This window comes from Pseudonaja textilis, chromosome 2 (assembly GCF_049901715.1).
Source record: "Pseudonaja textilis isolate UNSWEBS1 chromosome 2, rPseTex1.2, whole genome shotgun sequence".
Taxonomy (NCBI): domain Eukaryota; kingdom Metazoa; phylum Chordata; class Lepidosauria; order Squamata; family Elapidae; genus Pseudonaja; species Pseudonaja textilis.
Window position 1 is genome coordinate 85885539 of NC_141991.1, and position 144179 is coordinate 86029717.

The window sequence follows — 144179 nt, forward strand, 5'->3', positions numbered from 1 at the left end:
GATTTTAGCACTTATTTTGTCCCTTAAGCTAATGAGCCTTAAAAAATGCCTCCCATACCCCCCAGTAACAGTTTTGGTTTGTACAATCTAGAAGCAATGGAGGGCATAAATGGAATACCTAATGAGGGCAGATTATTCCATCCAGAGGAGCACCAGTTATATTTTGGCCTTGAAGAGTTCAAAATAATAGACCAAGCAACTGTTGAGTTAAAAGTTTTATTCATTCAACATCTCACATTACAAATATTTAAAAATTATATGCATACTGCTATAAATAGTCATTTGCAAACTATTTAATAACATTAATTTTCCACTAGCACTTCAACAAATGAACTCTCTTAAAAAAAGAAACTTGTGTTATAACTTAGAGTAGAACATACAAAAATATGAACTTAAATTGTGAAAATGACTTTAATAAAAAATGAATTACCCTTATTTAAAATGCTATAATAAATACTACAACCTCCCCATACACAGTAAAAACTATATGGAAATTCAGCCAAGTAGTACAAGTAACTGACATACTTAAATAACTTTTCCTTCTGATAATATGAGCATTACATTGGGGAAAACATATTAGGGATTAGTAAAAACTAGACACCCACTTGCTAAAAGTTTCACTTCCAAAAAATATAACAAAAGAATCTGATGAAAATTATAAAAACTAATTATACTTTAAATTTTAAAAATATAAAAAATAAAACAGTTGAATACAATATTGTCCCAATTCTTACAATGCTATCAATCACAGTAGCTTTAAAATAAGATAATAAAATAAAGCAAATGACCAAAACCTCTTTTATTCCTTTTTTTAAAAAATAATCTCAAATTTACATTAGTAGAAAGATTGATTTCTGATTCTTTTCTTTAGAAACACCAGCAAGAAAGAGGATTTACTAGAACAGTAGAAAATGACATTTTTAAATGTCTGCAATTAAAAACAAAGAATTACACTGCAAAGATCTTCCAGAAGTCTGAAATAAGTATTGCACATAACTTGAAGTTAACTTGCCACAATTCATCACATTCAAGTTTTAAATCACCTTTTAAAACAGAAGGCTTTAACTCTTCAAGAAACAAAAAGGGGTGAATTATCAAGTCTTTCCAACAGCATCCTTATAAAACACTAAAGTCATTCACTGCAAGTTTTAGATTTGCGTTCTGCAGAGGTCTGTGTATGGAGAAGTAGATACTATATACCAAAAAAGCACGGGGCAGTGGGGTTCTTTTACATATAAAATAAATCAGAAACACTTTATTTTACATTGCAAAAATAACCATGTAATTACTCTGTAACTACATTGTAAGTACATGGCCAGTGCCATGCTTCTGAAAGAAAATGACATGCTTGTTTACACCCCTTTAAAATAAAGTGATACCCTAGGATTTTTAAACTAATTACATGTTAGTTATGCTTGGAGTGACATGGCAACTCCACTTTCCATGTAATCTGAAGGACATATTATATTAGCACTATTTCGAGTACAGAGTAATAGAGATAATCATTTATGCCCTGTAAATTGAAGTGTAACCAAATAATCTGTAAACACGCTTTTCACACAATCACCACAAGTGAATATTAGTAGAATAACATTTTTTAATATTAGTCATGCATACTAACATTACATGCCCACCATTGGGCAGGCTTGAGTTTATTTCCTTAAATATGATTTAAAAGCGCAGACACATCTCTGCAAACACCTAACATCAATTTGTTAAGATTAAAAATGGCTAAACATTCACCAAAAAACATCTGCATTTGTGTATTATTTTTAAAAATCTATTAAGAAGCAGTAGACAATTTGGGATGTTACTGTTAAACTTCTACTCTATGTTTATGCATTAAATTTCAAGAGTCTAAAGACAAACTCTCTCATTTGTCACTTTCATGCTTTTTAAAAATTTCTTTTTTTTAAGTCTCAACTTTACATATAAGTATTTCTTAAATTATATGTACACCAAATACCTGGTGCTGGGCTAAAGATGTTTAAGCAACATGCTTTCTTTTCTCTGCAAATTCTAAAATAGCATTGCCAGTGCACAACATCCATAATTCAAAATGTATGCAGAGCACTGAAATGTATAAAAAGCAGAATATAAGAAAATAAAATTTATTAAAATTATTTATATTAAAAAATGAAGTATATGAAGATCTCTCAGTAATAAAAGTACAAAAAGCTACTCTTTGCAATATGAAAAATTGAGGTATTGCATAAAGAGATATCCCGTCAGTGAAAAGTGTGCCTAAAAATGCTCACTGTTGGAAAAACAAGATATACAAAAGTAGTGCATAACAAATATACATTATGTGCATGACAAAATAAGTTAGCTACAAAAACACTGTACCGAAATTCAGCAGGTCATGTACAAAGGGAAAAAATTATTATTCAAAGCTACTTCTCAAACAGTGTTATTTCTTGTAATGGTAACCCATCTCACCTGTTCACTGGATAGGATCGGCACAATAAGACACCCCAAGCCACCTACAAGCATTTTTTTAAAAAATTAAAAGGAATATTCCAACTATAATTATGTACTTCAGAGAAAAAGGTCCCTGACAGTCTACAAAAGAGCACTCTCCATTTGCATTTCCTGTTGTCAATATTTGCAGGGATTCATTAAAAGGAGCTCCCTTTCTCTACTTGACAAGTAGACAGCAAATGTCTCCATTTTGACCTTTGGAAAATAACAAGGGTATGTATCATGTACTGAAAACCAAACTGCCTCTGATAGGTAACTGGCAATGGAGGAAAGGGATGGGGAGGAAGAGAGCTTACAAAAGGGATGCTTTTTCTCTGTAGCTGTGCTTAAGCAAGTCTTTGGTTTAAGAGTCTATGGTGGTATCATGCCAGTTTCAGATTCCAACTGGCTTTTTCTACACACTGCTACAACCCCATTACTGTGGTTAAGAGATGAATACATTCCCTCCTATCGATTTTATCAAGATTTACAAAGCATCAAGTGTATTTCAATCTAATCAACACCACCTTGTGCCTTAGCTTTAACATATGCTGTGTTCCCCACTTACATGTTTATAACACTTCATGCATTACTCAGCAAGTTGGAGTCCTGCAACGGTTTATGTTCTGTGCTAAGTCCCAAACAATTTTTTGGGGGGGTTAGGATTCCTTTTACTCACTTGCTCTCTGTTGAAAGACAAGCATATCCTTTGCAGACATGCATGCCTCTTCATTCAGCCAACAGTGCAAAACATCCCTGGAAACAAACTTTACTTTGCCCTCTTATAAATTGCTAGGTTACAGCTTTGTTAGGAGGTTAGAACTGGTTTCACATCCCAGAGTAAGCTCAAGAAGCAGACAAAATTTGATATGTATTGGAAGAGTGGATTAATAGTATTGGGGGGGGGGGGAAGGGGGGAATTAAAATGTACTCTTGAGGTATATCTTTAGGTTCTTGTATTTCATGTCAAAATGGAGAGCAAAGGCTGGCCTCTGATTTACATTAGTAAATTAGGATATAGAGTTCTATATAGCCATCAAAAATAAAATCTATACATTTGTTCTTCAGGAGAGGACATGCCAGTTCACAAGTTGTCATTACTTTAGCTTTGGTAGGATTTGTAGGGCTGTATTCTGATAATGAAATTTCTTTCAAAACAACAACAACAACCACAATAATAAAGAATAAGTGCACTCCCCACCCACCCCCCAGTTATAAACTGACCCAGGATTTACATTCGGGAACTTTAAAAATGTGATTGCTTGGATGAAGAACACAGATCTAAGCTCTGCCTACTCAATTAGTAAAAATTTGAATGTGGTGGGAAGTTGGAGGCACGGTGAGACACAATACTGTGCTAAAGATTTAGCTTCAGAACCCTTACATCAAACAAAAAAGAAACTTAATGCTGCTTTAAACCTTGCTCATGCATTTTTGTTGCTTTAAACATGCTCTTTTCTGTTACTAAGTTAACAGCTAACTGTTTCCATTGCTATAAAATCATCGGTGGCAAGAAAACAGGCTTCCCAGAGGCTTGGCTAGGGAAGGGGGCTAGGAGAAGGAAAGGGCGGGTCGGTTGGACAAAGTGTCAGATAAGATTCATAGTGTTCCTATCTCATGGTTACTTTAATAAAAGTAGTCTATTGATTTTGTTATTAGCAATAATTTAATTAAAAAACAAAATACTCTATTGTTTCATTTCTCTTAATATTGTTCTTTCTTCCTTCAAGAAAAGATAGCAGGAAAGCAGTGTCCTCTGGGGAGCCAGGAAGGTAAGAGACTCTGGCTTCCATGCACTGTGTTATCCATAGGAAAAGAAGTTCCCCATAAAGTTTAATGACAAGATTCTACAAAATACCTATAGGATTATAGGCCATTCTTTTGTTACACTATTTTTAAGTTACAGACTACAACAGCAGGACATGCTATCTTGAGTAAGAGGGACTAGGAAGGGAGGGCAAAGGAATCAGGAGAACAGAAGAGTGCACTTATTTTGAGGGCCTGCATATGAACACACTGCAGTAATCACTTAGTTCCAGCGGAATGAAATATGTCTTGGGCGATCTCCTCCCTCTTTCACCAGGGGCTTGTGGAATTCCCTGCCAGCGCGTGAATGGATAGCAGCCCAGCAATATTCACAGTAATACTGCAGACAGGTCACATTAGCACAGAAAAATGGAGCAAACTTTCCACCACAACGGGCCCCCTGACATTCATCACACAGCTGATCATCCAAGACATATGGCTTAACTTCCACCTGTGATGAAAGAAGGAGAGAAAACGCATACATTTCTTAAGTTTGGCCTCATTAGAGAAAAGTGTAGTCCAGGTGTTGTTGTTTTTCCTTCTCTTCCTATATTTCTACCATCCAGCTATACATACTACAGATACCTCAGTAAACACTCTCCTGCACAGTGAACAAAGCTTTGCTAGATCAGACTAGACATGGAACTAGCTCATGATCTTTTTTCCTAGTACTGTCTGAACAAGCAAAACAGAAAAACGGTAGCCTTTCCCTGTTGTATGGTCTCTATCAAAAAAGTAGTAAATACTGTTCCTGACAGGCTGGCTTCAGCTTTCAACTCACTGGACAAGCATATACCAGTCATTATCACTCAAAGGTGAAAAGAATAAAATTGGGGTCTGGAAAATACCTCATGTTCTGAGTTTATGTGGAGAACACAAGGAAAAAAAAAACCCCAGGTAATTACATTTCTTTTGTTGAGTTATATTTCATAAAGCTACACTCTCTACGAATTTACCTAACCCTCTTTTAATACCATCCCAGCTTGTGGCCATTACCACATCCTGTACATGATGGCACTTCCCTATTATTTAAGATGTCTATCAAATTAACTTTGGGTTTCACAATATATACTTTCTGCTGAGGTGGGTGTTTGTCTGATAAAACAACTAAAGACTCCTCAAATTAGGTAGGTTTTACTCTGATCGTACCCATTATTTAAACACTGCACTAGGGGAATCTGATTAAATTAGTAATTGTACTAAATTGACATTATTTCAAGGCAATTCTGATCATACTGAATCACTCTGAAGTACAATGAGACATTCCCTGAGAATTAGAGATTTAGAATGTTTTGGTGAAATTAAATCTTTACCCCTTTCCTTTATTTAAAATTCATTTGTAGGAATGTTCTGTATAAACAATTTCACAATTTGGAGGATCTACAAATGGATCCCCTTGATTTTTTTTTTACAAAGATAAAAGCTGAATAGTCATATAAGAGCCTTAGCATTGTTTTGTAACTTTGGCATATGGGGATTCAGTTTCCAGAATTTTCCAATCATAGATTGTTATAGGAATTCAATTTCCAGAATTCTCCAACCATCATAGTTATTGCTGAGAATTCTAGGTATGGAAGTCCAAACACGTTGACTTTGCCAAGGCTGGAAATACTGAAATATAATGCAGAGTAGGAGGGTCCTTTCAATATGGAACTCTATTGATTCACATCCCCTTTCTTCTCTCTCTCTCATATCATATCATATCATATCATATCATATCATATCATATCATATTATTATATTATATTAATTATTTTATATATATATATATATATATATATATATATATATATATATATATATATATATATATATATAATTTGTTTTCTGAGGTTCTTGCGGGTATTTGTATGTGGATCTTTGGTTATTCGGGTTTTCTCCCGTGTAAGATTGGAAGTATCTAGGCAACGTTTCGATGAAGTCTCATTCATCATCTTCAGGCTTGTGCCTTCGGCTCTGTGCTTCTCAGAGTGATGTGAACTTGCAGCTGCTTCTTCCTTTTAACTGCTAGTGGGGGTGTGACTTGATTGGGTGGGGGCTTGGCTGTGTTCTGATTGGGTGGTGGTGTGTTCTCATTGGTTGGGGTTTTGGCTATGTTCTGATTGGCTGGAGGCGTGTTCTGTTCAGGTGGGGGCTTGGTTGTGCTCAGGTTAGTCTTAGTTGCTGGGGGATTTGAGCTGGTGAGCTGTGATCCTGCTGTTTGGCTTCAAGTTCGTGGTCGTGCCGCATCTTCATGGTGGGTGTCAGTTCGCTTCATGTATGGCTCGGAGGGGTTTGAAGTGGGTAGTGATGCAGCTGCAGTGCAGCTTCTGGTCCGTGGTCATGTCCCATCTTCTGTGTGGGTGTGAGTCTGTTTTCTACGTGGAAGTGTGGTGGTGGCATCTTGTGTGGCCCTCATGGGTGTGGGTCTGATGTCAGTCTTCATGTTAGGTACTCATCTGTTCATGAGGGTGGGTTTCCAAATGGCTGGTAGGCGGGAGGTGTCATCTCGTTTATTCATGCTGTATGGGGGGTTTTCTATCTCTATGGCTTCTCTGATTATTGAGCCGAAGACACAAGCCTGAAGATGATGAACGAGACTTCATCGAAACGTTGCCTAGATACTTCCAATCTTACACGGGAGAAAACCCGAATAACCAAAGATCCATATATATACATACATACATACATACATACATACATACATTCGTAGATTTTCACGGGTACAGGTATGTAGGTCTAGGTGTGTTCGGGTCTTTTCCCGCGTAAGATTATGAGTATCTTGGCAACGTTTTGACGAGGTCCCACTCACCATCCTCAGGCTGGTGCTTTTGGCTTGCACTGGCACAAAGCCGAAAGCACCAGCCTGAGGATGGCGAGTGGGACCTCGCCAAAACGTTGCCAAGATACTCTTAATCTTACATGGGAAAAGACCCGAACACACCTAGACCTACATATAAACATATATATATTTCTTAAGTTTTCACGGGTATTTATATGTATGGTATTCAGCTTTGTTCGGATATTTTCCCACGTCATTATAGTTGTGTTTTTAAAGTTGTAGCAATGTTTCGGCAGAATCTCATCTGCCATCATCAGGCTTCTGTATAGTGTTCGTCTGTGAGTCAGACTTTCACAGCCGTTTCTGTTTTAAATTTGGTGCTAGCCTATGCTGTGCCAGAATGGTTTTTTCTTCATCCTGATTGGTTGGGAGTCTTGGTCTGTGTTTATTGGTCTTGGAGTTTGCTGTGTTCTGCTTGATTGGTGTTTCTAATATCTTCTGTCTGTTTTGTAGGGTTTTTTGTCTTGATTGGCTGGCAACATTGTGTTTCCTATATTGGAGGCTTTTAGTGTGGCTTGGTTCCGAATAAATGGACGGCTATCAATTATTAGGAAGCTAGGTTTCATCTGGGTGCCTGGTTGGGGTGTGTTTGAGCTGGAGGTATCAGGGGGAGTCTGTTTGTGCCAGGTGTCTGGCTGGCTTGTGGTGTGGAGATTTTTTTGTTTGAGAGTGCAGGCTTCCAGATAATTGACTCCACCAGACTGTCAATTATCTGGAAGCCTGCACTCTCAAACAAAAAAATCTCCACACCACAAGCCAGCCAAACACCTGGGCACAAAGAGACTCCCCCTGATACCTCCAGCTCAAACACACCCCAACCAGGCACCCAGATGAAACCTAGCTTCCTAATAAATGAAAGCCCTCCATTTATTCGGAACCAAGCCACACTAAAAGCCTCCAATATAGGAAACACAATGTTGCCAGCCAATCAAGACAAAAAAAGCCAGAAAACAGACAGAAGATATGAAAAACACCAATCAAGCAGAACACAGCAAACTCCAAGACCAATAAACATAGACCAAGTCTCCCAACTAATCAGGATGAAGAAAAAACCATTCTGGCACAGCATAGGCTAGTACCAAATTTAAAACTGAAACAGCTGTTAAAGCCTGACTCACAGACAAACACAATACAGAAGCCTGATGATGGCAGATGAGATTCTGCCGAAACGTTGCTACAACTTTAAAAGCACAACTATAATGACGTGGGAAAATACCCGAACAAAGCTGAATATCACAAAAATGGCTCAAAATCACAAAAATTGGAAAGTACAACTTATTCGTACCATTTCCACCATTAGAAGGTAGGAGAATTCATTTGCTATTTAAAATAAATTTCAAAAGATATTCTGTATCAAATAGTTCAAATTTAACTGCCAATGCAAACATAAACCAATTAATTAACCCTGACTCCATTTACACATCATGTGAATAAATGCTTTGGCTATAAATGTTATTTAATAACTCTGTATGTATGTGTGTATACATATATGTATACATTTCTATACATGTAAAGTATCTGTGACTATTAAAGTATGTATGTCCACAGATAAATTCTGAATTTCAAGAAGATATATTTAAGGAAGTCCTTGATCATATTATATCAAAATCTAAAACACAGGAATGGGAGAGCTACTCTTTATTAATTTCTCTCAAGTGTACATGTGCCAAACCCACAGCTTTAATAATGGCAACATTTACCTATGAATCAATTCACCTTACTAAAAGCTATGGTAGAAATGTTTTAACTTCTTGCTTAGATTCTGTCAGTAATACATTACATATCCAGAAGTAGAACATTACGTGCCTTCCAGAACTGGAAGACAAGCCACACAAATCAATAATCGTTTTACTTTTTCTATCTAAGAATGGCATCATTCTAAATTACTGGGTTAGAACAATTTAAGTTGCCAGAAAAGAGAAAAACAGTGTAACAAAAATTGAAATGGTTCATAACGTCTTACACCAACTTTCCCCAACCTGACTGTAGCTCCCAGACAGCTTTTAGCTTGGAATTCTGGGAGTTAAAAATCTCAGTACATCTGAAGAGCATAAGGTTGGGAATGCTGTCTTACACAGTGTCAAAACAACACATTTCTTTCCAATCTTCTTTCCAGCGTATATGTCAATGTGATAAAAGGAGAAGTGAATTTATGTTGCAAAGATATTCTTAGTGCTGCTGACTTGGGTTGTGAAAATGTGTTGAACATTAACAGAGATGGATGTTTAAATAATCGACTATTGTTGCTGTACAGATTATATTGGATTAAAATAGAATGTGTGCAAGGAAACTTAGAAATCCAGCAGAAACATACTGGAGCTGCATGCCTTTAGCTCTGATAAAGCAGCTGCCTGTTCTACTACAAAGCATTCAGGCAGGGTGAAAGAAAGGCTAATAGTAAGCAAGTCATGCAGATGTAAAAGGATAACACTAAAAGCACAGGCTTATTTTCTGTGCCGGTAGAAAAGGCTCCAAAGGGAACAACTGGCTTTGGACTCAAAAGGCAGTAAAAAAAATCAATTCTTTGATATTTTGGATGACTGGGGGGGTGGGGGGGCAGCATTGCATTTAAACAGTTGTTTTTGTTGTTCCTATCATGAAACGGCACTTATATGGACATAAGCCAAGAAAAGAATGCTGTGTAATAAATAGAATATGCTCTAGTACTTACCCGTTTATCTATCTCTCCATGTTGCAGCTGAACAAAGCGGGCACTGATAGCAGCTATATAACTCTGTTGATTGGAAAATGCAACACGCCCAGCTCCTTTTGGGTACTTCAGTTCAGGGTCAGTATCAATTCCAGCATAGCAAACTCCTCCATACAGCCGATCCATTATCATTGCAAGCTCCACTAAAATATAGTAACAACAAATATGCACATAAATCCCCCTTTTTTTCCTAGGCTCTGGGCAATGGAGTTTCTACTCTTCTATCTAAATTTCTGTTCTTCTATCTGAAAACAATGAGAACGTCAGCAAAAGTTAATAAGCATATTTCCATATCAGAAATTCTCAACAGCAAGGTCACTTGGACAAAGTCAACAAGCCAATTTCCATACCTGCTCGTAAGGGTCGTGGAACTCCGCCTACAAAAATGGTTTTCCGTGGATCCAGAGGTTGTGAGCCATCCATCACAAAATCACTGTCACTAAGATTCCAAGGTCGGATCTGAACCTGCAAGTAGAAAACAGGACTTTATATACAGTTCTAACTATGAATCAGAATGGATTTTTTTCATAGCAGTAACACATTATTATTTTGTGCCTGATCATGTATATCAATTCAAGGCAATGAACATACCTAATACTCCTGCCTCATATTTTCCCTGCAAAACCAACCCTGTGATGTGGGTTGGGTGAGAGTGATTGGCCCAAAGTCGCCCAGCTGGTTTTCATGCCTAAGTGAGGCCTAGAACTCACAGCAATACAAGTCACATCCCAGTAATATAGAGAACAGAGAGATTCCACATTCCTCTGCTGTTATTTATCCATTTGCTTCAGCTGATCCATTAACAGAAGTGTCATCTGTGCATGCACATATTTGGTCAAATGATAGGAAATCCTCAAAGAGGCTTTGCCAGCTTCCAAGAGGAAGATAGCACCTCAACATTATAATCAAGACATTCAGAGGGGAAGTTACTTCACAAAGCTTCCCTTTGAATGAATCCCAGAGCCTTATTAAATAACCATGAAGGTACTGAAAGGAATTGCTGAGAAGAGGAATTGCTTTAAGAAGCTCTTCACAAGTCCTGGTCATGTTACTATTGCATCATTTTTCCTTCAGATTCAAAGAGCTACAGAGCCCCAGTATTTAGTCTGCAGGATGGAGATGCCCAACACCTGCTTGACCATCAAAATAACCATGTAAGTATTCTACAGAGTCTCAATAGAAACTATAATAGAATCTGTATCTTTATCATGATCCCACTACAGACAAAATCCACTCTCCCCCCAATTAACTTCTATAGATAAAATTAACACTCCTTCCCAAAAAGAATTCTCCCAAAATTCTTCCATTTATGCTTCTTCCTTTTGATTTGTCCAGATTTTGGCTTGTGCACAGAGGTGAGGACCAAATGTGCATGGAAAAACTTCAAAAAATAATCCATACGGAAAGAGAGGGCATTGAGACTAAACAGTAAATTATAGTGCAGGGGACCCTGAACTTGCAGTTTGATAAGCAACAATTGTGTAGTGCCCGAGACTCAATAGTTCAAGGAGAAAGGAAAAACAAATCCTGTTCCTCCTGAGTGAAAAACCATGGACATACATGCTTCTCTAGTATATGAATAATACTTATACACATAATTTGTAGTTTTATATATATATATATATATATTTGTTTTCTTAAGTTTTCACGGGTATTTATATGTATGGTATTCAGCTTTGTTCGGGTATTTTCCCACATCATTAAAGTTGTGCTTTTAAAGTTGTAGCAACATTTCGGCAGAATCTCACCTGCCATCATCAGGCTTGTGTATTGTGTTTGTCTGTGAGTCAGACTTTCACAGCCGTTTCTGTTTTAAAAGCACAACTATAATGACGTGGGAAAATACCCGAACAAAGCTGAATACCATACATTATATACATATATATATATAGTTACATATATAATTTGAAAACTTCATATATCTCCAAGCCACATACTGGTTTATCTTTAATTGTGGGACTAGAAACACACAGGTAGAGTTTTCCATCCTCTTCAATACATGCATCAATCAAAGCCTGTACAGAGCTTTCATCTTGGAACAACAAAAAGGCATATCCTAGATAGAGAAGAAAGAAACATGATTTGTTCACTATATATAGTATATGATGTATTGAAACTTTCTATTTTGTGTGTACTTAGATATAACCATGCCAAAAAAAGGAAAATCATGGTTTCATATTTAACAAAAGAGGTTGGTGGGGTGGGGCGAGGGTCATTTTCCAAAATAGGAGTAGGTATAGTCTAACCCAAATGCTATTATTTGAGACATAACAAATACATTACAAAACTTCATCCATTCCTTCCTTAGAATGAAATTTAATCTGAATGTCACTGCTTTACTGTACAGAGAAGAAAGAGAAGGGGGATTAAAGAAACCAAAGAAATCACGGGGGAAAAACAGGAAGGGAAACAAGTTGAACAGTAGATAAAAAGTTCAAACTAAAAAAAGTGAAAAGTGTAGATAAAAAGCGCCAACTTGAAGATCAGAAGTAAAATGGAGTCAAAACAGCAATGACAAAACACTTCAAATAAGAAGGTGGACTAATGAGCCTTTCATATAACTTTAAGATTAGCAGTAGTATTGAAATATGCTTTTGTGATCATGGAAATTCAGGTCTATAATAGAAAATGTGTTGAAGAGACGTCCATGTTAAAATCTCAAATGATAAAATTCACTCTATGAATCATAAAATTGCAAGGTTCAGACTATCACATTGAATTTTACGCTCTATGCAGAAATCCAGAATTAAAGCATCTACGGCAGATGGCTATCCAGCCCCTATTTGAACAGATCCAATGAAGAGTCCACAGCTCTTCCTATTAGGAAAATTTCCTAACACTAATAACATATTTTCATGAGGAGAGATAATCTTTCAACTAACATAGCTTTTATAGAAATTATTATTATTATTATTATTATTATTATTATTATTATTATTATTATTATTATTATTATTATTAACTATTATTACTTGTTCTGAACAATTTTAGAGAAGGACGGGATTCATGAAGTAACAAAAGTTACCTTTAGGAGGAAAATACGATTTGCTTTCAGCTTTATGAGGCCAATCTACAATCAATGGGCCAAAACGACGAAAGCTGGCTGTGATCTCATCTGCAAGTTGGTGAACCAAACAAAGAGAGAGAAAAAAATCTTCACTTTTTTTTTCAAGGGGAAGGGTCCCAAATAAAGCAATTTAAGCAATTCGATGATAATACTCAGGTAATACTAGGCAACCCAAATATGAGAGACAGCAAGTATCATCAAAAGGGAAAAAAACTGAATCCAAGAACTGTATATTTAACAAAAAAGCAAACGGTTTAAATATCAAAGCTGTGGCTTTAAGATTACAAATAAAGATTTGCAGCAACCCACTTAACGTAATTAATGACTGAATTTGAGCAGTTTTTACTGCCTAGCTCCAGGCATTCTCCCACAGCTAACTTGCAGAGCTTGCATCAAGAGCAAGTTGTTCAGCACGGACTTGCGAAAGGTGGAGAGAAAGGAAAAAGAATGTAGCAGAGCCTAGTCACGCCTACTGCTTACGTCATAGGCCTAAGCTGTATCTGTGCACATCATCTGAGCTGGACCTCAGACTATCTTCAGCTGCACTTGCACAAAGCAATTATGTAACTGCTGCAGAGGCGAAAATGCAGATTCGTTAGCAGAAAGCAAAGGCTTCAAAGCCTTTCTTCAATTTCTAAATTCAGCTCAGGTGATCTGCACACTGGTTAATATTACCCACATGCACAATTCTTTTTAAAGTGCACCGTGGAATTGTTTCACTCAGTTTAATTTTAAAATAAGCTGGGGAACAGACTGAAATGCTATTTATACGCAACACAGAGCCTGAAAAATTATTTGATCTGCCCTCCCCATGTGCATTTTCTATTTTACTTAAATTCTTCCTAAGGTATTTGGAGGGGGTGTTCATATACTTGTGTCGGAGTTTATTTCTTCATAATCTGATGTTTTCATCATGATGAAAGTAACAGAAATATTTATCTGGGGGAAAAGGAAATGTCATAGATATTTTTTATGTATACCGTTTAAATTTATACATTACCCAGAATTACAGGATTTAAAAAATAGAGCTAGAAATCCCTAAAGAATTTCTTTCCATTTCTTTTTTGAAAAAAGCAGCAGTCTGTTATTCTAATTAGCCTAAAAATTAAAATAAAATAAGGAGATTCCCTTTGTCTAGTACACTTTTAAATCAAGGCAAATATTGCCATCAGTTACAGTTAATGTTCATATGCCCAGCATGTTCCTTATGCTTAAATGGATTTTTTTTCAGCAGTAATTCATCCCTCTGGTGAAATATATGGTGATAGCAAAGAAATAATGCATTATATATCGTTCTCTTAAATAGATGAAGCACTGCATTGTATTTTAAATCAGATACTGACTAAAATGTGTGCCTATTATAATCATCTTCAAAATAAAAGACCTTCATAAAGAGTTTTATGATGTCATAATATCTAACTAAATGAAGCAAATGTATAAAACATATCTCATAAACTGTGCAACCCACACCTCCTTATCATCACAATTCATAACTTAAAAGCTTGGATATTTGGCAGCTCATAGATTTATACAATTTACGCTGCCCGAAAAACTGCCCAAAGTGAGCTCATGAAAATGCTACAATCTGGCATGATTATCCTCTTTTCCATAGGGTCGCATTTGGCCATGGGTGTGTATTTTTGGCAATACTAATATCCAAATATACCTTCATCGATATCAGGTGGCAGACCACCCACAAACACCTTGCGAGAGTACCGTTCAACTCGCTCGCCATTCTGATGAGAGAAGCAGTGTGGTGATCCTAAGCCGCTATGGAGAGTCTGATCCCCACGTCCATCATCCAGAAACCCATCTTCCATTGGGAACAGGGAGGACTGACCTATAGTTGAAAAGACAAAATGTGTCTGTGTATGTGCATGTATAATATGCATATATGTATTTCTCAAAATATACCAACAGAATAATAGCTGCCTATTTTCTTATTCTTTCTCCTGTCACAAAGACCCATTATTAATTATACAGATACGCAATATTATCTGAATGACTTTGTACAGAAAAGCTGGCTGAATCTTGGTATCATTAAATGGTGCACTATGCCAAGCGTGTCATAGACAAATGTTCTATTCCAAACACAGAGACTATTTTTTCCCCCAAGTATATGCTTCAAAAATATTCTACACCAAGTAATTATTGATCAAGCCCCAATGATCTTGGGACATTGCAAGTACAAGATTTTAGTCACATCCATACAATCATACAGTTCAAGTAAAATATTCCACATCTATCTTACATTTAAATCTCACAGCTCCTTATTGACAAAAACAGTAATAAAAAGCCAAAGGAAAATGGAGGAAAAAGATGGGACCCTTTTACCTATATTCTCACTGAGGTGGCATACTAATAGTATAACCATACTTATAAGAATAATAAGTATGGCAGGTCTAATAAAACTGGATAATTGGTGTAGAAGAACAATTAAAGGATTATTATGCTGAGGATAACCAAGTTCCATCCCTCTTGGTCATGAAACTTGGTCAATGTCCTCATACTGGTCACTATTTATTTCATGTATATTCTAAATTCTGTAGAAAATAGCTAGGAAAGAAATGTAATATATGTTTCAATAATAAAAAAAATCAGAATTATAAGTTAGTTAATGGTCCCTGGTCCACAAGTACCCACAGGTAAATTATTTACCCAAGACTATTAAAATTGTCCTTTTCCAGGAGCTTATTAAATGTGATCAGAATGCTGTGTGGGTTTTTTTTAAAAGGAGAACAGGAGAAGGGCTTATTTTCTGCTTGAAGCTTGCTTTTACAATTACCAGAGCATGCTCACCACTGAAACGGTTAAAAAAAAATAAGTTGAAGATTTAAGGTGAAGAATTCAAAAATGAGGCAGTAACTTCTCATTTTATAACCTGCCAAAACTATAAATAGGACCTGAAGATGAAGACAGTTTTTAAAAAAGATGGTTCTAGTTAGAATCATATGTAACCACCACTCAAAATGACCTCAGGGGAGCCGGACCTCAATGACTTCTTTTCTTGGCACATTACACTAGACTAGTTAGTGCCTCATCTAGGAACATTACACCATTATTTTTGCTGTTCATCTTTTTTACTATTGTAATTACTGTATTAGTGTTAAGTATTGTTCTCACAACATACCTTAGAATAAAAGTGATTCCATTACAACTGGTCTGGGGTTTCTCTCTAGTTTTCTAGTTCATATAGGATTAACATTTATATGAAATGAATACAGACATGTATTAACACCTGTCCCTTTATCTAATACCTCCCCGGAGGATGCCATGTTGTTTAGTATACAGTACATTATGTCTGTTGAAATTATAGCAATATATAAGCTGTAGAAGTCATTCCTTTTATATGTATTATAAAATGCTAAAGATACACCACCAGTCAATAGTGAAATCCAGATGCACCAAATGGAATTGTGACATTTCATCTTCCAAACGCCAGTGTGCATGCACACCAAGAGCATTGAACAAGTGCAGTGCAGGGAAAGTGGCAGTTCCAGGGATCCAATCCTGGAGCCACTGTTCTTAGTTAAAGGGCAAAGAAGTAAACATCCCCATCTCCCCTCCCCATCTCTTACTATCTTTGATAAAGTAGCTCTGACACTGGCTTCAGGAAAGGGTTGAGGCATAGAAACTATAGACATGCACACGGGGACAACATTTTGATCACTAATGAAGTCATAACAATTTACCAGTTTGCCATAACCTACCAAAACTGGAAAGAAAGAAAAAAAAAAGCTCCATTTAGAAAAAAAAAAAAGCACTGTGCCAATCAATTTTCATGATCTGTATTCTACTGAAAAACTGAATCCTCTCAAATTAATAATTTGAATTCCATAGTGCTGCAGAGCCTCTTTTTAGCATGAATTCTCCAACCAACGACCCTTTTTGGGGAGAGATTTCTTACAGTGATTTCCCCATCAACATCTCGGTCCAGGCAGCACCGAGGAAGCTAACAAAGTGGCATCTGTCTATGATTGTTAGGTCAGCATGCACGGTTCAAAGATATGGTTGTAGCATCTTAGTTTTCATCCCACAGATTTTTAAAAAGCACCTATGTGACTTAATTGCCAGGCTTCCTTTTTTAGTGATGTAAAATCTCCCAAACTGTATATTGTGGTCCTGCTAGTGCCTGCAAGGCAGTTTTATGCTATTGAAGAACCCCCCAAAACAAAGACATTGCTCAGATGCAGAGAATTTCAGCTTGATCACAGAAGTTAGATAAGAGAAATGCAGTGTGAAATTACCTCTATCACACGGCTCAACGTCTTGAGGGACATGCAAATCATTACTAAGTATTAAAAATGTTTGGAAGAATGCCAGTGCTAACAGCCACAATAAATTATGATGACAATTAATGTTGCCTGTGGGAGAGACCTGGAAATTCAAGTCATTTAGGTGCTTCCGTAAGTAAGAAACCCTCTTCTCCTACTAGCACCCAGCTGAAGCTATCATTAATGTGTATTTTAATTTTGGAAGTTCTTGCTAAAAATACTATTTGCTACCCACTCACTCTGTATTTAATATATTATGTTAATTCTGCCTCGCCATCATGTTCTGGGATATGCTACTTTCAGTAGGTAACGTTACCACAGCATGCACATTGAAGAAGCCTGCCCCATCCACCTGTCCCCTTTAAAAACTTCTGATCTTTCAGAAACAGCTGGTGCATTAGTGATGCCATAAGACATTTTAAACATCAGAAAATTAAAGAGGAATGTTGTTACCTCGCCTTCTCCCATATGTCCTTGCTGCATGTCAAATGAGAAGAAAAACAGCCTTTCAAACATTGTTAAATAAAAATTAAATAGAGATAGAGAAAAAAGATACGCTATTTCACCTCCATATAGCCTCAGTGGTTCTCAAGCATTAGTGCAGTGCAGACCACATAAAATAGTTTTTTTTTAATCTCAAACACATCAGAACCGCTAACAAAGATATCTAATTTTTAAAATACTACCTTTCAGCTTCTTTGTGCTTACTAGAGTATCCAGTGGATTGCAACTTTATTAGCATATCTGGTATTTCTAAGAGGCTGCAACCTTGGATTTTGATCAGTCTATCAGTTTCTTAACAATCATATTTTGTTTTCAGTGAGCCAATATCTTCAATTAAGATTTACAAGGGAAGCAATTGACCATGTGATTACCATGAATCCAGAGTTAGGAATGTTAATGTCTGTGAAACATTAACATGTTTATCGCACCCTTTAGCAAGCTGGTTTTAAACAATGTTAGCCGTTGGGCTAAATAACTGAAATGCTCTGTAGACTAGAAAACAAACATTACAATGGATTGCTTTCTATGGACAACACTGGGACTCCTTTTACAGTACTTGATTGTTCTTTAGCTTTGCCTGTGTAAAAATAGTATCAACGCTTGAGGTCAGAGGTGGGATTTTTTTAAAAAAAATTAGCTACTGCATTGAACATTTGGGAGAAAGTAGCTGGGGACATGATACAAAGTAGTCACACAAATCTTATTTATGCTTGTGGCCAAAGCCAAATGGAGCTAAAATGGGGGGAAAGGGGCTTGAGGAAAGTATTCAGGTTTTAACTGCTATGTTAAGCTTGCTTTTAATGCTCCCACTGTTCTTGAGTTTCACAGCATGGCAGGAAACAACAGGGCTGAAATGCCTGGGAAAGGTGAGGTCAAAAGAATTAAGGACCATGCACAGCCTTAATCTTATCTGTCTATGTTTCTCACCCTATGCTAGCTTGCAATGCTTACTAACAGCCACATCCCAATGATGTCGATCAGAAAAAGAAAAAGGAAAAAAAACAATCTTACAATCTGGTTATATCCCTCCAAGCATCAATTCATATATCATGCTAAAAGCTCTTCAATGTATGAAATCCTCAAACAGTTTTTTTTTAAAGTAATTTCTAGAATTCTCAAGGACCAAGATAATCTCATGCGTCATAATGTCCTTAATAGAGTATCTAGCTGTAAAAAAAGATTCCCAATCCACTATTTAAGAATCGCTTGCATTAACTCTGAGAGGAGAAGGAAGAGAAAAAATAATTCTTCCTAAACTTCTGCTGACTTTCTTTTTAACATGCCCTGCTCAACCATATTTATTGTCACTCGCATTACTACTTGGCATCAGTTCTTTCTTTCTTTCTTTCTTTCTTTCTTTCTTTCTTTCTTTCTTTCTTTCTTTCTTTCTCTCTTAAAGTCTTAGACAAATTAGAATACCCTTCAAGAAGAGTCAAAGCCCAATGAAACAAAATTAAAAGCTTGTTCAGAGAAGTGGAACTAAGGAAAACTGTTAACTGTTTAGCTGATAGAAGTTTAAATCTTAGCACAGACCTTTTGGAAAGTGGGTCTTGACAATTATTTCTCTTCACATCAAGCATTCCATTGTTTATAGATGCAGAAAGGCCTAGAGTGGTTCTGTAATTCTTAAAATAAAAGCACAGCTACAACAGACCACCTTGTATGTGCTTAGAGAAGCTCAAGTGGTCTTCAAAGTGTTCTCTACCTAAAAAGCCATTAATCATGTTTGTGGTCTATAGCTGAGTAACAAAACTAAATGTACAATACAGCTTTCCTTGCTTGGTGCATTAACAGGCTGGTCAACATAGCTGCAATTCCTACTGAGGCCCATAACAGTATTGTTAAAATGCCAGACTGTTCTGTCACTTGTGTGCCATAAAAACATTGTGACAGTAACCACACCCAAAAATCTGATAGAGAGAGTTGCAGGAAGTTTTGCTGCTACAGATTCCAAAACTTCGTGAATCAAAGTACAATTTCAAAATATTAATCATTTGCATCTTTTTTTTTAATTTACTGATATAGTAAATCTATAATGCCCATATCTCTATCATCTATAGGATGTTAGAAGCAATGCTTCAAAACATGTCTGTGATTAGGGTGAATATGCTATTCCTATTGGAAATATTCTATAAATTTCAAGCTGCTCCAACTGAAGTTAGATTTAAGTTTCAATTATTTGATGGATTTAAACACACTGTTTCAGAGGAAGTTCATGAAAGTTCCCAAGATGTTTTTGACATGGTGGAATATCTGTCTTATTTACTGAAGAATTTCCTTCCCTGAGTTTTTGGTTAATCAAGAAAAGTGCCATCATACAGATTACATTAAAAATACTTTCATCAAACAAAAAGTAGATATACCCAGATTCTAAATTCTTACAGGAAAAAATATAATGCTGGAACAAAAAATGATCCTAGCAATATATATTTTGGGGGGATTTCACTTTATAATGTTCAGAGAAAAGCAACAAGCATAATAATCAGGATGCTAGAAATGAAGTCCTACATAGAGAAATTAAAGGAACTGGGAATGGTTAGCACTGAGGAAAAAAATACTGATGGAGATTATGACAGCACTCTTCAAATTCCAGTTCTCCATTGACTTCAGAATGCAGGACATAGTCGTGGATTCCAAGTGAACGTCAGGAGAAACTTTATGACATAAAAGCATGCATATATGATATGTATGAGTGGATGCATGCTGTTATGTTATCTTAACACTGAAAAATATTTTATACTATCCAGTTTTTAAAATAACTGTTCCAATCCATTGTTCTCCTAACCAAATACTACATAAGCATGTCCATAAATGCAAGCCAAGGTAGTTATTATTCCCAAAGGAAAATGTCTTACGCATACACAAATGAACACACACAAGAAACTAGAATGATTGGATATAAATATGAAATCTAATTTAGAATCAATAAAGGGAGGCCATTAAAATGGCACTGAACTACCTATGATAGGTAGGTAAGTTCAGATACTCGCTGAAATAGAGTTTAAATATTAATATAATTTTAACAGGATAGATTATGATGATAATATCCCGTTTATCTTGTAGTTTACCTACCTATTTAGGACCAACAATTGTACATTGTAGAAAGAAAAATTAGCAGGGGTTTGAGTAGCAATCAAAATAGATACAGAAGAATTTAACTGACAACTAAAGATAGATGAAAAAATGCTGTGAGGCAGTCAGTACAAGAGAAATCATAATGGTTCAATAGAGTTTTAGCAACAGAAATTTATATGGAGGAGCAAAAGAATTCCTGAATAGAACAGAGCTATTGTACCAAACAACTGAAACACTTTCCTCTCAATACATTATGTAATACTGCACCTAGTTAAGCCTTTGGGTAAATTGAAATATTTAACACACCAACTTGTTTCCCAGGAATACCCTTTTGAGAGAAACTCATAAACTGTGAAAGATAGAAATAGATCATGAAATATCTTCTGCCAAAAAGATAAACTTCTCAAACTTCTGTCAAAAGGTCAAAATCGGATCACTATTTCCACTGCTGCATATTTTGTCTGCTGAAGTTTTCAAGTTTAGACCCTAGCATGCTCAATTAAAGAATCTCAGATAGTAGAGATGCATGACATTTTTTTCTGGCACTTAGGCAAGTGCTGTCATGGTAGTATGTATCAAACCAGATTGATTGACAATTTGCATTAATTAATTAGAAAGCATTTAAGCAGGTTTATAAGTCACTTGTGGCTTACATTTTTACTGTGCGAAACACTGTAATAAAAATGGCTGCTACATAGTATGTGTAGCCATTTGGCACTACAAGTTACTTATGTATATTCCTAAGAATTCAACCAACTGAATAGGCCACCAATTCTGTTTATTTAAAAGATGCAGGTTCCTCCCATTCTGCGCATGCATACGCACACATACATACACACAAATATCATTTTTTTATTAATGACATCATTAATTTTCAGATTATCAAACTATTTGCAAACATTTTAGTTCTTAAAACAAAAATCCTTGAACACCTAAAGGTTGTAATTGGTTGCTTATGAAACTTGTGGAAGCAAACCTGTCCCAACACATGTTAACTGGATAATTGTATCTAACCAGAAATCCATCAAACCAAGACTAAGGAAAATTAACAAAGAGGAGATGATGAAGGCTAGCCTTTAAGCAAGTGTGCACTCACCAAATGGCAATTAATTACACTGGATACAGTATTCTAACACTGAGGTTTGTAAAGTGTGACGCTTGAGAGTTTGAATTATGAATTAAAATGCCTCTAATTTTTATGTCAATTTTACCAACTTTCAATAGATAACCTAAAATAAACCTGACTCTTAAAGCCAAATGAACAATGAACACATTTGGATATCATATTAATTTAAAGTTTGATTTGGCTCCGAATGCTAAACGAAATAAAATAGAAGTGTGGGATCTGCAATGTATTATGCGTAAACCAGGAATTCTGACTCCTTTCTCTTCTAACAAGCCATAATCAAGTTCAAAACCTATTGGAAGAGGAGCCAGACAGATCGGTCAGCAAGCAAGAGTATACTGTTTGTTCACCCAAAAGTGATAAATGCACTAATATGATTACAAAATATAATGTGAACATAAATGTACCTGATTTTTCTTCCATGGAAAGTCAGGAAACTATTCATTACATGGAAAATCCGGAATATCCGGAGAAGGGGAAAAAGAAGGAGGAGGTGCGGCAGCATTAAGTGCAGGCATTTATTGTCCAGTTTGGCTCTTAGATTTAGTCCAGGATTTATCTTCAGTCAGAGGATAATACCCATCTATTTTATCAGATTAACTTTTTATTAAAACATGTATATTCTGCCAGGTGATTCAAAACCACATTGGCAGTAGCACACAAACTGGTTTAACTCTTTAAGGAGTAGTAAACAACAATACAACTTAAAAGAATTTTTTTTAAAAAACCCATCAAATGCAGAGGGCACAAAGGCAGCTAAAAATAAAGAAAAAAAGTATTTCCCCAGCATGTACAATCTAGCAAACAGATGGAAGAGTGTAATGCCATTTTTATCCTGCTTTTTCCAAATATACTCCCAACACTTCTGTGACCAGGAGCCGATCTTATGGAAAGGTCTTAAAATACAAGAAGCATCTTCTTCAGTATTGAAGAAGGAAGCTGTAAAAATATCTTAGATCCTGATAGTTTCGTTTTTTAATTATTAACGCCAGCACTTTTAATTAGTTCTCAAAGCTACTGAAAATCCCCGTATGTTTTAAAACTGGCATTCTCTATTCCCTCTTGCTGATTTTGTCTTTTTCTCACAGCATGGTATACTGAACTGACATTTTCAATAACCATCTATTGAAGAAAGCTCTTATTATCAGGGCATTCAACATAACCATCTTTATTAGAAATACTGGGGGGACAAAACTGATTACTGTAAACTAAACCAGTATCTGAATTATTTTTGTAGTCTACTTCTAAAATATCTGTTATTAAAGTTAATGAATATTAACTCCAGCAATGAGTTACATGTTGTTAGCACCACTATTCTTTTCTCATCAATCTGTTAATTGTAAGAGAAACAAAGCACTGTCTTAAGAAATAGGAAGGATTCCAATTTTGCCTTGGCTAGAGCACACATTTGAAAATTTGAAAACATGTTGTGAATGCTCTTGCAGAATGACTGCTTTCGGTAGCTTAGCAAAATGGCTACCACAGAGAAGATTTCCAGTTATCACGCCAGCATTGACCTAAATGTTCTGCCACCTTCACCTGCACCACTATCGTCTCTTCGTACACTTTTCTTCCATTTTCTAAACTAGCTCTACGCTGCTGCCATCCATTCCTTTTATTTTCTAATATAGCTAAATAGATGGAGCCTATCTGCAGCTCAAAAGTATTCTTGAAAAGTAACTATGAGTCTGGAGGCTTTTATTTTGCTTTGAATCATGACAGCTATCTATTTTTTAAAAAAAAATGGGGGAGGGGAATCAAAGAATATTTTTAAAAATGTAAAAATTTGGGTGGGATAGAAAATCTTGCAAGTACTTTGGCACCAGACTGAGGCCCCAAATAATGAAGTATTTGCTTCAACTTTAAATAACAGCTATAAAATCCATTCTTTTCACTCACACACACACACACATGCACACACACCAATCCAATTGTTTTTATTGCCAGAAATAGAACGCAAGAAGAAAATTACATACATATAATAATTATAAATAAGGAATTCTTTTTTCAATGCAAAAAAGAAGTCACCAAAAGGATTTGTTTAATATAATAGACATCATTTTTTCGAGAGAAAACTGTTTCTGTTTTAATCATGTTCCATCTTTCTATACATGGAAATTGAACTTGTGAGCAGATATTGATAAGGCTCTCATAAAGCACACGGAGAAGCAATGAATGCAAATCAATAGGGAGGCTCCTAATGTAAAATAGCTGAAGCATTTTACTAAACACACCAGTTCTTTAAATGTTCCACACAAATGCAACCTTCCTGTTAGTATCACAACTTTTTTAGGGCACCATTTTGATAACTATTAGAATTATGTTCCGATTAATAAAGGTTTCACAGATTTAAATTTTTCTTTGGAAGGTGCTCAGCCTGCAACAAAACCAAATGCCAATTAGTCAATAATATTTTGATTACCTCAAGCAAGAAATTTTCTTTATCAGATAAAGCTGAAGAGAAAGGTAACAAATAAATAGTTTAATTTAATTGGGCACCTTAGTTTTATGTATTTTGCTGCTTCTATCTTCTATCTGTCTTGCACAAGCCCTTAATTAGTCTTTAGGGAAGACTTGTGAGGTAGAGGCCACAAGATCACTTGCAAAACTTTTAACAGGCCTGTCAGAGAATTGTTTTCTTTCACCTGCGGGGAGTGTTATAGCTCAGATGGGGAACAGGGGTTTTTCAAATCCCTCATTGGTGCAGCTTGTTATTATGATTCAGTGTCACTCTTTAGTAAAACTGTTTCTCCTGTAAAGTTGGTCTGCTTCCCAGTATTCTCTGCCACTTTTGCAATCCAATCTTCAGCCAAGCTCTGTCAACACAGGGAGGGGAGGATAGGCTGAGGAATCAAAGACCTGGCAACGCCCTGTCAGTGTTGCAACAAAACTAAGAAGATTGTGGTACTACAGCTGCCCCCATCCATGATCCTGAGCAGATCTATTCCTTCCCAGAACTTTCCAATAGACAAACTTCTACTATTTCGTTTCAACAGGCCATGTGCTCTGTGAACTGATCACTATGTAACATAAATTTCATACCTGCCTTTTATTTCTCTCAGAATTTCCATTTTGCAATCTTTTCCCATTCCCCATACCAATTTTCAACTAGTTTCTTTATCACTTTGGCTTTATTGAGCCATGATGTGATCAGACAGGCAATTTTCATACTTTTGGAAGAACAACATGAAATGCTCCCTAAAAGAATTGTGTACTTTTTAATTGTGTTTTCATTTAAGAGCTATGTTTTTTTTTTAAAAAAGTCTACCCAGCTTATCATTAACTTTATATTATTTTTATTTCTTATCAAATCATTTGTTTCATCTTTTAGATCTCCAGGAAATATCACAAATTAAAATCCATGTGTTGTAAGCCAATTATGGAAATAGGCTTTAATTCCCACTCAGTGCTGTTTGTATTACTAGCAAATATATCAATTTCCTCCATTGGTGCAAAATTATCCTTTATACCAGAGCTTTTATACCAATTTTCAGGAGTAAAATAACTGTATCTTTTCCAGCATGTGATATTTCATAAATACCATGCGTCTTCATTTAGTTAAATGAACCAAGAATGCTGATTTTATTACAATTCTGTAACTTTTTAAAAAGAGCATCTTAAAATTTATTTCTGTTTTTCCTCAGTTCTCTAGAGATAGATCTAGGAAAGACATTTGGCCCTTTTTTTAGCTGGAATACTAACAATTTTTTAAATTGCAAAATAGGTTGGAAATTGTGTCCCATAATACGTATTTTCATCCACTACTCTTTGACAGTATAATAACAGAAAATTCATGTACATCTACTTAAAAAGAAGATTCATCACTCTCCTAGATAAGCATGCATATGATTATACTCTAAGAATGCAGTGACTTAGAACCAAAGCTATGATATGTAAATACAAGCAGAAACATGGGTGGGATTCAATTTTTTTAACGAACGGTTCTGTGGGCGTGGCTTAGTTGTTGGGCATGGCTTGGTGGTCATGTGACTGGGTGGTCATAAGTGTGAAAAATGGTCATAAGTCACTTTTTTCAGTGCCATTGTAACTTTGAATGGTCACTCCACACAAGCAAAGTACCAGCAAAGGAGGGAAAAATACTCCAGAGAAGTTCCTGAGACAGGAAGTCTAGTCCTGCCAAGAATGGAATAAGAGTTAATGGAGAGGCAGTTTCTGTAAGCAACACCAGAATGTTTCCTTCCTGCCTTTCTTACAGGATTAGGCCAGTAATTTCTCCTAACAACCGGTTCTCCAAACTGCTTAGAATGTTAACAACCTGTTCTAGCGAATAGGTGCGAACTGGTAGTATCCCACCCCTGAGCAGAACTCTTCGAAACTGTGTTGTATCCCTTTTCCACTGTAGATCCCCCCCCATGCTCCATCCCAGCCTGGTTGCAGCAGAAGATACTGTAGCATGAAGATGCTGCAGCATGAAGATGCCAGTGTGACAAAATCAAGCTGCATCAACAGAGTTATATTTGCACTTTTGTGGATCATTATGACTTTTTCTGAACTTTGCATGCCAGGATATCAAAGGAATTGATGAATGGGATCTCAAAACCACTGACTGCTATCTTTGAGGACTTCTAGAATGGGCGTGGGAAAGTGCCAGAAGAGCTAACCTTACTCCAATCTTTGTAAAGGGAAGAAAAATCCACACAGGAAACAGAAAAATCTGTTTAATGGGGAACATTTGGGACAATCCTAGAAAAGACCATCAAGCAGCACTTTGCAACCCCTTAGAAACAAATATGATTACCAGAAGCCAGCATCAGTTTGTTAAAAATAGGTCATGTCAGAAATTATTTTTTGGGAGAAGAAGGGTAAAAGTGATTAGACCAATGGCTCAAAGGAATATTGCAGATGTAGCATCCTTAAGAGTTCTGTAAGGCCTTTGATGCATATATATATAAAATAGATAGCAGCTGGCTGAGCAGTAATATTGTGAGAAAGTGGTTGGTACACTGGTAGACAACAAATTAAGCAAGAACCAGTAATATGTGCAGCTGCAAAAAGAGCCAAAGCAATCTTGAACAGTAGATGAATAGTATGGAGACCACAAGAAATAACAGCACCCATTCAATGCTGCACTGGGCAGAATATTATGTCCAATTCTCAAACTCCAGCCACAGTACAAAAAGTATGCAGATTAACCAGAAAGAGGGCAGATAATTGCAATAACGACGATGAGGCTCTTGGAGACTAACTCCTATACAGAAAGATTAAAAGAATTGGCTATATTTATCCTAAACCAAAGAAGCCTAAGGGGAGACACACTGTAATACGGTAGCAGTCTTCCCACATGTGAAGAGCTGTCATAGGAAAAAAAGATGTAGATTTATTCTCCATAGCATCTCAGCATCCAAGAGTAAAACAAAAACTAATGGGAGGAAGTTTTTTAGAAAAAAATCTGAAATAATGAAGGATTTCTTGGTCTGAAGATCTCTAAGAACTTTTCCTATGCTTTTGAGGGACGGGACAGCTGCTGTGTTGTTGCCTGCTTCCTAGGGCTGAGAGAGAATGAGTGGTCCAAGGTTATCCAGTTAGCCTCATGCATAAGGCAGGCCTAGAACTCACAATCACCTGTTTTCTAGCCTGGTGTCTTAACCACTGCACTAAGCCGATTATGCTTTTACAGAATCCCTCTTAAAATGGCTAATATATTTCTGTCTAATCTCTTCTGAAAGTATCAATGATATTTAATATAATCATAAGAAATAAAGATTATGTTTTTTTAAAGAAAATGTTTGCAAGCTTAATATCTAAATTTCACAGGCATATTCAACGTCTTGACTTGATCAAACTTATAATTTTTCTTATTCTTTCTTTCTTTCTTTCTTTCTTTCTTTCTTTCTTTCTTTCTTTCCTTCCTTCCTTCCTTCCTTCCTTCCTTCCTTCCTTCCTTCCTTTCTTTCTTTCTTGGGGTCTCATTCTTGAGCACACAGTATATATTGGAGTCAAATTTACTGCTCATATTACATGTTGCTATAATTGTGCATTTTGAATCCTTCTCTCATTAGATTGTTGCATGCATATCAACTTAATCAACAGATGCTCCAAAAACCTCAGTTTCTTTGATCAATACATGGGTTTGTATGTGGTTCTCAGGTAATCAGTTTCTGCAATTCAGCTTCAAATATTCTTATTGAATGCTATGAATGGATTACTGAATTTAACTGAATACTGTTTTCTTATTACTGTAATTTTCTTCATATAAAATAACTTGGCCCTACATTTAGGTTGCTAAGGAAAATACATAGATGAGGGCAATTGGTAAAATTTAAAACTAACACTAGTTAAATATATGAGCAATTTTAACAACCAATTTCATATACACTAATCATTTACATTTCTTCTCTCCTACTAGTATATTGGTATATGTGAAGCAAGCCCAGAAGTCATTCTGGCACAAGAGAAACAGTCATTGTGCAATATCAGGGCTATTTTTAAATGAAATATATTGCTACATTCATTTTACAGATAAGTTACAGATAATCAGAGTTGGAAGGGGCCTTGTAGCTCATCTAGTCCAATCCCCCACCCAAGCGGGAGACCCTACACCATTTCTTACAAATGGCAGTCCAATCTCTTCTTGAAAGTCTCAACTGATGGTCTCCCACAACTTCCGAGGGCAAGCTGTTCCATTGGTTGATTGTTCTCACTGTCAGAAAGTTTCTCCTTGTTTCCAGGTTAAATCTCTCCTTGTTCAATTTCCATCCATTATTCCTTGTCTGGCCTTCAGGTGCTTTGGGAAATAGCTTGACCCCTTCCTCCCTGTGGCAGCCCCTCAAATATTGGAAGACCGCTATCATGTCTCTCTTGGTCCTTCTCTTCACTAGACTAGCCAAGCCCAGTTCCTGCAACCGTTCATTGTATGCTTTAGTCTCTAGTCCCCTAATCATCCTGGTTGCTCTTCTCTGTACTTTTTCTAGAGTCTCAACATCTTTTTTATAATGTGGTGAACAAAACTGGATGCAGTACTCTAGGTGTGGTCTTACTATGGCTTTATAGAGTGGTATTAGTACTTCCCTTGATCTTGACTGTATCCCTCTGTTAATACAATTTAGGATTGCATTAGCTTTTTTGGTGGATGCTGCACACTGCTGGCTCATATTTAGCTGGTTGTCCACTAAGATTCCAAGATCCCTCTCACAGTTACTGCTATTGAGCCTGGTTTCACCCAGTCTATATGGGTACTTTTGGTTTTTCTTGCCCAAGTGTAGGACTTTACTTTTCTCTATATTGAATTTCATTTTATTAGATATGGCCCAATGTTCTAGTCTGTCAAGATCCATCTGGATCTTGAGCCTATCTTCTTGGGTGTTAGCTATTCCTGCCAGCTTAGTATCATCTACAAATTTGGTAAGTTCTCCTTCTATTCCCTCATCTAAGTCGTTAATGAAGATATTGAAGAGTACTGGGCCTAAGATGGAACGTTGTGGCACCCCACTGCTTACTTCCCTCCATGTAGACTTAGACCCATTAAGGACTACTTGTTGAGTACGGTTTGCCAGCCAGTTGCGAATCCATCTAGTGGTGGTGCTATCTATTCCACCTTTTTCTAGCTTACTAAGAAGTAGGTTGTGGTCTACTTTATTGAATACCTTGCTGAAATCTAAATATATTATGTCCACAGTATTTTCATTTTCATTTCAAGTAGAATATTTCTTCAAACTTCTTTACTGATAAGACAACATAGACCCAAATTATATTAATCATTGATGCTTACACTATGTATGTCAAAGCAGGCAGGATGGTAGACATGGCATCACAGTACAAGTCTCGACACTTTTGTATGCACACACATTATAACAAGCACAAAAGGGATGGAGCTTGCAATGTAACACCATGTCTGCTGTCTGGCCCATTTTTACCTCCCCTATAGACGATTATGTCATTCTAATTATTCAAACATTACCCTGTTATTACTTTGAGAGAAATGAATAGAAATTAACTACTACTGTTTCTACAGTATGGAATAAGGAATTAAGAAATAAGATGAAAATATGTCACAATTAGAGATACAGAAAAATCTACATCAACACATTTGTTATGAACATTAGGAAAGCTTTGGACTGCAGACTAAGAATTCCATATTTGACTTATGGAGGCCTAGCAGAAGCCCCTCCTCAAAAGACTAATGATACCCTTGTCTTTTTTCTTGTGCAGGAAGTATGAACAAGGAAGAAGGAAGCAATTGTTCCTCTCCTTCTGTGAATGGAAAAAGATAATTCCTTTCTGTTTATACCTGACATGATGGATAATACTCACTCCCCTAGTGGCAATGCTAAGAACAGATGTTAGGAAATGTTAAGGGTTTCATTCATGGTGAGAAAATGATAATTTTAAATGATGTTTAAAAATTAATTTTGACTTGTATTTGTGCCAGAATTTAGCCAGTGTGGTACCTAATCTGTGGAATTATCATTCCACTAAGCTCAAATGCAGTACAGTCTAGTACAGACTGCTTTCACCAAAAATTTAGCATGTAGCAAAATACTTGACCAACAATATTACTAGTTGCTGTAGTGAGTATGGTAATTATATTTGTTATTTTAACTTTTTAATAAATTATTTTATTTAATTCTTTTGTATCGAATTAGAACCTGTTCATAAATTCTTTTAGAAGATTTGATATTTTAATAACTGAATCCAATTCCTTCTCTAATTAGGTTTTTTTCTTCTTCCTAGCATTTTCCTGTTTCCTTCTTTATTAATCAAGTGTTGATCCATTGATTGTAACAGAAATTGACTGACAAGCTTGTTGGCTAAGTGTGATGTCATGGGCTGAGAGAGAGTGATTGACCAAAAGCAGTGGTGGAATTCAAAAATGTTTACTACCATTTCCGTGGGCGTGGCTTTGTGGCCGTGGTGTGGCTTGGTGGACATGGCTTGGTGGGCGTGGCAGGGGAAGGTTACTGCAAAATCCCCATTCCCTCCCCACCCTACTAACCTGCTTTCCAGCTCTGTTCTCCTATGCAGGGAAACAAAAGAAGACCCAGCCAATCAGTTGAGACTCAGGAGGCAGAGAATAGAGGGAGGAAGCTATGGGTAATGGCTATAAAAGCTGACAAAAGGAAAAAGAAAGGAGGTAAAAAAGTCTCTGCAGCATTTTAAAAGTGCTGCGAGAGCTAACTTGCCAGCACAAATGACAAATTGAAGAATCCACGCTTCTGACTGGAGACTGAGGAGCCAATGTTTGCCACAACCTCTTAGGCAAAACTGAGTCGTGAACTGGGAAAAATGACAGTTGACAAGGGTGGCAAAGATTATGGACTCAGTCTCCAGGCAGAATGATGTGTGTCAACCCATCTGTGGATTCTCCATGCTGGAGAACCTACTGAATACCACCTGTGACCCAAAGTCACTAAGGCAGCTTTGATACCTAAAATGGAACTAGATCTCACTATCTCCTAGTTTCTAGCCTGGTACCTTAACAACAGACTATCTGCAAATTCAAATTTATGTTCAATATACATTTGTAACAATAATCGGCTTATACCGTGATTTCATACATGAATCTGGTTTAGTTTACTTCATTCCTATTTCAAAACAAATGAAACATTTTTTTAATCAGGGCCTTAAGGGTATTTATAACTTTGGAATGCCAATAAACCCAGGATTTCTAGAGCTGACATTTAGCTTTAGAAGGAATAGGTGAGTTTACATTAACATTCCCATTTTTGGTTTTCCAACTCTGAACACCCAAATATCAAAGAATATTCTTTTTAAAAAGTATATTTGTTAACAGCTTATCAGTTTAATTTAAAAAGAGAAATGAACTTTCTCCCAAACTATCTTCCAATTCATACATTAATTTAAAGAAAACTCAGGTTACAGATAAGAAAACAAAGACTTTCAAATTATCAAAAATAACTACTGAAAAACTTATTTTTTGTGAAAGAGTTCTTCGGTCCAACTAGACTAAAGTCAAGCAAAAGGGCCATTGTTGCTTTCCTAAATTGATTGTTCAGCTTTGCTACAATTCTTGAAGATAGAAATACAAATAAAACAGTCATGTTTCAGAATGGCCAGCAATTGGATTTGTTGTCATCATGGTAAGCACAAATAGAAATAAATTATCCAAATATACTATTGATATGGGATGCCTAAATAGGTCTAATTCAAACCTCCCATACCAATATAGAACATGGATATCCTTCAAATGTCAACATTTTCAGGAAGCATTTCCCTGTAAAATCACTAGGTACAATTCAAAAACAAATTTTGAAATTACCATTTTAAAAAAATGAAATGGAACAGATCTATGACTGAACACATCAACATTGACATTAACTGGAAAAACTGATCCATCCTAACAATGAGAACTGGCATTTCCAAGAAGAATACTTGACAAGTTAAAAGCTACTACAGAAGAGTCACCTGTTCATTTTACATAACAAAAGTGAATATTTGTATTTTTATAATTAAACCAGATTATATCCCACCACATCTAAGGGTGGGGGGGAAGCCCCTCTGGTAGATGATTGAATGATTACCTTTTCAACTGCTTACAAGAGGTGCAGTAAAAAGAAAGTCTTCAAATTTCACTATAGATATTTCAGGAAAAAGATGTTTGTCTCAGTAACATACTTGCATGTTAGCAATTATGTCCAATATTTTCTAAATAGTGTTTCATGAAAACAGCTTTTAACAATTTTAGCAAAAATTCTAATTCCATAAAATATATTCTCATGAAAAACCATCTTGCAGAGCTTTGCTTTACTATAATTCATCAACAGCAGATATATATTTAATAATGGACAAATTATATAGGAGATTTCTAGAGAAGAATTTTACTCCATTCAAATAATCTGCTACTTATCTGAACTCATTTAACTACACATTTTGGCTGGTTTTTCAGTGAAAACCTGCTCTTCCAAAATTTGCACTAGAATGATCAGTACTGTGAGGATTAAGTTCCTTTCACATGAGCGAAACAAATTAGTACTTTGCTTCAAGTTTAATACCCTACTTCAATATTAGACAGAAGTAATTTGCCCTCATATAGTGTATAGAGTAATCTGGAAAGGGGGAATAATAAATGTAATAATTGCTTAGTTTTAAATAATTACCAGTGCAGAAATTTACCAGATCTAAACTGCAAAAATCCAGAAAGCCAGTAAGTGGCCGCAAAAATAATTTTAGTTATCTGTTCCACAAGTTGGATTCATTGTCCTAACTCTTCATTGTCTTCCAACTCTACAATATTATTTCCCTGGCCTTCAATATAAAAATCTTAAATCATTCAATAATTAAAAAAACTGGCACTATATAGTGCCATATATATTGTATTACTTTTACTACTGGTTCAGAACATAGCACCACATGTCTAAAACAAACAACTGAAAAGCATTTTTGGTGTCCAAAACTAATGCTGCTGCTGTTGCTATTGTCCTGTTGCTAAGTCAAGATCAAGAATATCATTTTTTTGTTTACTATAATGGCAAAGGTTTCTACTATAAACTTTCACTTTATTATATTTTCTTCAATGACAAAGCCCAAGGTATGCTTAGTTTTTTAAAAAAACAAATTACAACTCCATATTCAATACAGCATATATATTAATTTTACAGTATTTAAATGTTAATGCTTTAAAATTCCAAATATCAACCAAGATAGTTTCATTTGCTCAATTATGCACAATGTACAAATTTGTGCATAATTGCACAATTGTGATATTTGTGCAAAAATTTGGAAACACAATTTCCTTGTGTGTTCAATCACACTGGGACAATAAAAATGTTCTAGGCTAGGCTAGGTTAATCTATTCATTATACTGTTATAATAATGAACTAAGATTGCCTTTGAGAAAAAGGTACAACATCTCAATTTCTAACAAATAAAATCAAGATGTCCATTTTCCTATCAGGCTATTTCTTTAGTCTCCGAAGCTCTTGAAAATATATACTCATCCAAGATCCCTTTGCAAACCTAGTTTCAAGACCCTGTGCTATCCGTCTTTAAATTTCACAACTTATTTAGAGCATGTCACCACTACACTGCTCTTCTGCAGGTTAATTCAGAATGAGGTAACATTTATAAAACAAAGATTTTGACACAATAAGAGCAATTGGTATTTCAACTGCAACTGGGATCTTCAACTTTTAGAAAACGTTCAAAACTGGTAATTATCACTTTTACTGGTGCCAAAATTGGACTTTAAGCTATTTCAAATGCTCAATGTATTGCTCAATGTCTTGATGTATCTCATTTTCTAAAGTGCAAAATATCTTTAAAATAATAAATTCAAGAGCAGTGCAGGTATTCAAGATTTTTTTTATTTCAAACAATTGGATATCTATCATCAATATTCTAATTAGTTTGACAAATTATACCATCTCAAGTAGTAGAAATCACACAATACTATTACGGTAGGCTTCTGATCAACAGGTTAATAATCTATTTTATATTTGCATTTGTTGAAAGTCAGTCAATCATCACTCTTTATTTTCTTTTCCCCATTTTCCCCTTTATCCTTTGCCCTTCACTATTTTTCTTTCCTAATTTTCTTTTAAAAATTTAATAAAGTATAAATAAAAAAGAATCTACATCAATAGGTAGTCATACAGGAAGTGGCATAAGGTGCTACGGCTTACTATATACATAGCAAGCTTTATTTATACATAGCACTTGATATCATCCAGCTAACCTTCTAGTCAGCATTTTACAGCTTCAAACACAAAAGTTGGGAAGCCCAAGATACCCAGGGAATTCTCACAAACTTCATTAGATCAAAGAAGATCTTCTCTATGTAGCAAAGAGAGGTTCTGAAGAAACCAAGCACTGGCATCTCAATATGCCAGATGCTTCAAAGGAGATACCATGACATTTAATGTATCATCAAAAGGCAGCAAATATACCTAGTGCTCCTTTCTCCTACTACAGTATTTTCCTCCCAACAATAACCTGTAAGGTAAGATAGACTGAGGGAGTGACTGGCCAAAAATCACCAAGCTGGCTTTCATGCCTAAGGCAGGCCTAGAACTCACAGTCTTCTGATTTTCTCTGGTTCTCATATATACATTACTTACCTTAATAGTTAAATATGCCATGGATAATATTTTTACCAAGGCTACCCCAGCTGTCTAATAATCCACCTTTAAAATAATTATGATCTTTGCTACCCTATAAATGTTCTATTCCACACAAAAAAAAGACAAAGCAACCACCAGGTATATATTTCATTTAATCTAAAAGGAAATGTTGATATTCTGTTATTTGACAGCATTAATCTGGATATGTTGTCATTTTAGAGACAATTTGCATTATAACTTTAATTTTGGTTGTGTTTAGCCCTTCAAGGTAGTTCAGACAAAAAGCCCAACCTCTCACATCAGCATTATCTTTACTGTAAGGTTACATTAACAGAATCTTGCAAGATTGTAAGCATTTCTCCTCTGATCTCTTTTTAACTTCCTCAAAACTAGGGTGGGTCCATTATGAAATGCTTCCCATGCTTTCCCCCCACCTGAGGCCTGAACTACCTCTTATATGATTGATGCCTCAGCGCTGATGCCTAGGCTGCGGTCTTTCTTCTGTCTCCCAAGGTCATTCCCATATACCATTACCTCCTGCTTGTCAATATTAAGATTTCTAAAGTTGAAAGCTTAATCCCAAATGCAGTAAAGGATACTTGAGTTGGATTGTGCAAATCAGTGGAAATATCAATTCACTACACACGATACGGGTCTGGCTATTAGCTTAGGTAACTTTACATAAACATGGCATAGAATCGTATTGTTAACAAGAATGATTAGGGAGGTAGTGTCATGTTCCAAAGCTCTGTAGCACCTAACATCAGTCGGAAAGGGGAAACGTAGCATGTATACTGTCTTATCTGAAGGTTTTCTGGAGGATTCAATTCTGGCCTTCAAGGGAAACTTAGGATGGTATAGGCAAGATAAATTATCGGTAGAAACTAATGATCTATCTTTCATATTATATTATGTTTCCCTTGATATTTCTTCTTAAATTTTTTACTCTTAAATTTTTTACTCTATCATATCTCCTTCAAATTAATTTATTTTTTCCTTACGTTCCATTCAAGCAAATAATTCAAAGTCATTATACAAAGAACTTTGTTCCACAGAAAGAAAAAACCAGGGGTGGTTTTTCATGATCATAATGTTCAAATTGTCATGCCAAATAAGCTGAATTTGGAGGAGGTAAAGCAGATCTCTCCCTGTCAGGTTCAATCTTTGAACATCAAATATCTCATAAAGGAAATGCAATCAAGTTTCTAGAGGAAGATGCTGCACTCTTATAGATATAAATACCCGTACTGAAAATGACAGCTGCTCAAGACAAACATGAGACAGTAGTCAGAAAGATGGTAAACAAAAATAAAATTATGACAATTGGCAAGGGTTGGTGGACAGCTATTTTAAAACAACAGTATTTAACAAAATAGACCACATAATATAAAAGGAAAAAAACCCAAGAAACTGTCTCACTAACAATACTCAGAATATTTAAAATTGTTCATACAATCTATCTACTGTAGATTATTCAACTGAAATGTGTCTAGCAAGGTAAACAGTTTCTGGCATTCTGCATTTATGATACTAAAAATACTTGGTCTTACATCATATGTGTATTAAACCTGAAGGCCTTGTTGCTTTTTAAAAGCTACCATAAAATACAGGCTAGATTGAGCTCTTTCTTCTGCATACTTCACTAATGAGTTTTTTATTTGGTTTATGGGAGCATTTATTCCCAAGAGTTTCAGCTGCATTCTTAGCCATTCCATTAGTATTTTTTTCCTGTTTTCTCCAACCTTTGATTAATCCACTGAATATATTTCTATATTTGAAAAAACTAGCTCAAACAGAAAAAGTAGAACATGCAGACTTTTTAAAATACAGTATAAGAAAATCAACCATAAAAACTCATAGCGCCTGTCTATCACTTCTGATTAAAAAGAGATCCTGTCAAGCCCTCAATTTTATTTTTTCCATTCTTCAAGTCTGGGTTATTACCATTGTGTTACCATGATTACAGGCTAGGAGGATTGTCATGATTACAGACTAGGAACAATTCCCAAAATGTACAATCTTTAAAGCCAGGGCTAGAACAATATGCAAAAATTCAACACTATTCCATAATTCATATAGTCCTTAGGGTAAGAACCAGAATATGTTCATCTGTTCCCATTAATTCTTCACATACAGCTGACAGGTAGCAACCATACTGATCACAACATTAATCAATAAAGTCAACAGAAAGTAACAAATATTTTAGAGGCATTTTCTAGGTCATTATTATACCACTACCACTACCATCATTCACTTCCAGTCTGCAGGAATCTAATAAACCCTGAAACAGTAAAGATTATTTGCCATTGGAAATTATTCCCCTTGAGGATTTCTTCTACCTTTCATCTAAAATAGAGAGAAAAAAATATGGTTTCCTTAATTTTGGGAACCAAATATGTCCACAGGACAAAACTGCTAGTAACACCATCAAATAAGTGGGACTGTGTGTAAGAATAATCATATTAGAACAAGCCGTGTGTTAATTTTATTTCTTTTCTCCCTTTTATTGTAATGTTATGCATCTTGTTACACTGTATTACAGATCGTCCTCTGTTTACAACCATTTGTTTAGTGACCATTTGAAGTTACAGCAGCACTGAAAAATGTGGCTTATTACCATTTTTCACAATCACAATTGTTGCAGCATCCCTATGGTCACATGATCAAAATTTGGATGCTTGACAACAGGCTCATATTTATGCTGGTTGCAGTGTTCTATGTAATCCCTTTTACACACTTCTAACAAGCAAAATCAATGGGTAAGCAAGAGTCACTTAACAATCGGATTAGAGGAGCCGTGGTGGCACAATGGTTAGAATGCAGCACTGCAGGGCTAATTCACTGCTCAATCCAGGAGTTCGATTCTGAATGGCTCAAGGTTGACTCAGCCTTCCATCCTTCTGAGGTGGGTCAAATGAGAACCCAGATTGTTGGGGGCAATATGCTGAGTCTGTAAACCGCTTAGAGAGGGCTGTAAAGCATTATGGATAAATCTAAATGCTATTGCTATTACTAACCACCACAGTGTTTCATTTAACAACTGTGGCAAGAAATGTTGTAAAATGAAGTAAAACTCACTTAACAAATGTCTCACTTAGCAATGGAAAATTTGGGCTCAATTGTGGTCATAAGTCACAAACTACCTGAATTTTAATGCAGGTTTCAGTATAGTAACGTTTATATATTATGATTAAAATTACCAATATGCTACTATTATTTAGAAAGCTGAAGGTGTGGGAAATAAAAAGGAAAAAAATCTAGCAGTATTAACTGCCATTTAGGATGTCAGTGTTCCATGCATATTGTTATTTATCTTCTCATCCAAACTGCAGTGTAAGATGAAAGAAAAACACTGCAATTTACATCAAAGTATTAGCTATATGATAATGGTTTCAGTCTTAAGCTAATTGCTTAATATTAATATCTTCAATATATTCTTGCTTAAGAGTTGAAATTTATTTCTGAAATTCCTAGAGGCCAGATAGCCTCCTGAGACAACTTTTGTGTAAACAAACTGTCAGAGACCAGGTTCCCTCCTCATGGTCTTCAACATGTTCCAAAGATTCAATGGCTTACATAAATCATTCCAGGCTTTGCTGAATACACAAAGGTAGGCTCTATTTCAGGCATAGACAAACATATATCAATCTGCCTGGACGGTTTCATGTACTAAGAAGGATTAGAAAGGTTGTGAAAGAAGACTATCAGGAAGTATCATGATTTTATTTATTTATTTTGTCAAGCATGCATTTGATAATATATGTAAGTATGAACATGATTGTTAATACATGAAGTAGATACGAATAAAAGGAAACATTAAGACAGGGACGGTAGGCACATTGGTGCGCTTATGCACGCCCTTTACAGACCTCTTAGGAATGGGGTGAGGTCAACAGTAGACAGACTGAGGTTAAAGTGTTTGGGGTTAGTGGAAGAAACCACAGAGTCAGGTAGAGTATTCCAGGCATTGGCCCCTATGTTGCTGAAGTCGTATTTCCTGCAATTGAGTTTTGTGTGGTTTACTCTGAGTTTGTATCTATTGTGTGCTCGTGTATTGTTTAGGTTGAAGCTGAAGTAGTCACTGACGGATAGGACATTGTAATGGATAATTTTATGTACTACGCTTAGGTCAGACCAAAGGTGGCCTGGTTCTAAGATATCTAAGCCTTAAATTTCAAGTTTGGAGGCATAGGGTATTCTGTTGTGATTTTTTTTTATTTTTTTTTATTTTGAGATATCTCAAAAGAAAAGAAAAAAGTATGCACTGTTGCCAAGAAAGTTGCATGGTTGTACTCACAAGGTCATCAGGAGCCAACATTAATGTAAGCATGCTTTTAACTCTTTTTTTTTAACATTTATCTGTCTTTGTGCAAGAAAAGGAATCACAAACCATTTCTCTGTACATCGCCTCAGCCTCTCTGAAATGAGGCAAAATAAAGTGAGAGGTGGGAGCGCTCTGGACATCTAAATCCATTCAGTCATTGTTTATGTCTATGTATTTAGTTGCTGTTTAGCTCTTAATGCTGTTCCATCCTTTTTATATCCTTAAAAATAATAGCTATTATAAGAAAGCTAAAATAAATTAAGAAAGATGGTCATGCTTCTCTGTTCTCACCACAATCCATCAATATTTATTTGTAGGTTAACTTCAGAATTTTTGATGGCCAACATATGTCAACCATGAAGAATATTGTGAATATAATACCTAACAAGGTGCTCAACAGCTGCTAACTCTTTATTTGCTATGCCAATTCTGTCTTATGAGATTTAGAATGTTTTTGAAGTTTAGATTATGATCTTTTTAAAATTCACAAACAATAAAGCTCTCAATTTAGTTCACTTGTATTACTTTAAAGAGGGCATAATCATAAATACATTATCATATGGGGGGAACAGTATTTATATTTCTGTTTGCCCTAATCTAATTAGTTAATAAATACCCTATATCTATTTGGGATACTTTTTTCAAAACCATAAGTTTCCAATGGCCAAATAGCAAAAGCACAGCTCAAACAGTTCAAACTGAACACCTAACATACCTGTATGGTTAAGATCCTTTACAGCAATTACCTCAGCCATTAACTTGTTTATGGGAAGAGAAATTCTGGTTTTCTTCAGCTCTTACTTGAAACACCTAACACAAAAAGCATGACCAAATAGATCTACAAGCTAGATCCCTTCTGACTAGTGAAAACAACCTCTGTTATTTACCTTCCCCACATAAATATGCCTTAGGGAAGCCACTGTGGCTTCTTCTTCTTTTCTCAGTACCAGAATGGAAAATATCAGCAGTAAACCACCTCCCAGCCTCACTTGCTTCTTATCGCCCACAGTAACAACAGCTTGGCTTGCCTTCATTTTCACTCTAGAGAGCAGTAGGTAAAAGTTGATATTTTCAATTTCACCTAAACCCTCTTCCTTGATCTCGGGATCTTTTCCTTTCCAAGATTTCTGTCCATTCAGGAATATATGCACGTCGCTGCTTGTGTGGGGCCAATGCATGAATATACTACCTGAATGTGGCTATAGTATTTAAATATAGTTGCTTTTTTATTACTGTGTTTTTTTTTTACTTTGCTTGCCACAAGTTATTATAGCCAGTTTGTGAAAATGAAAAATAAAGTATTTTGTATTCCTTTCTCTTTCCATTGATAACCTTCCTAAAATTCCAGCTTTAACTAGCCATGGTCCCCCACCACCACCACCTGCCTTTTTCTTGTTTCGCTGCTATATAGAATCTCTACCTTAGTTTTATATCAGTATAAATATATGGATTAAACTCTGGTTTTGTTGTAATTAAAACTTGTTTGCCAAATTAATTACTATGAACAATACTTTTCTGCAAATTAAGGATGATGAGAGCAGCACCTGCAGTAAATAGGAAAAAAATCTAAATTCAGGACAAATGAGTTTAGACTCCTCCATATTCTAACAGAATCAAAGTTCACCAAGTAATCAGTCAGACTAAGGTAAATGAAAGGTCTTTCTCCCTGAATTATCAGAATACAGACCATGAATGGCAAAGGCATCACAGCTTAATATGATACATTCCAGAAGGGCTTTCAAGAGACCTTTTTTTAAGATAATGATAAAATGGGCATATGGTTATTTCCTTTTGAGGTAAATGGAAGAAAACAAAACTGCAATAAGAACAAACTATCAAATAAAAGGAAGAAGCAATTGCTTTAAAATTACATATCTTTCTCCCATTAGTCCCTTTGAGATTAGCAGTATTATGCAAAGTGCAGAAAAGAACTTAAAATATATGAGATAAGAAAGAGGAAACATAGCTAAATCTGGTTAACATAAACATCATTCACTATACAGTATACAATGACTCCATATCTTTCTGTCCTAGCAAAGTATCTTTGCTCCCACACATCCATACACCTCTCCAAACATTGTTTTGTACTCTTCAAAATTCCTTCCTCTCTTTTTCTTAAGGATCATATCAACTCCCACATATATAATAAAGGATCAAGTATCATGCAACTCAGGATAATTTAACTCCCATATATCAACTGTATATAATTTCCCCTTCTTTTACACAATTCTTCCTGTCTTTTTTACATGGACTCCCACCTACAAAAGGCTATGTGACTCTTTGTCCATCCCTCAAGCTGACACAAAAATAAACTGGCATGAATGTGGTACTTACTGGTGTCCTGATCTGCCTGAGAAAGCTGAGCATTTAATAATGCACATTCCCCATGATTTCTTCAGCTGCTTTGGGCACTCCTGTCTCTTTATGGCCCTGCTTCAAAATCCTTGATTGATCCCTCCCTTCATATAGGGAGCCTTATTTACTTTTTTAAAAAAAACCTATTTTGCCCCACCTCATTAAGTTCACAATCCACAATACTCAATGGCACAGATGTCAAAACGTAGCAACTTTAAGACTGGTGGACTTCCACTCCCAGAATTTTGCCATGTTTGGAAACCTCTGCTCAATGGTTGCATACCCCACAAAGTCCCTTCTTTTGTGATGGTGGCCATATAAATTTGACAAATAAACAAAAAAAATGCAAATTTGGAAAGTACAGTACGGTTTTTAAAATTGGTCTGCAGTGCAAAGTGTATCTCTGTGTGTTTTAATCTTATTTCAGTTAAGAAAGAACCACACACTGTATCCTTCTTAATTAATTAACCAAAGGAACAGCTTGCCTCCTGGAGTTGTAGGTGCTCCATTGTTGGAGGTTTTCAAGAAAATATTGGACAATCATTTGTCTGGGATAATATAAGGACTCCTGTCTTGAGCAGGGGATTGAACTAAAAGACCTTTGAGGTCCCTTCCAGTCTTATGCTTCTATGTCCTATGTTCTAACTGCATCAAAGCATGACTTTCTCAGTCTTCTTCTTCTTCTTCTTCTTCTTCTTCTTCTTCTTCTTCTTCTTCTTCTTCTTCTTCTTCTTCTTCTTCTTCTTCTTCTTCTTCTTCTTCTTCTTCTTCTTCTTCCTCCTCCTCCTCTTCCTCCTCCTCTTCTCCTCCTCCTCCTTCTTCTCCTCCACCTATTCAACCATTCTTTCAACTTGATCTTCAATCATTTTATTCAAACAATCTCAACAGACTACTTTTGTACTGGCAATTTCTTTTTGGATTTAATCCTCAGTCATTCATCATAAATTCATCCCTGGCCCTTTTACTTTGGATTTACCACATATGCTGCTAAAGTACTGCATTTCTACTACATTTAACTTACTTTTATGTTCCTTTTGCAGTTCCTCTGCTGCACTCAACTTTCTTTTAAATTTCTCCTGAAATACTCAATGTTCATTTTCTTTACTTCTTTTGACAAATGTTTATTCCTTGCAGCACACCACATATTAAGCTAAGCTTAGGGTTAGGGTTAGGGTTAGGTTCCACTATATATCATTCTTATCAGTGATCAACCTTCAACCCTACATTCTCACAAGACATCCGCTTATTCAAATCTATTCACCACACTTGCTTTCTCTATACAAAATGCATGTTTTCTCACCATCATTCCTTTCTCAATAACTGCTGAAAAGCAAATATCTGGATTGTATAGTTCCAACCAGCATAAGATGTAATACCTCTCAAATTGTGATTTGTTAGTCACTTCTTGTATCCTTCCAATCAAAGTTCTACCAAGCAACTTCTTAGGCACTCTTAACAAAGTAATCCTCTGTAAGGTTTTTTTTTAAATTTTATTTTGTTATTTATCCTTTTTTGTTGGGAACAACAACTATATTCCCTCAAACATTTCATACAGATGAAACTTTTAAGCTATTCAGTAAGTAAACCACATTCACATTTGAATATTATAACCTTAATAATTTCCTAATATTTATATTAGGAAATATATCTTCATAATTTTGGGGCACTAACATTGATAGTATTAAATTCAATCCTACCCTTTAAGATAGCTCTCTCCATACAATAGAGTATCTCCCTTATTTTAAGCACATTCATAGCTCTGTTTTAGACTTCCACTTCATCATTTCAGCAAGCATGCTTTTTCATACTTTCCCTTAGTATAGTTCCACACACTTTTATTGCACTGAAATTTAATAGTAGCTATTATATTCTCTTTCCTTATGTCCACTTTCTGTTTATTCCATTGTAGAGATTAATCTGTGTTGTAAACCTTTTGCATGCAGGACTCATGCTTTCTCACCCTGCACTCATGGCACTTTTAGTCTTATTTCTTTCACTTCTTTCATTTTTTTTTAATACTAATACCAATTAATGACCTGACCAACATCCAGAACCTCTGAATGTTTAGAGAGCATGAACAGATAGGTGAGAATGAGATGAGAGACTACAGGAAACGTGACAGAACCACTTGGGCACCCAACAGAAAATAAGCATAGTGACTGTATGGCAAGTATATGGTTAAAAAGGGGTCTGTTTGAAACAAATGGTTTAAGCATAAGTCTATTCATGCACATACATGAAAAAGGAATTATTTCAATGGTAGTTTTGATTTAATTGCTTATGATGAAAGACAGAGAGAATTGGTGAAAGACACATGGGTGGTAAATGCTTTAACTGTACTATAAATTGAAGAACTTTCTATCATGCACAACTATATTACTGTAATTATTTAATCCCCCCAAATGGTAATCCAAGGTTACCTTTCAGAGAATCACTTTCAGCTCTCATTATGTCGATTAATGAATTCTCCAGTGAATGCATGTCAAAAGTTCTTGTACGATCCTACAAATAAACACAAAGAACAGTTTAGAGCATTTTTCAATGTACTAATCACTTCTAAATATAAGAAATTGAAGCAGAAATTAACTAGAAAGTTATTAATGGCTTAGTAAATGTCTAAAAATGCCACATATTGCAAAATTTGCTAAAACTATACATATACCTGAACAATCCTTCAGAACTCTGGCCCATCTCCATGTCAAAAATTATTCAAAGTACCTTACACAATTTCAATGAAGTAAAATATAATTTCAAAACATAATAGCTTGCATGTTTCAAGTAATTATTATTCATATATTACAAGAAACTCATCAGCTTACAATTTAGTCTGCCAGCAATAAAGCCAAATCAAGTGAAATAAAAAGTGACCCTATATTGGAATATTAAACATTGCTTCTGTTGACATGAACCTTGCTTACCCTCATTTGGTATCTATTCAAAAGAAACTCATTCTATTGAGAAATAGATACAAAATCACATTACAATTGTTTTCTATGATTCTTTTGAGCAACACTTCCTTGGCTGAATCATACAATTTTAGATGCCAAGTGACAACTTATACCAGAAGATATAATTCTTATGTTTCAATAAAGATGGTTCTGTAGTCAACAAACAGAATTCATAAATAGCTATTCTGAGGATTTTCTGCTCTATTATATAGCTGTAATGCAAATGCAGATAGAAAGTGCTGTATACTAAATGTATTCAGTTTGATTCTCTACAATTTAATTGAAAGGCATGGACTTCAAACTTAAGTGAAAATAATTTTATAAAGAATTATAGTGAACACAATTATTAATATAGGAATATATAATTAAAATTCATTCCCAAGCCCTAATAACATCAATAGAATAGTAAAATATGTCAAGGTAAAAATCATTAAAAGGTCAAAACATTTTTAAATATTACAACAAATAATCTGTGGATAGTAAGTAAAAAAATGTCCCTTAATATCCAATGAATTATTTCTGAAATAAATACTAATCCTGTAAAATAGCACTACAGGACATTTACTACATATTTTATAATTAGGTGATGTATTATACAATACCCTATAAATTGTAACTATCAATAATTTCAGGATATTGCACAAAAATGCTATTTCTTAGAAATATTGGTATTACAAATTGCCTGGTATTTCAGGTAACATGATTACTCTGCATTTAGGATAGTAATAATTTACATAAATATTTCACTGGAATGACTAATTTATCACCATATTTTCTCTGTAAATCTGGAACATGTATATCCAATAATTCTCTTATCCAATTCTCCAAAGTCCCACTTTAACTTAAGCTTACACAATTCAGTCTAGCCTACAACTGTGTAAAACTCAAATTAATGCAGAATTAAGATGGCTTTGATCCAGTCAAATATCTAATTGTAATTTATTTCTCACTTGAGAATAGGAAGAAAACTTCTGAAGGAAAAATGGAACATAAATTAATATTACACTCTTAATTAATATTAAGCTCTTGTATTGATCCACTTTTTGATTTCTAGCTTTACCTTGTTCACTATATTTATTAATGCATAGCACTATTAATAAAAACTAGCTCAAAGTAGTAGTTAAGACATCAGGCTAGAAACTAGGAAGTTTCTAGTTCTAATCCTGCCTTAGGTCCAATGCCACCTAGGTAACCTTGGGCCAGTTGTTTCTCTCCACCTTAGGAAGAAGGTAATGGCAAAACATTTCTGAAAAACCTTGCCAAATAAACTGCAGTAACTTGTCCAAGTAGTCTCCATGAACTGGACATGAATAAATGGAAAGAATAAGAAGTCCCTCAGAAAGAATACACTGCTTAAAGCACCTCTGAAACAGAAGTCTATGGACTTTCAAAAATCAAAATAAACTTTGCTCTATCACATTTGAGTACTATGTGTCAGCTTCACAATTATAGAATTTCTTTTGAAGATTTCAACTCATGTAATATCTATGCATATTACAGTTCTGTAAAATGGTACCAACATGGACATGAACAAAATGTGATTTTTATTTACTCATCTAGTTCAGTCTGGTAACTCTTCTATACCTAAGACATCAAAATTAAGTTGCAGATACCACTTTGTATTTCAAGTTCAAAGCCAGCTCATCTTCCATATTCATTTCCAAAGAATGAAGAGTGGCAGCTCAAATTTAACTCTACAACAATCTTGTATGTTCTTTGAAAACTGAAATATGGAAATGAATTTACTATATATACTAAATAATTATCTTCATTTCAGTATTACAGTTAATTGAAAAACTATGTATGTTTAACATCTACAATGAGAAAGGAAACAGAAAAGTAAAATAAAAAGCTAAAGTTGAAGCAAAGCTTTTCTATCATCAAACTTTATTAGTAGGTTTAAAGTTGAAATATCATTTTAAATAAAGCATTTTAAATACTCTAAAGAGAGTGTATTAACAAGTTAATTTCATATAGGGATGAAATTCCAGTACTGAAAAAGAAATCAATAAGTGGAAAATAAGTAAAAGTTCATTTATTTCTCTTAGCAAAATTGATAGGACTGGATTGTGATGAGTATGTTCCAGTTTAAAAAGTGTTAGTTCAAGGTTGAATCCCTCCTCCAAAACTTATAAAATAGTTCTGCTAGAAATACAATGTGATAAACCTAATGTAACGTGTTTTTTAATGGGTGGTTATTTTTATTAAGAACTCAGCTTATTCTTGCTAAGATATCATGCACTGTTGAAGAACTCATATTAATCTACTATGGCATCAGAACTCCATGCTACTGTGCAGCAGTGCAAGGATGCCAATTCTCTTCAGTCTTACAGCACTTTCTAGTCACTGCTTTGTCCTTTTGTAGAAAAACATAATAAAAATCTCACATACAAGTTTTAAAAAATCAGTTTAATTTTGGATGAACCAGAACATTAAGGAAAAGCTGGAAATTTTTTTGAGTTAGTCATTCAGTCAGCATAATTACTGAGAGCCTGGCATCAAGTCAGTGCAGTATCAGATTTTTCCCCTCGATATATCTTGTGACAATGTCTGTGAAAGCCATGAATAAATGTACCAAGAATGACTCCACAGTAATTCAACACATCTAAAGACATAAAAAAGCAGGTACCACACAGACCATTTTTTTACATATTCTTAAAATATACATTTTCTTAGGCATCAAGAGGCTTGCTAACAACTGATAATTGTGAAAAATATAGGTAATTTTGACCAGACAGACTGGCTTAACTGGCATTCTTAGAAGCTGAGAAGGTAGAGTTGCATTAGTTCACACTAGCAGATTTCATCCTTACTCCATTTTTTATTTAAAAACAGATGAATATATTCCCATTACTTATCTTTTGATCTCTGCATGTCAAAAGCTTTTATTCTACCATCTTCTCTGAAGGAAACATATAGTCTACTTTCTGTTGTTAATACAGGGAAGCTGAAATAGCCCCCATTAATGACACAATTCTGCAATAATTTCTATATCCTGAATTTTCCATGAATATTTTAGCAGGTTTTTCCATTTAGCCCATATCCTGAAATTAAAACTTGGAAATTTTTATTATACTAAACAGCCATAAAATAATTGCGAAATAAAATATCTTACATAAAAGAAAAAATATATTATACGGTATAGATAATAAGGTATCCACTATCTTGATATTCTAAAAGCTTACAAGCAAAGGATTAGTCTAAATATAGGTAATCCTCAACTTACAACCACAATTGAGTCCGAAATTTATGTTGTTAAGTGAGAAATTTGTTAAGTTAGTTTTGCTCCATTTTACTTTTCTTGCCAAATTTGTTAAGTGAAAGTGAATTTGTTATTGTTAATTGAATCTGCTTTCCCAATTGACTTTGCCTGTCAAAAGGTTGCAAAAAGCAATCATATGACTCCTGGATACTGCAACTGTCATAAATGTGAGTCAGTTGTCAAGCATCTGAATGTAAATCAGATGGCCATGGGGATGCTACAACGGCTTAAGGGTGAAAAATCATTATATGTCACTTTTTTAGTGAGGTTTTAACTTTGAACGGTCACTAAATAAACTGTTGTAAATTGAGGACTAACTGTATTTCTGTAGCAGTTCATCACACTGTAAATTTAGATGTCCATGTAATAAAGATGTATCAATGATCCTAATCCAACTGCCATTCAAGATTTCATACACAGTATCATGCATCTGTCAATGAATACTTCAGCTTCAACCATAACAACACAAGAGCACACAATAGATACAAACTCAAGGTTAACCGCACCAAACTTGATTGCAGGAAATACGACTTCAGCAACAGAGTGGTCAATGTCTGGAATACTCTACCCGACTCTGTAGTTTCTTCCCCAAACCCCAAAAACTTTAACCTTAGACTGTCTACTATTGACCTCACCCCTTTCCTGAGAGGTCTGTAGGAGGCGTGCATAAGCGCACCAACGTGCCTACCGTCCCTGTCTTATTGTTTATTTTTATTTTTCTTATATGTACCCATTTCATGTATTCATAACTATGTATATACTTATACCTATTATCTTGTAAGCAATTGACAAATCAAATAAATAAATAAATAAAAAATAAGTATCGCAGAAAAGGTACGGGGATAGAAACAAATGAACAAATGAGAAAATGCTCCTGAAATATAAGAATCAAATTTAGGTGGTCAATTCTTCTAATTTTATTGCTTTGTGGTCTAAGCAAAATACAGAGCTATAAAAATGACCAACTAAATACCACTGGTACACACTGGAAATGCAGATAAAGAATAAAGGAATTAGACCAACATCTATATAAAAATAGGTCTACTTTTTAGATAATGTGGTCTCTTGCTTATAGCATATCATTTTCATAAAACTGGGTATCCTCAAATAGCATTTGGTTAGCTTAGTACATTACAGCATGCAGTAAAAACAGGTATAAAAATTTATTTTTTCTACTTTATTCCCTGCCTTAACATTTAAAAAGGGAACTTGTTTTTTTTTTCCAATAAGAGAAGACCAAAACCACTATTTCATTCAGAGGACTCCTAATTCTGTTCATGTTAGTTCACATCTAAATTTCAAAAAATATTATGTAGTTCTGGATGAGATCTTGGAAGAGAAACAAAACTGTCTTGATGGCTCAGAGATTTAACTCAACATGAATTAGCTGCAAATGTTAAGTTCATTCTGGCATGATATGGTACAAAAGGGCTATCCTACACTATTTCAGAATGTATGGTTTGGCTCTCACATCTTTTTATTGAAAAGCACGAAATGGCCTCACACAAAGTTTTCAGTTCTCCAAAAGCTGAAAGAAGCTGTTTTAATCTTCTATGTTATAAGGTGCTAGTTGTCTGATGTGGATATCCCAAAAGAGGAAAACAAATCCACTGCCTGTCAGTTATGAAGAATGTTTGCATATTTGTTCATAAGCTTCTCCGTAAAATTTGCAGCAGTGGGCTTTCTCTAAAAATACATATGTACAAATCCCTTTTGACATGCAGTAAATTATATCTTTTGCCAACTAACTCACCCCCCCCACTCCCAAAATCCCATGAGGCACGACAAGCTGAACAGACACTTCCATGGCCACACATTACCTCCATGAGTAAATCAATCCTTATATAACAATTGTGACCAGCTAGATTTACCACAGCATGGTATAACAGTTTTTAAAGAGTTTTTTAAAGAACTTGTACACAAGATCCTGAACTGTGAACTCTACAAAGAACACACAAATAATTGCGCTAATAACAGCTTGACTAATCAAGGTAACAGTTCTAATTTAGTACATTATTCCCTTGAAGATAGAAGAGTGTCAGCATATAAGGAAATTCAGTAACAGTTGTTTCTTAAAAAGGTATCAGTATTTTATACTATTTTCTTCATTTAACCAGAGCACAAAAAGCATACGACTTTAATTAAACCTTACAACTTTGTGGGAAAGTTTGGTAAAAAGGGAGCCAAATGGTACTAATAAACATTGTTTTATCTAAAGCAAAAAATGTCAATGAATATTCTTTATTACCATAATATACTGTTAGAAGAAAAATTAAATTGTTGGCTTTTTTGCTTAAAAGTTATTTTAAAATAATTCAGATATATGGAGGGAAATAAAACATAGCCGGCTGCAATTTGTTTTACATTCTTGCTTTAACCATAATGTACCGATTTAAATAAAGATTTTACATTCATTGTGATATTCAAAATGGGAAACCAGCAGTTTGAAATCATAGTTCCAATTATATCTATAATCCCTCTGAAAAATTAAATGAAAATGATCTCTGTGTACACCACATTTACTACAATCCTACAGTAGTAAATCCTGTAGTAAATTGAACTTACTACAAATGAACAGTCATATGTGTTTTTGAAAGCCAATGTAAATACAGATTGAAATCCCAAATTCTTTTTTCAGAAGTAGCCAAATCTCTTTATTTAATAATATCCTGCCCCCAAGTTCAAGAAAAGATGGGAGACAGGAGGGGGACTCTTTGATTACCACCCAATCATGTCCTATAAATGTTTAAAAGAATAGCAAAGACATTGGTACACAAGGCAGATAGTATAGACTCCTGCAATGCATGTACTAGTCCCATCTTCTGCTGTAGAAGTATATCATGAATTAACTAAGAATATTATCGGATTATACAGTTGGAAAAACTTCGCCACAATGCAAGAGGAAAAAGAATACAAAATTAGGACATCACCCATTAATGTAACCTTTTGCACCACAATACCACAATGAGTTCCCATCTTTGTGGTATAACTCCTACCTAAGTAAAGCATGCATACAGTTTAAAACATCAAGATATGAGTCAGTTTGTGTTGTTATCATCTGAACAGTAACTGATGAAAGTTCCAATGTTTGCCAAGGTGAGGCAATCTCATCTGGAACGCACCAACAAACATAAAAATTAAAAAAAACATGTTTGGGTGTGCCAAATTTGTTTGTAACAAAGGCCTCAGTTTTTAATTAGGTGCTTTTAAAGTGAGAAATCTTTGAAGATGAAGGACTCAGTAACATAACTAATGATGATATGATTTATCTGGGCCTCTCTTTATTCAGCAGGCATATAGCCACCCACTATATATTATTCACTCTATCACATGATATTTAGTATAAAGTCCCCTTTGAGTCAAGCTCAACTGCTGATGAATTAATAGGCAGATGCATGTAGTTTTCATGGTTGATCACCACCTTCTTCTAGGATTTTTTTTTAAATTTCCCAATCCAACCTGTGGCCCAAGGAGTTTTTAGTGATCTCCCATTCAAGTACTCACTAGATCCAAACCTGCATTTGATTAATAGAACATAGATAGATTCATACACACCTCGCCCTCCTCCACTCCACATTCCCAGTCCTAATTTCAACTTTCATAACTCATAATCAGCCAACATTCATGATGAACAAATTGGGGAAAATTGCTAATTTCTCCAAATTAATAAAGGTGGAAAAATATGTATGGTGTATATATTCTTGGAAAATAAGATATTACTCTTAATGATCCATTTCCTTTTTCAACTGTTGTCCTTGATTAGAACATAACATAATCAGGCTAAACATGCTTCAGATTCAAAGGAAATAATGTACCTAGGAGGGTAGTCACATAATCCTGGGAAAAAATGCAGCTGTTTTAAGGAGCTGTTGACAGATACTAAGTAATCACCTCCAAATGCCCCCCAAAACACCCTTTTGCCTTCAATACTGTACTGTAAACACTAAGTTTCTATCTAAATATCTTGGTCTTCAGCAATATCAGTAATGAAAGCATTTGGCTAACCTTGGCTGGGCTTATAACTAAACAGGGTTTGGCCTCGTTAATACTTGGAGGAATACCAGGGGTGAAAGCTAGACCAAAAAAAATCCAGAAGAAATATTTGGCAAATTTCTTTTGTTTTATTAAGAAAACAAAATGGACATGTCCATAAAATCACCAGGGCTTGGTTGATTTGAGAGAACCTTCAATTATCACCAAATGGCCACCAGCCTTTTATCATTTTGAGGTTTAACCATTTGCTTTTGTCCTATCTCAACTGGTCAACAGAGAAGACTGATACACAACTACAGTTTCTTTTTTTAGGAAGGCAACCCTAGCATTAGAACTTGCACAAACATATGTAATTGGAGACCAAACAGTAAACTAAACACCATATTTAAAAGAAAGGGTGTATCTTTATATGCATTTTCATTTTTTTACCTTTACAAGGGGGAAAATGAAAACATACTGAAAGCGGTTCTAAGTCTACAGGTTGTTAACTTTACGTTTCCCCATGGGAGATGATACGGTGGGAATAGCAGCCTAAAAATGCTTGCTTGGAGTGCATCAAAATTGCCTCAGATGCTTTCTCAGTCATACATTATGATCACCCTAGCCATACTTCTTTCTTTCTTAAGCAATTCCCAGAACAACATGACTATAAATAAAAGGTTCTGATGTACATTCCAGATTGTGGTTATGTAAAAAAAAAGGGTGGAGAAAAATAGGACAAGCATGTATTGCCTTATATGAAGAACAGCCACTGTGAACCTAACAATACAAAATGCCAGGCTGGAGCTACAGGTTCATACAATCATGATTCAACTTTAACAACATCTGTCAGATGTACAGGCATGCTTTCTTTAAAACACTGAATCCAATTTCAATCTTCTTGTGCTATGAGTAAAACAAATACCGTCAAAGGCAGGCCAAAGATCAGATAAACATTTAAAAACAGTCTCACTACTTTTAATCCAGAACATCCCATTATTATTATTATTATTATTATTATTATTATTATTATTATTATTATTATTATTATTATTAAGCTAATGTAGAAGAAAATTTAAAGAAAATAGAACAAAGTCTGCTGTTCTTAGTCTGCTTGTCTTCATAGCAATCAACCATTCCTTATAAATTATTTTTCTAGTTTATCAGTCTCATAATTTTGCATATGAAATAGTAACTCCATTTTGTCTTGCTTTGAACACATATTTAAGACAAATAAAAACAGATTTAGCAAAAGATATATATATATAATTACTGGGTGTATCAGAATTATTATAAATTTTTCAAGCAATTTGTTGGAACCAAGAATATACCACTAACCTAATTAAAATCTTGCTTGCTATCAAGAAGCAAGTTAGGTTCACAAAACCTTGTTTGTTTCAATAAAGCTTATAGATGAAAAAAAAAGCATTAGTATTTTTTTTTCCTGGAAACAGTTCTTTAACAGCTAAATGTGGGAGAATACTCAGTATGCAGCAGTTGCATGTTTCAACTTAATAAATTCCTTCAGGGCAAGTGAAATAAGCATACAGCTATTTATTTTAGAAACTGGACTTCTGCCTAGCAGCAAGGATAGGTCTTCCTGTTTCAACCTTAACTGTCTTTAGTACAGAACAGTGTCCCTGTTCTACAAGGAAGTACACTAGCAAGACAGACATGTTTGCATACGTGAAAGCCTATTTGAAATTTAACTGCTAATCAATAGGTCTCTGCATTCTGTTAGGAGTGCAGTGAAAAATAAAGCTGATGAATGTTCTTTTTAAAACAGGATATGTTTTACAGTGATACTGATATATTTTCTTCCAAATTGCACCAGCATAATGAAGTATAGATTTACATTGTGCAAAATATGTGGGTTTCTTCTTCACTGCATTATCAGCAGAAATTGGTATCCCTGTTTAAAGGGAAAGGTAAAGATAGCAAAATGTTTTTCCACTGCGAAGGAAATTTTTTAAGTAAATAGTATTTTTGTTTGTATCTATATTTTCCCCTCAGCCCAGATTTAATCGATATTCTTAGAGCACTTTGCAAAAAGCATTAATGCATCGATACCATGTACTGTATAATACTTTGAGAATTTTAAGCAACTTGTATTCTAAAATATAAAAAGAACAGAAACAAAACATCAATGTTTCAATAATAAGCAATCTTTCCTCTGGCACTCCCAGTTCAAAATGTTTGAACCTGTCACATTAGATATAGTACATGCGCGCGCTTGCATCTTAAAAGAGGACTGGCTCTTTAAATCAAAGAGAATATGAACCACGTGCACAATTCCATACTTCTGTGGTTGTGTTCCTGGTTGGGAGCTGCACTGCAGTTTTTACTCCCTCTGCATGCAGTTAGTTTTCTCATGCTAAAGTATTAAAGGGAAAAGGTGACATAGGGACACAAACAAAGCTCACATTATACTGTATCCTTTTTCCTGTCAGGGAACGCAAACTGGACAATTCAAATTGCCATACTTGTCTTTAAGAGCTGCCACTTTGGCAAACAAGCAAGAAAAACCAACAAGCATTGTGTAATTGCTGTTTACCCTTTATCTGTGCACTAGGGGGCAACTGCTACTGACTAGCGCTGCTGCAGCTACCATCGCTTCCCTCATTATTAATGTAGCATTAAATCTATGGATATCATTGAACATCTTCTCAGCGGCAAATATTTTGCTGATTTTAAAACTTCAAGGAGCTGAGAGTGCCAATAAATACAATAAATATACAGCCCATTCTATTTTCTTCCTAACAACCCAGTAAAAGATCCCTCATGCAGCATTGCAACAACTTCCCAACTGGGAAAAATAAGGGCAACAACCATTATTAAAGGCAAAACTGGTTTCTAGCCTCACACCAATATCCATTGTCAACTGTCTGATCTTCTATATCGTCATAACAAAACTAAGGCGCTGGATGAATAGAATATTTTATTTTGCCTTCCATTACATCAGGCCTAAGGACTTACAGTACAAGCTTCTGGTCTGAATTTTGTAAAAATGCATCTTAGCATCAAATGACAATGCTTTTTTAAAACAATCATCCCAATTTGTGCATGGTACAACATACTAAGTATTTGCATGAAAACCAGGCGATGCTCTTTAAAAAGAAAGCCAGGTCAGAAAAGGCCTTTTTGCATCAGTTAATCTCTGAAGGATATTCATGCCTGTATTTCCGGTGGCACCAAGATAAGGCCAGCTCCTCTACTAGGGGAGTCTGTGATTATTACATTTGCATAAACATTGCAGAATTTACTGAATTTTCATTTACTGAAGAAAAGGCAACCTGTCTATATATGGAAGCTATTTGTGTCTGTGTGGAACAAATAATTTTGGTCCAAATTAATGGCGCTGTATTTGTTACTTCTAGCAAGATACCACATAGCAGCAATACTAAACATAGCTGAAAGCAGGTCTTCTAATTAAGTGTATTAGAGGCAGAATTGAATTGTCGATATTCCAAGAGCTTAATCCATGTAAATCTTTGTAAACATATTTTTGCACGCACTTTCATTCGAAATAGTTATCTTGCACAATCATTTGAAGAAAAAAAAGAGAACCATTTCATGTGAAAAAGGAGGAAGAAAAAAAAAGCACTATCTGCTTCATGCTGCAAAAAGTAAATGCCAAAGATGACTGGAGAATTTTCTAGATCTGCAATACTCAGCTGTTCTTTGAAGTCCTGCACTTGCCTCCTCAGCACTGAGCACAGGCATTTCAAATTAAAATGTACTTCATTAAAATATGTTCCTTTTGCTAGATACAAAGAGGCAGGATTTGGTCTCGATATGACCAATTTGTTCTTCAGGGAAAAACTGATCACAATATATTGCCACAGATATATATAAGATTGGAATAATAATCCAAAGAATAAAAAAGAACGTAATAATATTCCAGTATTCCAGGACAAAACATTCCACTTGCATCATGCCTAGGTCCGAGGCCTTAATTTATGAAGAGAAAGACAATGCTTTATCCCACAGTGTAGTTTCTTTATATAATCACAATCTGCAAAATGAACTACTAAAACAATGAACCAAATCTTGCTGCAGTGAGGCTCAACCATTACTCCTGTACTTCAGCTGATTCATAGCATTAGTGGTTTTATGAATCCTCATATTGCTTCCTGATTTATTATTTCATGATTTCTATTTCAGGTGCATGAACTAAAAAGAAAATACAAGATGCGTCCTCTGGGTAATCTAACCCAATTATAAAATAGTTTTCTATATTTAACAAAAGTATGGCTTTTGCCTATCTACCAGTTTTCCAATTACAACAAAACTAGGTCACAGCAGTCTGATTATATATACCATGTTGAGAAATAAATATTTTACAATTTTATTTTTTCATCAATATTTTTAAGGTTTTGTTATCTCAGTAAAACATTACAGAATATTCAAACTTAACCACAGCTAATAATGAAACACAATATATTGTCAAGGTTTTTACTGCATTGTTTAATGGCAATTTCTAGTGGTAATTGCTTGTAAGTGGAGAAATAGCTACTACTGAAATTCTCAGCCTATTTCTTTATAGCAAATGGCTACCCTCCAATAAAAAAAGCTGTCTGAAATAGTCCATATCTATTTTTAGTAATGACTTATAATCTACTACTAAAATATATTGCCCTTCCTAGCAGAGACCAGCTCAACGTTTTAAGATTGTTATTTGAGCTGCATTTAAAAACCTAGATATTCCAAACTGAATCAAAATAAAAATTAATCTGCTGTAGATGTATTTTCTACGGTTTTAGGAACCAGTAATAATTAATTGCACAGAATTCTATTATATTTAAAAAGCAGTTTCAACAGTTCTTGTACTTTAGAATTTTATTCAGTTATAAGGATGACTCCAATTATTGCTCTTGTAGTTGTATTGATCAGATAATACTGATTTGACAGCAAGCTTACTAGATAATAGATTTCCTATTTTGTTTTAGGTATTTCTCCAACAAACACTATACAGAGCATCCACGAGCCACCATGGCATGAAATGTCACAGGATGAACTACACATTTAGGTTCATTTTTAAAATCAATTTTATAATTGTGCATTTTTAATATTTGAAGCAATGCAAAAAAAAGATAAAACATTACAATGTGCACAGTCTTTCCTACATCTCTTTACACAGTATTCTGTCTAATATTGATAAAATGATCTCACCTGAAAGGGAAAGATATTGTCAGCTCTGTTCAAACTGTCTTCCATCCAAGATTTTGGAGCAAAAACGGAACTGGGTCGTGCATACTTCTGCAACTGGATATGATTATTTGGAAAATTCTTCTTCAGGGGTGAGATGGAATTCAGGGGTGTTATTCCTCCATTCAGTCCCCTGCGGTGATCTCGCCCTTGGGACCCACCCCACCCACCACATCCACCACCAGGACTCCATGAGGAAGATGGTGTAGGTGATGGGCTTTGGTAGCTGCTCCATGGAGAGGGTGGTTTGTTAAGATTATTAGCAAGATGAGGCAGTTGATTAAAAGCAGCATTTCTATGTGTAAATGGAGGTGGATGAGGGCTTGCAGGAGACCTCCTCTGTTGTTGATGCTGATTGTGATGATGTTGAAAATGGGGGTGATGAGGGTGGTGCTGAGAGAGGGGTCCAATCTGAGGGGAAAAACTACCCCCAAAACCAGGACTGACATGATGTGGAAAATTCTGAAACAGCAGAGCACCATTATTTGCTGAAGCAGGAGGTACCCCTCCCTGGTGGAAGAAACTCGCATCTTCATTTATTATTGTAGAAGACGAAGGAGCTATAGCTGCTGCTGACCAGTTACTGAAACCAGTCAGAGAAGATGCAGTAGATGTCAGGGGCTGGCTTGAAGTACCTAGCCCTGTAGCCTCTTGATAATCAAATCCTGTTAACACTGGCGATTCTATTCTTATTTTTTCCTTCCCATTGCCATTTTCAGAAGAATTATCCCCCTGGCTTTCTTCAGATTTAGCTTTCTCAGAATCAGGCAGCATGCCTGCTTCCTGACTTTGACTAGGGGAAAGCTGCTGTTTTTCTAGGGAGTCTTGTTTTTCCTGTTGTTGACTTTTAGATTTTTCTGACCCCAGAATCTCATCCTGAATATTATGGGCAGCTGGAGCAGGAAAGAGCCAAGCTGACCCAGCACTACTGCCATTGGCAGCTGTGTTATTTATAAAAGCAGCAGGGTTGGGGGCTGCATTTTGATGGTGATGTGGAGGCTGCAGATGTGGATGAAATCTGACTGGAAAAGCTGACTTATTCCCGGTGTTGTTCTGCACTAACACGCCAAACCCGTAATCCCCCATTTATTTTATTTAGAATCTGAATTCCTCCTGGAAAGAGAAAAAAAATCTTTAAATGGTTTTCTTCTACTAAAGCAACAGAATAGAAAATATCTTTTTATGACAAACTTTCTTCCTACCCACTTGAGATATCTGATTTGGATATTTTTCCTGGATTTTTGTAAGTGAGATCACTTAAAATATTGACATGGGTCAATTTGTGTTCACTTCCTTCTAATAGCCAGAAGGAATGGAAAGTAAATCTTTGGTTAACAAAATAAGAGCTTTCCTTTTTTAAAAAGGAAATACACAAGAATGAAGTGGGGATGAAAGAAAGTTCCAGGGAATTTTTTTTAAAAAAAGATATATATAGATATATATAGATATAATATATATTAACTTTCTTGTCTTACCAACTGCCTCAACCTGCTCACGTACACATTAATGAAAAAAAGATACCATGACATCTGGTACTCCTCACTCCTTCACAGCTCCAAAAATATATTTAAATCTGGAATCATTTAATAAATTCTATATAATCTAATATATATCTGTGTTCTACTCTAACAGTCTTTGCTGTGGAAAATGTAAAGATTTTAGCTCAGGATTTCTTTAGGGAAGCAAATTCTAGAAGAGAAACTTCCCTCCCCCACAACCTGTGCTGCTACTGCCTTTGCCTGTAGGACTATGAATAATATGACTTATGCGGATGCCCTTCTGACAAGGCCTTTCTATCTCAAGAGGGAGGGGTGTGAGGATTTGTTCCTTTTTCTGATCTCTAAATATTGGCATTCAGTGAGTGCTGGGTGTATGTGTACAGACTGAGTTGAGCAGGCGAAGGGTGGATTCTTGCTGCTGCTGGCTGGCTGGCTGGCTGGGTGGGTTCCTGCTTTTTGAAGCTCGCCTTCTATTACGATCCGATATTTACGTGTCCTTCAGATGAATCCTGGCTGCCTGCAGAGGAAAATTTTCACCTCAGAAAATCAGCAGTCAAGTGTCTGGAGGGGGATGGAGGAAAAATACCCAGACAGCATAAGTTAAGACATTTAAAAAAAAAAAAAAGCCATCACCAGAATAATTTATTGGGCAAAAAAAACGAGAGAAGGGGCTTGGGCTCAAATCCATATACAGAGAATATCTAAGGAAAGGGAGGGGAAAGCTTCCTTCTGATGAGATTTCTTCGAGGGGAAGAGAAGGAAATATAGGTCTGATGCCGCCCTTGCTCTCACTCGCTCGCTCGCTCTCAAGAGGTAGGAGCTGGCACCAAAATGGGGATTTCACCATTCACCACCCGCGCAGAGAGGGGAGGACTTTACCTCTGGAGGGGAGCAGTCTCCGCCGGGGAGGGGACGACGCTGGCGGGGAGCCGGACTCCTCTCTCCCCCATGGGAGCCGGTTTCTCAAGGGAGGAGGGTCACGAGGATCACTTAGTGGCGAAAGCGCAGGGAAGGGCCGAATCAAGGCTGGCTCTTATGGTGGTGGAGGTGGTGGTGGAGGAGGAGGAAGGAGGAGAAGGGTGAGGAAAAGAGGGAAGCGTTGGTGGCGGCGATAGCGGTTCCCAGGGGTCCTGCCTTTCCTCCCACTGCTGATCCTCGGGGGCTGCGACTGCTTCTCCGCCTCGGCTCCTCCCGGCGTCGTTCTTTGCCCCTCATGTAAAACAATCGTCGATCGGGAGGGTGGAGGGAGGCTCCTATTAAATCGCGGAGACGCTGGGCTATTCTGTCAAATACGCCGGTGCGTCAGCCCAGCCCGGCCCGGCCGCCTCAGCCACCGCCGCCGTCTCCACAGGACCGAGCCTCCGATCGAAATGACAACCAGCTGGAGAGAGGCAGCGCGACACTTCCGGTTCAAAGAAGCCCCGCCCCTCCTCTCTCTCTTCCCCCTCCCTTCTCTGCATGAGCCACGCCTCTCCTCCCTTCAGTCGCTAGGCCGCCCTTTTCTAGCCAGAAGAGGGACTGCGAGAGTCAGCCTCCCTTTTACATAAGGGTAAATGGGGCGGCGCTGCGTCCGCCATTCTTGCTTCGGGCAGTTTTCTTTTCCCTCAAGAGAAGTTGAGCGGCCATGTTAGGTTAGGTAATGAAGCCACAGCGTCTGTTAAATTTATAGTTTGGTCTAATTTAAGCAACCATTTTTGAGTATGGCAGGCCTGAGCTTTTTATTGGCTAATGGTTTCTGAAAGTCAGTTTATTTGATGGGGTCAGTTTATTTTGAGCATCCTAAGAAGTTTTTGGGTTTATTCAATTTTGTGATCTGGCTTGAAATTATTCTTCAAAAAATTGGCACATGTTTTAAATCCCAACTGTAGATCTTAGACAATGACTTAGAATGAATCCTTGATAAAAAAAAATGTTTAACTGGAATATGACATTTTCCTTTGTGATTTTAGAGACCCTCTAAAAAGAGTCACAGCTCCCCTCAGGAATGTAATATTCATAGCTTGTTGCTTTAACCATTCAGTTTTGTCTGACTGTTGATGACTGTATAGGCACAGCAGTGGCTTCTTGCTTCCTTAAAGTCTGTCTGAGAAGTCATATACCCATTATTTCTAGTTGGTTCCTTTCATCAAACTTCCTCAATCTGATGTTCTCCAGATAAAGTATACCTTGATACCCATTGCTTCTCAATGGTAGGAACTGAAGTGCCAGCAGATTGAGAAGGCTTTCTGGTAGGGAAGACAATATTTTGATTATTGAACCAGACTTAAACAAAAAAAAAAAAAAAGGATGTTGCTTCCTCCATTTTGAAGACTGGTTTGTCACACCAGAATAAGGCTGGCAACCATGGCATTTCCATACTATGAACTAGCCTATTTGTGTGACATCACATATATTTATTGCCTCACCAAAACATGTGTCTGTTAAAGATGCCAAAATGAAGAATTACCACGGCTAATTTAACCATTCTATCAGTATTACTCTCCTCCTCTTTTCAAGCCATTCTCTCGTTATTAATACCTGCAATCATCATACATTCAGAATTAACAACTACATCTCTTGATTGATAATATGAGCTATTATGTAATATAATTACAATGGAGACTACGAAATGGATGCACAAAAAAGAGTGGTAAACCAACCGATACACTGTCTGTAAATTCATGAAGGAGGATGATGTTTTTATGTTTTATATTTTATGTTTTATGTGTTTTTGTTTGTTGTTAAAGTCAATAAAAGTTTTTTCCAAAAAAAAAGAATTAACAACTACATCTGTGAAGTCATTTCCTTTTGTAATGTAGTATTGCTGAATATATGGCTTGAATGTTACATCTGCCGATGTTCATCACTTATTTTCAGCGCAGCTTTTGCAGCATGTTTAGTTTTATCTGGTTACAAAAGTTCTAGACTTTATTATCATTACATATAATTGAGGTCTGGCACCTTTTGTTTGCTTCTGTTTGTACAGGAAGTATTAAGCCTTTTTTTAGGACAAACTGTATATAAATATCCAAGATATGCTGATACATTTAGCTGCATATCCCAAGACAGAAATTAGAAATTTCCTTTATAGGAATTTAACTATCAACAAGCGAAGTGCTGTATTTAATAATATGAACAAAAATAAGAAAGCTTTTGGGAACAGAAGAGCTTTCAGATAAATACCCCAGTGCTTCTAATCAAGAGACACTACAGTTTTTTTCTTACCACCCTTTTGTGGATTTTATGGGAAAACATAGGAGGATTACAAATAGAAGATGACTATGACATTATTACCCATGAAATTTTGTATTGTGATTATACAAAAAAAATCTCACTTAGAAAAATACCTGGTATATTTTTTCCTCTAGGTACATATGTGCAACATGTACATAGATACATGTTGCACATATAAAGCACAAACTATATGGAGAAGATCTTAAGTATAATCCCTATTATAGCAATGAATAAGAAATAATTGAGTTTCTCTACAGTCTTTTTCTCAAAGTAGCCTTTGAGGCAGCATGAACAAGTACTATATGAAGCAGCTTCCTACATAGTTATTTAGGATTCAATACCAAAGGACACATTCCACACACATTCCTTTTCCACACAGTTGAAGTGCCATTTTCCCAATTTTGGCCAATAGGACAAAAAAAAATTACTGGCATGAAATCTGCTGCCCAATTGCTGATCCCTATCCTGCCTCAATTATTTCTGTTCACTTATTGTCAGTCATCTAATTTTCCTCCAAGGTAATAGATGAAAAATCCCTAGCAGATTGACAAACCTTGAAGTTTCCCTTGAATGGTCTTGGAAGAAAATTCTACATTAACTTCAGAATAGCCAAGAGTAATGGTTTACGCCTGTCTTACTTGATGTCTGGGGATGAGAAAAAGGTCATCTTATGCTAGGGAAAAAATAGATTGTCAGGGCATCTTTGTGCTGTGGTTCAGTGAAAAGGGGAAAACCCTTGCATAGGACCAAATGAAAAAAATGACATACCTCAAGGTGGGGACATTTATTAGACTCCTAGATTACTCCCAGAGTTGAATGATGTTATTGACTTAGACTCCACTCAAAAGTCTTTTTCCAAATGTTGCTCCTCAGAATCAGATTACTGTGAACTTTCCTGTGCATTAAAATCTCAGAATTCTCCCTTTCTCCTTTTGCTGATCAGTCTGACTTTGAGACACTGGAGCTTGCAGAGGGGCCTTTTAGCTAGGCCAGAAGAAGCTAAATCAAGAACCTTATACATCAAGCCTATACAGGGAGAAAGTTTCCAGAACTCTGCCATATGTTTTCAGTGAATTGTGAAGATTTAAATACACATGTGTATAAAAGATCATACTGAACATTTGGTTTAAAGACAGTTCTGAAAAAGTCCTCCTTTTTTGAAAATTCAAATACGGCATTGTCCTGACACCAAATGTCACAATTAACCTTAAGGCTATACTGGAAGACAAAGCTGTACTGATAAACAAAATGAACATTTGCTCAGCCTCAGCAGTTTATGGCATTGGTACGTTTTAAAAAACCAATAATGAGGTATTAAGAAAATGGTAATATATTCAGATGCATTAAAATGGTAGCTTTATACATAAAGTAGTCAGACCAATGCACAAAAATTAGCCAGAAACAAACCTTTATACTGTTGTAGTAGATAACTAAGTTTTAAATAATATGTTATGTAGATTTAAAAAAAAAACATAATAAAAAATTGAACACTTCCCTAATCCAGTAAGACTGGGGCAACAAACTTACTTTCTTCCCAAGAAACAGTTTTGTCTTACAATCCATTGCATGCTTACTTGGGAGTTACTGTTATTTACTTCCAAGAAAACATATAATTATGTGGGCTGCACATAATTGTCATCAATTATAATTATCTGTAGTTGTTGTCTTGCCTAAGTAACCCCCTGTACTTCACATAATAGTACATGAAAGATATATGAAAAATTCATAGTGACTACTTCTTTTAAACATTTGAAATATACCTTCCACTAAGCAGTCTTACCCTAATGATCCTTTAAAAAATCACCACTTTTTCTTCCTGTTATCATTTATGCATAACTTACTATTTCATTTTCTTGGAGACCTTAACTTGTATCATATGCTCACTCCAAAAGACTTCAAAGCAAATCATACTTAGGACTGGTTTTTAAGTATTTCCCTAGATATAACAGCTGGAAAATGAGATTATGGTTAGAATTTCCAATCTTCATGTATGCTGGCCTCTTTAAGCCATCTATTTTCAAAGTGACTGTCATGTTAGTCTTTCACAGCAGAATTAAAACAAGTGTTTTGTGGCATGAGATACCAGTATATCTGATGAGAAGACTGGGTTCTAGGAAAGCAAAGCAGTAATAAATTTGCTAGTCTTTAAGGTAACCCAAACCTTTTACTATTACAATTTTATTCCTATCAGTTTTCAGGTGTCTTTCTCTGCCAATCATCTCAGAATATTTCTATATCCATTTATTGAACTCAGGGTAATGAATTCCCCATTAAAGATTTTTATTAAAGAAAAATAAACTCTCATTATTTTGATTTCTATCACTATTGGATGATTGTTTTATTGTTTCATTGATTATATGCCAATGCTGACTCTTAATTTCTATCCAGGATGATCTGTCCAACCTGATCCTTCAATTCTTCCAACATTGTGATAATTTGAGTCTATCCACCTTGCTGCTGGTTATTGTCTTCTTCTCTTTCCTTCCACTTTTCTCAGCATTAGACACCATTCCAGGAGCCAAATCTTCATAAAATGTGTCCAAAATATTTTAGACACAACATTTGTGCCTCAAGTCAAGTGACACCCCTGAACTGATTTGTGTGATGGTCAGTTAGACTGCTTTCATGGTTATCTGTGGTATTTTCAGGAATCTTCTCCAGCACCAAAGTTTAAATGTGTCAATATTCTTGCTAACCTACTTTTTCCAGTCCATCTTTTGCTTCCATAGAGTATCAAAGGGAAAAACACTGTCTATTCAATTCTGATCTTTGTAGATGTGTGCACATCCCAGCATGTAAAAATTTTTCAAGGCCTTCATTGCTTTCCTAGCAAGTGCTAGTCTGCAGCATATTTCTTAATTGCTGATTCCTTGGGTGTTCATTGTTGAGTCTAAAAGACAAACACTAGCAAAAGACTAAAGCACAAACACTAACCAGTATCTTCACTGTCAGTTGCGAAGCTGGTTATCTGTAGTGGTTTTTATATTTAATCTTAATCCCATTTTTTCACTTTGTTCTTGCAGATTATTTGCATTTTCAGCTATCAAAATAGTTTCATCATTATGACAAGTATTGTTGTTCCTCCAGTCTTAAAGTCATGCTCATCTTCTTCTAGCTTCTCTTAGTATATATTCAGCATATAGGTTGAGTAAATAAGGAGGAAGTGCCCAGCCTTGTCTCACTCCTATGCCAACCTGGTCTGCTTCACCATGGTCTTTCTAGACTGTGGCTTCCTGACCTGTGTTTACTGGTTTTGCCAATAAGATGTTATGGGATTGCTTTTTCCTCAACACTATGGTGTTACCTAGAGTTAGGTGAAGAAGTAGAAGTTTTGGGCAGAATTAGCTAAATTGAAGTAATGGCTTGACAACTGGTATGACAGCTTTTATCTGGAAACCTGATGCAAAGACTACAAGATGTGCCTTGTGTTGGAGGAATTATTTACATTTATGTTTATACATATATAAAGTAAATAGTATTAATGTGCCATTTTATCATCTAAACTGTACTTTGCAAATGAAAATAAACTTTGTAGTATTGCTTTTAGAACTGCTCACGGTTAGGATATTTGGGCATGCGCAATAGCATTATGCAAAACCCCATATATTTGAACTGGAATATATTAGGAACATTAGGTACATCTGTAGAAATGTGAGTGTGCTTGTTGCAAAGTTGGATTTTTATTTTTATTTTTGCCAAAGTTCACAGTGATAAAAGCAAATACAAGTTTATAATATGGCAAATTTTAAAGCTACCATTTAAAATAAATGCACAATTGATGAGAAGTTTCATCATATTCCCCAAAGAACTAATAAGGAGTTATGGTCCCTATTCCTGGAGATAAATACCCGTAATGACTAATAGCTACTGTTCCTGTAGTCCTTCCATGGTAACTAGCTTTTCTAGCACATCATCATGTGAGGTATCTCCCTTGTGTCCTCAGCACACATTTCTCCACTCTCTGGGAGATTAGTGGCATTCATTATTTCGACACCTTTGCATTTCTTCCTGATTTTATTCTCCATCCGAATAACATTTTCAGTGATATAAATATGAAGACAATTTCTGAAACCATGGTAAATGTTTATATAGAAGGACCAGTAATTCAGTTCCTGTATGCAAAACAAAATTCATAAATCTTTAACACTACTGGGAACCTGGTGTTATCATTTATGCATAGTGATTTGGTTCAGGAGTTTTCTGCTTTCAAGAATTTTAGCTTTCCCCCCCCCCATAGTTTGGCTCTGCCTCCCCTGGTCCTTCTGCACCAAAAGTTTGTCTGTCTCTGAGCTATGGCTTCACATTACAACTGCTGAAAAGCTAACAAAGTCTCAAAGAATGAGAAAAGTGCTTGCTTGCTCCATTATATGTATGTTTCATTCATACTCTATCTTCCTCTAAGAAACCTAGCATAGTGTTTTGTTAAAAGACCCATAGAGACACATATGCACACACCACTTCATGAGACAGGATGTGTCACAAACATATAAACTGCCCAAAGCTGTTCAACAAGCTTAGCTGCATTTGAACCTAAATTTCACCAAATTCCATCAGCATCACACATCTACTAACATTCCTTCTCAGGTTAAATAATATATGAAAAAAAATAGAGGGTGGGGATTCTAATTAAAAAAAAATAGGAGGGCATATTCTGAATCTCAGGCATCATTAATCTGTTTCAAGTATGTATTGTTACTTGAGAATAAAAAAATAAGCTGTAAGAAAAATGAGAAATAAGTGATCTGGCTAAAATCAAAATATTATCACCAGTACTGTAGCTGAGCATATTGATTGGCTAACAAATAGCAGCTACAACCTATATCTATATCAGCTCTACTATCATCCCAGTGCCAAAGAAGCTCTCCATCAGGGAACTGAATGATTGCAGCCCAGTTGCTCTAATAACTGTAGTTATGAAAACCTTTGAAAGTGCTGTCCCACCTGAAAACCATCACTGATCTGCTGTTAGATCCCATGCAGTTTGTATACCGAACAAATAGATTGACAGACAATGCTGTTGATATGGCTCTGCACTACATCCTACAACACCTTGAATTTCCAAGTGCCTACGTAAGAGTCTTCTTTTCAGCATTCAATACCATCCTTCCAGACATTCTTTTAACTAAACTAAACCACTAGCAGTACCTGAACACACTTGTAAGTGGATCATAAGCTTCCTAACAGACAGGAAGCAGCAGGTGAAGCTAGGCAGAATCACACACCTGTACAATTAGCACAGCCCTCCCCACAAGGCTCTGTGCTTTTTCCACTTCTCCCTATATACCAATGACTGCATCTCAAACAATCCATCTGTTAAAATACTGAAGTTTGCAGATTAGTGATTGGTCTCATCCTAGACAACGACGAATCCACATACCGACGGGAGGTTGTACAACTTGCATCATGGTGTAACTGGAACAGTCTGGAACTGAACACACTGAAAACCGTAGAAATAATGGTAGACTTTAGGAGAAACCCTCCCATACTACCACTTCTTACAACACTAGACATATCAACAGTAGAGACCTTCAAATTTCTAGGTTCTATCATATCCCAAGACTTAAAATGGACATCTAACATCAAAAACGTCATCAAAAAAGCACAACAAAGAATGTTCTTTCTGCACCAACTCAGAAAACTCAAACTGCCCCAGGAGCTGCTGATACAATTCTACAGAGGAATTATTGAGTCTGTCATCTGCACCTCTATAACTGTCTGGTTTGGTTCTGCAACCCAACAGGACAGACACAGACTTCAGAGAGTAATTAGGACTGCAGAAAAAACAATTACTACCAACCTGCCTTCAATCGAGGATCTGTATACTACACGAGGCAAAAAGAGGGCTGTGAAAATATGTACAGACCCCTCACATCCTGGAAATAAACTGTTTCAACTCCTACCCTCAAAACAACACTATAGGGCACTGCACACCAGAACAACTAGACACAATGACAGTTTTTCCCTGAACACCATCACTCTGCTAAACAAATAATCCCCTCAATGCTGTCCAACTATTTACTATTAATCTTCTCATCACTCCTTGTTACCCAACCCCTCCCACTTGTGACTGTACGATGGTAACTTTGTCGCTTGTATCCTTACAATTTATATTGACTGTTTCCTAATATGATTTGATTGCTTATTGTACCCTATGACTATTATTAAGTATTGTACCTTATGATTCTTGATGAACCTATCTTTTCTTTTATGTACAATGAGAGCATATGCACCAAGACAAATTCCTTGTGCGTCCAATCAGACTTGGCCAATAAAGAATTCTATTCTATTCTATTACAAATATGAAGAAAACCTGGTGTAATCAGAAATAAAAAGACTGTGAGTTCTATTCAGCTTTTGTATTCAAGTTCCTAGGCTTGGAATCTTCAAAATCTGAAACAAGGATAGGTGGCATTAGTTGTGGGATTCAAATTTTTTTACAACTGGTTCCGTGGCAGGGGAAGGATACTGTGAAATCTCCACTCAGAGGTGATATTTGCTGGTTCTCTGCTCTACTCAAAATTTCTACTACCAGTTCTCCAGAACTGCTCAGAACCTGCTGAATACCACCTCTGAGTGGCATGCAGATGTTTAGATATGCTCCTTTCATAAACCCTGACTCTTGGTTATACAGGCTGGAATGGTTGAGAATTGAAGTCATTTATATCAATTTTTCCTAATTTGCTCTTAATTTTCTTAGAAGTTTTTAGCTAGTTTACATTTTCTTGCGGAGTATATAAATATAGATTTTTTTTCCCTTGCTAAATAGTTTATTATATAACAGTTATACAGTCTATATATTAGTTATCAGTTATTATTAATATATAATACCTTTTAAACAATTTAACTGTAATATTTAAATAAATCTATTTTTCAAAAGAATTGAATTCCAAAATATTTGGCACTTTTGGATGCCAAAACCTATTGATTAATTTCAGGATTTTAATTAAAAAAAATTAAAAATTCTAGCACATAAAAAAGTATGCTTTTCTGCTCCTTTTAGATTCCAGTATAAATGTTAAAGTTGCTGGATTTCGTGGCATTACTCATAATTAATTTAGGGGGAAATGGGTCATTCATAATGTAAAAGTTGTTTAAATGCTACATTCATCATCTTTTATTATTCTGTAATAATTCTCAGATACATTTTTCTTTATAAGCTGGTGATATAAAGAAATGACTACATGATTATTTAACGAAAAAGTACAAACTAAATGTAATAAGCCTTAAGTCTACCCATAGCTTTTTTCTGAGTTCATCTCTGTGTATGTTCCCATGTAGTTCCTTCTATGTTTTGAAAGGCTCTTCATTCACTTTTTTTGGCATTAGAATTTCTTAAAGTATAATACTATTAGGCACATTTTGTAATTATACTCCATAAAAGTTTAATGTATAAATTATTGAAAATTAATGAGCATCACTGCAAAGTACATATTATCCTATTAAGAAGTTACTGTGAATAAAATTCTGTGTGAAAAGAATGTGTAAAGACAACTCAGTGAATTCTAGCATGTTATTGTGCCATCAAAATAGAATAATAAGCACAATTACCAAAATCTATCTGGGGTATATGTTGGCTTCCTAAGCTTTTCCAACAGCTCCATTTGAATCAACTTAATTGTCTTAATCCAGTAGCCAATGACCATTTTCCAAGGTGAATGAAGATAATTTCCCAGAAGGTGACTTTCTTTGCGTTTGTCACAACTTGTGGCATATAATGTGTTCACAGCATCATGCAGCCTGGGTTGAAGTGTAACTCATAACTATTATTTTGGCACCAATGGTGGGATGACTCTAGAACACAGGGTTAAATTATAGTGGGAAAATGATTTACAACAGTCAGATTATTATTTGGCCCCAGGAAACCATGAGGCCTCAGCTTCGTCAGTCAGTACAGTAGCATTTAAAAAAACAATCCATGATTGCTGATAATGAAGTGGGAAGAAAGAGAAAGAAATACCATGCTTGAGCTATTGTTTTGTTAACATTGTCTGCTTGTTTTACCAGTCTGATTTATCTGAATTTATTATTATTTTATCTTTTATTTATTAAACATGAAACTCAGTCAACTGAACATTTTAAAATGTATCACAAATATAATTGACAAATACGACAAATTATTATTAGTATTATTATTTAAAAAGTTGCTTTGGATAATTGTGCTTTAATACTAATTGGGAGGCAGCTGTTTTTTGAGTGCCAGGCTGGCTAAAATGCTAGGAGTTAAAATCTAACACTTCTATTATTAGTACTAGGTTGCAGAAGGCTGATGTGGAAAAAATTAAGAGTTACAATTTAACAAATAAATACCAAAAACTGAGATATCACTGTGTCACATGCTTTCTTCCATAATTTTTTTTTTTTGCTCTGTAGCACGTACTTAAGAGTCCCTAAAAATTAATGATATGGGCAAGAATGGGGGAGAGACAGCATTGGGACACAAGTCATCCAATCCAGCATTAACTAGGGTCATAGGGCCAGGCATGCTCATTCCTGATATCTCTAACATATGGGCTAGGATTTCCATACAGAATGGAGAAAACAAAACTGACAGGAAGAAATGTTCAATATATACTTCTGTCCTTCTCAGCAGATTCTGTGCCAGAGTTATATCTAGGCAACCAAGAAGAAGCTGATACAGAACAGTCCAAATTTAGAGGTTGCCTTTGCTTCAAATACTGCACAAGAGATGTTTTACAGAGCAATCCTATGCATATTTATTCATGAACAAATCCCACTGCTTAATGGGGTGTACACCCAGGCAAGTATATAAAAGGTTATAGCAAATTAGATCCGAGGAATATGATGTCAGCTCCTTTACACACAGACACCTTGTCTGAATCAAGATGCAACCACAATTTGTTTTCCTGAATTTTCTTTCCTCTGTTCAGTTACTGCAATGCCAATTACTTGTTCTATAAACCATTTACACTGTTCACAGGCACATTTATTTGTGTTAAGGTCATTTAATAAAAATGCCTTTACTATTTTTCTGAAATTCATTAAGATATTATATAGTTACCTACTCTCGTGTTAAATAAGCTTTTAATAAAATTCATTGCCTTAGAGCATGCTGTCTTTCTCTTCTTTTTCTCCTTTTTTTTTTAAAGCTGCAAATACCTAAAGAAGTATTTCAGATGTAGTACTGTAATTATGTAATATTAATGAATGGTACTGCATGCAGTTCTATTTGCAAGTCCTTTAATGGATGGAAGAAATTCATTGTACACAAAGTGCTTCTTGAGAATGACCTGACTTTGCAAAACTGCCCAGGTTTAACAGCTCATGTAATATAAAAACAAATGCATAAATAATTGAGAATCAGAAATAGGCAATGTTTTAAGGATGATAGTATTCATGCAGATACTTATTAAAAAATCTGCTAGTTAATTCTATGGAAGCTTCCCATTTTACCAATAAGTATGATGCACCATCCATATAGTCTGTGCATATTAGTTCTGGGTACAGCACAATCTTGTTTGTTTCCTCAGAAATAAGACTCAGTATCTGAATTCAAACTTAATGTATACTTGTTAGTCTTTTTAAATCCATGTCCTGCCAAACGGCATTAAAATATTTCAGGTGTGCCTTGGAAAAAGACATACAACTGTATTATTGCATACGATATGCGCATAATATAATGTGAACAGCCATTCTTCAATGCACTTTGCAAGAACAAAATTTAAAATCTGGGATTCACAACATTACAGGCCTTACTCCAGGCAATAAAGCCTAGACTGAAAAGAGTTGTTGCATATTTAATGCTCTGTTCCCCCACCCACCCCCCTTTCATTACAATGGGGGGAAAAGTTGTACAGTTTAGGCATCTGCTATGGTATAGAAAGAGCACATGGCTCGTAGTTTTTCTCCATGTTAAGAAACCAGGTTTATCTCATTACTGATGACAGCACATATTGGTAGGTCATGGAGTAAGGGGACAGCCCTGCATGGAGCAGCTGGGGCCCAGAGCCAGCAATCTCATTAAAGTAAGCCGCTGCTGTTGCTGCTACTATTTTCAGCCAGTAATAGATCTTTGCAGCTTGGTTAAAGTCAGTGTAAGCAGGTCATTACAAATAGCGCTTTTTTGTGTGCATATTATCTAAATTGAAAATGTATAATTTTTCCTTTCATGTTCTATATTAATAACTTCCAGTTCAGAAATGAAACATGTTGATTAGTTAGTTAAAAGGTGTTAGTTCAGCTTTGTGCTTCCAACATTAAATCTTGCTTAATGCAAACAAGTATTGTTTTGATAATAGGTTTTTACAGATTATTCTTTCCAATGGAACACACAACCATCAAAATGAAGTTGAAATGCCACAGGATTCTCCCTTTTTTTTTTTTTTTTACTATTTAAGCATAACTTCATTTTCTACTTTTAGAACTTAAAAAGCAAATCTATATTGTGTTTAAGTTGTCTATCCTTCATTCAACAGTATAATAATAGGCAAAGGAAATTCATTGCAGTGTGCAAAGATTCAAAATATGGTAATATGGCAAACAGAATCTCATAACAATCTTTATACTAAACTGAAGGGAATGTATTCATGGGATTCTTTAGGTGGCAGACAATATTTTTCTATACAGTAATTGCATCTTCCTTAATGAACAGATAAACAGCCAGATTTACAGCCTTATCCAGACTTGCTATGCTAGTTTCTACACATTTAAACTAAGGCGTTCCTATTTTTATATTAACTGTTGCAAAATTTGTTGCGCAAGCCATTTTTTTTTTCAGATTGCTAGCCCCAGCACTGGTGAAGATTCAGGATTCTAGGGGCTTTCCTAGTAAGATTAATTCTTGAATAGTGTTTTCTAACTTATAAAACTTCAGATTGGAGAGCTACAAGATACCCTGCTCTTAGTGGTTGCTTAAGTGCCTTTCTAGTCACTGTGAGGCATTCTGAGATGCTAGATGCTCTGAGAATTAACCAGAAACTCATAATAAAAATATCTTAATTACCTTGTAGAATATTAATAGTTATATATGAAGTTAAGTCAATATAGTTACCCAGTGCATAAGAAAATAGGATCCTTAATTTTTAATCAAAGTTATCAGTATCTATATTACCCTATTTTCTAAACATTTTTAATTGCAGAAATATTCTTATTACCCCTTGTCACCCTGCAGAATCTCCTTTTTAATTCATCAACCATTATCTCTGAAAAAACAATTTCTTTTCAACGTTTTACTATTTCCGTATTTCTTTATTTCATGCACCTGTTTCTTACTGCTTCTCCTCCCCCTCTTTTTCCCATATCTTTTCTCATTCCAGTTTATATCCCTCTCTTTCTTAATATCTCCCTTTCCCCTTTTCTGCTGGGTCTTTCTGCCTTTCCTGACTTCACAGATTGCCTTCTTAAATCTCAACTTTTTTAAATCTTCCTTCTTTCCCCACTTCTTTGTAGTGTTCTTTGTGTTAATTGTCTATTTAAAATGTCTTCTCCTTGAGTCGACTCCTCCTCTTCTGAAGCTCTTTCTTCTTGTTCTTCAATCGCCATTTCCATTTTTTCTAACATAGAGCAAAGTGATTCGCCTCTTTCCTGTAGTAATTCTCTCATATTTTTAAGTTCCATTTTTAATTCCCGAAGAGATATCATCATTACACACTCTTGTATTTTATAATCGTTAAAGTCCACAAAAAACCACTTTTACTTTCCTTCTGTTTTCTTTCAATTTTCTAAAGTTCTCAATTATTCCAGCCCAGGGTCTATACCAAAAACATCAATCAATCCCACAGTCAGTCTTTCCTTGCTTTTTTCTTTATTCTGGTTCTGCCTTCACTTTCTAAGATTCTTACTTTGTTTCAATATTTCTTTAGTGTTATATCCACACAAGTTCATTCAGAAACAGGATGCTTTCTCTTGTTTGAGCTCAAGTTTTTGTCAAAAGGTGGTACTCTCCATTATACAAAGTCTTCACCTTTTCCGCCTATTTTTTTGTTTAGGGTTTTTCGAACCTCAATATTCCAACACAGTCCAGTCTCCAATTTGTAAACTTTATTATTATTATTTTTTGACAATCTTAAGTCCAGCTTTATTTTATGCCTGTTTATTGCCAAAATATTTTAGTCCAGTTTAGTTAAATCTTTAGTTCCAGCTTCTTCCTTTCCCGGTTCGAAGCCCTGCTTAGCTGTCAAAAATATTTTCTTATTTTTTTTCCTGTCACTTTGTAAGTTCGCAGCTCACTTTTCTTTTCTTAAAAATTCCATGTTACCTTAATCCCGGAGTACTTTTGTTTAGTTGTATTGCCCAGTTGTCCCGGTTCAGATGTTATCCACCTCTTTCTTCTCTCCTGCACAAAGCTTAATCCAGCTGAGTCCTCCTCTTTGGGGTGGCCATTTTAAACCACCGCTGCAGTCATCTTCAGGGGGAAAAAGACCAAGCCCAGGAGGGGAGATGCAGCTCCCCTCAACCTGGCTTGCAGCTTTCCCTTACTCCGCTGCCCCTCCAAGGCAACTTCAGCCCCTAATTGTAATGATTGGGGCTCTCCAATGAAAGAGCACAGACCATAGCCTCAGAGAGTCATGATCTACAGTCTGTCAGTGAGGAGGCTCTGCCTTATCAAATTTTATTAAAAATTAAGGGGGGGAAATATGCTGCAGAATCCAAATGAAAAGATGTAATGATTATTATTGTAACTTCTTAAAAATAATGGTTTATTGGGAATCAAGATGAGGGAATAAAGGTATATTTTAATCATTGAGGTGTCACACTCAAAGCAGTAAAAGGGGGGAAACCTATACTTGTTTTTTTTTCCTTAGTGTTAAAATTTGTATTGATCTGGAATTTATAAAAAAAATGTGTAATGGAAAGGAAATATGACAGACTAAAGAACCAACTAAATAAGTTAATATAGACTGTTAAAAGCAAGGAGAGACATTGGTAACCATTTTATTATTATTATTATTATTATTATTATTATTATTATTATTATTATTATTATTATTATTATTTATTTGTTGTGATTGGAAGGATTGGTACTGTTAAGAAACTTTGAATCTGATGACTGTTAGATCGTGGATTGACGTCAGAACCAGGAAACGTTAATCTGTAGGGCAAGCCAGTTAATTAGCACGTTGCCTTAATGGGTATAAAAGGACACAGCTGAGCTGGTGCCTTTTGCCAGAAACAAAATGTCTATTTTGAATGAGGACGTTACTGCAAAGAGATCTCTGTTTGTTTGAATTTTGAAGGGAAGTCTTAACAGTTTTTGCCAGCCGTTATCTTGTTATTTTCTACAGTTTGATTTGATTGTGAAACGGCTGCTTTGTGTTTGTTTGTTTGAATCTCCAAGAGGAGACATAACACTATTACTATTACTACTATTACTATTATTATTATTAGGCAAACACATTGTTTATCTTTATTTTTAAAACAAATTTTAAAGGATTATATTTGAAATAATTGAAATGAAACAAAAAGATGTTTCAATTGAGATTAATGAAAGAGGCTAGAATTAATGTGTTTGTTTCTCTCCTTACTGAAAATTTGGAATGGAAAAGGTAATAATAGAATTAAGTATGTATATATGAATGTATAATTGCTGTCATATTTGTATGTAAAGGTGATGGCCCGGAAATATGTTGTCCACTAAAAAGAGATTTTTGTTTTTAATGAAAAACTGAATAAAATTTGTTAAAAAAAAGAAAGAAAATAGGAACCGTTAATAAAATGTTACATTGACATTCATTCACTCTCCAAGTGAAAGAATATGTCTACTCATATGACTATATTTATAGTATTTTATTGTCTTCTGATTCTAGTTAGGGGCTGAAAACCTGATGGTCTGTCTGTACCTAACAGAAGTGGCCACTCCTTTATTCATCACTGAAACATTTTCAAAGCCTCCGCTGAGAAAGAAACCAGGTTTGAAACATTTAACATTTAACTCTCAGTAGTCATTAAGTCTTAAATATATGCTTAAAGTCCAGTTTGTGTTTGCAATGTGCCATTAAAATTATGCTTTCCTAAAGCCTCACCCTGTGTATGTTTACTCTAACCTAATTCTCACTAAGTGTAGTGGAACTGACAATTATTTTCATCTCTAAGTAACTACGATCTTAAACACACAATAAGTCTCATTGCACATAATGGTTTTTATTTCCAAGGAAAAATGCTTAACAATGTGCCATTAATTAGTTATATGGCAGTCTTCACTGCCAGTCTGTCCCCAGAGCAAAGCTGTGTATTGTTGCCATAAAACATGGCTTTATGTAATGATTATTGGCAATTTCAGTTCTTTTATATATTGCTAGGTATGAGAAAGATAAAGAAAACTGGAAGACCAGAAAAGTGTTTGTGATAAGGAAAGACAAATCATATTATACAAGTATAGATAAGTTCTATCTAATTACCACTCATAACTTTCTAGGTCATCATTGGGCTTATTCACAGTCTCCCTCTATTTATTCCTAATCAGTTTTTTTTTTTTAAAGTTGTGGTAGGTAATCCTGCAGTTCTTGCAATGTTTGGACCTTTTTCCCCATTAGCTTCAGCCAGCAAAGAATATAGGAACTATTGACTATCTCTTTTTAAACTGTAGAATGTATGCTATCAGACATGCCTTCTGGTAGCAACATTAGTACATAGCTCCTGTCATCGCAGAACTAGAGACTTGTGAATAGAATTAGGGTGACTGAAAGATGACAGCGTGGCCCTACTTTAATCCTTTGGTTTGGAATAAAAAACACCCAGTACACTCATGTCATCGTCATCATCATCACCATCCTCAAGTTATCCTCACTAAAAAGCCAGGTCTTCAGGGCCCTTCAAAACAATGGTAGAGTGGGAGCTATTTGAATCTCAGGAGACTCATTCCAGAGAGCCGGCACTGCTAGAGAAAAGACATGCTTCCAAAATCCTAATGGATTTATTGAAGGAACTAGATCAGATCAGCCAGGCAGATACTTTTGCTAGAGGAAGTGTGCAACATGTATATAATAATATTTACACATTGTACTTACAATTAGTTGCAGAATCTCCTAAAAATATTTTATACCTCACATAGAGAAAAATTATTTTTTAGTTATTTAAGTACTGTATTACAATTTTAATCCTTTTTGCTTCTGGTTTTTGAAAGATGAACAAGAACCAAAAGAATGTGAAAATCATAATGAAAGACTGATTTTTCAGAAGTCAAAATTTTGCTGAAATATAGTTGTCCACCATCAAGTACACTACATTTTACTTACACCTGCAATAATGGTGAGTTGCAAAGTATATTTAAAAACCTTAAACCTTGATGGTTTGCTGTTCTTTTATCTCAGTTTTCTTTCATATTGTTCATTTAAAAACTAGAGGTCAGTGCATTGATCTGTTAGTTCAAAATTGTTTGTGGTGATTGGCAGCAGTTCTGGAATTCTCAAATAGGAATGTGTTGTTTTTTAAAATCAATCCTACCTAGAGATATTGGGGATTAAGCTTGAAACATTTTGTGACCTTTTCTCCTAAATACAATACTCACTTTCCCTCCCTCCCTCCCTGTCTCTCTCTCTCTCTTCTCGCTCCCTCCCTCCCTCCCTCCCTCCCTCCCTCCCCCTCTCTTTCTCTCCATTTATGAGAGAGAGAGAAAAAATGAGAATATATATTATTGTGATGCAATATGTCTTTAAATAAAGAAATAGAGATATAATAAAATAAAATTCTGCTTCCATGTCTTGATTATCCTGTCCAAATTCAGTAAGTAAGATATCAAAGGTCTTAAACAAATTTAAAAATATTGAGTTTGAAAGATTCAATGTATACTGTATTGGGAAATCAGCATGTTATTGTCAAACATTCAATAACCATACGAAATAACTTTGTTTAATGCATATGTAGTACACAGGTCAAATGTAGGAAGAAATCACCAGACCAGATATACTTGAAAAGCAACATTATTTGTTACCACAGCTTTGTTGCCAGAAGCTAGAAACTAGTTTAGATCCTGTTATATTACTGAAGTCAAATGTAGTTGTTTTATCATTCCCATTATGCTCCTCCTACGTCTCTTATTCCAGTTTTTCAATCAACCATGCACAATATTATAATGAATTTCTTGCCTTGTAAGGAATAAAATATGTGTGGCATGTGCCTATGTGGCATATATAGAACTTGCTCTGATGTTCATTTGCTGCATTTCATTTATCAGAAGGCCAAATAAACACTGTGTCATATCCAGCCAACAAGTTGGTATTGTAACTCAGCTCACAAAAGAACAGCACACAGATATTTTCATCCTCATCTGCATAAAATGCAGCACATGTAAATAGACATCTTTTGAGCATTTGACTTAATAAGTTTGCCTATCTGCTATATCAGAATTAAGCTTTACTTGCCTGTGCAATTATTAAGAAAACATGTGTGTCCATGGGTATGAACAGTCCACCTACAATGTGAAAATAAAACAGCTAGGTGTCAACTTCTCTTTGAACATATTGTCAAGCTCTTCTACTTGCCATAATGTTCTAACTCTGCCTATGTTTTGCAAACTGCGTGTCTTTAAAATCTCTGATGGAGCAGATTTCATTTGTTGGCTTATAATTGCCCATTTGTCAGGTTGCCAGGTCCAACAAGGTTCTGCATTTGCTCAAATGACTATGAAGATATTATTTACTCTCCGTTTGTTATGAAGCACAATAAAGAAAAAATGCCAGGAACATTGCTGGGCAAACATTGTGATGTCAACAGAGAAGGTTATAAAATCTGATATAAAAAGTTTCTTCTACTGTTTCCCCTCTAGATGACTTAAAGGTCAGGGTTTAGGTTGGTTTGTTATAGACCGGGTTATTTGTCAGGTTGCTGTATGTTTAGTTCTGTGAGGGGAATGAGAAGAATAGCAAATAGGAAAACATCTTAAACTGTGTACCTTTTAGTGTGCAAATGTGCATGTGTACATGCAAGCACATGCATTCACACACCTATCTTTTGAAGTTGTAATGCTTCCCAAGCTTCATATGCTTCAAATATTTTGACACTAAACTGTCAATTCCCATTCCATCTTTATGGCCAAAGAATTTGGAAATTCAGATCTCCACTCATTCAGAGGTAGCAGATTGAGGATAGATTCTGTGCATACTGCCCATTTTGTGAAGATACTATATGGATTATGATCTTATTCCTGTTTGCCATATAACACATATAACTTAACATTGTTGCCTAAAAAGTCAAGCTAGGAGGGTTAGAAGAAATGAGAGGAACAATATAAAAGCACTGTTTCAAAAAGTATGCTTTTATTGTTGGGACTACAGGAATACTTCTCATTTTTGTCATTTTTTAAAATATAAATACGTAAATAGAGCTGTTGTTGCCTTCAAAATCATGGGAACTATACGGTTTGGGAAGGACAATAGATATTTTAGCCAGTAATGTTGCCAAAACTGAGCATTAGTTCATAAGTTAAATTTATAGCATCTTCATGTATCCCAAACATATGAGTCCAGATGTCCATCCAATGAACTGTAATATTTTTGAAACTCAATGTAAGCTTGATTATACATTCATTGATACTTTCTGCACTTGTGCAGTTCATCTGCTATAATTGCATATGACCTACTGCTGAAATACGTAAGAAGAAAGTGCATTTGTGCATACTGTATGTGGAATGCAATTCATTTTAACCCTTCAGTTATTCTTTAGGAAAAGAACAAATAATTTGAAAATGCAATCAGAGGAGGTGGCGTATGGGAATTTTCTCTGCCTTGACATCATCAGCAACATATTGAAACTTGTAATAAACAGGTAAGATTTGGTTGTGTTTCTACTCATTTTGTTCCACTGCTACCAGATACTTTACTAGTCTCATATATTGATCTACTATATTAAACAAAATGTATAGAATGACAATCTCTCAATAAGTAACATCATGCATGGTGCACTGATGCAGTAGTATCTAACCTGTGTGGTTACCAGAATGCCTTTGATGTGCATTCACTGAAATTATAAATTACATACAGATAGTTCTCCTTTGGCGACCATTGAAATAGTAACTTTGCAACCAATGACTGCATTTATAAACATCATAGTTCTATAAAACAAAGGAAAGCTGAGGTAAATTCATAAGGACAGTCATAGTTTCACTCAGCAATGACTTCACTTAACAACTAAATGGCCAATCCTCACTGGGGTCACTAAACAAGGATTGCCCGCAAGGTCATTTTGATGTCAACCTTTTAAAATCTATTTGTTTGTCACATAGAAAAGAATGTACAGGTAGTCCTCAACTCCACAATTGAGCCCAAAATTTCTGTTGCTAACTGAGAAATTTGTTAGGTGAGTTTTGCCCCATTTTATGACTTTTCTTGCCATGATTGTTAAGTAAATCACGGCAGTTGCTAAATTAGCAACATGGTTGTTAAATGAATCTGGTTTCCGCATTGACTTTGCTTGTCAGAAAGTCGCAAAAGATGATCCCGGGCCACTGCAACCTGTCATAAATGTGAGTCAGTTGTCAAGCATCCAAATGTAAATTATATGACCATGGGGATTCAAATAATTTAACAACCAGTTCTCCACCCTAATGATTTCTTCCAACAACCAGTTCTCCAAACTGCTCAGAAAATTAACAACCGATTCTCCTGAAGTGGTGCGAACTGGCTGAATCCCATCACTGGGGATGGGGATGTTGCAACGGTCATAATTGTAAAAAATGATCATAACTCACTTTTTTCAGTGACATAACTTTTGAATGGTCACTGAGTGAACTGTTATAAATCGAGGACTGTATGTATTAGTATCTCATATGGTACAGTTCTACTAAAATGCTACCCATGGAAGATTATTGTTTCTTTCGTTATTAAAAATATAGCATACCAATCATTCAGTTGTTTAAGAAAGTCCAACACATCTGAACAGCACCAGACTAAGGATTAGAACTTTGTCCTAATTTATTTCTTAACTGGGTAAGGAACTTAACATTAAATGTTCAGATGAAACTTCTCTATGGTAAACAATGTCATATGTTGCCACATTTCAGTGAATGTACATTAAATGAATCGCGATAACATGGCATGTATTAGATGCTATTGCATCAGTATTTTCACATATCATGGTGACTCTTCTTTTGATTGGTTCTTACTATATATTTAACCTTATTTTTGTTGAGTTCTTGGGGCTAGTTTGTTTTCCTTTGTCTTTTGGTAAAACAAAGATAAAATCAAGCATGCTAGGGTTTTAAAAAAAAGCATTTTATTTTTTAAAAAAACATTATTCAAAGCCTTGCATTTACAGTACACACACAACCCAGCCTTGTCCCCAACCATGCAAAACAAAAAACCCTATCAAATTTGCCTTTCTCCCAGTTTTATATTCTACTGGTTACCGGCATATGCAAACAGTAATGCACATCTGTAATGAATACCATATGCAATTATCTGCAACAGCACCTCCCTAAGTGCCAGAAGTGGCTCTTTTAACAGTCCTCTAAATTTGCCATTTTCTGTTGCATTCATTAAAGCTGTCCTTTTGTGCATATCAAGTAAGGTTTTCAATGCAAACTGATATTTTACGTGCTTTGTTGGTCTACAGGTAATTATCAGTGGGATTATTTTAATCCATTTGCTGCATGTGCTGCAGGATTATTTATTGTCCCAAACAAACAAACAAATAAAGCTCCCACAATGAGATTTCTGCTAGGTAATACATTTATAGAGTTTGGAGCTAAAGGGAAAAAGGCTGCCAGTATGTTCTTGGTTTAAGATTTAATTCAAGAACGCTTTCAGATATAAACTTAACACTGTGTCTACTCAGAAGACAGTTTCAATGAGATGGACTACAAAGTAAGCAGGTGGATTGGAAACATTTGGGTCTTCAATTTTTTTCAGAATTACAACTTGTGCTAACCCCATCCACTATTAGACACTGACATAGAATATGGTATTTGTAGTTCACAAAGATGTGGAGGGCCCTTATTCCCACTCCAGCACTCAAGATAGATGATTTGAGCTCCATTTAACCAAAGCTACCTTGATCACGAGGTTATCTGGAGCAATAATATCATAATGTGAAAGAATTTAATTTAAGAACTAAACCCGCGCACGAGGGGCCCTAGGGCCAGCCTGGGTGGTGGGGCCAGGGAGACCTGGGGGGGGGGGAGGGAGGGGGGGGAGGGGGGGGGGGGGGGGGGGGGGGGGGGTTTGGGGGGGGGGGGGGGGACGGGCCCGGGGGGGGGGGGCGGGGCGAGGAAAAATCTGCGTGGCCGTGAGAAGGGGGGGGGGAAAGTGGAAAAAAAAGACTAATGTTTGTCCCAAATCCTACACATTTAATAAATTCTATCAGCAGACATCCTCTGCAGTAGTGAAATGTAGTGGTGACTAATTACATATTAAATGAGTCTGTATGGTTAGCTTTTGATGATCCTTGCAACTTAAAAGCTGGCAAAAATTTGCTGAGTAATATCATAAGAAAAGCAAAAGGACAAAAAGTACTTATGTTGTATTTTATGTTTGTGTAAAATCATAGATCTTTCTTCAAGGGTGAGCGCAAAATCTGAAAGGATTTAAGCAACATTAAAAACAGTATATAGCTGGATAAACACATCAAACTAAGCCATTATGTGATTTGCTTGGTCTTGGGCTTAACTCTCATTACTCTGTTATCTAGTTCAGTATAACTTGTAAAATAAGCAATGGCTTAAGCAGAGGAATCCATAACCTGTTTGGAACAGTAAGCACACTTTTAAGAACATATACAGGCTTTCTCACAAAATGGTTGCTGTGGTAGGTGTGGTCACTCACAAAATATTTGGTTACTAGAAGGCAAACAAAACACTGGCTGTAGTTATGTACTATTTGACTTTCTTCTGGGTTCCAACTATAATCTAAAAATATTGCTGAAAATACAGATATGCTTGAAGTTAGTGATATTCTTTGCAGCATATCAGATTGTTTTGTTGTTGTTTTAATTAAAAGAATATTAGGTTGAAAAGTTTAGTGGGCACCAAGGAATATGACAGAGGAACATCATTGCTCAGACATTACTTTGAGGACCAGCAAAGATCTGGGTCTAGTCATAGTATTTTGAAAAATGTACTGTTGACCAACATGTGCAGAATCCTACTACAATTTTCAGGTATCCCTAGCAAGACAGAACAATAGTGCTCCTGACTTGTTCAGTCATGAGAAAAGCCATCGCTTTTTGAAATATTTTCTGCCCTTCCTTATTAGACCACATTTTAAATTGGGAAGGGGGGATGGGGAGGTGGTCAAGTCTAAGATCAGCTATTTTTATAGAAATGAAATGCAGCTCCATGACAGAAAATTCCACAGATCAACTTCATACTGGCTGTATGGCTAGGCAAGATTCTGTCAGTGTTCGGTGCAGGATCTCCATACTGCCGGCTTTTAAGTTCAACTATCAGTGGGGAAAATGCTTTATACCAAGAATCAGCAGAATCCAAATCACAGCCTTAAGTACATGGGCCTGCAGCACAGAGTAATAGCTGCATGAAGATCCAGACTTTCCTGGAACACCATCCTATCGGTACTATGATCATGCCTTTACTTGGGCTTCAGTATCTCTTTTCCTGGAAAAGCATTTCAATTATTAATCAGGGTTTTACTGCTGTCACCAGTGGACAATGGGGAGCTTTGACTTCCTTTTGTTTACTCCTCTTATTCAGCAAATTTCTCTCTTTCCTTTTTTTCCCTTACAACACAGCAGATTCATCGGTGCAGAGATATCAGCTGATAATACAACACATATACTACAAAGAGATACAAAGGCAACAGCGCCTTGTTCTCCAAAATACTGAAGGTAATGGCTGTTCTATAAAGTGTTCCATTTAAATCCTAGCATGTACAGACTTCCCTGTAATGGTGGCAGACCCTGGGCAGGTTTTAAAGTTTTTCATGAACAAGACTTTGGCATTCAGTTGGCTAGCTGGTGAACAATATGCTCTCTTGTCCTAGAAAATTCCTCTGCATTCCAACCAATTAAACGAAGGGTGGCTCCTATAGATGGTTGACAGTGGTTGGCCTCCTGAATTAAACTTCAGGTGATACAGGCCCCTAGCTGGAGTCAAACAAGGAGAGGAATGTGTGCATTAGTACTTGTTTACTGTTCAAATTGCAAAATGAAAAAGTTTCTCTCTGGGCCAGTGAACTCGTCTATAGCTCTGTCAATAGAAGGTTGACGTTGCCATAGGGAGTCATAAGGGCACATAGTATTCACAGTGATCTTTGCATTGTGCCCTGAGAACAGCAATCCTACCATGCTTTCACTTGCTTTTTGATAATTAGCAGCAAGTGCAAATCATGTTGGCCCTTAGTGTTTTCAGACATTTGGAAAAAGCTGTATATTTGCTGTGTCCTTAACATGCAACTGTTCATAAAGCAGCAAATTTTATGACAAGCTAGGCTTCTTTTGGCTCTTTCACATTAAGGGCATTTTCAGTGATACTCTTCCCCAGCCCATGGCTTCTCTCTAGAATTGTTGGTGCATTGTTTATTTGTTTAGTGGCAGTTACACATTCATTCCCAAACTAGTTTAATCTCATTTCCTATCCATTCTCCCAAAATTACATGTACCTTTCATTTAATCCTTTCCTTCAGTTATCTCAAAGAAGCACACACTGTGATTCTCGGCATTTATCTTTGCAACAAAATTGAAAACACCCTAAAGCTATAAAGAATAACCACAGGCTCCAGGATCATCCAGTGTGATCTATAGTTGTGGGAGATCTCTGTAATCTTAGTCCAATACTGTTTTCAAGCCCCCTTTTTAACTGAATTTCATCTTCTAGCCACTTTATATCTCTCCTCCCAAATCCTGAAATATTTCCTGTTTCTCACAAGTTACTGGATCCAGGCCAGACTGCCCTATGACAACCCTTTGCATGATTATTAGTCAGTTCAAATCCATTTTAACACAGTAGTATTTGTCTCCAGGTTAACACACATAAAGCCAAGCTAGTTCAGGTTTTAGTCTGTTGTTTTTTGTACAATATACTGATTTCCAGGGCTGCAAATCTTACTTTTCCCTAAAAACTATTCAGCTGCTATTACCTCACTTTAATTACCTAAGCATAAATATAAACCAAAAATAAAGAGAATCAAAGAAAAAGAAACACAAAAGCATACATTTGTCAAGTAAAACTAGTTTTGCATATATTTTCATCTCTTGTTATACAGTTGCATTAATAACATTTAAGTCAGTATTATTAACAATAGGAGAGACTAGAATGTGCTGTATAAATTTCTAGGTAATCCTCCAATAGGGACTCTTTCTCTTGTGTCTGAGCTCATGTTAGTAACAACCTATAAACTTATTTGCCCCAACAAATATCTTGAACTGTGGGCCTTTTCCACATTTTGGGATAGCTGATAAATTTTATTTTTCTCCTTTTCCTTCTTGTCATGTATTTGTTAAAGTTGCTCTCTTTCTGGGATTTACGCTGCTTCTCAGTTATTAGGTTATGTCATGTTCAGCTGTTCTGGAGGATAGTCTTTTAATTGATGATGCCACTCTGAAATGTGTCTGTGTCCTTATATCTTGAGTAATATCTTCCACAAATGATCTCTTGGTAATCAATGTGTCATCTTCATCACTTGTGTTCCATAGCTTGTCCTGATTGTCTTTCAAATTCCACCCATAACTCGTAGTTTGCCTATTCTTACCATCTGCTAGTGGTCACGAACCCTTTAGTTCATAACCACTGGCAGGTCTGATTTGAATGTCCAAGCAATTTACTACCCAGGAGAAGAGAAAATAAGCAAAGAGGGAAGGGCACTCTCCACAGTACATTCCCAGCGGACAAAGTGTGAAGATCCGGGAATGAACAGTGCAACTGAACTGGAGTCTGTACTATCTAAGCTCAACACTCTGTGTATGCTATATCAACCTTCTCAAGTTCCAGAATTTCTCCACAAAGGTTCCTATTTCTACTCTCCTATTTCTCTTGTCTCTCACCTCTATTGCTGCTAGCTCCTCTCTGCTTGGTCTTCTGGTGTTAGAGGTGAACAGAAAAGAATTGAAATCAATCATTACTGTAGAATGATCATATTGGATGGAATAATAGCACACTCATAAATTTAAAAGTTGCAAATCAAAGAAAATGGAGAGGAGGCTGACTTTTAAAGGCAGACAAGAATGGGAACTGCTCAACTCTTCACCTGCATCTAGCTTAAGTCTTCGCACTGCTCTCTCTGTCATGTTGGAGGTCAGAAACTTTCTTTAGAAAACCAACAGAAGAAAATAGAATGTGTGGACAAAAAGCATTCCCTTTGTGCCATTCCTTTTAATGACAAAAATTGAATGATGTGATTAGGATAAGTCTGAACATATGATATGGAATTGCTTAGCAGATTATATGTATTATTCTGATAGAAATTAATAAGATATTAAAATTTCTACCAGAATTGTATATATAGTCATCTAAGCTGTCAAAGCAGAAAAATATAGATCTTATAATATGTCATTATTATTATTATTATTATTATACACAAAAAACTACAGTGTACACAGCAAACGAGATAACTATGCTGGGTTTCATATCACAAATCACTAGTCGAACACAAGCATTTAGGACTATCTGATGTATCGGCAAATTATGCAAGCAGATCCCAGTAAGGTGGCCTTCTGCAGCTGACCAATGGTGATTTTGTCAGTGCCTATTGTTTTTAAGTGCTTGCCTAGGTCATTATTATTATTATTATTATTATTATTATTATTATTATTATTATTATTATTATTATTAAATCTTCAGTGAGATTCACAGCCTTAAGGGCTGGTTGATAGCTCAACAGCTCGAGTCCTAACCAAAGACCTAGGATCTGTTCAGGTAGCATCAGAGGATATAAGCTGTGCCAAGTAGGGTGTTTTTTTGTAGAATCAGGGAATTCAAGTCTGATAAATTCAGAATTTCCAAATAGCGAGGTAGCCCTTTAGGTATTGCTCCAAGGGTTCCAATTACAATTGGGATAACACACAATTTCTTTTTCCAAAGTCACTCAACTTCAATTTGTAAGTCCCGATACTTTGTGATTTTTTCTTGCTGCGTCTCTACAATTCATGCATCACCAGGTATTGTAATGTTAATGAACCAAACCTTTTTCTTTTCAACTATTGTTATGTCAGGTGTGTTGTGGGCCAAGTGCCTGTCTGTCTGAATTCTGAAGTCCCACAAGATCTTGATTTTTTCATTCTCCAGAACCTTCTCAACCTGATGTTCCCTATTATTATTAATAATATTAATATTATTAATATTAATAATAATGCTACCTTTTTATATATTGCCTCGTATATGCAATTTTGCATGGTATTCACATACACCATCCGTATGACCAAAGGTAAATTTCTCTTATTTTTACACTGTGGTACTTTCAGTTTCATTGACCACCACATGACCAAGTTCATCCTTATAGGAACTCCACAGACAAGGATAGCCAGTTGTTATCCCATGAGATTAAAATCCTCTACTGAAAATTTAATGTTTGGATTTTCCCACTGTAGATGGCTGTATATACACAGTGTGTTAGATTTAGGAGCCATCCAGACCCTAAGGTCCAATGTTTTCTGGAAGATATATCTATAACCTATCAGAATGGTATATATATATATATAATCTATAGGTTATCTGCAATAGAAAGCCATACATGAGGGCCATGCATAATATAGCATCTGTATTTCTCTTCTCTGAGAGTTCAAAAAAGGGTGTACTGTATTGTTCCTAATGTAACTATGTGAATGTGCCGATGAAGTCACCTGGAATAATGTAACCATTAAGTTTACTGCTCTCTGACCATGTAATAAAAAAATTATTCTTGTAGTTGAAATTTAAATGACAGGAAAAAGTGTTCTAAGTCACAACTCACCAACATATATGTAGAATTTTGATTGAAAACTTTGAGCATCCCATTGTACTCTGAAGTAGTGGAGTCCAGATTTACTCTTAGGTGCTCATCCATCAACATTTATAACCTTATTAGCATGGTAATTTGCCCTCTCTTACCTAAAATGCTGTATACATAGTGGTTATATATATGATTCCAAGCATCTTATTATGAGGCAAGGCTCCCATTACAATAGTGAATCCATCTACAAAAAGAACACAACTATAACAATGCACTTATTGTTCTATATTGATTGACACAAAATGGAGAATCTTTAATTCATCAGGGAGCTCCTTTGAAGTGCTGGGTCAGAATGACTAATTAAAACCAACAAATACCTAATATCCAATAATTTACCTCTCTTGAACCTGCCAATTATTCAATGGACACTTTTTGTTCCTTGAGTAAGCAATTTATCCTCCCATTTCCCTGAGAGCAAATAGCCCATTTTGTTACTACTATTACAACCATAAAAAGTACAACAGAAAAAAGATTAATGATTGTAGGGACATTCTACTTTTCCAGTCTTAAGATGAGTTTGCTCTGAATTTAGCGTGCTGACTGGAATTTATTGGAACTTTCATCATTTTCTGAGGGCATCAAGGCTATTGAATTGCAATACAGGCCAAGGCAATTATTTTCATAGATGCTCATCAGAATTATAAAAAAAAAGTGCATGGAAACAAGCAAACCGTATTTTTAAAACCATTTACATTCACAATAACAATCAACCAAAGTGAAAAGTTGGTTGTTGCAGAATTCTTCCGGCTTGGGGCAACTAAATTACAGAGTGCTACTTTAGACATAATTATGTGAAGTCACAACAATGCTGCCTCCATTTTAAGAAAATACTGATTACTCTCCAAAAGGACCAGAATAGCCATCTGAATAAATTGAGTTTTTTTCAATATAGGCAAATCTTGGGGTTTTGATTTTATTTTGCAGATCTTTATTCCCTGCATGTGAGACTGCATCAATATAGTGGCATGTTTTCATGAACTTTGTTATCTCAGTCAGGGCCAAGAGTAGTTACATGATCAGTAAAGAGAAATAAGTATTTATTCCATGATTGGATGCAGGTGGGGATACAATCAGTATAATTACTACCCACTCTGAAAGTTTTATTTCTTTTGCTCAAGCAACTACTGAGGATTTTAAATGTGTCATTGTTCTTAGCTGATATTACTGGATTTACATTACTGGATTTTTGTGGATGTAGTGGAATTATATATGGTTGAGTCAATGTCAACTCTTAGATTTTCTCCAGAATGAGCTATCTTTAACCCGGCTCTTCAGATTTTTCAAGGGTGCATCTATCTGTTTATCCCACTGAAGTCATCCTCAACTTCTCTTTTCTTCCACTTTTCTCAACAATATGGACTTCTCAAGAGATCTGAATTTTCACATAATGTATCCAAAATTGTTATATTATTATTAAGCTGGATTTCTATGTGTTCAACTCCCAGCAAATCTGGGAACTTTACAAATTGATAAAAATATTTTTTTTTAAAAAAAAAAAGAAAATCACATAAAGGTGGCAGAGATAACAAACCCAAATGGGGGCAAAGAGAAAGAATAAAAAGAATGCTTCAATCATCTGCACCAAGGCCTGAGCAAAGAGCCATGACTTTACAGCCCTTTGAAATGCCAGTAGGATGGGAGTTATTCGGGTTTTGAGGAATCCACATTCCACATAGTAGGCAAATATTATAATTATGTATGGTTATTTGTCCCTTGTGCAGCAATCTTGGATTGATCTGTTCTATGATCAACTTGCTTGCTGTCTTGGCTATCCAAAACATTCCTAAGAGTCTTCTACCCATTGAAATTCAAAAGCATCAATATTATTTTCATTCTGCTTCTTTAAAGACAAACTTTCACTTCTATAAAGTGTCCCAAAGAAAACCATTAACTGCAGGGTTTTGATATTTTCAGGTATAGACATATCATAGCAATTGATTGTCTTTTCTCAGGCCTTCCTTGCCATCTATTGTGTTTTTTATTTCTTTATTTATTTTATTTGGTTTGTCAATTGCTTATAAGATAATAGGTATAAGTAAAAACATAGTTATGAATACATGGATACATATAAGAAAAATAAAAGAAACAATAGGACAGGGACAGTAGGCACGTTGGTGTGCTTATGCACGCCCCCTACAGACCTCTTAGGAAAGGGGTGAGGTCAATAGTAGAAAGTCTAAGGTTAAAATTTTGGGGGTTTGTGGAAGGAACCACAGAGTCAGGTAGAGTATTCCAGAGATTGACCACTCTGTTGCTGGAGTTGTATTTCCTGCAATCAAGTTTGGTGCGATTAACCTTGAGTTTGTATCTGTTGTGTGCTCTTGTATTGTTATGGTTGAAGCTGAAGTATTCATTGACAGGTAGGACATTGCAATGTATGATTTTATATACTATACTTAGATCAGACAAAAGACAGCGTAGTTCTAGATTTTCTAGGTCTAGAATTTCAAGTCTGGCGGCATAAAGTATTCTGCAATGAATAGATGAGTGGAGAACTCTTCTTGTGAAATATTTCTGGACTTTCTCAACTGTGTTAATATCAGATACGTAATGTGGGTTCCAGACTGATGAGCTGTATTCGAGTATTGGTCTGGCAAATGTTTTGTATGGTCTAGTTATTAGTGTAATATTACCAGAGAAAAGCTAGGTAAGATTAGGTTAACAACTTTTAATGCCTTTTTGGCTATGTAGTTTTTCATTTTTCTTATATGTATCCATGTATTCATAACTATGTTTTTACTTATACCTATTATCTTGTAAGCAATTGACAAACCAAATAAAATAAATAAAAAAATAAAAAACACGATAGATGGCAATGAAGGCCTGAGAAAAGACAATCAATTGCTATGTCTGTGCCTGAAAATATCAAAACCCTGCAGTTAATGCTTTTCTTTGGGACACTTTATAGAAGTGAAAGTTTGTCTTTAAAGAAGCAGGATGAAAATAATATTGATGCTTTTGAATTTCAATGGGTAGAAGACTCTTAGGAATGTTTTGGATAGCCAAGACAGCAAGCAAGTTGATCATAGAACAGATCAATCCAAGATTGCTACACAAGGGACAAATAACCATACATAATTATAATATTTGCCTACTATGTGGAATGTGGATTCCTCAAAACCTGAATAACTCCCATCCTACTGGCATTTCAAAGGGCTGTAAAGTCATGGCTCTTTGCTCAGGCCTTGGTGCAGATGATTGAAGCATTATTTTTATTCTTTCTCTTTGCCCCCATTTGGGTTTGTTATCTGGGCTCTAACACTTATATCATTAGAGACGAGTACTCCAAGATCCTTGACAGAGTTTGGATCATCAACAAGGTCTTGACTATTCAGCCTGTATTCCATTCAGCCCGTATTTGTATTTATATTTGTTGATTTGCTGGTTCTCTTACTGCTGAATCAAAAAAGCTGAAACTATCCACCTCTTCAAAGAATGCCTGTTGAGAAATACTCTGGATTATAACCCCAACATATCCTCCCCAAAATTTGGAGAGGCAGCAGACTTATGTCTCAGCAATGTTACAGCTATCTGAGATCTCAGTGAAGTGTAACAAACCACAGCTCACAACACAGCTGTAGTGGAGCAGGTTTGGAACAGGCTTACATGTATAATGCAGGGTTGTCCTCTAACTCAAGAAACTTCATACAGAAAGAGGGACACAAAGGCTGCTTTGTATACAGTGAACTTGATCAGCAGTGAGCATAAAATCTCCCTGTGCTTGTTAATATTTTTTTGTGGCACAATATTCTGCACGCAGGCTTTCCTTACTGTTGAATGAATCTTTCCACCGCCTCCCCCTACACCCAGTAGCTGCTGATTTATTATTATAAAGACATAATTGAAGGAAAGCTGGAGTTGCCTCACCACGCAGAGCATATGCATCATTTAGGCAAAGCAGACATTTAAACTGAGTCATCGTAGCATGGCTGAGAGCAGATGCTAAGCAATAAAACTCCAGGTAAGCTGGTTCATTAATGACAGGACTCTCCATTTCTTCCACCTATCATTTCCATGATGAATCCAAAGTACCTTGTTTGCTGCTGATGCAATGTGAAAAAAGGAAGCTGAAAATAATTCTGCCCTCTTCCCATTTTGCCTTCAAAGTATTCAAGAAAATATTTAAATACAGTAACAGATAGTCTAAAAGTTGTTGGGTTTTTTAACATCTGAAAGGGGATACAATACATACAACTGTGGATAATCCAACACACGCATCTGCATTTCTCATCAATTTGTGCGTCAGCTTGTTCACTGGCTGACAGCTCATATATCAGGAAGTTTCTGCTGATACCTTGTATGTTTTAACTCATTGGGTCTGCTCTAGCAATAGATGATAAATTCATTCCCTATTCCGGGTGACAGTCTATGTATTTGGGAACTAGGCACACACCTGTCCAGGGCAGAGAAGAATGTAATGGCTATTTCCCTTAATTTAGACACAATACTCCTTTTATTATAGCCCAATATAACATTTACCTTTCTAGTATCTGTATCACAGTGCTGTCTCTTGTTTACTTTGTGTTCATTTTCATATGTACTTTCCCAAGGTTTCTTGCATCCTATGCGAACCTTACATTTTTCCTTTTCAGATCTCCTTCCTATACATTTAAGCCCATGCACACACATTTGAAACTTCTCTTCCTTCGGTAGAACATAAGCCCCTATTCCCAGCTTTGAGTCATTTGCAGATTTGATAAATATTCCTTCAATGTCTTAGATTCTTAGTTTGAAACTAAACCATTGGTTTTGGCTCTGAATAATTGTGATGATCCGGAGTGTAACACAAACGTAACAAAATCCAAAATGTAAATAAATGTCCTTTAATGCCTCCAACTTGGCCCCACTATTCAATAATTCTCAGTTGGAGATAAAACTTATGCAAAAATAGTCTTCAAAATAAAGCAATACAATCCAAACAATGAGCAGATAGAGGTGAAATAAAAAACCAAAAACAAACAACAATGGAGGAATATTCCCAAGGACCAGGATAAGTAATTACCAACTGCAAGGAGATAACAAGGCACAGTCTGTTGGAAGGATGCTAACCAAGATGACTTCAGCCCAAAATAAAACATTCTTTGCTTCTGGCAATGCTGTGCTTTAACCGTCTCTCTTATATACTATTCTCCCCAGCTGCAACCAATGAGGGGGATCATGGCCGCTTCCTCTCTCATAAGCCAAGTTGTTTCCTTCTCCATTCCTCCCTGGGTGTCCTAGGATGAAGAGGGGATGGGCCTGGTTCTTCCTCTGACTGCCCAGCTGGCCTCTGCCCTCCTCCACAACCTCTGGAATGATACCTCCACTCCCTGTCAGCTGTTCCTCCTCTCCCTCAGAGTCTGAGGGCATGTCAGTAATTCTGCAGTAGAGTAAGCATTCCAGTATGAAGTGTGTCCATAGATATGAAACAAGATGACATTGCTGTCAATGAAGGAGTACACACAGTTACAGGAGGCCTTAAACCCACACCAATTGAGAAAATGTATCCTCTTTTTGGTATTGTTCCACCTAGGATTACTACAGAGAACCAAACAAAAGAATGATTCTTGGCATCCTCTGAATGGATGCATGCCCCAAACTTGTTGACTTAGATCTAGGAGGAGTTTTATAGAAAGAACAAATATTCTTCAGGTTGCACAGGAGCAAAACTGAATTAGAAGATGAAGGAGAAAATTTATGGAACAAAAAAATAATCCCAGAGGAGAACAGGGTTAAGGGATCGTATCTCCCCTGTGTTATCTGGAAGACTTTAAATAGGTTGAGTGTGGGAGTGCCTAAGTGTAAGACCAAAATGCTCTAGTGGAGGTTGGTGGCAGATAATACACAATGTGAATGTGGAGAAATGCAGAGTCCACGCCATTTGTTGGTCTATTAATTACTACCAGTAGAACGCACCAAAAATTATTTGGTTTTGGCCAATGATATAGCCAAAAAGGTGGCCTTGTTATGACAGTATAAGGTTTGATCTGCACATGAAAGAAAGAAAATCAAAGTCCTTCTCAATAATATTGAACCACAAAGAACTCTGGACACAATTTTGGAGGGTTCCCTTGATATATCCTTCTAAGTCTCAGAAGAACCAGTAACTCCATCACAGCATGTACCCCAAAGATCATATGGACCAGTGGTGAGATTCAAAAAGTTTTACTACCGGTTCTGTAGGCATGGCTTGGTGGGCATGGCGTGATTTGGTGGACATAGCAGGAGAAGGATACTGTAAAATCTCCATTCCCTCCCCACCCCGCTAACCTGCTTTCCAGCTCCATTCTCCTGTGTAGGGCAACAAAAGAAGACCCAGCTCATCAGCTGGGACTCAGGAGGCAGAGAATAGATGGGGGTGGGGCCAGTCAGAGATGGTATTTGCTGGTTTTCCGAAATACTCAAAATTTCCACTACTAGTTCTCCAGAACTGGTCAGAACCTGCTGAATACCACCTTTGGTATGGACTCCAATTTGACCCTGTTTAAATGAGCCCTTAAAACTGGCTCTTCTCCAGGCCTTAGATTAGAATGGTTGGTGAATGCTATGGTGGTGTTGCTGTTATTTTTCTAAATATTTGGTTTTTAGGACAGATTTTGAAACGGAAGTGAACCCCTCTCCTTCTGTCACAGAGATTGAAAAGTTTTACTACCTTTAGGACTGCGTTCCTCTGTAGGGCTGTGGTAGAGTTAGGTGAAGTTGGAACTAAAAATGGATCCAGCCAAAGCCATGGTACATGCATTAACGGAACTCTCCACACAGAGACATATTCACATTCTACCATCCACATAGTTCTCTCCTTAATCTTCTGGGAATTTACCCAGTCTCCTTTAAAAACCTTCCAAATTAGTAGCCATTAGCATGTCTGATGGTACTGATTCCCACAATTTAACTGTTTCATCAGAATCCTGGCTCAGTGGAAAAAAAACTAGCTTTCCTTTTGTAGACATCTACACAGAACGTGCACACATCTGCAAAAAAACTGATGATATTACAACCACAACATCAGTGGCTGAGGAGGGTGGATATTTAAACACAGTTTATAAAGAGAAAATAGATTCCTGGGAATCAGTTCCTAGGTTTTTTGTGTTGGGGGGTTGTTATTTTTTATTTTATGGTTCCTGATTTTATAATTATTGATCGTATTATTGTGAGCTGTCCTGAGTTGTTATTTTAGGTGTGGCCATACAAATGTTTTAAATAAATAATTAAATAGCAATAATAATGAAGCACACAAAAGTCTGTCTCAGTCTTTTTGCCGCTATTTTTTTCTGCTCAGTTCTAAATTCCATATTTAATTCCCACTCATAAAGTTAATCCCTCATCAGCTAACAACAGTGTGGTAATTGGGAAAATGTTTTTTTTAATCCTCCACATAATTCTTCAGTCAAGTAAGGATATGGGTAGATGGAATTGCATATAAAAGGATAACTGTATACAAGAGGATCGTATCTTATATAATTTTATGTGGTATACAACAGGAAGAAGCCAGTGCCTACAAATGTAGAACTAATTCTGTCTCAGGATATAGTACTTATAGTACAGTTCCAATTTTGGAAATCAGAACATTCAGTATTTGAATATGATTGGTGATGGGCTGGGCCCAAGGATGAAGAACTGAAGGGAGGAATGTCTGTGAAGATTCTCAGTCATCCAGGTCATAGTTGTCCCAAAGGTGCTATTTCAAGAGGCAATTGGACTTTCTGTTCTTTTTCTTTGAAGACATTTCGCTTCTCATCCGAGAAACTTCTTCAGCTCTGACTGGATGGTGGGGAATGGAAGGATTTATACTCCTTGCAGATAGCTGGTCATTTACATTATTTTAGCGAGTTGTTAAGGGAAGAGAGGAATTAAAACATTGAGAGTGGGTTGTGAATAAGAGCTATCTAATCAACTAAGATACCTAATAAATAATTATTAAAATCTGGGAGATATTAAATAGCCTGCCCTATTATTTCCCTGGTATATCAATTTTTTTAAAAAAAAACACCCACATATTGTGGGAGTTCTTTTTTTTTCTGGTTGGCAACTATAATCACAAATAGGAAAAAGTGACGTCTGTCTGGTTAACTGCCTCATTGTGTTTTGCACTAGGATGCTATATTTGTATTCTCTTATTTCCAGTAATCATCATGATCCAGTTGTCTTCTCTTGTGTTAAAGTTCAGATATATTCCTGTTCGTGAATGATTTTAATCAGGGAGAGATTATGTCTTGATACAAAAGTAATCATTATTGTCCAAATAATTTCTTCAACGGTGTAATGTTATGATTGTTTGCTGCTAATTATACATGTAGGCCAAAGTAAGTCAGTGGATTTTATTCAAAATGCACCACAATATATTAAAACACATTGTGCATGTTCAAAACATAAATGTTCAAAGTTATCTATTTATTTGTTTGTTTGTTTGTAGAATGAACATGGATGCCTATCTCGTACAATGACACTAGAAGGTTCACCACAAGCCACAAAACATGGTTAAAAACAAAGATACTTTTCTCCCCAGGCATCAGACCCAGAGGTGGTATTCAGCAGGTTCTGACCAGTTCTGGAGAACCGGTAGTGGAAATTTTGAGTACTTCAGAGAATTGGCAAATACCACCTCTGACTGGAGATTTTACAGTATCCTCCCCCAGCCACGGCTACCAAGCCATGCCCACAAAACTGGTAGTAAAAAAATTTGAATCCCACCATTGATCAGACCAAACATCCTTGCAACTCAACCCTCATCCTAGCCAAAAGCTTTGATGAAGAACCAAATTTTCGCAGCACTCCCAGAGGGCTAAAACGATAGGTATCATCTGATCTCAAATAGGAGGCTGTTCCAAAATGTTGAGGTGACTTCTGAAGACTCATTAGATGACAACATTTAAGACAGGAACCTGGAATGTACCACCCTATTTAAGCTGAGAGCCAGTTTGTATAGTGATTAATGTAGCAGTCTAGAAGCCAGAGACCATGAGTTCGAATTCTATATTAGGCATGAAAGCTGGCTGGGTGACTTTGGGCCAATCACTCTCTCTAAATCCAAATCACAGCACAGGGTTGTTATTGGATAGGAAGGAAAAGTATCACCGTAATATAATGCTCACCCCCTCAAAAAAAAACCCTGAAACCAGTTCAGAAAGATAGGTCAGTTTGATCTAGTGGGTAAGGCACCAGGCTAAAAAGCAACAGTGAGCCTTAGCCATGAAAGCCAGTTGGGTGACTTTGAGCTAGCCATTCTCTTTCAATCCAACCTACCTCAGAGGGTTTTATGGTAGGGACAATAGGAGGAGGAAGGAGTATTAGATACATTTGCTGTTTTGAGTTAGTTATAAAAATAATACAGACAGGATAAAAATAAATAAATAACCTGATAAGACAAGCAGATACCCTCAGGGGAGGGTCCCATAGGTAATCAGACCTTGTGTTACAGTATGTATAATCTTTAAAGATTATAACCAATGGAAAGCACTATTGCTTATTATATTTTGATAATTTGTGGTACCCCAATCTCAGCTGAACCATGGAGAGAGTTTAGTGGCCCCATATGTGGCATAAGATACTTCTGTGTCTCAATGGACCTCTAATAAAAACTTGACACTACTTCTTCATGATCTTCCTCATACTAATATCTTCTGGGCATATTGGGAAAAACTTGAAATTGCCAGGTTGGAGAAGTCTATTCAGCTATGGTCAGAGAGAGCTACAGGATCTGATATTTGTATTAAATCAGTGAAATCAACATCTTGCCACTGTGATGTGAGTTTTGCCATTTTCATATGTGTGTGTAATTAACACAATACATGTATAAAAGGGGAGAGCTAGCAGCAAGAGGTCATTTGCCTCTCTCCCTTGTCCCTCCTCCCATAAACACCTTGGGACAAACAAACACACACCTCATAAAATAATTTCCTGCCTTGATCAAAATTTAATCCAATAATAAAGACACAAGAAGAATGCACACATTTCTTTCAATAGAGACATCTGACCTGTCACTTAAAGAAGCAGATCAACCTAATTAGAACTTCTCATTAGGATAAAGTGAACTTTGTTTTGAAGGACAAAAGAAAGAAAGAGAGAGAAGCCTGACCTGAATTGCAAAATGCTCCCGGTTAGTTCTATTATTGTATAATCTAGAACACAAAAAGTTTTCCAAAACTAAATACTGCCATTTATTATTAGGAGCTTTATTAAAGCCTCACTGCTTTCTTGTTCAGTTCTATCGTCATTTCCAAAATTTCACAAAGGGAGGCATCCACAATATCAACTCAACAAGCACCTTATGAAAGAACTAGAAATATATAACCAATAACCTGACACAGTCTCAGCTATTTTTTCTATAAACGGTGCTCTTTTTATTGCTCAGGGAGGTGCTATTAAATAAGTAATCTTTTTCTAAAAAAAAATAGAATGTAGATATGGTTAGGATTAAATCTGCAAGACTTTGATAACACTAAACAGTCTAATACAGCATACATTATGTTTGGATCTCCCATAAGAAGTATGTAGAACATGTGCTGTTTATTACATAATTGAATCTACAGCCATTTAATTCAGCGAATGGCAAGCTTTACACTTTAGCAACAGCAAACGGAAAAATCATTTGCCATTCTATAAAATGCCCAGATCTTTCTTACCTACATCTTATCTTACATCTTATCTTACCTTACCTACAAATTTGTATTCTAGCGATGTCACTGCTGAAGTTATAATATGCCATCCCACATATTTTAATGTAGTGAAGCATACAGGGTTCCAAGTACCTGGTAACATGAGGAAGCCTGGAGCCTGAAAATTCTACACTTCTATTATTTATGTTTAGTGACTTGGTGTGCACATATACTACTAAAAATGTCAAGTACTCCAAAGTTTTAAAAGTTTCCCTAGATGGGCACTAGAAATCAAAGCATCAAAGTGCCACAAGAACTCCTCCTTCTCGTCATCAGGTGCTCATTTACATGCTAGATTAGTAAAAAAAAAAAAAAAGGAAAAAAGATTCTCCAATACATTACTTTTCCTACTGAGATAATGCTTGGAGGCTGCAAAATGAGACTATAATGGAAGACAAGGAAATAAAAAGACAAAAGCTGTAACAAAACCATATGAAATGCATATTTAAGCCTCCAAATAACAAAAAAAAAACAATAGATCAAAAAATAATGAAAAGTATTAATATGTAAAAGCAATTCAGTTTTTGAATAAAAAAAATCAGCTTTACACACATGGAATCATGTTGATTAATCTTGTTGACAGGGAGCTAATTTAAAAGCTGAGAGTAAAAAATTTAAAAGGTTTTAAATTTGGGTTTTTTAAATATAAATTGTTGCTATAATATAAAGAAAAGAAAAAAAGCAAATATAGGGAATCAGAGTTAAGCATTTCTTCACCCAACACAGCAGATTTGCCTCTCCTGAACCCTTTCATATAAACTGTGATCAGACTTCTTAGACTTTCCGGTGAACATGAACACTGGCTGAAAAAAGGCTTGTTTATAGATGCACTGATGCACTGATAACAGGGGTGGGGTTCATTTTTTTTAACAACTGGTCCTGTGGGCGTGGCTTAGGTGGTGGGTGTGGTTTACAAACTGTAAACATAACAGCAATAACCCAAGTTGAAATCTGGATAAAAGCTAAATATTAAAAGAGGCAAGGATTAAAAGCTTTTCTGTATGACACAGAGTCAGCAGTGGGAGTTACTTCAGAAGGGCCTCTCCTTCTGAAGGAGGTAGGTGGTAGGTTTGTGGTGGTAGGTGTGGCTTAGTGGTAATGTGACTGACTGGGCATGGCCAACTCAACATCACTCACATCGAGGCATGCATCTCCTCGTCTAGCCTCTCGTGACTATGGGGATGCTGCAATAGTCGTAAGGGTGAAAACTGGTTATAAGTCACTTTTTTCAGTGCCATTGTAACTTTAAATGGTCACTCCACACAAGCAAAGTACCAGCAAAGGAGGGGAAAAAAAACTCCAGAGAAGTTCCTGAGACAGGAAGTCTAGTCCTGCCAAGAATGTAATAAGGGTTAATGGAGAGGCAGTTTCTGTAAGCAACACCAGAATGTTTCCTTCCTGCCTTCCTTATAGGATTAGGCCAGTAATTTCTTCTAACAACCAGTTCTCTGAACTGCTTAGAATGTTAACAACCAGTTCTAGCGAATAGGTGTGAACCTGTAGAAACCCACCCCTGACTGATAGCCACAATCCTAGAAGGTGACTTTTAAAGGATTGTTATTGATTAGACATTCAGTCTTTTGTGTGATCCAATGGATATTATTTTTCCAATACTTCTTTGTCCTTATAAGCTCCTGAGTGTTTATCTGTGACAATATTTAGCTAGCTATCATTGTCAGCCTCTGTTTTCATTGCCTTCAATTTTTCCTAACATCAGGAACTTCTTCAGGAACTCTTGCCTTTGCATCAGGGCAGGCACCAGTTATGGGGTGGCTATCTGCCCGTGACCCCCCCTCTCACCCACCGCCCTCGGCCCAGTCAGTCGTTGCATGCATGACATGGTCCACCCTAGCCCCCTTCCAGTCACATGCTGTTCTGATGACCAGCGGCGCCCCGTGTCTCCCCCGGGCCCGGAGGTGGGGGGGGGGGGGGGGGGGGGGGGGGGGGGGGGGGGGGGGGGGGGGGGGGGGGGGGGGGGGGGGGGGGGGGGGGGGGGGGGGGGGGGGGGGGGGGGGGGGGGGGGGGGGGGGGGGGGGGGGGGGGGGGGGGCCCACAGAACCAGTAGTAAAAATATTTGCATCCCACTCCTGCTTTGTATTATGAGTCTGAAAGGACCAAAAGTAATGGATACCAGGACAACAGAGGGTTAGTTGTGATAGTTAAATGGTATCTGCAGCTCAAAACAGCTTTATATACCAGTTGGTGACTGTCAGACAGGTGAGGGCTCTTACTTCCATGCTCAGTTGATGAGATTCCCAGAATAGATGGTTAGCTGTTGCTGGGAAAATGCAGGAATGCTAAATTAGATTGCCTCTTGATCTAATCTCTGGGGCTCTTTTGGAGGATAAGCCTACCAATAACTAAAGTGATGACAGCTATATATACCCTTCAGAATCAGAAGCAACGTTTATCTCAATATCAGCTCCAAGTAAATCCAAGCAGAAACAAATCTTGTCTGTTAATTTCCCAGAAGCACCTGCTGGTCATTATAACAACAAAATGCTCTGCTAGATGAATCTTTGGTTCAATCTCTGATCTAGAAAGGACTAGTATGTAAGGTTTTTACATACACAAATGTACTTTTTGTGAAATTAATTATTTTCCACTTTGATGGTTGAATGCCTGCTACCTTTTTTTCTTTCCTGATATTAAGAAAGTGCAGAATCCCATGACCTTAAGAAATGATCAGATCTGGTTTATCTTGTTTTAATCTTAATGTATTATATATTTCCCACATACTTAATGACACATATACATCATATCTACAGGATTACGCATCTTAAAAGTAGATTTTCTAAAAAGTCCTAAGGACTTTTACTACATGGGCCCATGGAACTAGTAAAAAAAAAGGCATAACTCTAGCTTGTCCCATTTGTCGGTCAAAATAGTTCAAGTCAAAAGAAGAAGTAATGTATTGTGTGATTATACTGTATTTGGGAATACTGCATCAAATCATTATCCCCGTTTTAATCTTGAAATAACCATTTTCAGGCACATGCAGGTCATTCACACCTGTGGAAAGGGTCAAGGAAGGATTAATGATGGAATGTTCATTAAAATGCCAGTTCCATCTCTTACGTATTTGAGTGAGTTGAGATGAAACTTGCATCAGCTTGCATTCCGATATCACAAGTCATATTTCAGCCTTTTATCATCAATGTGGTAAGGATGGAAGTCCAGGAAAAAATGTATCTTGCTGAGGTCTTTAAAGGCATTCTAGCAAAATGAAAAGCCTTGCTGATCTCTTTAGTATGTATAGGAATACATTCTCAATCATATTGGCTGGTTCTCAAGTTATTCTATAGATTTGACAACCTTTTAATCTCAGGCTATCCACAAAATAAATCCCCATCAAAATGGTATCCTCCAAAGTAGTCTGCCAAGATATTGACTACCCTAAATATTTTAGGAAATTCAAACTATTGCTTCAATTTATTGACTATTCCTATATGTCTGTGTCTAACATTAAACCAGGATTATTACTGCACTTATTTATGAGTTCATGAGTTTTGTGATGAGAACCAATGATATAACAACACTCACCAAACAATGGTTTCCTGGTTCCCTCTCGCCCCCTTCCTTTGTGATGGTTATCCAAAGGACATTTCCTGTGCTGTTGTATACTAAATAAATCAGAATTACTTTTGGGTCAAGAGAGACTAATCCCTCCTGTATCTCATTTAGTTTTGAAATGCATCCCCTCCTTGCACTATGATGGGGAATGCCACATGATGTGAATCCAATTCTTCCTGTCACTTGGCTCTGTGTCAGGAGGCCAGAAGAGAATGTCAACATTTGGTAAATTCCCAAGCAAAGTCTCAGTGTACATCAGGCCATGACTTTGCCAAGTAAGCCAAGAAAATTATTACAAGTTAAGTTTTAGATGTTCTACTGGAAACTGAGCCATGGTTCAGATTCAAATGACATTATGATCCAAACTAGAGTATGCCTTACTTTGGATCTACTGAAATATACTCAAGACTTCCAGTAGAATATTTTCTTAGTGCTATCTGAGCGTGTCAAGAATTGAAATGGTTTAGAAAATGTGCTATCATGCTTGATGGACCTGTTTAATACATGCTGTGTTTGGTGGACATGTAAAACCGCTAAATGTTTGGATTCAAATGTATACTTTGACACAAAGGATTTCAAAGATTAATATTCAATTGAAGCCAGAACTTCTTTTCTTTTCTTGCACTTTTTGCCTTCTCTTTGATTTCTTTCTCTTTCTTTCTTCCTTACTTTTATATTAGTTTAGATTAGTTTTAATCTTTTTTTAAATGTTTCAATAAAATTAGATATTAAAAAACATGCTCTGCTATTTGAGGAACAGAATTTCCTGGTCCAAATTTTATGTACATATGGTGAAATATTTTCATTAGCAATTCTTTAAGAAAAACAAAATTGAACCATCCACTGCTATTCTCAAAACCAAGCCTTTGTCTAAGATCAAAGCTGAATTGAGAGAGGGCAATGCTGGTTCTGTGGAGAGAGGGAGGTAAAAGAGATCATAATAGGGTTAGCTTAAGCATCCACATGTTTTTACATTGAAGAGGGATTCTCAGGTTTCTGTCCCATTGCAATTAACAAATTATACCGAGTTTACATATTCCACTAAGCTGAAACATGGTTTATTTGATTACTGCATGGCTTGAGTCAGTGTGTGACTCCAACCACGGTGTAAACCATGATTTGAAACTTCTTATCTGTGAACCAGGCCGTGGCTTAGTTAACAAACCATCATTAATAAAACAAACTGACATGTGTGCATTAAGGGACACTAGCAATCGTTTGACCTTCATGTACAGGTACTCCTCGACTTACAACAGTTCATTTAGTGACCATTCAAAGTTACAATGGCACTGAAAAAAGTAACTTATTACTGTTTTTTACACTTACAACTGTTGTAACATCTGCATGGTCACATGATCAAAATTCAGATGCTTGGCAACTGACTCATATTTATGACAGTTGCAGGGTAATGTGATCTCCTTTTGCAACCTTCTGATAGCATAGTCAGCGGGGAATCCAGATTCACGTAACAATAATGTTAAATTCATATTAAATTCGCTTAATAACTGTTTCACTTAGCCACAGAAATTTTGCCCTCAATTATGCTCATAAGTCAACCAATCAGAATAGAGCTGGAAGAGACCTTCAAGGTCTTCTAGTCCAACCAGGAGATCAAGCAGGAGACCCTACATCATTTCAGATGATTGCTCAGTCTCTTCTTAAAAGGCTCCAGTGATGAAGCACCCACAACTTCTGGCAGCAAGCTGTTCCACTGGTTAATTGTTTTCACTGTTAGGATGCTTCTCCTGAATTCCAGGTTGCTGCGCTTCTTGATTAGTTTCCACCCATTGTTTCTTGTCCTGACCTCTGGTGCTTTGGGAAGTAAGTTGACCACCTCCTCTTTGTGGCAACCTCTCAAATACTGGAATGGTGCTAAAATGTCTCCCCTAGTCCTTCTTTTCTCTAGACTAGCCAAGGACTACCTGTACACATACTCTCATTCCATTGCTTCTCCAAAATATGTTACAGAGACTTTTGCAACAGAGAAGATCTCTGTTCAGTATTGTAGCTACCTTTCTATGGTCTCTTTTTGCAGAATCCTTCATTTCTTTTCCTTCTGCCCCTGCTTTTTATCCTTTCACCCTCCTATGGCCACTCAGTACTTATTGGGCTGTTCAGCACCCACCTCTGGAACAAAGGTTCTGGAGTTCTGGAGAACTGGTAGTAGAAATTTTGAGTAGTTCAGAGAACCGGCAAAATACCACCTCTGACTGGAGATTTTACTGTATCCTTCCCCTGCCACGCCGACCAAGCCACGCCCACAGAACCGGTAGTAAAAAAAATTGAACCCCACCACTGGTTTGTTCCCTTCATTCATTTTGTACTTTTTCCAATTGCTGGAAAACTTTAAGCATCACATCTGTGATGGTTGTGATCTGGTGGGATCTTAGTACCTGAGCTAACTATTGCTGTGAGTACTATAAGTCCAAAGGAAACATAGGATAAACACTTAAATAAATAAACAGACAGACAGCAGGCTATAGCTTACTCCATGACATGAAGGAAATGGAGAGGGAGAAATGAAGGCAGCATATGCCAGACTATTGAGCTGTCATTCAAAACACATCTGTATGCCATAAAGAAAGATGGCTTCCTGAACAGTGGTAGGGCCATGTAGTGATCCAGATAAAAAGTGCAGGGTAATTTGGAGTATATGTGTGTGTGTGTGTGTGTGTGTGTACATAATACTAGTCAAGAAATTCTTGTTACAAATGTATCTTTCCCCATGTTCAAGCAACAACCACCTGAACCCAGGAAAGAACACTGCTGTTTTAAGATACACTTGACAGGTGTTACATCTGCACCTATGTAAACTCTGAATCGTGTTTTGCCTTTCACACACTTTTTTGCATAGTTTTTTTCCTCAAAATAAAAGTGCCCCCAAAATGGAAGTGGTTCGTCTTCCTGCACTGGATAGTGTTCCAATATCTATGGGATTGCCACAAAGAAGAGGGAGTCAAGCTATTCTCCAAACCCCCTGAAGGCAGGACAAGAAACAATGGATGGAAACTAATCAAGAGGAGAAGAAACCTAGAACTGAGATATTAGTTCTAGGTCCCACAGTTAGAAGAATTAATTAGCGGAATGACTTGTCTCCAGAAGTTATGTATGTTGCAGCATTGGAAGTTTTTAAGAAGAGATTGGACAGCCATTTGTCTGAAATGATATAGGGTTTCCTGCCTAAGCAGGGGTTTGGACTAAAAGACTGCCAAGGTCCCTTCCAACTCTGTTATTTTATTCTGTTGTCTTGTTTACAATTTTTAATGAGTTTCCTGTTCAGTTTGCAACCTGTAATTTCCTGTGACCTCCCATCCAATCACTAAAACTAAAGCACATATATACTCCAAATTGCTCTGCACTTTTGATCCTGCTTAACTTTTTGAGATCAACTGATGTTCAAATTTGATTAATACCTTTATTTATTTGAAAGGTAGATTCTGTCCTTCCTTTCAAAACAGGGTTATTCCAATTTGATGGAACACAGGAAACTTCACCTCTCAAGTTCACTGAATATGGCTGAGATTTATTTATGTATTTTGGACCAATGTATAATACCAATTATAAATACCCATGTATGGTATATATGTGAGAGATAAAGAGATGAAAATATTTTCAAGAGCAACTGGTCAATGACATTTCCAAACCTGATACAGTTTGTGGTCCTTTCAACTGTTATGGTTAAATGTGATTGTAATTGAAATACATTGATCAACGCAAAATAACTTTCCCTCATTTTGCTGGCTGCTCAAAAATACTCAGGGAACTTGCTTTTGTTCTTCGTTAGTCATTCAGGAGTCCTGGCTCCAGTTTTGATGTAGCTATTGAAATTGAGTGAACCAGAAAAGCTCCAGGAACTATGCAAGGACACGTAGTACAGTTTAATTAGTTAGAGGGAAAAGTTCAATTTTTCTCGCAAAGTATTACTCTGATACTGTATTTGTTATTTTGCTTTTACATTTCATGCCTATGTGGGTGGGCACACACATTTGTGGGTAGATACTTTTATTTTTTTCATCCACAGTTTATTAGAGTGGGCCAAGGCCCAAGACATCTCAGAACATGATTAGAATACACTTATTCCCTTCATCCAAAATTTAAAAGCGTTAGATTTGGCTTATATGGAAAAGTTTTGATTTGTTGATGGTTCGTACGTTGAAAAAGCAGAATGGTCACTGGTAGATGTGAAGCAGAAGGACCCAATAAAAACATAATAGCTTCAGGGTTTTTTTCAGTAATGGTCTCATTTCCAGAGCGACAAGCCTAACGAAAAGAACTGTATTCAGAAATATAAACACCGGGATTCAACTAAGTTTGGTTTCTGTACTTGTAGTTCCTGGAATCACATTCAGTATTGGTGAGGTTCTTCCAGATGTAAGGGTAGCACCAACCTGAGAATGCTGCTATAAATTTAGGTCATGAGACTGATAGCTTAGAAAATATGGAACCAATAAACGGGACTAAGTATGGTTTAGCATTATATGTTAACCCAACTGTACACATATAAACAAACAGATATATTACCTGAGATTAAAGCCGTAGTTGACAAAATCCTTTCCTTTAGTATGAAGGTATCCTAATCACTTACAGGAAGCATAAGAAGCTATCTTATATCAAATCAAGCCTCTGATATTCTTTACTCATCTTTACAGGATTCCAGACAAAGTTTTTTCAAACCTTCTACATTTAAATTATAGATTATGCAACTTAGTTTAGATCAGTGGTGGGATTCAAAAATTTTTACTACCAGTACTGTGGGCGTGGCTTGGTGGGCGTGGCAGGGGAAGGATACTGTAAAATTTCCAGTCAAAGGCGGTATTTGCTGGTACTCAAAATTTCCGCTACCGGTTCTCCAGAACTGGTCAGAACCTGCTTAATACCACCTCTGGTTTAGATCCTGTCTCCTAAGGCTAGGCTTATAGCATGGAAACATTGGCAACTTTCAATTCCATAATATGGAAGTGGGGAAAACATTTTTAAAAATCCCCTAACATTGCTAGGTTAAATTTGGCCTCATCACTGAGCCAGCAAGATGCAGCGAAGAGAAAGGGCAGTTTAGTGGTTTGTATTCATGGTAGCGAAGTTGGCCTCCATTATGAAGATGGGGTCCCCTATTAAAAATTGATTATGTGCCATCAAGTCATAGTTGATTCCTAGCGATTACATAGATAGATCTGCCGTATGTCAATGTATCTTCAATCTGTTCTTTCAAGTCTCCCACTGGTACACTCTCTGCCATTGTAACTGAGTCCATCCACCTTAATGCTGATTGTTCTTTTCTTCCCTTTCTTTCCATCTTTCCCAACATTCTCTAGAGAGCTAGACCTTTGAATAATGAAATAGGATTATTTGAGCCTGGTCATTTATGCCTCAAGTGAGAACCCTCGGTTGACTTGATCAACGATCCTTTACTTTGTTTTCTTGGCTGTCCACAGATTCTTCTCTAACACCAAAGTTCAAAAGCATCAATCCTCTTCCTATCCTTCTTTGAAGCCTGACTTCAGGAAAAAAAAAAAAATAAATAAAACCCCCTGTACTTTTTAGCTGAAGCAGCCCTGGGTAGCCAAGTATATAACTTTGATTTGCCCATCTTCATCCTCACTTGGAAGAGGCAGAAAAAGAGTGCACAGGAATCTAGATGCACCGAAGGAGGACCCTCCATCTCCTGTGTTGTTGTGATGCTCAATTTAGCATCTAGCATTCACACGTCATAATTTTATCCATCAACAAAACAGATAATGAGCAAGTACAAATAAGCACCATGACTCATTGAAATGGATCAAGATAATCACAAGTTCATTGTCTAAAAAAAAATCATGTGAATCAGCTTCAGGAATAAGTTCTCCCCACATGGAAAGAAACTGCAGGAAAAACTGACAGTTGGAGATTGATTTTTTAGGAACCAAACAGCCCGTTCTTTGTCAGAGCAAATACTGATAAATTTGGCAGCAGTTCATTAAATCCAGTGTTTTTTTCTTCTTTCAAAGATTTAGGAGTGAAATGTTAGAACAAAAAGGGTTCATTTTCCAGATAACAAAATGAACAGAATAATACAACAGCAATACAGAAAATACACGTGAAGGTCTTAAAATGACATCATTTTTTTCAGTATCTTTTGGGAGATACCGTTCTTTCTGCCAAGGAGATCATCCAGTTTTATTCAATGGAGAATCAATTGTAGGTCCTTACTGGACTTCTGCTTATAGGACAATGAATGATGGCCTATTAATTGTCTGGATTTGGCAGCAAATATATTTTTTTTGTTTGGGTGGTTCTTAATTTTGGCATATCAAATATATATTTTCCCATAGTACAACTGAAAAGCATTATGCCATTAAATCTGATGGCAACCAAAATCATTCTGGAAATCAAATGCTAGGAAGGAAGGAAGGAAGGAAGGAAGGAAGGAAGGAAGGAAGGAAGGAAGGAAGGAAGGAAGGGAGAAAAATCCCATGTTTCAGTGTTTAAGCTGCAGGTGAAGTTCAAGAGAGGCAGCCAAATAAAACATGCAGCATGATTGATGTAACAAATTTTAAATAACCCAAAAACCAACCATTGGTTAGTTTGTGGTACTATAAAAGGAACTATGAAAAATTAAAAAAAAATTCTTAAATAAATACAGAGGTATGCTTCCTGCTGTGAAAGGTTATGGGGCACATTTGCGCACAAATTAATGCACACTGCTGATGATTATGTTTACAACGAATCCAACTTTGGGTGCTTTCTGATAGGTATCCTGTCTTCATGGGCTCAGGCAAAATTACATGCAAATAGTGCTAGCAGTATTAGGAATCAGCTGTTTATGTTTTCCATAATGCCTGGAGGGATGTTACACCTAGGAGACAATGGAAAATTTGAACAGCCATTCCCAGACCTTGCCCCTTTTCCAGGACCGATAAGGACTGATACCATCAGTTGCACTAAGGATGCTACACAGAGAAGCCTTTTCTGATTGTGGCCATGCTGAATTACAAATGCTTATTATTATAAATACCATACATGGAACTAACTGATATACCTGGAGGTAGCATTATAATTAATCTTTGCCTTTAGGGACATAAGCTATATCTCTCTCTCCCTGCCCCACCCCACCCCCAGGAAAACAAAACAATTCCATCACAATGCAGATTTAAACCATGAAGTCCAGAGGTGGTATTCAGCAGGTTCTGACCAGTTTTGGAGAACCGGTAGCAGAAATTTTCAGGAGTTTGGAGAATTGGCAAATAACACCCCGACTGGCCCCTCCACCATCTATTCTCTGCCTCCCGAGTCCCAGCTGATCGGCTGGTCTGGGTCTTCTTTTGTTGCCCTGCACTGGAGAACGGAGCTGGAAAGCAAGTTAGTGAGGTGGGGAGGGAATGGAGTTTTTACAATATCCTTCCCCTGCCATGCTCACCAAGCCATGCCCACAGAACCGATAGTCAAAAATTGTGAATCCCACCACTGATGAAGTCTGACTTCCTTCTCAAGGAAGGAATATAAATTAAAGCATCCCCAACAGCTGACTGTTCTGCCTGTGACTGAATATATCCTGTAAAAAATATCTCACTATCTTTCTTTGTAATTAAGTCTATAATACTGCTAAACTGCTTTTATTGTTAGCAAGGGTTTTTCAGCAATCAATGGATTTAGGCAAACCCTGGCTACCTGTAACTTAATGTTCTGCATTCTAGGATAATGAAAAAAGTCTTAATCTTCAACTATTTCAAAAGGGTTATTATATCCTTTCTCTCTCTCCCTCTCCCTCTCCCCCCCTCTTTCTCTTTCTCTCTCTTTCTCATTTTCCAATCTTCTAATCATCCTTATCACCTTCCCTGCACTGTTCTGTTTTTCCCCGCATTTCTTGAAGTGTTGACTGTAATATGCCAGCTAGAATTTGACTAATATGGAATAGAGTGAAATGATTTCTACTTTCATGAGCTGGAACCTATATTTGATGGGGAACTTAAAGCACTATATTTCCCCCACTGAAACAGGTACTGTTGAAACAACTAGAAAAAGGGAATGAAAAATTGGCACACATTAAAAACAGGGAAGAAGAGCAGAACAAAGGTGACTGAAAACAACCCAAGATATCAGGCTATTTTAGGCTTCCAGCCATCATATACAGGGGTGTGGGCCAGAATAACACTAAAGAAACAGATGACTGTGAAGGCAACACGCCACAAAAGAAGAAAAATATTTTTAACACAGGAAAAACAAAATATATAAGAGAGAAAGCATGTCCTTTAAAAAAAAAAACCAATCAGATTTACCACCTTCTAATGAAATAGCTACTTTCAACTTGGGAGGGGGAAGAAATCCCAGCAAATCCTAAACAGCAGGGTGACAAATACAGGACCTCTGAATCAAGACAGCTTAATACTGTGTTGGATACTTGCCCGAGAGTTGTTGAACTCCAGAATGCCAAAGGTTGCATTTTAGCTAGCTGGATCATGGGTCTGGCAGACAAATTCCTTTTTGCCCCATGGTGCCTATCAACAAAATAGGACAGTAAGGCAAAGGCCTAGGAATGTGTATGTCTTTAATCCTGCCATTTATTACAAGTGGCTGGCTTTTTGTGCAGAATGAAAGTGTTAGTTCCCCTAAGAAAGGGAGCTTTTCTTCTTTGCTTGATTAACAATAATATATATTCAGTTTCCTGTTTCAGGAAAAATATGTCAGCACATTTTGGTTATTAGGATCAATGTAGCATGAATGGAACTTGGGGTTAAATAGAGGTTTGTAATCCATCACAGTTGCCCCTGCCATTTGACAGAGAGAGACAACTAGAAATTATGAATGGCAGGGTTAGGGTTATGGTGTGCACCGTATGACTTGTCCTGAACCTCTAAAGCTAACCTTCTCTTTTCTGACAGAAAGAAATCAGACTATTGCCTGTGTTAAGTAAGAGTCAACTGCCAGACAGTTTCCCTGTTTGAACTAGAATGGGAGCATTTTGTTCTTTCTCAATGAAAAAAAACTTTATCAATACATACAAAAGGGACCTTGACTGTCCTCTAATCCAACTGCCTGCTTAAACAGGAGACCTATACTAGTGGTCCTCAACCTCTAGTCCGTGGACACCTGGGGCCCCCAATGTCATCATAGGAGGATCTGCAAGGCTTGAAGAAATGTTATTCAAATCTTGAGTTAAGTCTTGGTAGTCTGTGGTCATGGTCTGTGGCCACAAAGGGTATTTAAAAGGGGTCCATGGGGAAGAAAAGGTTGAGAACCTGCCCTATATCATTTCAGAAAATGGCTGACCAGTCTCTTACTATGATGAAGCACCCACAACTTCTTAAGGCAAGCCATTCCACTGGTTAATCGTTCTCACTGAGGAAATTTATCCTTATTTCTAGGCTTCTTTTTTCCTTGATTAGCTTCAACCCATTGTTTCTTATCTTGCCTTTTTCCGGTGCTTTGGAAAATAGATTGAACACCCCTCCCCCCTTTTCTTTGTGACAGCCTCTCCAATATTGGAACAATTGCTATCATGTCACTCCTTCTATTCTCTAGACTGGCCATACCCAATTCCTGTAACTGTTTTTTCATATATATTTTTTAGTTTCCAGGCCTTTAATTATCTTACTTGCTTTTCTCTGCTCTATTTCAGAGTCTCAACATCTTTTTTTATAGCATAGTGGCCAAAATTGGATTATAAAAAAGATGTTGAGACTTTGGAAAGAACCTTGGTATATTCTGACCAAGCGATCTCACTTTAAATCTCACTATTATGGGTGCTCTGTATCTTCCTCAAATCTCAGGTTCTATATCAGTGGCCTGGGAGTTTGAGATTCTGAACAATATCTTAGCTGTTCCTAACACCACACTATTCTGGATAGAGAGCTCTGACATTGTGGCTTGGATCTGTTGGAGCTATTCTGCCAACTTAGAGGTCACAGACCCAAGGGCTCCTACCACCATTGGGACTAACTTGGCCTTTGTTTTCCACATCCTTTTTAGCTCCATCTTCAGGACTCTATTTTCTCATATTCTTTCTTCTTGATGCTGCTGTCACTTGGCACTGCTACATCTATCATCACCACCATCTTCTCCTTGTCTACTATCACAATGTCTAATTGATTGGCCAGTACCTGCTTTTCTTTCTGGATCTGAAAGTCCTGTAGGATCTTACCCCTGTAGTTCTCCATTACAGAGGATGGAGCCATCTGACTTTGGTATAAGCCCGTACACCGTGCAAATGTTCCCATATACCATGCAGCTACTTGGTTGTGCCATCCAATGCCCACATCTTATCCCTGCCACTATTTGTTGAACTGTTTCTGAGTCCTAAAACAGTAAAGCAATTGCTCTAAAACAGATGTTCACATGAGAACCAGCTATCCTATTAGGCAGAATACAACCATCAACTCAAGCAGCAGATTCTGGGGGACATCGGTGACAGGTTCTTGGCTGATGTTTGTAATCTGATCTCTTTTTTTCCCCTTGCAGAACCATTCCATTAATCCTGTTACCTGTCCTATATCTCTAACTTCTTTTCAGGTACAGTGTATGCGACAGTATCCCATCCCCTGTTGTGAAGTGTCAATTTTCAGCCCACTCATCTTCGGCATGGGGACAATTGACATGTATCATCTTGCCTTTTGCTTCTAGAAGAATAAGGTATTGGGTTGGTACCGGCTCACCCATTCATGCTGGGAAAATTTTGGAATGAACATTATCCTTAATGATCATTTGTTTGCGATGTGAAAAATAAGATGAAACCAAAGAGAAAATCAGAAGAGTACTTCTTTGCACTCCAACAAGTTTACCAGGTTTCTACTCAAACCTGGGAGCACAGTGTCACAGCCCATCTCCTGCTCACTTTGTTTTTTGCCCCTGAAATGATTCTTCTTTCCAATTTTAACTTATTTTTTCTAAAAAAGTTTCTGCATGGAATTTTAAAATGACCTTCTGCTGTCAGATTACTGCATAACTGAAGTTACATAATCCAAAAGCACTTCTAAAGCATGTTCGAGTTTTTACTATTGTGAAAAGAACTCATGCTTGTAGATTAATTAGAGTAGTGGGGAAAGCAGCTCTGACTGGGGAGAAGCAAACTGGCAAAGCTACAACTGGCTTATTATTGGAGGTTTAAGCTATTCTGAAAAGAGGCATTGTCGTTGCAAGTTGTGCCAGTTCTAGGAACTCAGAGTCAGGCCCTGTAAAATCCTGTTTGCACAGCTTCCGCCAAAAATGCTTTATTAGCAAGTTGCAAAGTCTCTAAGGCTGGAATTTCTGCTGCAAAATGGCATCCAGGCCAAGTTCACAAATCATTAGCCCCACAATCTTGTTTATCCTGCTAGGGATTGGAGTTTGGCCTGTTACAAAATCAGAGCAACAAGGTTGGATAGTTCTGAGCAAAATAATAAATAAATAAGCTACCCTTTGAAGAGCAGAAAGATGCTCGCTTTGTGCTGACAGGATCAAGGCTATGTAACATGCTTTTGGAAAAGAGAAAAGACCAGCAGAAAATCTAGGGCAAGCAGCCAACTGCAAGCCATTCCTCTTCAGCTCCTTTCCTACAAAGGAGTTCTGATGCTAATTTTTGAAGCAGATCAATCAGACACACACTCTGCACTCAGTTCTGTATTAATCAGTCCCTAAATGTGAAGGACTGCTTCCTAAGCAGTTACCAGGCTTATTAACCGAACCATACAATATTTTTTGGATTGATTGACTCCATCTGTACCTTCTCTCAAGGAACTCACTGTTGTGTTCTTATTACAACCCTGCAAAACAATTTAGACTAAACAGAAGCTATTTATTCAAGGATAGGATTGGCATATGTGAATCAGAAGTCGGCCATTTTTACCCATCTCACTTGAATAAATCAGTTAATATGCCATCCAGAATCACTTGCTTTTGAGATGGGTGGCTATATAAATCAAACAAATAAATAAGTATCAAGGAAAGCAAAAGCTGCTGGATGTCAAAGCTGTTGTGGTTTCACAACTATTGTTTTCTACAATGGGATAGAACTTCAATTGTAAGGGATATTAAAAAAAATCCTTTGTGTAACATTCTGGAGCATGGTCACTCTAAAGTGACACCAATAATTTTCGTATTTCCCTTAAGAATCTGGGATAATAATATATGGAAAGCGAATGTGGTGCAGTGGTTAAGATACTAGCACCGGAGAGGCTTATGCAAGTTCACCTTTGGTCTTAGAACCTTCCTAGGTGATTTTTATACTTTCTTATTAAAACATCTCTTTTTGGTCTGGTGGTTGAAAGAAAATCTGAAGGCCAGGAGTGATGTGTATTCTTCTTTGAGAGGAAGGAACAGGTAGCAACTCAAGCCAAGAAGCCAGGCAACCAATAATTATGGATTTCAGGCTGCTCCAGAAACATGGGTTTTGTTCACTAACTTCATCTTGGTCCAATGGAACAGTACTTCTCATTCAACCACTTCTTTTTCCCAACACCTTTTCTAAATGGGAGAATAAAAATCTTTTGTTTATAGTCCTTAGCAAAGAAATACATGTAATTTTGAGTGTTCTCTTCATTTTATAGATCAAAATTTCAATGTTGTGATTTGGCTGGAGAACTGGCATTAAAAGAGAGTCACATTATTATAGTGATCCCATTAGGGGTCCATGTAAATCCTGCTGTAGGACTTTCAATATCTATGATTTTTCTATCATTCTAAATGGAGTCAATCTCTATTTCAGAAATTTCACTGATCACAGAAGAACTCACAAAATCAGAAAATAAAGTCCCCAAGCACAGTGGACCCCATGCTAATGATATCTCAACCAGAATGATTTTAATTTGTTTTTCTTTGTACTTATAGCACACACATTGAATAGGGATAGAGGAAATTCATAATATATTCTATCAATGTTTGTATTTAATGAATGCTTAACTTTGCAAAGACAGACAGTTTGGTGTAGTAATCCATGCCCCAGGTACTGAATTCTTGTACCACCTAAGACACAAAGCTAGCTGGGTGAACTTGGGCCAGTCCCGTTCAGCCCTGGAAGCAGGAAAGGGCAAACCACTTCTGAAAATGTTGCCAAATAAATTGCAATCAATTAAGCATTTTTAAAAGAAGTTTTGAAACTCTACAGTTCTCCTGCTTCAGGTTTCAATCACACATATTCAAACATGGTTGCTATGGAGATCAGTAATTTTTCTTCAAGGCTGAAGAAATAACAGCAAACGGAGAATGTAAATGAAACTGAGGCTTGCCTGAAGAATTTGCTTTTAATAGGAGCACACAGAAGAATAGTCGAGGTCCAATCCAGAGTTCTGAAAGCCAGGTCAGGATTGACACCCTGTTCAGAAGTTTAATGTTTTTTATACAAACAGGACTCACAGGAACATCACCCAAGAGCTGGAGATAAGATGTTGCTTCCAACAAAGACAAGATGGGTTAGAATTGTTTCATAATAGCAAGCTATAGTCTGCTATCATTATTCAAGAAATTTACTCCCTTGCCTGGCAAGTAGCTTCATGGAACATCTCTGGTCTTCTCTCTGTTTGCTGGGTGCAGGGGCTGGGAGGCCTTATGTTAGTCTCATCTGACTGCTCCAGCTGTCCAGGTAGTACCTGTGTTTGATCAGTCTCATGTGATTCCTGGCTTGGTGTCTCCTGAGGCTGATATTCCACCAGTTCATCAAGAGCAGTCTCTTCAGATTCAGAATCATGGACAACAGTGAAATTCGATTGTAATTCATGTTGCATACTGATGTCCTCACTATGCTATGGTACACCTCCTTACGGTTGTGGGTTTTTTTTTTTAATTGCTATGAACCTGCTTCCATTATTTTTAGAGGGATATATAGTAGTATGTAGCATCCTCAATGCTGGGAATGTGATAGTACAAAAGTGTACTAATTAATCAAATTTATGTAGCTTCCCATGTCACCAAAGCAGTTCTGGGCAGTGCACAACAAATGAGCATTATGTAGTATTATGTAGACATGAGACAAATTTGCTAGATATAGTGAGACCTTAGAGACACAATTTTTTCTTGTAGTTTGCCATATCTTTACCATAAGTTTTTGTTTCCTAGGACTCCTATTGGCAACTCACATCCTTAATATTCTAGAATGGCTTCCTTCATGTAAGAAATAAGTGTTTTTGTAAAATATTAGTGTAAATTGCAATTAAGGAAGAGAAATTGATTTATCTGATCAGAAATTAAAATTTTCACTATGCCTAAACCAGGTGTTCGGGTTTTTTTTTCATGCCTTGAATGTTTGAATTGCATACCACTCCTCTGGCACATGCCCTACTTTTGGGGAAGAAGGTTTGTTACTTTTTTAAAAAAACATCTAGGTCCTGTACTTAGGGCTAGCCACCATCCATTTAATGATGGTGATCTGTAGTAGTAAGCAAGTGATATATTTAGTTCATCAGCTGTTTATTGCATATGAAAATTTGCCTTCTCTTTAGTGTACTTTTTTATGACCAACTGGCAACTGTATAGGTAGTCACCTACTGTTTTCCACTGTTAAAACACAGCCTTGAAAAGAAGGTGTGCTTGCATATCTGATAATACAAAAAAAGATTTCAGGCTTTGGAATCAGATTAAAATGCAGTTGCTAAAGAATCGGTTCCCTTTTCTTGAATGGAGCTTTCCTATTTTCAGTCCTCTGTGGAGAAAGTGTTTGTCATTGGAGTGATTTTTTAGTCATTATATTTTCCTCAGTGTACTTTCGATAAACTACATATGACCCTCTTTGACATTTAAATCGTTTCTAGTAAGCAGGTGTTTGAGATTATAGAGCTATGGGCAGCGCAGTATACTGTAAAAATCCTAGAAAAGACCTTTAAAGTCTTATGAAGAATTATTATTTCCCCCATTTTCTAGGGTAATATCATTGACTTCAATATGACAGTTCTTAAATCCATGCTTTGGATGCAAATGTATCAATCCCCACCACCACCACCACCATGGACTGATATAAAACATTCCAATAGTCTAGATAATTCTTAGCACCCAGCACTATAATCCAATGTAATTTGTGGGCACCAAATTGAGGAATACTCCTCTGGATGACCACTTACTACCTTTATATTTTTACCTTTACCTCACTACCTTTATATTTTTCAGTTAAGCAATTTCCCTCTTTTATCAGTATTGGGGGAGAGGGGTTATGCAAATATTGTCACTTCCCTTTTTTCCTTTTCTATGTTGTTAACCATCTCCCAGAGCTAACTTCTTTTCAAGCCCTGTAACGTCCTTTTCATCAATAACATCATACAAGGCATGAATTAATCCCATTCCACAAAAAGCTCCATCTTTCGATTATGGAACACCACAAGACAGGAGCAAACTAGTTGACAATCCTAGTTCCAGGCTTTGTTGTTGTTGTTGTTGTTGTTGTATCTAAGATTGCTATGGTCTGTTCAGCTTCACTTCATTTATTATTATTGTTTTGTACTGTAGCGAAATGTACCTATTTTAACTGCAGTAAGATAAACGCTTGCCCACCTTCTCAGTCTTCTAAGTTCTCTGCAAATGTGACAAAGTATAACAATGGTCCATTCTGAATGAGTAGTTCAACAGATATGTATTTATAGGTCATAAGCCCATCATGGGTCCACAAAAGTATAACAAATTAGGATTACCTCCAATTTGTAGCAGCTTGCTTTTCCTCATATGTATATACTGTATGATTAATTTTTGTCTAAAGATGAAACCATAATCATCTTTCAGAAAAATTCTGTGTGGCTGTATAAAATTGGTTTCTATTTGCTAACTGACCAAACAAGTGACTATTTGCACAACTGGTAGTTAATACAGTTCTGTGCTCTTTGGATAATGTAAAATGTTGTGGTGATTTTTTTTTTTTAAAAAAAATACCTTTTCAAATCATATTGCTTCAGTTCTTCTGTCTGCAGAGTTTTATGTGTATGTTGAGAAATCAAACTGATATAGCACCAAGATGGATCATCTTTTCCTTTATAATGTTATGCAGCCATTTTTCTCCCTACTGCCAGCCAAATTCTGAAAAGGTTTGTTTGAATAATTTAACAAATTTCACTCAGTTTATATTGGATTTTTAAAAAGCCCTGCCTGTTTCCACAAGTAGGGCCCAAACAGCCCCAGATAATTTGCAAGATGGGGATCACTTGTGATGGAGATTGAATCTTCTCTTAATTGTCTTACTTCTTTTTCATAGTGGGGCTAGTTCCAGTCACTGGAAGCGTTGACAGTGATAAGTAGATTTAATGTATTCTCCCATGCCCCCATCGCGCATTTTGAATGGCTCCCTCCCACCCTATGGCTTTATATTGGCTTTCTCCAACTGGACATCCTTTGATAAGTATGCTGTGATTGCAACACAGAGAAGCAAGGCTCCAGTTTAGAGAACATTAGTTTACAAAACAGGATCACAACTGTTTAACCTGAATGTCATGCTCTTGGTTTTCCTTTAAACCTAAGAAATAGAACATCAAAGATACTGTATGTGGTTGCAGGTGTAAGAAATTAGCACTGTTGAATGATTATGAGCATAAGACAGTATTGTTGATTTCCCAAGAAAGCACTTCCTTTCTAAAGAAGAAACACAGAAGCATCTTGTCCTCTGGATAGTTATTAACAGAATAATAGACTTGAAAGGTTCCTTGGAGGTCTTCCAGTCCAACCCCTTGCTCAGGCAGGAAACTTGATACCATTTCAGACAAATCATTGTCCAATCTCTTCTTAAAAACTTCCAGCATTGGAGCATTCACAACTTCTGGAGGCAAGTCGTTCTACTGATCAATTGTTCTAACTCTCAGGAAATTTCTCCTTAGTTCTAAGTTACTTCTCTCCTTGATTAGTTTCCATCCATTGATTCTTGTCCTGCATACAGATGCTTTAGAGAATAGGATGACCCCCTCTTCTTGGTCCCTTAGATATTGGAACACTGCTATCATGCCACCCCTAGTCCTTCTTTTCATTAAACTAGACATATTCAATCCTGAAATTCTTGACTAAATGTACAACCATACCTTTTCCACCATAATTTCCCCATCTATTCCCTTCCAATGATCTAAATCATTGATGGATATTGAAGTGTACTTGGCCTAGAACAGAGCCTTGGAGTACTCCGCTGCATACTTCCCTTGATAGTTGCACACTTATTAATCTGTTACCTCTTTGAGTTTAATATTGTACCTATTTTTTAATGTTATATTTTAGACACATAACTTTAGTGTTCTACTTTAGGGATGCATGACTTCATTTCTGAATGTGAGTAGTTTTAGAGAGAAAAATCCTTTGAGTTAGGGAATAATCAAGCCTTATGTTTTCATTTTATTTATAGATATATAAGCAATAAATGCTGAATACATATTGAGGGAGATTGGATTGGAAGAAGATGGATGTGATTTTAAAACTGAAGGAAGAAACACCAATAATCTGTGCTAGACTGAAAATATTATTCTGCAAATGCAAATGATTTACAAAGTCCAGTAATGAAAGTCAAGGGGCACACTGAAAAAAATGGAACTTAGATAAAATATAAAGAAGATTAAAATAACAATAGATGCAGCCAGCAGTCTCAAATCTGCCAAAATTATTGAGGTGATTGATGGCTTCTGCCTTTTAAAAGCAATTATCAACAGTAAAGGCAATGAAATATACCACAAAGTAGAAGTTTATAGAATAGCTTTGAAAATCTTGGCAAAGATATTCATATGCTATTATGTTTGTGTACCTGCTACAATCAGAATTTTGCAGTTTTATGGTTTTCTTTGTGGCACTCTATGAAAGGAAAAGCTGTGCTTCAAAAAATCAGGATAGAAAGAACATTGGTGCTTTTTTGATACTCCAATGTTGGTGGAAAAGACTCCTGAAAATTCTATGGATAGTAAACAAAATAAACAAATAGATAGAACAAAGCACTTGAGGCACAAAGTACCAGGCTCAAATTATCATACTATGAACACTTTATCAAAAGACCCAGCTCCCTTAAGAAGTTCATAATAGTGGAAAAGATGGAAAGAAAGAAAAAGAAAAGAGATTGATTATAATGAATGCACCTCTGGAAGATCTGAAGGGTCAGCTGGAGAACAACTCATCCTGGAGAAGACCTGCCTATGTAGTTGCTAAAAAGTCAACACTCAATTGATGGCACTTACTCAGTTAATATGAGAATATCGTGGTCAAAGGAAAAAGGCATTCCTGCAGTAATGAAGAGCAAACAGTAAGTCTGCATCTGGTTCAGTTGACAGATCTGTGAGCATTAATGTGTTTGTGGATTTTTCTCATGCTTACCAGACTCTCAGATCCCAATCCTCCTTCCTGTGAACTCTTCTAACAATTATGTTGATCACTGGTAGGCACCATGCTCCCAGTTTCATCCTTACTGGGAATTGTCAGAAACCTAACAGGAACTAAAGCTAATGCGGTACATCCAAGTACAAAAGTCCCTGAGTGCAACTCCTGATAGGGGTTTTGAACCTCATAGAATAACATCCAGTGGTGGGCTTCAAATTTTTTTACTACTGGTTCTGTGGGTGTGGCTTGGTGGGCGTGGCAAGGGAAGGATACTGTAAAATCTCCAGTCAGAGGTGGGATTTGCCGGTTCTTCAAACTACTCAAAATTTCCACTACTGGTTCTCCAGAACTGGTCAGAACCTGCTGAATACCACCTCTGATAATATCTGACTACTCATGTCTGATGATTCCCAATAAGGATGAAACTGGTAACATGACGTCTCCTGGTGGTCAGTGAAACTGTGAATGCCATCAGGATATATACTGTGTAAAAATAGAATTGGACTCATGGGGACATGACATAATGTAACATCTCTATCTCTCTCTTTAAAGAAAGCTGGGCTATATATATAACATTCTGATAGCTTCAATCAATTACCGTGGAACTTTAGGATAATATTATTTCCAAGAAGGGCCCCCTCAAAGGCCTCACCAGCAAAATACAGAAACGTTGAATAGTTGGGTGTTTTGTTTGGAAACATGTCCACTTACCCAAGAAAATCAAAATGTCTTTGGTTAGCTGAAGGATAAAGGCCTTGAGGACTTGGCAGTTTACATTCTAAAAATGGGATATGTGAAACCCATCTGGCAGGCATTTTGTGACTGTGCCCATGGCATGATCTCAAATTCCCGAGCCCGCCCTTCAACTTAAGAGTATTGTCTTTTCCTATTATATATCCATGTTTTCCTGGATTGGGTTAACAAATATTGTTGGACTATGATTCTTATCATAGTTAACTAATTCAAGATATAGATCAATATCTGGAGTTTTCTATTCTGGCAAGTATTATTTGTGGAGAATAAGATGAGAATTTGACTTTGACAGAAATATGCAAAAAAAAACAACCATCAATACCTAAGCAGAGGACTGAAATGTTCTTTAAATGCTGGAAAGCAAGATAATATCCAGAAGTGGCTAAGGGAAACAACTCCTTGATTCACTGAGATATAAGGAGAGAAGGAATAGTACAATCAGACTTGCAGGATTCTGTTATTATGTTAGGGATTATGTTCTGTTATTATATAAAGAGACATCTCTTTTATCCAAATGTTAATTATTAACCTAACTGATTTGTGTGTGTTGGTGTGGGTGTATACATACACACTAAAATAAGTTTAATTAATAATTAACATTGTGACAAAAGAGATGTTCCTTTACTAATCAATCTGCAATCCATTTACTAGGTTCTTGGTCATTCATTCCCAATGCTGCAACATTTTTAATTATATCTTTTATTAATATCCTATATACCACTCATTAACTTTTATTCTTTTCTTGGAAGCTCTTTGTTTTCTCCAGTGGAAAATATGTAAATTGCTATTCAAAGAAATTTAGCCAAAGCACACCCATTATAAAATCCCCAAAATGGAACACTGGGACACTGCTATTTTAAAAATGAACAAGAAAACAAAGCAGCATTTCTTCAGCCCCAAAGTAACATGGCCACCCAGAGAATGCTTGAAGGTTTATTAAATACCTGTATCATTAAATCCTTGATCGGATTCAAAATCCCTTGAATGAACTTCCATGCATTACACTGTAGTTGTGATCCATCCAAGTCTAGTTCTTTCTCTGAACGAATCTTACATGTTCTTGATCATCCTGTGCCCATTTTTGTGGGGTGAATGTCACTACTGAGGACTGGAGCTTCCTGACGGGCATGCTATGAGGTTACAATAGCTCTGATTGGTTCTGATGATTTGGAAAAGGCTTAAAACTGTAATACAATTTTGCTTTTAAGCAAATTATCTAGCTGGGGGAAGGGGAAGGCACTGCATGCAAGAGATTCCTGCAGAGATTATTGTATTCGCTTGCTCCCCCTCCTTTTTTGCACATGAACAGTCCGTGTGAGCCAAAGTCCTTTCCATGTGACTTGCTCATTCCCATGCTGGCAGCGTAGCAGGGCATTTAAAGCAAGAGGCAAGGTCAATGTCTGTTTGTTGACTCTATTATAGGAACAAACATTACAGAAAAGATCAGAATTCAGAAACTCCCACCACATGCAAGTACACCGAGAGGTATAAATAAGTGCTCCCTATACATCTGTGGAGAACACAGGCATCATTCCTTTTATAATGCTACCAGATGGAGATTCCAGATTGGGCATCCAAAAGAGGTCATATTAACTGAATCAGAAGGCATGTCTACTTGTCCTGCTACCTTGCACAAATGTGACATTCAGTGCGGCACCACTGTCTATGCATCAACTTTCAAAGAAGTCTATTATCCCTTCAGAATAAAAAACACTCATTTTATTAGCATTTTTTTTCTGCCCTTCCAAATGTGCTGGTAGCAATCCTTCATGTGCCCAGAAATTAGATGTTATTACTACAACATCATGATAATCAACGTATCAAATCAGACATAAAATGAATTGGTTCCTTCATTTATTTGTTTGTTTGTTTGTTATTTTTGAAAAGGACTGCTTTCTGCTTAGATTAAGAATAGAAAGCTTTTACAGATTAAATTTATGGATGAAATATATAATGTATCCAAAATTTCTAGGATGAATGTGCATTCATTTGATTATTGAAAAGAATATTGCAAATGTTGGGGATTAAGGACAGCAGTTTTAACAGAGTGTGCAATTTTGTCATCCATTGAGTTTGTTATACTTCATTAAAGACTCCAGTGTAAATTGTAATGTTCCTGAAGTTCTGAGAATGAAAATCTAATAAAGTAAGATCTGTATTCAATCAATGGGAGTTGTGACATTTTAGTCATAGAGTTACATCTGCCAAGTTATAGTCCTAAACTTATCCAATTTATTGCAAGCAAATCAATGAGGTTTAATTTTAGAGTGACTGTATGCCAAGATGGAAAGAATTCTTATTCTTTTAAAAATTGTGAACACTTGCCCAAAACAGCTTATTTATTTATTTTAATTAAGACATTTCTATAGTTGCTTATCTTTCAGCCAACTTCGGATGGCAACCAGTCAAAGCTCATCGTAACAAACTTAGAGTGTAACATTAATTAATTAATTAACAACATTTATATCGATACCCAACTCATATTACCATGACTCTCAGACAGCCTCCATCAAATAAAAACCAACCAATCAAACCAATCCCACCGCCCCATTATTACAAGTAACAAAATATATACAACTTTTTTTTAAAAAAAAAATCCCTCGCCAGCATATCAAATGCATATGATATAGATCAACCAAACACAAATTCTCCCTCTCAGAAGACATGTTCATTTTTTATTCTGGCCCAGTGACTGAGTAAAAACAGTTTTTAAATATTTTTGGAAAGCTAATAAAGCCAGGGCCTTCTCCCCTTGTGAGATCATTCCAATGAGCAGGCATTAAGACAGAAAAGAAACACCTCCAAGACACCATCAAATAATCTTGCCATAAGGACAGGACTTGTAGCAACACCCTCCAGAATGGATGGCACAAATGGGCAGAGAGGTAGTTCTGCAAATAATTTGGAGTCTCCACCCAATTCAAAGCTGTTAAAGACATAAGCACAATGTTATCTCTTCTTCTTTTATTTAATCATGAAGCCGTGGAGGTACAGTGGTTAGAATGCAGTATGGCAGGCTAATTCAGCTCACCGCCAGGACTTCAGTCCTCACCAGCTCAACGTGATGCTGTGAGTTTGACACCCCTGCTATATACCATACCAAGTAAAATTGATTGTTTTTTTTAATTATTTCAAAATGCCCATATTGATACCAAGTCAATATGAGGCCTCTGGTTTATATACAACTTACTGGTAGAATGTGCATTAAGAATTAGAACTATCCCCATTTGTGAAGCTGACTGCATAATGACCAAGCAGAAAATGGAGGACAAGGGGAAAGGAATACCCTGAGCTTTGCCTCTCCTAAATTATGGGTGGAAAGGGTTTTTTTTTTCCTTCTACATCATCTAGAAAAAAAGTATAGCAATGAAGGAACAACAGTGGATAGATGGAGGGTCACAGACCAAAAATGGCAAGAATCATGCGCTGCAATTTTAGTGCTAAGGTTGCCAAAAACTTGCTGCTGTTTCTGTGCTTTCTACTTCTGCAGTGATGAAATGTATCTCTTGTATTCACATTATAAACCTTGCAGATGCTACATTCTTCTATTCATAATGAAAGGGCTTGCATTCTGGAAGACAACTGTTGTCTTAGTGCTTCATAGATGGAAAGGACCTGTAACCTTAATCAGCCATGTGGCATCAACATGGGGAATAGAAACAAGACTATTGTCATGGCCCCAATGGAGCCCAGTTCGGAGGAGAAGAAGGGGTTGAAACTGGGACCGTCTGACAGGGATGGCACTAGTACAGTGCTGTCCTGGGCCCAGTGGTGGGATTCAAAATTTCTTACTATTGGTTTGGTGGGCGTGGCTTAGTGGGCATAGCAGGGGAAGGATACTGCAAAATCTCCATTCCCTCCCCACCCCACTAACCTGCTTTCCAGTTCCGTTCTCCTGTGCAGGGCAACAAAAGAAGACCCAGTCAATCAGCTGGGGACTCGGGAGGCAGAGAATAGATGGGGCCAGTCAGAGGTGGTATTTGCCAGTTCTCTGAACTACTCAAAATTTCCACTACTGGTTCTCCAGAACTGGTCAGAACCTGCTGAATATGACCTCTGGCCCTCAGGTATTGGAGGAGGTGTTAGACCAGACAGAGAGTTGCCTCCCTGCACAGATACAGGGGAGGATCAGCTGCTGACAAGCAATGGTGTTGATAGGCAGCATATCTCCTCCACTTGATCCAAGGGCAAGGGGAGCAGACGGTAGGCAAGCATAAAGAAGGGCTGCAAGGGAGGAGGTCACCCCACCCCACCTCACAAGGAACACCTGGAATGGGGTAATTTAAGGAGAAGTCATGGGAAGTTAGTCTTTGCCAGGAACAATTGTTTGCTTTGGATTACACTCCTCCGGCTTCGACTGGTGCCTGTTGCGGTTTGCCTTACCTTGCCTTGCTTCAAAGATTGCTCTTCACCTTTAGTCTTGGACCTTGCCCTTCTCTTGTGGACTGCATTTGGCCTTTGATTCTTGCCTTGGAGCTTTTTTTTTTTTGCCATTGTCTTGTGCCTGGACTCTGCCTTATGGACTGGACTTGGAACACTGGACCTTGCCCCATGATCAGGCACCTACTCCATGGACTTTATTTATACTGAAGTGGCTGTTGTTTAGGGACTGAGGTTGGCTGCCTTCAGGGTAGCGTGGAGCTGGAGCCTGACTGGTCATTGGAGGGCCATTTTCTGGATCATTTGTTGAGAGAAATAAAGAACTCTCTAGAGATCTGACTTGCCTTGACCAGCTGGGTCAGAACAAATATCCTGAATTATACATACACCTTCCAAATTTCCAAACCCAACATCCAGAATATTATCTAGGCTTAAAGATTTTATTTCTTAATTTTATTTATTTAATTAAAACATTTATATGGTCATTAATCTTTCAGCCAACTCTGGTTGACTCCTGGTCAAGTTTCTACATTTAACCATGTAGGTTTCAGAGAAATAATCTTAAATTTTCCTTTGCTTAAAATTTAGGTTCCATATATTGCAGAATGAGATAGAGAAGTGGCTGTTTCTCCAATGATAGTGCCAATCTTTTAAAATAGCCTTCCTACAAAGCACTCGATGCTACCTTTGTCCCTAAGCTTCAGGGAGACCTTGTAACTGAACTATTCAGAAGGGCATTTGCTGGCTGAAATCTGTTTCTGGGACACCATTTAATAGCTTTAATAGTGTTACTGAAGCTTGATTTTATTAGTTTGATTTATTATTTTATTAGCATGGGTAAGAGACTTTCTTAAGGAATAACCTGTGACAATAAGGATGGCAAAATGAAATTATTTCCGTGCTGTTATTGTGTCTGAAGAATGCTGACCATCAGGCCTGTTTAAGGTAACTTGCTCTCTTAGGATGAGTAGGGGAACACTTGCAGACTCATTGTGATGATCAGTCTAGGCATTTGTCAGATAAAATCAATTGGATTCACTCAGAGTTGCACTTTGGCTGCACAACTTCTACAGGGTTGACTAAAGTATAGCCTTTAGTTATCTGGGGAGAGTTTGATCCTGTTGTCGAACTCTGACGAAGCAGTCAGAATTCTTAGTGTTATAGATTTGGCCACCTGCATTTTAGATCTTTATTACTCCTGGCAGTAAAGGCCTCCAAGAAGGCCTCCTACCTACCACTTGTGGTGGTAAATATTTCATTGAGGGATGGAGTGCTGCTGCCTTTGTACAAGATATCTTCACTCCATTCAACAGAGCTGGACTGTTTTTAATCCAGGATCAATCCTCCCTTTTTAATAAAACTTTTTGACAATGTTCCCAATCTCCAGTTCCAAAGGGAAAAAAAATGAATTATCTGGATTCTTTTCAGTCAGAATTCAAACCTGGCATTAGCACTGTGGTGGCATTGATCGCATTTGTCAATGACCTCTAGTGAGCTTGGGATGGGGGGGGGGCAGTGAATCTATCCTGGCCAGCAGCTTAATTCCCAAGCAGTTTTCAACGTCATCAACTATGGTACTTTCTGGACCAACCTAGGTAGTTTGAAGTGATACTCTATTCTAGAGTGGTTCTCCTTCCTTCAAAGCAGGTTACAATCAGTGACAAAGAAAATGAGGTCTACTCTAAACTCTTTGTAATTATTGCTATTTTGGCAATAGTTATCAAAGGGAAGTTCAAAGACCAGGGGGGAAAGGGATTATGGGATCTACATGCAAATATATGGAACATCTGCAGCAATGGACAGTGGCTTCAAAATGGTGGATGCAAACAAGTTATGTGTGTTAAAAAGAGGTGGCACTTTGATCACCTAGTCCCATTTAAAACCAGTAGCTGTCTCTCAGATGACCCTGCTGGATGGGTTTGTAGGTGGCTCCCCTTCCTAGGCTGAGCACAAACAATACCCCCTACCTATAAGCCAAAATGATACAGTCCAAGTAAAGTCTTACTGTGAATTTTTTTCTTTCTTTATGAATTTGAAATAGAAACAAGAAATCGTTTCTGTCTTTGTAATTCAATGTATTATGTGGGAAGTAATGCACTTTTCAAATGTTCTTCCCCAAAGGTTACCCCAGTGACATAAAGACACCATGGTAACAACTGCTAAGCTTTGGTAGACAAAAGTTGGGATGGTTTTGACAGACTGAATAGAAAAGTAAAATAATTAAAGTAGCAATTCTCAACTTACTTATTGCAGAATAAATAACATTGAACTCAAGTGTGCTTTATTCTAAGTAAACGTACTTAGGACCATATTATAGACGTGACTGCACTGTGACACAGAACAAAACAATTAAATGCTTTTGGTTTGTTCAACCTCTGCTACATGACACACTGAAGTCAAAGGTCAGGGTATCTTCCAGGACATGCTTGTTCATTTTTATTATGCTGTAAACCAAGAATGGTAAGTTCTATTTCCTGAAAAGAGGTAGAGGAGAGATTTCAATTGTTGATCCTGGATATTTGTTTACAAGGAAACACATTTAATGATGACCTTTGGGTGGCAATTGTGGACTGTTTTCTTAAAAGCAGAAGATATGTTCCTTATCAGTTTTGCAATGAGTTTTTTAAATGTGAACTGAGCTTGCTGTGTATTCCACTTACCACAAGTAGCTAACAGCAATAATGGAAAAATAAAAGAAATCCAGTATACATTTAACTGGCTGGAACAATTATTCACTGACAAAACTTGGCTAAATCTACACACAAAAGCAAGTAGGACACTCAAATATCTGCAAATCTAGTACAAAAGGCCATTTATAGAAGAAAACCAAGCGAATGTAGTGCTTAAAATTTTCCTGTCCAATTCTTCCAGTCCCTTTCCATCCATTTTCTCCCCAAATAAGCCTGAGATTAGAAACACCTGCTGCTAAGACCTAAGCAGGAAAGGGATTATGGGGAAAGAAAGACAGCTAAGTAACTCAGAGTCTAAATGTCGCTCTCATAGGTCTTTCTTTTTCCTGATCTCTGGAACCCCTTTTGAACATAGAGATTGTCCTAGACATATGACCACATTTCCAACATTTCTGTGGCTAAGCAAGATATTCATTAAGTGAGTTTTGTTCCATTTTACAACCTTTCTTGCCACAGTTGTTAATTACTGCAGTTGTTATTAAATGAACCTGACTTCTCCATTGACTTTGCTCGTTAGGTCACAAAAATGTTCACGATTCCAGGATTCTGCATCCATCATAACTACATACCAGTTGCCAAACTTCTGAATTTTGGTCACGTGACCATGGGGATGGTACAATGATCGTAAGTGTGAAAACCGATCCACAAGTCACTTTTTTCTGTCGTAACATTGTCACTAAATGAATGGTTGTAAGTCAAGGACTACCTATACTATCAAACCACCAGAATATTGTCCTGCCATTTTGAGGCAGGAAATCTGAAGACTATATACTCCACGCCCTAACACAGACTTGCTCATTCACTCTCATGTCGGAAGCTCCGAGGATTAGCCAGTGACATCACTGTTGCCCCCGGGATGCCAGTTTGGGGGCTCCTCCACTAGGTTGCCCACCAAAGTGGTACCGATCTACCGTATTTTTTCATCAATAAGATGCCCACATGTACAGGACACCCACAAGTTTCATGTAGAGTAATTAAGCACACTACAAGCCATCACTGTGCAGAAGCCATCTTATTATAATACAAGTGACTAATACAAGAACAGGAAATGCATCAAGAAACAATAGAGATGAAACCTAGAGTGGCAATGTAAAACTACAATAGAGTGGAACGATAGAGCTGCATATAAGGTAGAGGCTCATTCAGCAAAGCTGGAAGAAGGGGATGGGCCACGCCTTCTCCTCTTGGCCTCCTGTGTATAAGACACTCCTCCATTTTCAAGTAAATATTTTAAAGAAAAATTAGCATCTTATACATGGAAAAATATGGTAACTACTTGTAGTCACCCTCTTTCAAACTGCTGGGTCAGCAGGAGCTGGAGCAAATGACGGAAGCTCGCCCCATTGCACAGCGGCATCCGGGTCTCAAATGCGGGCCACCATCCTAACCCTGTGAGCCACCATGATGCAGACATAGACTTAAGACTTAAAATTGCACATAAACCCAAGAATCATCAATATTCAGGGTCCCAAAACACTCACCTTCTCCAATGTTTTCTCATTTTCATCCCTTGGCCCTCCAGGATAGATGATCTTGTACTTCTGCCAAGAACACCTGCCCTTGATTTCACCTCTGCTTTTTTGGCCCTGAGACAGCGAGTGGCTTTTGGATAGATATTTGTCTCTCTGGTGCAGCAAATGAAGTCAAACGCTCAAGAAGAGGCTTTCAGTATTGTCAGAATTCAGGCCCTTTTCCCTGCCCAAAGGAGGATAAAGAAATTGGTGGGATAGATGCCAAAAGCAGAGTTTTTAGCAGTACAGGAGTTCAGGCCTCTCCTTTTTTGCTTCATTACTAAGTAGAATGGCTATAAGCCATTTACTAAACATATAGCTGCTTAAGTTATATGTGTCCATGCACTATATATAAGCATTCACTAGCTATCCTTGTTCTTAAGGTAGAAATTATACCTACATGACCCCTGCTGATTAGACCAATTTATTCCTGTGGTCTTCCATGGTGGTAAACTAGATTTCTTTGGAAAGTTGACAAGCTCCTACATTATTCCTCACCAACCAATATGCTCATTACAAGTAATCATTGACTTGAGACCATAAGTGAGTTTGACATTACAGTTGTAAGTCATTGTCGTTATTAAGCAGACTGGACTCTATTTTATGACATTTTTGTGAAAGTCATTAAGCAAATGCTATAGTCATTAAGTGAACGTGGTGGTCACTAAATGAATGATGCCATCATTAAGTGAATGAATTTTACCCTAACTGGAAATAGTAGCTGAAAAGCAGCAAAAAATATCACAAATTGCAGTTCATGTCACCAGGGAACACTGCAGATGTGAACCAGTTGCCAAAGACCCAAAATGCAGTGACATGACTGTGAGGCATGGGTGGCTATTGTAACTTCAAAATTGGTTCATTAAGTGGCTGTTGGTAAGTGCATCCATAGCAATAGCAATAGTACTTATATACCACTTCGTAGTCCTCTCTAAGCAGTTTACAGAGTCAGCCCCCAACAATCTGTGTCCTCATTTTACTGACCTCGGAAGGATGGAAGGCTGAGTCAACCTTGAGCCAATGAGAATCAAACTCTAGACTATGGGCAGCTTGCAATAATACATTCTAACCACTATGCCATCATGGCTCCTATCCATAGCTAAGCTAAGCTAGGGATAGTCATAAATGGTCGTTGGTATAATTACTTGAGAATGCCCTTTCTATCTACGCTGCAAGAGAGTCCAGGAATGGGTTAAGCTTCTCCTTCTGACATCATAGAGCTGAGTCTGCCACTATAAAAAGCCAGCCTCTGGCTGGCCCACCCATCTTTTAAGTGAGGATACTTGACAGACGTAATGTGTCTCTGGAAGATAAACAAGAAATTAAATTCACCTCTCCCCAACCGTCATAACCAGATGTTTAGGGTGGGGCTGGACTCTCTTGCAGCGTAGATAGAAAGGGCATTCTCAGGTAATTATACCAATGTTCATTCTCATCCATGCTGCTTCAAGAGTCCAGGAATGGGACATACCAAAGCCTGCATGTCCATGGGAGGGCCAACATCTGGTTCAGTCACTCTGACTGAGGAACCACCTGTTGAAGCACCCTCCGACCAAATGATGCCTGGGCTGAAGCAAATGAATCCAGGCGATAATGCCGCATAAACGATGGCAAAGCCTGGGTAGCCGTTCTGCAGATCTCCTCCAGCAATGCTTGAGTAGACCAGGCAGCCGAAGTAGCCGCACTCCTAGTGGAGTGGGCCGTGACATGTCTGGGGACTGGCATGGACAAAGTTTGGTGCACCTTGGATATACAAGCTCTAATCCACCTACCAATTGTCAATGCAGTCACCTTGTTCCCCAGTGTAGAGGGATGGAATGACACAAACGTGGCTTCAGATTTTCGAAAGGCCGCTGTCCGTTTGATGTAAATCTGAAGGGCCCACCTCACATCCAGCGTATGCCACCTGTGTTCCAATTTGTGTTGTGATCTGGGGCAAAAGTCTGGCAACACAACATCTTGCACCCGATGAAACCACATGTTTATCTTAGGGACAAACATGGGGTCTAACCTAAGAACTACCCTGTTTGGATGGAAAAGACACAGGTCCGATCATACCAGTGCTGCTAATTCAGACACTCTCCTGGCAGAGGTAATGGCCATTAAAAATGCTACCTGGAGGGATAGCATTTGTAGAGATACAGATCTGAGGGGCTCAAAAGGGGGCCTCATTAGAGCTTGTAACACTTTAGGTAAATCCCAAGTGTGAAATCTATGTACAACAGGGGGTCAAAGGTTAGATGCCCCCCTTAGGAACCTACGCACTGAAGGGTGATGGGACGAAGAAGCATATGCCTCCCAGGGTAGAAGAGGGGAGAGAGCCGTTACCTGGTGGCAAAGCGTGTTACGGGCCAGTCCCTTTTCTAAGCCATCTTGTAGGAACATTAGCACCTCTGCACAGAAGGAGAAGAGGGATCTCTTGCCAAAGGAATGCACCAGGAGTGGAATACCCTCCAAGTCACATCATAAATGCGCAAAGTAGACAGCTTTCAGGAAGCTTGAATGGTGTGTGTCGATTACCCTTTCAGGAAAGTTGGAAGCCCTCATAAATTGCTGCTCAAGTGCCAAATGGTTAAGCTGAACCACTGGGGTGGTTCGGGTGAAGTAATACTCCCTGATGCAGGGAGATCTTGGATGCTGGGATCTTCCATAGCTGGGCCACAGACAGGTTCACTAGATCTGCAAACCAGGGTCTCCTGGGCCACTGGGGCACCAGGAAAATTAGCTCCACCTTTTCCTCCAACAACTTCCAAATTACAGCTAGAATAATGGGAAGAGGAGGAAAGGCATAGAGTACACACGGAGCCCAGGCACTCCATCGCGACCTTCACATCACATTGCAGAGCCTAAGAGACCACGTGTTCTTGATCAACCTAAGGAAAAGTCACCTTTGATCAACCTAAGGAAAAGTCACCGTTCAGGTTGCTTCACCTTGGGGCAATTATAAAATACATCACTTTGTGAGATGTTCCTCTCCCCGGACTGAGTGGCATCAGTCAGATTTGGCGTCAGAACACTGTCCCATTGTCTCTACTGTCCCAGATCCTGGGAAAGATGATCTCCTGCATTGGGATTGTCCCATGGGCCTGTCTCCATGCCTGGGAGCTCCAAGTGGGTCAACTGTGAATGGATGTATATGTTGTCCGGGTAGCACTGTACCCTCACCCGTATGGTGCAAAGTAAAGCTGCCAAAGCTGCCAAGACTTTCGCGAAGACCCTTGGGGCTGATGAGAAACTGAAGGGTAAAGCCTGATAATGGAAATGGTCATTCTGATAACAAAAATGGAGAAACTGGCAATGATGAGACCAAATAGGAATGTGGAGATAAGCCTCTGTGAGGTCTATGGAGGAGAGGAGGTCGCCCTCTCAAATACTCTCAAGGATAGAATGCAAGTCTGCATCTTAAAACGCCTGTATGGTATAAATTTGTTTAAGAATTTAAGGTCCAAGATGGCTCGCCAACCCCCAGAGGCTTTTGTGATTGCGAAGAGGCAAGAATAGAAGGCTTGCTCTCATTGATCCTCAGAAACCAGTTGAACAACTCGTATGTCAACGAGATGTTGGATTGCCGATTCTGTAAGGGCCCACTTAGAGCAGTCCCTGGAGTAAGGAACAAACCATCATGGAGGTGGGGAGAGAAACTCCAGTTGGAGGCCCAACCTCACCGTCTCAAGAACCCATGAGTCTGATGTAGACTCCTCCCATCTGGAGGTGAAGAAAGCCAAATGTCCTCTGATGGGGGGGAGATGGGGCACTCATTTCGAGAATCATAATTAACGACCTCCTCCCCCTCGAAAGGGCCATTTACTGGGGGACTGTCGCTGCCTGCCAGAAGCTTCAGGATGCAGGAAAGGACCTCTGACCTCTAGAACCGAGAGCTGGTTTGGGGTCTGAAAGACAAGGGGCAATACTCGGACCTTTTCCCTGCCAAAGAGAGGACCTTCTTCTTGTCCTTGGTCTCTGTCAAGTATGGTAACAAGGATATCGCCAAGTAGCTTATTGTTTATATATGGAGCCAATGCCAACTTCCATTTACAGTGGGAGTCGGATTGTCAGTTGCGTAGCCAAAATATCTGCCTGGCCACCACTGAAGAAGCTATGGCCCTGGAAGCAGACTTGGCCGAGCACAGAGTGGCATCTGCCATAAACTCCACCGCCACAATTGTCTTATTGAGATTTTGGTGTGCTCTGAATTCGGTGACCAGGAGCCCCTCCTGAAGGTGGTGAAGCTAGGTCAGTGAAGATCTTGTAAAAAACAAGGCTGCCATTGATGCTCTAATCACCCAAGCTGCTGCCTGGTGAGTGCGCTTGAGGGTTTGCTCAGACCGTTTGTCCTCTGCCTTGAGCATATCCTCTGGTTTGGTGGGGATGCCTGAGAAAGAAACAATGCCACCACGGGAGCATCCACCAAAGGTACCAGTAGGGCATTGGCCAGGGATGGGCCCATGTTATAGAATCATCTGTGGTGAGCAGATGGGTGAGGCCCCACCCCTGGAGAGGTGCACTGTTCCTTCACTAGATCAAGGAAATTCAGTGGGGAGGGGAGGACCTCCGTATGCACCACTGGCTTGGAGAATAACGAATCAGTGTGGCCAGATATGGTAGCTTGTGTTTCTGGGGCCACCTCCTCAGGGCTTAGCTGTGCAGTAACCGAAGCCTTGTGTAACAGAGGCTTGAATAAGAAAGACCTGAAAACCCCTGCTGAGGGAGGCTGATCAACTCTAAAGTCCCCTTCCGCAGACATATTGGGGTCTATGAGTTCTCCTTCCTCTTTCTCAGAATGAGTAGAGCAACTATGGTCAGAGGCCTTGGAATAGTCTTCCTCTTCTTCCTCCCCCCACTCTGAATGGAAGGACTGGAAACAGAACTGCTGTCTGGGAACACCCTTGTGAGAGTGGGGGACCCCTTGAGGAAAATCCTGATGTAACAAGGACATACCTTCCCCTTATGGGTGAAGGAATTGTTTAAATCCTTCTGCTAGGCCCTGCCTTATGGCTGCAGAGACCATTTCCCTAAGGTCCTTGGGCCTATTCTCCTCAGGATGTAGGCCTGCAGCTGTGGGGATGTAGGTTTCTTCAGGCCTAGGCCTATGACCCCCTTGAGCCCCCTGATCACTGAGGAAGGAAGGGCAGGTAGCCTGTCTAGAGGAAGGCCCTGATCTGCTTAGGTCCTGGGGAAACTGTTCTTCCTCCACTCTCTCTAGGGACCACGCTAACAGGGACTGTGAGCAGATTCACCCCCCTTGGAAGAAACTTCAAGGCTAACGTGCACCTCCCCAGAGTGAGAAGCATGTTGAATCTGGGCCTAAATCTGAGCCTTTTGCAAATTGTTCCTCAAGTACCGCATGCCTTCTCTTCTCAGCCCGAAGCTCCAATTTTGAAGTCTTTCTGGGGGCTAGGGCTTTGGCTCTGATTTTTGCAGCAGCCTCTCTTTCTGTTAGCAGAAAGGCCTCTTTGTCTTTTCTTTCTCCTCAAAGGGGCTTGGGAGTCTTTTGAGTCTTCCAGTCCTTTGGGGCCAGGTTGGGGGGGCTTCCCTCTTCATCTGGCTAACAGAGCAGACACCAAGGGTGCTGTGAGCTTCCCCCACATAGGTGCTGCCCGTTGCCTAGGCCAGGCGAGTCAGGAGACTGTGAGGCCTTGGGGAAGCACTTTCCCCCAAAACAAAATGGCCACTCAGCAATTCTAAAATGGCTGCCCACCATGTGGGGTGGCCCTGGTATGGCCTAGCCACCGTCTTCTCCTTGGGCTCTTATCAGGCCCCGAGTGATCGAATTAAGCTGGAACAGCTGGGAAGCGGCAGGAACTAAGTTCCAGAGTCAGCTGTAAAGCGGCTTGGCCGGCGGCAGCATCAACAAGGTTGCGATAAGTGGGGCTGCGTGGGAGGTTCCTCCAAATGTTCCCTGCGTCCGCAGTGCTTGTGTAGCAGGGCCAAAGCCTCGGCGCTGCAGGAGAGTGGATCCCTCCTCTCCTGGAGACAGAGCTCTACCGGATCCCCGGGAGTTGGATTTTAAATTTATTGCTGTCTCTTTGAGTTCAAACTTTTCCTTTAGCTGTTTAAAAGCACTTCTTCCAGAGACTATGCTCTCAGACAAGAAGCTGAGCCAAAAGATGGGTGGGCCAGCCAGAGGCTGGTTTTTTATAGTGGCACACTCAGCTCTATGATGCCAGAAGGAGGAGCTTAACCTATTCCTGGACTCTTGAGGCAGCGTGGATGAGAATTGAGGACTATCTGTAGTACTGAAGGTAATATATAGACAGAATGACTAATCGCTTTTATTAGTCTTATCCCACATGTATGAATGTCCCATTCTTTAAAATTGATTACGTCACCACTTTTTCTAAGTGCTCCTTTATTCTACATTGTTTAATTATTTGAGACATGTGTACACATCATGATTTGGAGTTTATCAACACTTTTAGAATGTGATAAAGTGTCATGGGGATCCTCAGAAAAAGGATGGCTGTCCTATTGGGTGTGTCTAAACACAAATACCTATTTCATGGAAAGGCACACTGCACAGGCTAGATGTCACTCTTCTCAAACCTGAATATGGGAGACATGGGAGCAGGGTCCTCAAATTCAACCTACTCTTTTGAATTTATTTTGTTCTCTCATTATTATCCAAAACTCTTTCAACCAACTCTCTTAATACAGTAAGCTGTGTTTACATTTACATGAGTCATTCACTCCTCCTGACCACCATTCTCACATTCATTCTCTTCTTATATTTAAATGGGCAGAAGAAATGTTGAGTAACAGAAGGAAGAGGAGAAGAAGTGGGAGTTGCTAGCTGACCTTTATGTTGGGAAGAGTTTGTGTATCATTTACAGTAAGCTTTGGCTCTCTTCCCTGCACCGATCACTGTTGAGCAAATCTGCAGTTATTTTGCAAACAAAGAGCAGAATGAGTGGAATGGAAAGGCAGGTTTCTAATCCAAAGGAATTATTAAACTACAAATTAACACAGGGTAACAAGTGTCTACTCAGCTGTGCAGGTGGAACAAAGACAAGAAGACAAAAATGGTTGCAAAACAGTTTAGGCTATCTCCAAAAATCAGACCTCATTAGGCCATTGAATGTGTATGCGGTCAACTCTGCCTCACTATTCCATACATCACAATCTCTCGCCAAACACTCCAGGCCATAGTTCAAAGAATTAAACCACAGGCATTCTCAGCATGCAACCTGCTGAGAAATATGAGAAGAAAATGAGGAACTAAACAGGCAGCAACAGTGCAGTGTAGAATTTGGAATCTAGTTCACAAATGCCTGTTTATTATATGGGGCTTGATGGAATCCTACAAGTAGACATGGAACTGAACAAAGGGGTATTATCAAATTGTCCAATTCCATTTCACTCCTTATATAATGTGGGAAATGAATAGTTTGACATAGTACATTTCCCCAACTTAAATGAATAATATTGGCAAGCTACAAGAAGGGGACGCACATTCTGCTTTCTTTGCGGAAAAAAGGGGAACAAAACACTAGATGTTATGGTGACCTGTTGTTCAAAGTCATACTATGGTCTGCCTTCAAAACCATTTATGATAAATTAATGTTGGGACTCAGCCAACAGGGTGATCCTTCTGCTTCCAGTCAATTATATTTTTTTAAAAAAATGTCTTCCTTTCGCAGTACCCAAAATATCTTCCTGAAAACTGAGGCTTCTTGTAAGAGTTCAAGAGTCATAAACTAGTAACTTAACAATAGCAAATACAGAAAGCTAATATTATTTATAACCCTAAAACACATTTTAGGACTTAAATTCCATCCAAGCCTCATTTCACCCAATGACTAAGTGTTTTATACTCTGTCTTCTCTGCTAATGCCAAGCGTAAAAGCAACCCTGTCATCTGAATCCTTCAGCCTCAAAAACATCAGCATTCCTTCCTGCCACTGTTCCACTTGTTGATTTGCTGCAGCATATCAGACAGGTGTGTGTGTGTGTGTGTGTGTGTGTGTGTGTGAGAGAGAGAGAGAGAGAGAGAGAGAGAGAGAGAGAGAGAGAGATAAAATGGTTTGGGCCCCTCCCAAAACTATCTGACTATTCAGCACCCATGTGAGTTGTTTCTAGCGTCTGCCGGAATTGCCTTACCTGCAAAGGAGCAATTCACTGCCTTCCCTTTTCCTCTCCTCTTTGATTTCTCCAAGTGAGCTTGCTGGTTAGGGAGGAAATTTACCATCTCTTGGCTTAGAGACAGAGACACAGACCCTGGTTTTACTGATTAACTCAGTTGTACCAGCAGCAGTGAATGAACAATAGAAATGGTACTTAAACAAACATTCATGTAGTACACTTACAGCTGTAGATAGTCTATGCAGTGTAATGAAATGTGCAGTGTAAGAAAATGTTGTTTCATCTGTTTCATCTTTGTTCCATTCTGCTTATTATTAATGTATGGTTACAGAAAGTAGGTTTTCTGATTCAGGCATACATTACGAAGTATTCTCAGCAAAGAAGAATATTAACTGATGATTAATTCCAAAATGACTCCATTTTTTTTTTGAAGAATTTAGTGCAATATAATTATTATTTTTTTGAGGGCCACACCAAGTGACAGAATACAACTGATTTCTCAACAGGAGAAAGCATTCGCATTTGTTCCTTATTTGATCCTCATGAAAGAATCAGGAACGAATGTATTTGTTTATGTTCTTCACCCTTATTTTTGCAAATTGGCATAACATTAAGAAGGCCATTCACTTTTGTTCCTCTCATATCCAGGTTTTATCAACATTGTTAACACAGCCTAATTAAATTCCTGAAGTATGAAAAGCTGACCAGTCCTCTTTTCCATCAAGGGGAAATTTCTTATTTAGATGGTACTAAAAATAAGATGACATAATGTGGGTGGGTGGGAATAGATGCATTCTCAAACATTCTTTTTACTGTAAGAAGTCCAAGTATATTAAAGAGCAGATAGACATCTATAATTATGGTAACCTCGTGATGTCTTTTGCTCCCATATCCTAAGTAACTACCAATAAAACTGTAATCAGTATATATATAAACAACACAAGAATGTTGAGCTCTGTTATTATGATCTTCCTCTTCAGGAGCAATCCCCATCTATCTTTATAAAGGAAGGTAATTGTTGTAGCAAGTTAGCAATCACATGCTGGGTTACGTATATCATTAAGCAGTCCTTCCTCATTCCAGTCATCCTGAAAGATAGGCTTTGCAAAGCTCTTTTCTCCGCAAAGAGAATCACAAGATGCAAAGGGTTCACAGTACAAACAGTGATTGCACTCTGCGAATAAAGGACAACTCTAAATCTGTTGATTCTGACTGGGTTTGATTTACAGTGGCATACAGAACTATCAACATTTCATTCCACAAAATACTTGAACACTCTATCCTTGAGCACATGCAGAACAGCAAAAGCAGGCATATTTTTAAAACACAGACTAAAAAGCAAAATAGGCTTTAGCATATGCAGACAACTTTTCTTGCTGGTAGAAATCACTTTGAAAAAGCAGTAAGGCCAAATTATGTTTTGGGGAATGAATTGGTTTAGTGATTAAGCACTAAGTGATTAAACACTCTGCCTATAAAAGAGCCCTGTTTTAATCCCTGGCACCTCTGGGTTGGACTAGGAAAGATTCATAGGCTACATTCAGTGGTTTTGCCATACTCGCCCCACCCTCGAATCTTGAACCCAGCAGGATATCATGTTGTCCTAAATCTATCTGCAATCTGCCCTTATGAGGAAAGGGGCTGTGTTGTTGTCCATAAAGTTTTAGTGTACAATCTTCTAAGGGCCGTGATTCAAACTCTTGGTCAAAATTCCAGTTCTACCTAATGTTATTCAGCACATGAAATGCTTATCTCTAATTCTTTGAAATCATAGGCCAGCCATTTGACTCTTCAATCTCTTGACCACTTCCTCTACCATTCATTCATTCATTCATTCTCACCTTTGAGTCGGTCATGACTCTTAGTAACTGCCTGGACAGGTCTCTACACTTTTGTTGGCAAGATTTCAGAAGTAGTTTGCCATTTTCCTAAGTTGAGAGAAAGTAATGACTCCAAAGTCATCCAACTGGCTTTGTGCCAAAGGCAGGACTAGAGCTCACAGTCTCCCTGTTTCTAGTCTGATAAGTTAACCACCACACATAAATGCCTCAACTATTTACTTATTTGTTTGTTTGATGTGGGTTGGTTGAATCAATACTGACTCCTGGCAACTGCCTGGAGAAGTCTCTGAGAAGGCACAGGCAGAGCTAGAAATCATAATCTTCCAGTTTCTAGTTGAGTGCCTTGACCACTACATCACTCCTTGTTGACCACTAATTGGGAGCAAAGAGTTGGGGATTTTTCATCTCATGGTTGGCATCCAGTGGTTGCCAGCATACAGCCAGTAGATACATACTCCTTAGGAAAAAAAGGTTTAGCCATTGAGGCTAGTGTGGCAACTATTACTCTTAAAGCATAATGTGAGCAGAGGAATTCCAAAGGAATTCTTTGCCAAGCAGACTACAAAAGTATAAGAACTGATTCCTTTCAATTACATCCCAAATTATATACATTAAGGCAGGCACAGGATGGTTAGTTTCAAGGCTTTCTATTTTGCATGTTTCCTACTTTCTACCAGTTGGCCAATACATTTAAATACTGTTATGTACAGTATATATATAATGGTCACAGAAGCTAATGTTTAATCTCCCTTGCTGCCAAGAGGACAGAAGGGTAGGTCAAGAGATCAGGGACCAGACTGATGTGGGTAATCTCACAGGAAATCAGCAGATCAGTTGAAACCAAAAGATTGTCACATGAAGCACATCACTTGAGGCAGTTTCCCTCATGCCTATGTTTCTGTATATATTGCCTGCACAAAGTATAGCATTTTAACATGGGATTTTAGGGAACACACCATCTTCAGAGCCTAGAACCTTAAACTGTCCTCAGCTGTGGGATGACAGTGAGATACAGTTGGAGGCAGGTGGATATGCACTCAGGAAATGATTTCTTCCACCAGGACAAAAGACTGAGTAGATTTCTCCAGATACCACTTAGTTATATCATCCTTTCCCCAACTTTGCATTCTTCAAAATGTGTTGGGACTTGCAACCAGAATGGAGATTTCTGAAGGCCAACCAACTAGGGATTCTGGAAATTGCAGAATGACCATAAATGACATGGAAGACAGTCTCATTGTTAATGGGCCCCCAAGCAATTCAAAACCATGGCAAGGCAATACTGGATTTTAAATATAAATAAATAATTCTGTGATGATAGAATTAGTTTTTGAAGCTTTACCAAAAGCCCAATACTGTGCATAACAGCATATGCTGTGTGTGTGTGTGTGTGTGTGTGTGTGTGTGTGTGTGTGTGTGTGTGTGTGTGAATACACACAGAGATTAAAGAGATTAAATTCTTCCATCATGAGCCATGGTGGCTCAGTGGTTAGATTGCAGTCCTTCAGGCTACTTCTGCTGACTGCCAGCTGCCAGCAGTTCTGCGGTTCAAGTCTCATCGGCTCAGATTTCACTCGGACTTCCATCTTTCCAAGGTGGGTAAAATGAGGACCCAGATTGTTGGGGTCAACATGCTGACTCTGTAAACTGCTTAGAGAGGGCTATAGAGCACTGTGAAGTGGTATATAAGTCTAGTGCTATTACTATTGCTTTTTTTTTACTTTTCTTGCCCTTATGAAGCCATGCGCCTAGATGGGCAAAACAGAATTGTCAAGAATCTAATTTAGTTCTTCAGTGATAACATAGAAACCATAAACATTAGAATGATTTAAATATGTTTTGTTTGCTTGAGGGTTTTTTTTTTTTTTGCTGTACGTAATTGTTGAGGTTGGGAGGTGTGGGAGGTTGAGGATATAAATTTGTGCCAGTAGTATTATTAAGCTCAAAATACAAAAGGCAGTCTTCCATTGTTCAGCAGGAATTGAAGTCACCACCACATTTCATCTCTTTGGGAAATTTACTAATCAGTCAATTAAGTATTAATCATTCCTAATGTGGTTTTTATGTAATCATTTTACCTTGGAGTTGTGACTTCCTGTGTATTTAATCCTCGTGCTTCCATTCAACATAAGAATGCATTGTTCTGTTTTATCTTATCTCGTGTGGCTGACTGTGTGGTTTGGGCAGAAGGTACAGCAGTAGGAGAAGCAGACTTCACAGAAGCAAAGTGAAAACAAATTATCTCCCTGCAGTACGCACACCATACTATCTGGCTCTTAGGAGGAGCAGGCACCAAACACCACAGTTGTCCACTCCTCTTTCCATTTTTCATCAGCAGGCTCGCTCTGGTTTGGCTTCTCACATCAAGCTAGCCAACCCAGGTCTTGAAGGCAACCATGTGCATGATTTCAGGCCTGTTGGGCCCATCAGCATTGCCATGGTTACAAGGATATAGCAAGATTGCGGCAATACATCAGAATATCCAAATGAGGCTGATGCGGACTCAGAAAGCAAGAGCGGACGAATCAGCCACATCATTTGTTTAGTCCATCAGCCACCTACTGCATGTTTTTTCAACACCCTTTATAGCGGGGAAAGGGAAATGAGAGGTCCTTGGTGCTCTCTGAGCTTGGTTGTTTTTTGCAGATGTTTCCTTACCAAACTAAGTAACATTTTTAGTGCACTGAGACCTCATTTCAACCCTGAGCTACCAATGTTCTCTTTTATTGGTAGCACAAAAAGGGAATGCCTCACATTTGATCACCCTTTCTAGACCTTAGTAAATTATTTGAGGGAGAAATTTTCAACCTTATTTTGATTTGGAAAGGCTTCCCCCCACCCCTTAAAAAAATTATGTTCCTCCTTTATACCAATAATGCTATGAGTGTGCTTTGTACAAGGTTACTTGGTACAGGTAGACAGACTCCAACACATTAATCCACATCATGAAGATGTGCTTAATTGAGAAGAATTTCAGGATGAACTGTGACCTCCAATAAGAGGCTACATGCAACCTTAGAAACCTCCATCTGACTTATTCCTCAATGTACTATGGCACCTCCACTCTGCAAATGGAGCTTATTTTCCTTAGCAAACTTGCAAGTGTCACATATTTTTGTACCAATCTGAGATAATCCTTGAGCCTAGGCAAACAAACAAAAAACACACAAGTCCTCTATATATTACATGTTCTGTACATAATTATGCACCATAAGAAATGTGACGGATAAGACTTGGACTTCCTTTTGTAACATATTTGTTATGTTACAAAGAAATCGTATTATGGTTATGAGAGTATCACTACTATTACAGCTGGAAGGGTTAGCAGATCTTATTTTCTCAAAGAAAATTACATGTGCTTGAAGCAGAAGGCTCCTGCTTTCAAGGGCACTGTATGTGTGAAGGAAATATATTTTTAAGATGAACAACATACATAACAGGCTTTCATTGTATATATTTCAAGGTCTTTTTGATATCTATTGCACATTGGGTTCTGCTTAGATTAGACAACACCGCATCAGCAGGCAAACTTTAGAGCAGAAACACACAAAAATCCAGTTTAAACGGATGTGTTGTCAGAAAGGCCTTATTTATGGCTTACCTTCATTCTCTTTGCTCTTGGCCCAAATTTCTTTGTGCTCCAAGGAAAAATGGTTTTGCTCATCCATTTTCAACCCGTATGCTAAAGGATTCCTTTTTATTGGCAGCAACAGAGCTGATTTTGCCTGATCTGAAAAAGTTTAGCACCATCTGATCTGATTTCTGCTTGGATGGAAGTTCACCAGGAAACTATCAGGGCCAGACTGAAAAGTCCAAACAAAAACAAAAATACAGAGGAAGGCACTGGCAAACATATCTGCATGTTACCAAGTAAACTACATGGATGCATATGTGAAATTACGAGGAGTTAAGCTGACTCAAAGGAGACTTCATTCGAGAAGGTACTTTAGTCAGCCTTCTCCATTTCCTAAAGCTTTGACAAAATAAAAAGTGGTATTGGTTTTGTCCATTGAGTCATTTTTTCCTTCACTGCATCCAGCTTTAACATTTTGGAATACATTTCTAAAAGAACCTGAAAACAACCAGCTTTTGCTAAAAAAGGAGAATAAAATCCAAAATGAAAGCTACCTATTATAGAATTTCAGGGAGGAGGGAAATTATTTTGCTTGATAATTTATAGTTTTCTCAAACATTATGGGGACTCCCTTAGTTATATTTAAAATGAATAGATGACTACCAGCTATTTACTGTACTAGATGAAATGTCAGTAATGATGGATCCGTTGCAGCATGCTCTTAATTGAGTAAATGGGCAGCTTCTTTTAATATGACTGAAACCAGGAAGACAGCAAAACTGCCTGGCATGTTTTTGGAAACCTGTTGCCTAGTAACACAATAAAAAGCCCTTGTCCTTCTTAATGATCTTTTATGCATAGGTACCACAATTGCTATTAATATTAATCAATAACAATAATCGCTTGTTATCAATGCAACAGTTAACAGGACATAAACCGAAGATCCTCACTGAGAAATGACTGTGTAAATGTTCTTTAGTTTAATGAAGTCTTATATGATTTTCTTATACAAGAATGGAGGTGGGGTGCTTGGATTTTGTTCCTGTAGGAGAAGGACTGGCAGAGCCAGGGGGAGGGGTGAAAAGAGGGATCATCCTAGAATCACTACATAGTCACAAACAAAGTCTGACCCCACCCCCTTGATTGCCATTGACCCGTATCTAACTCAAACTAGGTCCTGACCATTCATTGGAAAGATTCTTGTGCATGGTCTTTTAGCAATAAATTAGTTAAATTGAACCTTCATATGTGGAGCTGACAGTTTCATTATTTCTTGTTCTACTCCTAATCAGTTGGCACAGTGAAAATGAAGAGTGTGAAGCTTTGTCAGTGAAGATTCTCAGTCATTCAGCTACAGTTGTCTGGAAGTTGTGGCAACTGGATTTCTTTTCATGTTGGTTCAAAACATTTCGCTGCTTATCCAAGTAGCTTCTACAGTCTGAGCAAGTTTATTAGAGGG

At 37.2% G+C, this 144179-nt stretch overlaps 1 protein-coding gene and 2 long non-coding RNA genes across 4 annotated transcripts; 1 reads left to right on the forward strand and 2 right to left on the reverse strand.

Moving 5' to 3' along the window:
• Nucleotides 1-202: 202 nt before the first annotated feature.
• Nucleotides 203-59836, reverse strand: CPEB4 (cytoplasmic polyadenylation element binding protein 4). Of its 2 annotated transcripts, XM_087924509.1 has the most exons (10): nucleotides 59328-59836; nucleotides 56914-58965; nucleotides 43980-44061; nucleotides 17592-17615; nucleotides 14531-14704; nucleotides 12823-12912; nucleotides 11735-11853; nucleotides 10148-10262; nucleotides 9759-9940; nucleotides 203-4717 (listed from the first exon to the last, which is right to left on the reverse strand). In XM_087924509.1, the coding sequence occupies exons 2-10, from the start codon at nucleotides 58033-58035 to the stop codon at nucleotides 4490-4492; spliced, it is 2136 nt and encodes a 711-aa protein (XP_087780635.1). In that variant the 5' UTR covers nucleotides 58036-58965; nucleotides 59328-59836; the 3' UTR covers nucleotides 203-4489. The 2 variants fall into 2 exon arrangements, with proteins under 2 accessions (XP_087780635.1, XP_026552177.1); XM_026696392.2 differs by lacking the exon at nucleotides 17592-17615 and having other exon boundaries at nucleotides 59328-59835.
• A 23320-nt stretch (nucleotides 59837-83156) lies between these two features.
• LOC148126949 (uncharacterized) lies at nucleotides 83157-121595 on the forward strand. Its single transcript, XR_015741755.1, has 3 exons — nucleotides 83157-83390; nucleotides 112177-112296; nucleotides 118937-121595. It is a non-coding gene; the product is annotated as an uncharacterized LOC148126949 (long non-coding RNA).
• Nucleotides 121596-127305: 5710 nt separating this feature from the next.
• On the reverse strand, nucleotides 127306-137423 carry LOC113433493 (uncharacterized). The gene is made up of 3 exons (XR_015741434.1): nucleotides 137324-137423; nucleotides 129197-129410; nucleotides 127306-127499 (listed from the first exon to the last, which is right to left on the reverse strand). It is a non-coding gene; the product is annotated as an uncharacterized LOC113433493 (long non-coding RNA).
• Nucleotides 137424-144179: the final 6756 nt, after the last annotated feature.

Excerpts from the sequence above, each read along its gene's own strand:
- CPEB4 (XM_087924509.1), bottom strand. The coding sequence starts at position 58,035 with ATGGGGGATTACGGGTTTGGCGTGTTAGTGCAGAACAACACCGGGAAT. Across the intron at positions 10,263-11,734 it reads CCACAATTAAAGATAAACCA|GTTCAGATCCGACCTTGGAA; the intron begins GTATGTGGCTTG and ends TTCTACTTGCAG. Across the intron at positions 9,941-10,147 it reads TCCACGACCCTTACGAGCAG|TGGAGCTTGCAATGATAATG; the intron begins GTATGGAAATTG and ends ACTATATTTTAG.